Source organism: Brienomyrus brachyistius, chromosome 11 (assembly GCF_023856365.1).
Source record: "Brienomyrus brachyistius isolate T26 chromosome 11, BBRACH_0.4, whole genome shotgun sequence".
In the NCBI taxonomy this organism is placed as follows: Eukaryota; Metazoa; Chordata; class Actinopteri; order Osteoglossiformes; family Mormyridae; genus Brienomyrus; species Brienomyrus brachyistius.
This window is the reverse complement of record NC_064543.1, coordinates 14,436,248-14,562,464: the sequence shown is the minus strand read 5'-3', so window position 1 is coordinate 14,562,464 and position 126,217 is coordinate 14,436,248. Positions and strand designations below refer to the sequence as shown.

The 126,217-nt window shown below is 41.5% G+C and overlaps 4 protein-coding genes across 6 annotated transcripts; 2 read left to right on the top strand and 2 right to left on the bottom strand.

The window, feature by feature from the left end:
- Nucleotides 1-27,192: 27,192 nt before the first annotated feature.
- Nucleotides 27,193-61,664, bottom strand: LOC125704118 (mucin-19-like). The gene is made up of 43 exons (XM_048969447.1): nucleotides 61,557-61,664; nucleotides 60,842-60,898; nucleotides 60,483-60,744; nucleotides 60,184-60,298; nucleotides 59,287-59,377; nucleotides 59,113-59,210; nucleotides 58,722-58,938; nucleotides 58,504-58,629; nucleotides 58,249-58,366; nucleotides 57,811-57,949; nucleotides 57,601-57,711; nucleotides 57,408-57,477; nucleotides 57,182-57,319; nucleotides 56,782-56,946; nucleotides 56,387-56,481; nucleotides 56,128-56,254; nucleotides 55,821-56,037; nucleotides 55,315-55,373; nucleotides 55,063-55,163; nucleotides 54,661-54,812; nucleotides 54,397-54,535; nucleotides 54,150-54,260; nucleotides 53,874-54,053; nucleotides 53,529-53,768; nucleotides 53,193-53,349; nucleotides 52,951-53,079; nucleotides 52,649-52,799; nucleotides 52,520-52,563; nucleotides 52,210-52,431; nucleotides 51,977-52,069; nucleotides 33,043-51,840; nucleotides 32,650-32,942; nucleotides 32,281-32,362; nucleotides 30,973-31,004; nucleotides 30,680-30,848; nucleotides 30,230-30,331; nucleotides 29,942-29,982; nucleotides 29,646-29,768; nucleotides 28,647-28,745; nucleotides 28,344-28,472; nucleotides 28,011-28,050; nucleotides 27,786-27,906; nucleotides 27,193-27,628 (listed from the first exon to the last, which is right to left on the bottom strand). Exons 1-43 carry the CDS (start codon nucleotides 61,633-61,635, stop codon nucleotides 27,436-27,438), a joined length of 24,225 nt encoding a protein of 8,074 aa, XP_048825404.1. The 5' UTR covers nucleotides 61,636-61,664; the 3' UTR covers nucleotides 27,193-27,435.
- A 7,534-nt stretch (nucleotides 61,665-69,198) lies between these two features.
- Nucleotides 69,199-87,857, bottom strand: LOC125751518 (AP-2 complex subunit alpha-2-like). The gene is made up of 22 exons (XM_049030401.1): nucleotides 87,629-87,857; nucleotides 83,448-83,516; nucleotides 82,058-82,200; nucleotides 81,071-81,264; nucleotides 80,563-80,692; nucleotides 80,190-80,291; nucleotides 78,355-78,463; nucleotides 78,102-78,252; nucleotides 77,810-77,978; nucleotides 76,893-77,030; nucleotides 75,867-76,049; nucleotides 75,436-75,533; nucleotides 75,027-75,258; nucleotides 74,554-74,727; nucleotides 74,246-74,415; nucleotides 73,352-73,434; nucleotides 72,921-73,009; nucleotides 72,172-72,296; nucleotides 71,818-71,934; nucleotides 71,566-71,635; nucleotides 70,804-70,938; nucleotides 69,199-70,287 (listed from the first exon to the last, which is right to left on the bottom strand). The coding sequence occupies exons 1-22, from the start codon at nucleotides 87,693-87,695 to the stop codon at nucleotides 70,210-70,212; spliced, it is 2,826 nt and encodes a 941-aa protein (XP_048886358.1). The 5' UTR covers nucleotides 87,696-87,857; the 3' UTR covers nucleotides 69,199-70,209.
- A 1,641-nt stretch (nucleotides 87,858-89,498) lies between these two features.
- Nucleotides 89,499-95,688, top strand: saal1 (serum amyloid A-like 1). 2 transcript variants are annotated; one of them, XM_049030404.1, is made up of 13 exons: nucleotides 89,499-89,671; nucleotides 90,140-90,348; nucleotides 90,719-90,820; nucleotides 91,081-91,164; nucleotides 91,756-91,835; nucleotides 92,359-92,418; nucleotides 92,781-92,896; nucleotides 93,030-93,186; nucleotides 93,317-93,402; nucleotides 93,776-93,958; nucleotides 94,224-94,411; nucleotides 94,527-94,619; nucleotides 94,955-95,688. In XM_049030404.1, the coding sequence occupies exons 1-13, from the start codon at nucleotides 89,668-89,670 to the stop codon at nucleotides 95,039-95,041; spliced, it is 1,449 nt and encodes a 482-aa protein (XP_048886361.1). In that variant the 5' UTR covers nucleotides 89,499-89,667; the 3' UTR covers nucleotides 95,042-95,688. The 2 variants fall into 2 exon arrangements, with proteins under 2 accessions (XP_048886361.1, XP_048886360.1); XM_049030403.1 differs by having other exon boundaries at nucleotides 93,773-93,958.
- An 11,697-nt stretch (nucleotides 95,689-107,385) lies between these two features.
- Nucleotides 107,386-116,144, top strand: LOC125704204 (tryptophan 5-hydroxylase 1-like). 2 transcript variants are annotated; one of them, XM_048969564.1, is made up of 11 exons: nucleotides 107,386-107,629; nucleotides 109,382-109,519; nucleotides 109,784-109,937; nucleotides 110,094-110,194; nucleotides 110,297-110,364; nucleotides 111,104-111,300; nucleotides 112,560-112,695; nucleotides 113,160-113,286; nucleotides 113,376-113,471; nucleotides 115,310-115,443; nucleotides 115,573-116,144. In XM_048969564.1, exons 1-11 carry the CDS (start codon nucleotides 107,543-107,545, stop codon nucleotides 115,745-115,747), a joined length of 1,413 nt encoding a protein of 470 aa, XP_048825521.1. In that variant the 5' UTR covers nucleotides 107,386-107,542; the 3' UTR covers nucleotides 115,748-116,144. The 2 variants fall into 2 exon arrangements, with proteins under 2 accessions (XP_048825521.1, XP_048825520.1); XM_048969563.1 differs by having other exon boundaries at nucleotides 107,389-107,629; nucleotides 109,754-109,937.
- The last annotated feature ends 10,073 nt before the right edge of the window (nucleotides 116,145-126,217 follow it).

The following is a 126,217-nucleotide window of genomic DNA, read 5'->3' as shown; positions in this document are numbered from 1 at the left end:
GAGTGTGAATAATATATATTTTGTGTTTGCAAAGTGCAGCCTGGTTCTTCTCTATTTCTCATTAATGAAGGGCTTCTTCCTTGCTTTATGGGGCTTCAGTTTTGCTTCTAGGAGCCTGATACTGTCCTAGCATTGCACTTCACACCTGCACTTAATGTCTCCCATTCTTTTTGAAGGTCACTTGATGTCATCCTACGATTCATGAGAAACTGTCAGATAACTTGACGGTCATCTCTGGCTTTATACAGTCGCTTCTGCCCTTTACCTGCCTGGTTTCTGGTCGTTCCCAGTGTCTCCTGCTTCACCGTGTTCTTTTGTACTGCTGTCTTACAAATTTTGAACCTGGAACCAGCCTGCTGCTCAGTGTAGCCTTCTGCCAGCAGAACCAGGATTAAACCAGAATTTAATAATGCAGATGTTTATAGAGTGGTCTCTTAAGTTTTTTTTCTCCATCTGTATATATAGTTCTACCTTTTAAGCACTTCGACTTGCAATGAGTAAACATGAGCCAGAGATCTCCAGAGTTTCGGAGCTGAACTGCAGTCTGGACACCAAGAACCATAAAATACCTCTGGAGGTCAAGCACAAGGCATGTAGTGGCATTCCTGGATTGCTGGATTCCTGGATTGTGCCTTCATGATACATATATCCAGTCTAACCAGCAGTTGAACTAGTCAAGAGGACAGATTTTTACTGAAGACTAAACACAGTGGAAGTATTAAGTATGCGTCGCACATCTGATTCACCTGACAGAGAAAAAAATCTCTGCTTTATCATCAAAAAGTTTAAATTACTTAAGTAATTTACTTTCACAGTTGCTTTTAGTGTGCAATGAACTGTAAAATTTGTTTTTCACCTCTGATTAACTCAGAAACTATTTAATCTAAAGATTTTATCTAAAAAGTCATGTGGATTGCATGGGTTTTGATACTTTTTTTTTGTGCACGTCTGTGTATTTTTTCCGTAGTTTAACTGCACCTCACCAATAATGGATCAGACATTGTGTAGCGTTTTTTAATTAGATGGATATTTATGCTCTCCGACTAGCTTTGGTTTTAAGCTTGTGCATATGTGGTTTAATGCAGTGAATTGAGAATTTTATTTTCTTATCTCGCAGCACCCCAATGGACCAGCCCTTTGTGGTACTACCAGAGGATTTTCTAATTAAAAGTGCTCAATGTTATCATTAAGAATATAAAATGTGAGGAATATGTCAGGCTTGATTAAGTTATGCATGACTAATATGGTAGATCTCTTGAATGGCTTGCTAAATATCACCCTACCCATCGTACCGTAGGTTTTACTTTCCCCAGGAAAAACAAGTTATAGGACTTTGAACCATGTTCAATATTTAAGGGAAACCTCTTGATTTGACCACACTGTAGTTAAGGCTAATTTTCAGGATTCCCGTTATTACTCTGCTTCTCATTGGCAAGCGCCATGGTATTTGATGCATGAATTACATAAAGGTACCTTACGTTAGGTATACATGGACACTTACACATGAAGGCTCCAAAACTGAAATAACAAACACACAAATGTATTTTTGTATAGCGCGTTATCACAACATTACATTGTCTCAAAGCGCTTTACAGCATCCTCACCCAGAGCCCCCAGTGAGTAAGACATAGGTGACAGTGGCAAGGAAAAACTCCCTAGAAGGAAGAAACCTTGGGAGGCACCAGACTCAAAGGGGGAGTCCAACCTCCAGGGGCCAGCAGGGAAAGTCAAATAGGAGAGATGGCTAAGTTCCAAGTCACACTGTCCAAATCATAAGATTTGAGATATAATCGGGGAGCTGGGGGGAGACGACAAGCCGGTGCCGACTCTCCTTCCAATTGTCAGGCAACCAGAAGTAAGGCAGCTTGTCATACCATTTCAAAAACACTGGGAATGACCAGAAACCAGGCAGGTAAAGGGTGGAAACGACCATAAAGCCAGAGATAACCGTTACGTTATCTGACTGGGATAAATATTCTGAGATGGGCTAATCACCCCATTACTATCATAAGAAGTTACTGGCCATCAAAAAGAAGAACAAATGGTTTTTGTTTCACGATGGAGAGAAAGCAAAATGACAGGATTCTCCCTGACAACTGTGATGGGATTGGTCACCTGTGGTGTGGGTTCTGTCTTTCGCCCCCGCCATGCTGGTTGAAGGTAGAGTTCTGCAAGACGTGACTCGCCACAGCGCCTCATTCTGCCCACCAGCGAAGACTAACTGGATGTGGTGAAACCTCAAGAAAAAAGTGCTGGGAAATGAAAAGTAAACAAACACATTTCAGAGCCACATTGATTATTGCTACATAGTTTTTTTTTTTACGTATCTGTTTACATTTAATAATAATTTCCTTTTAATTAGTGGCAGTATACGGCTCATCCTGGCTTGAACAGCATTTTTGCATCACTAGCCCTGCAAACCTGCTCTGTCTACAGTTTAATCCAAACCATCGCTTCCCTTTCCCGGGGTCTTGTGTTCCGGTTGGCCAGTCCTCAGTGACTTCCTAATATTCCCGTATCTCTCTGCATGCTGAACTTGTTTCCTTGCTTTTCCTTTGCAATCTCAGATTAATTAATGGCAACCTGCTGTGTATGAGCCTTTTTATGAGGTAACACATTCTGTGAAGTGCGCTTCTGCTTTTCAAATGGAAAATATGACAAACAGTACTTATGCGCATGTATGTGTAGCTATGCGCATGTATGTGCATGTATGTGTAGCTATGCGCATGTATGTGTATGTATGCGCATGTATGTGTAGCTATGTCTACATACAGTATGTACTGTACATATATGTGTAGGTATGTGTATGTATGTACATGTATGTGTAGCTATGTGTACGTATGTACTGTACATATATGTGCAGGTATGTGTACGTATGTGCATGTTTGTGCAGGTATGTGCAGGTAATTAGTTATGAATTCATTAATCTACCCCATCTGTATTGCGCTGGTCATTTTTTCTGTTTTGTCTTTGTGCATTTTGTGTGACGTGATAATTCGGCCAGTTTCTTGAATAGATCAACCCTTTTATACAGAAGACATAAAGTGACACAGTGACAAATAAGGCATCCCTTTCATATTTTTCTCTCGACTCGATTTTTAAAACTGGGAGATCAGGTTTCAGCGAGATGCCATCAATAGCCGCTGCTCTGTCGGGACTCTCCCGCGTTCTGCTCCCCAAGCCAGACAGTGATCCCAGCTGCAAAATACAGTAATAAAGAAAGATCGAAGCTCGCCGAACTGCAGGGATCCCTGCTGTTAGCGCGTCCCCCAAACTAATAACACCGAATCAATTAATCATCACAAAACACCTTAAATGTCCTGTGGGTATTGCTGTTGAAGCTTCAGTGTGTTTATTCTGTCAGTTCGTTTATTCAGCAGGGAACCAGGGGTCTCTGGCCTGTTTAGCAATTGATACGCCAGTTCCCTTTAAACACACCACATTAAGTACAGAGCTTATTATTGGCTCAGCAAACCCTCTTAACAGTTTAAGAAAGTCTAACTAAAGGCATTTGCCCCCTTTTTATCTGAAAGCCGACTGTGGGGATCTTTCATAATAGTTACACCACATATCATGTTGCACCATCTATTTACAATTGGCCTACGTCATACTACTGGTTGGAGATATTGTTGTTTTAGCACTTATAGGAAGATGGATCATCTTCTATATTGGTTGCACGTTCCGGGACAGCAATGTGTCTTATAAGCACCATGGCATCTGCATCAGTGACAAAACTGGACGCCATGACAGGAAGTCTACAAGAAAGTACAAAATGGGCGGTTTTTCTTATGGAAGCTAAGGTTCCTCAGTGTGTACAGCCAATGTGCCTGTTATACATGACACTGCCCTACATGTCCCCCCCCACATCAATAACAATATTTTAATCTTTACTCTAAGTCATCCATACATCTGTACAGTATATTAAATCACCTTAAAATTTTTATATGTTGCACAGCAAATGAAAAATATTAACACCTGGATTATACAGTAAACTAATAACAGTTCCTGCTATAGCTAAAAGCCTGTGTTCTTATTATGGATGTAATGTTTCCTGGTTCTGTTGGAGAATAAGCTGTATTTCATTTACAAGGCCAGCAACACCTTTCCACCAAATCATCAAGTCATAAAGAGATGGATGTGTCATGTCACCATGTCTAAGGACAAACGTATTGCAACTGATGGTGCAGGAAAGGCCACGCCTGCTCTGCTGATCACTCAGGCCTCTGAATACCTCTGGGACTGTTTGAAATGACTGCCAGCTTATACGCGACAAAGGGCTGCCTTGACATTTCTCCTTTACAGTAGATTCCAGTTTTCAGGTCCGTCTACCAAGATGTTTACTGTTGAGCCCAGGACAGGTAATCGCGAAACAGCGCAATGCCAAAAAATAATCGTTTAATGGCCTTTTTATCAACTGCATTCTTATTTCCCTTTAATGATCTAATTCATTTTTATTTCATAATTTGACATGACGGAGCACATATTTTGCACTTGTGCTGCCATGCAGAATGGTATGCAGTCAGAAAGAAATACCAATTTGTACCTTTGTGGGTACAACTGAAACCATAAACTTAGACTTTAATTTTCTTTTTTTATTTCTGTTTTAAATTCCAATAATAGGTTTTATTATAGAAACAGGTATAAAGTATGCAACGGCTTGACAAACCTCACACCTATATGTATGGACAGTTATGTGATTTTATATGTATATATAAATATCCTAAACGTGAGGTCATCAAGGTTGGATAACTAAACACTAAGGGTGTAACGATAATCGATAAACAAAAATCGTGATTCGGTACATTCCACAAATTTCGGGACGTTTTCGATACAGCGGGGAGTAAAAGAAACAAAAGAAATTCCTCCTTTTTTTCTTTATTGCACAGCGGTTCACTGAACAAAGCATGACTGTCTTTCTTAAATAAAACGTCTCTGTCAATACTGCTGCAACCTATAAAGAAAAAACTAAAATTTACAAAGTGAACCAAAATAAATATTCTCTCAGGTAAATAAAAATAAAAGAAATATCCATTAAAGTGCACATGTCATGATAAAAAAATTTCGGTACGAATACGTGTGCCGTTACACTCCTACCAAACGCACACCTCTGCTTTTTAAGGGATTTTATGAATACTGTAAAATCAATAATAGCTTAAATGTAATGACTTGAAAAGGGGCCGTACAGCTTCCTACTCACTGGTATTATTAACATCCTGCAATAAAATCCAAAAGGTTCTGTGGAATCAGGCTCCAGTTATTGCTTCCCGGGCCGTCAGATGAGGAAGTGGGACCTGACTGAGGGATGCACATCAGGTGAGGCATCACTCAGAATCAACATCCCATTTATATGTCCTGCTATTTCCCCGATGATCAAAGCCTTCGGACAGTCAACCACTGTCAATCACTGGGAGACTCTCTACTGCTTGTGAAGTGAGCTCTGGAATGTCGACGGACCATAAGATCCATGTATGGCCTCAGCTCACATTGTCACAAGCTAAATTCAGACTCTGAGTTAGTTTCGTTACTTGCAGCAATAACGCCATGTTTACGCTGTGAGGGGGACGTGTTACAGAATTTCTGGAGGAAGGTCAAAGTGAAAATATCCATCCATCAATCTTTTAACCTCTTTTATTGTAGTCAGGGATGCAGGGGTGGTAAGGAGAGGGCAAAAAGGCTGAAGTATATCCTGAATTACAGAAGCCTGATGATATACCTGACGATGTACTTTCATTTTCTTTGAATTGAACATTGTTTGGCTATTATATTCAAAAACACATTTTTTCATCTGTATTGAAAAATGCAATTATTCATTTCAGAATTAAAAAATGTATGTCAAGTAACAATAAGGAATAACTATTAGGAAAATAGTTGCATCCCTAGAAACTATTTGATTGCGCATTATGCCTGTACGTACAGTTTGCGACTTCTAACCTAGAAAATGATGTCTTCTATATGTGTGTATGTCATATAAATCAAATCGGGTTAGGATTTGGATTCCTCTTCAGTAGAAGAAACTGTAAATAAATTAACCTCCCTCCTTTCTTACAGTATATCCACCTTTTTGACCATTGCATGTGGTTTTGATTAAACAAATGATGCCTATGTGTGAGGCTGTTGCATCCTTCCAAGTGCACATTTCACATCTAACCATAGTGTATCTCTTCTGCACATTGAAATGCTAGTGTTGCTTAAGTCTTGTACGTTGTACATTAAAATACCGTTGCTCAATTAAATATTAAAGAGTGGCACTGTCTGCATCAGCATTCTTTGGATACAAAGTTATGAGATGGAGTAATCTTTTAAATAATTTAGTTATTTTTAATACTGAGAATATTATGGTGATGTGGATATTATACATATAACTGAAATAGTTTTGAGTCCGCAATATTTAGGCATGCAACAGACGTCTATAGGAGAAACATGCAACAGTGTTGCAGGCAAAAGGACTCTGCCCTAAGACTACGAGAAGGACACAAGATCATTATGGAGAATTCCTGCGTACTACTCATGCAACTAATACATGGGAAAAGTTACATTTTCATGGATCTGTGAAAGAACTGCATGCTTTCCTTTTGATATTATTCATAGTATAAATTTCAGTTCATAGATTTCTATTATTCAGCTTAGCATATTCATTTGTAAAATGTATAGTGTCACCTTGCAGTTTATACAGATCCTGGATGTGGCAGGGAAGCTTGCAAGCCTTCTACAGACCCCAGGACAGGCCATGCAAAGCAGTAAAGAAACCCACAGCAAATCAGACAGTGGGTGGTAAAAGAGCTGAAAAAAAATCTGTTTATATCCTCCCCTGATTAATTAACAAGCTTAGTTCTCCAGGGCAAAGCAATCCAGACATAACCCCTCAGACAAATTGCTTTCAAACTAGGTCCTCTTAATTAATTGGAGACCTTTGTTTTGATTCAGCTGCCACCACTAAGGGTGACCTTTTTCCTGCTTTGAAGTCCCAGACAACCCCCATCAACAGTACTGTGATGTGTCACTCTAAGAGGAAGAGACTAACCCCACTACTGTCAGGTGAGGACAGTTTTCTCCCTTTATGTTTCAAAGTACAATGATGAGTGCAAGGTTCCAGTATTTAGCTTAAATTTATTCACATTATTTCATTCATCCTCTTGAGTCAACAATGGTACTTATACAGTAGGTTCGTGTCTTAGTAAACCACTATTTATGCCTTCCGGAAGCTCTATTGCAGTAGACAAACTTGTGATCACGGTTCCCATAGCAATCCTTGGATCTTCGGGCAGTGCCTTTAAAATGCTGTCAAGATGATGCTGGCTCACTGTTCGTCATGGATTATTTGTAACTACTGTAGGTACAGGGCAGCCTGGATTCTCTGTTTAGTGCAATGGTTACCCTTAAGCATGACCTGGTAAGTAAGTTATGTGTTTTATCGTGTAAAGTAGTAATTTGCATTTCTCCCTCTCAGCCATGGTGGATGCTGTAAAAACCTTTAATGAACACACATAATTATGTGTATCTCCAAATTACTACTTATACAATGAGCTTTCCATCGATATAATAAATGCATTAATGTTTTAAATGGCTGGGTGAATCAGTACAATTTTGGCAGGTGCATTCTTGCACAATGTCCCCCACAGGGAAGGTTATTTCCCACTTCTTGGCAATTTCACAATGCAATTTTCAGTGTAAATGTGGAAAAAGTGATGAACACTTCAGCCTACAGAATCGTCCTTCTAGTCCTCAAGGCCTGAGACAGATTGAAAGTTGAAGTTAACCCTATGCAATGGTCTTGAACTTGTATAACTGAGATGCAGGTGAGGCTGGTTGTAAACTGCACAAAATTGACATACAGTAGTCCTGCCATGTGTACATGTATTGGGGGAAGCTGTTGCAATTAACATCATTTCAAACCTTATTGACACCTTCATCTGGTCCTTGGGGCATTCAAAGTCCACTTAATCTTCCAAAACCCCCAAAAAGTTGGCATTTACGTGAAAACAGAGTGAAGCTTAGGAGCATAACAAATCAAAAAGAAGGCATGAAATTCCTTCATACAGGTCATATAGCTTCTTATTGAATATAGAGGAATGGATTTTACAACAGCAATCTGATCAATAGTGGATGGTGTCAACCTGGTTGAGTTCCCTCCTGCTTCTGTTCAATCAGGCCTTTGGGCTGGGATACGTAAAGATTTTTCTTTGTGTGCCAGAGCTGAACTAATTATTATCCTCATTGAACTAATCAGATTTCCTCCTCAGTCCTGAGCTTGTTTTTGGCTTAAAGATAAAGCTAGAAAACCTCTACACTTTCAGGCCCACTGAGACCTTCAGTGAAAACCATTTTTTAACACTGGCTCCAGGGCTTATCTTTTCGCAACTGCTTTCAAGTCAGCTGACCCCATTATATTCCTGTTAAGCAAACAAGGCGATCTCTGGTTAGAGCAACATTTGTCAGCTGGGTAATAACCTTCCAGTGTGTCTGCATAAGCTTTCCTCAGATGATTACTATGGCAACCTCTGATCTAAGAGAAGAAACAAAAATGAATAAGGGACGATAGAGGGATGTCACAAACTGTGAATATAGAGGTGAGTCTGTGTATGGGAAAGCTGTTTAATGGTAACACTTAGCTTGAGGGGACACAAATAATATAGCATTATGCTATTGCTTATCTATTAAATAACCACAAATAAATCCACGAGAGGTGGCTTGTCCTCCTCAGCTGCTGCTTTGAACTGCTTTGAACCAGCATACGCATCTCTTTCCGTAACGGGTGGATCCTATCTGCCCTGCAGTTGTTGGTATAAGTGGGCTTGTTGGACTTGGGCTCCTCAACACTGAACCTTTCGTAGCCGAAGCCTGTGATTATGGTGGTCAGGTACTTCACTCGGCTTTCTACGTCTCCCTTTGCTGTTGAGTTGATGATTCTGCATGTATCGTCATCAAACTGTTGCCACAGCCCATACTGCTTTGCTTGAAGCCACTTAACACGATGATTCTGGACAATTCTGCTGGGAGTTGGAGTGCAGGGCACTTGGAGGTTCTGGGCTCTGTGGATAGTCTCCGGACCGGGCTCCTCCTGCGTCTCACCAGGTGTTGATCCTGTGCATCGTGCTGCATTCTCCTGCACCAATCATTAATGAATCATGACACATCTTTCATCTCAAGCCATTACTGTATTTATTACTATATCTGTTAATTTTTGAAACCTTCATGAACTACTGAAGGAACCACTGAAGGAACAAATAATGAATAACATAAGTGACCTCATGTTTGTCCATCATTGATATGATACATCTTTTTTCCCAAGCATACTATATTTGTTACTATATCTGCTACTTCTGTAAACCTTTATGAACTATTGAAGGAACAACTAAGGAACTAGTGAAGGAATGACTAAGGAACTATCAAGGAACAAATAATGAATAACACAAATCTTCTCAACAGATCTTGTTCATTATGAATTGTGATGCATCTTTTATCTCAAGTAGCTACTATATTTGTTCATGATTTGTGCTTCAGTAGTAACTGAGTAACTATTAAGTATTTGTGCCATTTCAAGTGAAGTTTTACGCTGTTATTTAATACTGTTGTGAAATCAAATCTTTATTGTGGCGGTTAACCTATTTAGGACTTACACACCAGCCACGGTGGGTTCTCGGTTAAATTAGGCTGATTGAAGTAGTCTTAGTTCTGCAACAAAAGCCTTTAAATGACAATAAGACATGCTGTGGACAGGATACCATCAGAAACACATAGAAATATTCAGTGTCACCTTTACACATGGACTTCCCTGTAGAAGGACACTGATGCCTTTGTGTAAAGTGGAAATCAACAAAATTCAGTGAGTTAAAATTCAATATAAAATCAACAGCAAATGTGAATGTGACTTTTGTACGTCTACAAAAAACAATTTAAGCTCCTTGAAGATTGTTTTCCAGGCATTGGGATCATTATCTGTTATTTTCTATGTTCCAAAAACTCCCAGCAGGCATTTCACTGTAACCTAATTTAATAAAACGATAGTCTTATATTTAACTTCATGATATTTTTCATCAAGACATGTAGTTGGCATCCAGACTGCTCTTTGCCTTCAGATGTCAGTAAGGATTCAGGGGAAAATGAAAGCTGGAAATGAGAAAGGGGCAGTGGGACGTAGCCTGTGGGGCTCAGTTAAACGCGGATTGCCCGGGGCTGCCTGCAGTGTCACCAGGTAAGGATGGTTCCAGAAGAAATAAACATCTATACCACAAGTAAATAAGTAAAGAAGCAGTGTAATGAAGGGGGGCAATGTTTACTGTCAGTCTAACCACAACTTCTAATATTTGAAAGATCAGATTGAGTAATGCATGACTCATAAGCATATGATCAAGTTTAAGCAAAAAAAAAAAACTATATACGTTATGAAGTGCTTCAAGGTCACACCTGCTGTACACAACGGGCGCACATTGTATGAATCAGAATAACAGAAAATATAGAATTTTATTAAGACGGCAAGTTCATAAAAACCGCTGTGCTAAAAAAGAACGAGGTCTGAAACCAGGAGCCACGATTTGTCAGAGTGTCTTCAACTGGGCTTGCAGCAGCTCACAGAAAGACAATAACAGAAATCCATCAGCAGAAAGAAATAAAGCAACAGGAGCATGACTTTCATGACTCAGCTGGTTCCCAGCGAACGAATGTCGCGATGGAATTCGAAGAAAAAAACATGGGAAACAAGGTCAAGCCAGAGCAAATGCAGCCATGCAGCACAACACAGGGAGAGAAGGGACTATTTATCAAAACTGTCCTTCTGAAGTGGCTGAAAGTGTCATAAAAAGGCAGACGCTGCAGTGATGTGCATGTATAAGAAAGAGGATACAGAAAATCAGCATGATGCACCTTTAGCAACAATAAACTGGCCCACAATAAACTTCGAAATTGGACGATTTTGCAGCCCATCCAGAAAAAAGACAAATAAAAAGTAATTGGAATTTCAGAATTAATGATCCTATTCTACTCTTATCAGCCATATTGCGGCTCTTAAAGCTTAACAGCCGCTCTCAAAACCCTTCAGAGGACTAGGTATAATATATTAGGGACAATGAAGTTAAACTGAAAGACTCCACACTAAGTACTGTCTATGGCATACTGATGGCACTAATGACAAAAACAAAGGAACTGCACAGTGAATGGGGTCAATGGACGTCGGACGAGCCGGTTTGTGGAAACCAGAAAGAAAATAGAATGATAAGAATCTATATTGACCACACTCACTGTAATGAGAGTGTCAGTCGGGAAAGATTAATCCTCCCTGCATTGGATCAGACAGCAGCTGAGCTGGCAGAAGGATTGGCAAAGTTAGAGTCTTCATCAGGCTCAATTGGGGCTCGAGCAGATATCCAAAGAAACGCTCTCATCTCATGTATCAGCGCAAGCAGTGGCTGCGAGGGTGACAATGTTCCAATTTCAGGTGTGATAACCTATGAACACGACAGGGTGATTTGGTTTTCGAAGGTAATCACTGGCAAGTAAGTGGAACAAGAAGTTGTTGGGAAAGTATGATGAGTGGAAAGAAAGTAAACATTAAGAAATCAAGATGGTGGTAACTGTACATCTAATCAATTGCCTGAAAGACAGTTTTAATGGTACTCAATGCAAACAAAATGAGAATTCCCAGAAGGTGATAATACTGGCATGATAGCCTAGGTGAGGCAGAGGATTGGCTCCACGGCACAATGGCTCCCGCCTCCTGGGTTGAGGGTTGGAATCCTTTGCCTGTCTCTCTATGTGGAGCTTGCATGTTGTCGCTGTGATTAGATTTAGCCCTGTGATGATTGATGTGGCAGGCTGAGTCTGTGACTCTAAGATGCATGCTGTGTGTCCACTGGGATGGACTGGCACCCTGTGCTAGCTGGGATGGACTGGCAATCAGTGCCAGCTGGGATGGACATGCTGGGTACTCAGTAATAGATAGAACCCAGTTGCATTAAAACTTGGAAGCTAAATATCTACATGAACACAAAAAACATGCATTTTCAAAAATCCATTCTTACAGCAGAATGAAAAAACACACTTCCTTCAGAAACTACTTTACAAAATTAACCTAAAAAATGTGATGAGACACCTTTAGCACAAATGGAAAACTGTCTTTACACAGCCGTCAGTAAATGGTATAATATTTGAAAAGGACTTGTATGGACTGTTAGCAAGGCACATATGTCAGTGTCAACAAGATACAAACTAATCTTGTGTTATATTCACAATTAACAATAATGTTAGCTAGCTATCTAGCTATCAATCCCATTATAGTTAGCGATATATGGTGATCCATACAAATGACCCTCGTGAATACAGATGTTAACTAGTACAAACAAAAATGCGAGTTAAATAGATGACTACATGAAGCATGTTTTCATTGGTCAATTAAATGTCAATCACTATCAGTAGAGAGAGGACAATGGGTGTATTCCATCAGTAGCAAAAAGTCACAATACTCAGGCTGCAGAAATAATCACACAGGTGAAAGAGAACAGAGAAACAAAGAAATAAAAGACAAGGGCCTCTGTAATGTCACACCGAGGAAATATACTACAATGGCATGGATGGACGCTCTGCAATAAAAGGCCGGGGATTTAAACAGGTTCCCAAGAGAAAAAAAAACAGGCATTCATAGATAAAAACCATTCTTTCACAAAGCACACTAAAAATCAAAAATACCACAAAGCCTGTGTTTTATTAGTTACCATTACATAGGAAAACACTTACAGACTTCTAGTACAGCAGTTCTTTTCCGTTCAGTTGAGTTGTGTGACTGCAGAATCATACAAAAGTAGTATTGCTGCAGAATGGATCACAGGACTGGGTGAAGAACAGGCAGTGACACATGGTATGAGAGTGGGATAAAATGCACACTGACTTCAGAGCTAATTACTTTTTTGTACCTTAGAAAAACTACAAGACTACCAATTATTTTTATTGTTTATTTCATGGCCTGGGCAAAATCTTAAACACACAATATAAAAAAATCCTGTGTCTTGTGTTCATTCAGTTATAATTCATTATCAGCATATGCCTTTATATGCGTATTAAGTAAAATGGTCACATAACTTCGACGGGCAGAAAAGGGCAAAGTTGCCTGAAGATGTTTTTGTGGGTTGGAAATACTTTGATGGTGTAATTAATTAATCTATAAGCCATTGGCAGTAAAGAGAAAAAAATCAATTATAGTGAACCCAGTTGGAAAATTAGGTTTTCAAGGTTTAGCTTTAATGTCCCGATATTGGCTGTTTTCCAATTCAGCACAACACTAATAACTGCAAATATCTGGTGTTGCTTTTGGCCACTTGGAACTACTGTTTTTATTTCATGTTATTTATTAATTTTTGTGAAGATGTCAGAATGGAGCTCCAGCTGCCATAAGGTAAGGTAAATGTGCTTTCATTTGTGGAAGAAACTAATACATTTATGAATTATTATGAACTATTCAAATATGTATTAAACAAAGCTCTTCACCTTTTGGTAATTACACTAATATATAGACTGAAGTTCAGGTCTGACCAAAACTACTGTAACAGATAGTTCCCCAAGGTTCTAGGATATCAGAGTAATAATTACATATATTATTAGTATTATATTATCTTTATAATAGTTATCGTGAAAGTACAGCTGTTAAATCAAAGTAAATGTATGTAATATATTGATGACTACATGACTGAGCAGGTCTCTGCATGTACACACACACTGAGACAGCTCAGGAAGCCTGGCATGGACAGTCAAGGGGAGCTGAATAGCAGAATTAAGTATTGGCAGAAAACATGAGGGTAAAGCAACAGGGTCTTCACCTATTATAAGTGCACTCTGCTCCCAAACCACCCAGCCTTGGCTCTAGAAACCATTAGAAAATGACCAGATGTGAACTGTGTTTCACACTGAGAGGTGCTTATATTACCATTATTATGGTCATTATAGTTAATATGCTGATAGAGCTCAAGTCATAATCCCCAGAGGGTGAAAAAGACAATAGAAACAGCAAGATTCTTGGCATGTCTATCAGCTTTTGTCTGTCATACTGCAGTGAGACTGAACTTGCCTTGGACCTTTGAGTGAGGTGCACATACAGTACAAAGCAGATGTGATACAGGAATATCTAGGGAGGTTTAGCTGTAGCCAATTCATGACATTAGCAGGTTGATTAAATAGACGGTTCCTCTGCAGTTCTTTTAGCTTTGTGATGAACTAAATAGCTGCCTGTTTCACATACAAAAAAAACTACAATATGACCAGTGAATCTACTTAAACATCTCTTATTCCATCCGTCTTCCATAATGTCTTTTGAATTTAGTCATTTCAACCATTTCTTCAGATCTTGAGATGTTCTTCATGTCAAAATACCATAATTTTTCTGAGTTGTTTGACAGGCTTTCAGAAGGAGCACCTGTACTATCTTAACCACTATGGAGACTGTAAAGCCAGTTTTCTCATTTGTTGCTTTGTTTTACTCAAACTACTGTACAAGCTACCCCAAGGTGCCTGGTTATGATCCTGGAGGGCCAGAATCCAACACAGTTTGCAGATTCCCCTGCTCAACATACACCTTAATCAGCAAATTACCAGGTTTAGTAGGTGTACAGTGATCCCCCGCTACATCGCGGTTCAGCTATCGCACACCACGCTATATCGCGGATTTTCACCTATCGCTTTTAAAGGGATTGGATTCTCGAGCGTAACTTCCGTGATAGGCAGGGGATCACTGTACTTGAATGGAGAGATCTGCAGACTGTTGGATTCTGGCCCTCCAGGACCATACTTGAGGAAACCCTACTCTAGCCTCTTAGCCCTGTCTTCTCTGTCTCTCCCAATCTCCATCGTGATGGAACTGCCCCCCATGGGATCAATCCTGAGTAGGAGGCATTAGGAGTCTGTATCAATGCTCATTACATCTTTAAGAATATGATGCCTTTCGTCTATCTCACTGTTGGACTTCCGAGTCTGTCAGCCAGAGCAATAATTACGTTCTTTTGGTCACAACTGAACATGAGCTGAGCAGTTAGTACTTTTATGTGTAGAATGAAAAAACTTCCAGAAAAGCAACGTGGAATTTTAAACAATTGACTTAATGACGAAATAAGATCACGTAAGACTGCAAAGGTCAGGCTGTGACAGCCCTACACACTTCTCAATATGTCACACATTTTAACATTCTGTTGTTCTCACATATTATGAATGTGCATCTTGAGTCACCATCCTTGAGCTGCATCTTTTTTAAGGTGGACTGGCTCTCTTTTTATTCATGGTGTCATTTGTGATTGACAGGACATCCGCTGGGACTTAATTTATTTCAGAGCACTACAGTGCAGAGGGACCAGATAAAGAAGGAAGCAAAATGACTGTAGACAAGGACTAGGAAAGTTCAGGCCAACAAAGGCAACAAGAATACAGACCTTCTGGGACAAAGAGGGCAAGAGAGGTGAAATACCAGAAACATCAAAATCTGAAATCTGAAAGAACTGCTAGGTGAGAGCTTTAAAAATCAATAACGTCACTGTCATCTCGTCAGTCTTGCCAGAGCCTTTGGTCATCTAGCGACAGCTGTAAGTGAGTTCACTCGCATCAAATGCCTCGAGTGAATCGCTGATAAATTTTGTGTTGAATTAGTGGTGCACCACACATGGTAGTGCCATGGTAAGATTGTAAATCTGCTGCTGTACTTTGTGGATGCTTTTAACATCTTCGTATGCCTCAGGGTACAGTCGGTACTGTACAATGAAACCCACAGGAAAATCGGCGTGCAACTGTAGATTCACGGGATGGTGTTAAGCAATCAAAATATACAATTCACCTGATTGTACACTAATGGAAATAATCAATTACTATACTAATAACTATACTTTGTATATATATTATAAGTTAAGGTCCCAGACGGAGAGGTAGAAATTAAATGAATCTGCATGTGGTGAAAGTCATGTGACTGTATCACAATGGCTGTAGTATCAGATCAAACAGACAACAGAGTGACACCATGATGTCATCCACATTGGACCATATATATATATATACACACACACACACACATATATACCCACATAAACACACACAGTAGTAGTGTAACACTGGCCCAAGAAGTGGAACAGAGATCCAGAATTGCACGCAGCCAGAAGTTTTATTGGCAGCACCGGTACGTAGAAATGAATGGGGCAAAGCGAGGAGAATGGTCGAGGGGCAGAAGCAGGGGTCCGAAGCCGAAAGATCCGTCCGAGGAACAAACACGGGACACGACAACACAGGGAGAGGGTAACAGGAGAAGCCGGTCTCAGCAGGGCAGGAGGTTCAGGTTCGGGAGCGGGTCTGGAAAGAGGAAGAGGAACAGGCAAGGTAAGTAAATCCATTCTGTCATTAGGCGTCCTACGGAGCACCTGGCTGATCCCGCCCGTGTGGGTGTGATCGAGATGGGTTACTCGGCGGGCTCCGCCTGCATGGGCGTGACAAGTAGCTTTATTTGATGTATTTTACCATTTACTAGACAAACCTTATAGTAAAATAATATTCTTTTATGGAAAATAAAATGGCATCTAAATTTGGTCTTATTATAGGTGAATGCCTGTTTTTTTTAGGCTTTAATAATTTTCCAAGTAAATAAGAACTGGACCAGTTGATGGCTTTTCGCCATCATTACAAAAAGGTCCCCTTTCCTTCTGAGAAATATCATTATTTCTTCTGTAGCTTAGCACAGCGGCACCGTTTACGTCATCATTAATGATATTTGCGTGTGCAGTTTACTTTGCTGGACGTCTGCCAAACACCAGAACCGGCTGGGTCTTTGATATACAGTTGTCTTCTACGACTTTTCTAACATGCATCCTTTCTTTCTTTGCGGAGTAAAATCTATAAGAAAGAATTCACTTGTACAGTTACCGGTGTTTATGATGATATGAGGAACGCATACTTTGAATATTATATCATCTGAGAGTTGGAGAGTCTGAGTGAGGGAAATGCTTTCAATAAACACCTGAGCTCCAGTTCATAGCAGCCCGCTAGCTGCCCTTGATCCTTTGGAGAGAAGATTGCAACATTATTACTACTGGATGAATTATTGGGAGAATCTGTAAGGAACACTATTTTTCACTAGATGGTGGTGGATATAAAGGAGAAGAGCAGGAGTGAGAGTATATGAACTAGGGATTACAGGGAGTGAATATGAGCGCAAAGAAAAATCCCACTTGATTAACGGAGGTGCCACAGAGGGCTGCCACAGGCACAAGGCCGGCGATGCCCGTTTCTGCAAGCGTGGCTTGTCTTCTTGGTCCTTCCAGCTTACAGAACCTACAAGCGTAACTGTAACAGCCAAGTTGAGTGAGGAACAATATTTAATTGGTGTATTGCATGAGGTCAGAGCTCACCTTGAACAGGAAACAACTGATGTACGAGATGGAACAGATGATAACTGAAGCTGAAATGATGAGATTTTGACAAGGAGTTGTCACCCATTCCTGGGCTAAAGGAAGCATGGGCATTGATACCAAGAGCTGCAGGCAAACCAGGAAGTTCCATGTCCTCTTGAAAAGTTACTTGTATGATGGAGACGAGCTGTGTGGCTTTACATGTGGGTTGAAATATGTGGCTTTTGGGGTGCGACGTGGGGGCGGGGGGGGTACTGTTGGTGGTGCTAGTTTTATGGCCATCTGCAAGCCCATAGGAATTGTTGAGTGCAGAATTAAAAATGATTGGTCCAGAGTGATAACCAATCAGATTGTAGAGGAGGTGGATCAGAGCAGTTTTTTTCTTTCTGCCCTCAGAACATTTCTGTGTAAATGAAACTCCCATGAGCCACCTGTGATAGCAGCAAATTGACCTAACAGTCAAGGGAAGTAAGAGAATGTGCATTATGGCCGGCTGTGCGGCCTAAAGAATAGCACTTCAGCAATAATAATGATAATAATAATAATAATAATCAGACCATATTCCATTCTATACCCTAGATAATGTGCCAGTTTACCGTAGTGCTAAGTCAGAACATACCTTAATAAAATTGACAGCTCAGTGCTTCACTCAGACCATTCCAGCAATGCTTTGGCAAAGGACCAGGCCAAGGATTAGGAGGGAATCAGGCAGACCGGATTAATTTTTTCCAGGAGCTTAATGTTTCATTGTAAGACTGCTGGTATCTCAGCGCTGTTTGTAAACCAAGAGAGCAATTTAATCTAGTAGCGGTTTTAGTGTTGTAACCCAGGGCAAGTTGTTTCACCTTTGGAGTTGAAATCAATTTAGAGTGAGGGGTTCCACTTCATGGTACCATATTAACCCTTTATAATAAGACCAAGGTGGGTTGCAACACTAGAGCGTTAAAATAATACTTCATCTAACTGTTGTGCTTCTAGTGTTAAAAAGGTTACTTCATAACAAACCTAAACCCCAAAATACTTTAGTAAAATGCTGTAATTTTTTGAAGCCTCGATAGAATAAAAATATAATAAAGAAATTGTACCTGTTGCCTCACACCTCCAGGCTTGGTTGGGTGTGTGTGTGTGTGTGTGTAGGTTATGTATATGTTACATTGTAAGGACAAAATAACTGCACAATGTGATAAAAAAAAAACAACAAAAACCTGTTATTTTAATGTTGTGGGGACTGTTTTTTTGGGTCCCAACAAGGGGAAACTCAATTTTATAAAAATCTGCAACTGAAATAAAAATAAATAAATAAATAAATACAAAAATAAATAAATAAGAATTCCAAAAGTCTAGTACAGTGATTCATTTGGTTACTTATGATTAAGGTTACGAATGGGTAGGTGTTAAGGTTTTCTGCCCTTTCTACCTCTGGCATACAGTGCTTCTCCTGCAGTCCTAAGACATGCAGTTAGGCTAACTGACATCTCCAGTTGACATTCATGCGTGTCAGTGTGCCTGGTAGTGGGCTGGCATCTTGCCCAGGGAGTCCCCCTGTCTTGTGACCTATGCTGTCGGGGATAAGCGCCAAACCAACCCCCTCCACTACCCCCCATGACTCTCACCAGTATCAGCTATTAGAAGATGTAATAAATGCACATTTATTCTTTATACACCACTTTTAATATTAGGAATGCATCTGTACATTTGAATTTGCACATTTTTAAAATAGCATTTACAGATGAACGATAGTGCTGCTTATGTACCTCAACTTATGTCCATCCCAGACTGTCATGATATGTCACTTAGCATGCAGGTACATGTCACTTAGCATGCAGGTACATGTCACTTAGCATGCAGGTACATTTCACTTAGCATGCAGGTACAGTAAGTGATAAACAGATGGCTGCCTTTCTGATGAGAGTTCAAAGGTGTTTAACGTCGACCTACCTTTTCTAGTTCAAATGACTAAATTTATTTCTTTATTTGTACCGTTTTTTGGTTCACTGTGTATTCAAGCTACTACATTTTTACCAGATGTGCTGTGTGCAGGATGGATCTATGTCACATGACTAATGTCACAGAACAGAGTCTAAATTGATTAACAAAACCACAAATCTTCATAGATCTGACCCTCCAGGAAATAAGGAGCAGAACATATTCATACTATATGACATTTTTCATACCCTGGAATCCTGTGTAGTCATATCACTCTGGAATGGCACTCCACAATTCGTCACTTGGTCTCAACACTATTTTATGAAGAATTATAGACCACAGCACACAATTATGTAAATGTATATAACCAACGAAGTGAATGTGTGTGGATTTATGGTAGTGGCAGTAAAACCACGGAAAATCTCAGCCTTTTACAAGTTAACTATGTGTAGATCAGTAATCAGAACCTGCTGATGCTTGCAAGCTAACCCAAATATCAAGGGACTTTTGGATTAATGGAGTAGCTACAACGGAATTCATTGTCTATAAATTCCGTACTGCTTAATATTTTAAATCACAATGGGACACATTGAGATCAAATGTCGCCTTATAGGAGCTGTGGTTTGCGTGTTCTCTTTTTGTCTGTGTGTGTGTTTTTTTAGCTTAATAATGTGGTTTCCTTCACGTATCCAGTTTCATCTCACACAGGTGTGTGCCAGTGCGGAAACGCCTGGCATTCTGACACACATATGAGCATACCGACATGTTAAAGGTGACTTTTCCAGTTAACAATACAGTGAAACTGAGTCTATCCCAAGAGCACAAGATGAGGTGAAAACGGGGCACTCACATACACAGCAGGAGCAATTTACACTCACTAGTTCACCTACTGCAATTTTGTTTCGTTAATTCCCTGACACTGGATGATTCTTCAGCAGGTAATTTGCACTAATGTGATTGCATCGTATCTGCTGTGTGAAAATGATAAATTGCATTTGTCAGAGTTCATTACCCAACCATCAGTTTCTGGTGCCTTTCTCGTGCAGCAGTCCTGAATGAAGGTGGCCAAACACAGGTGCCTTAAAATCCTTTTATCGGGAGCTAGAATCATTAAGAAATGGTTAATAAATGCCATTAGTTGTTCAGGAAGATCAGTCATTCTCTGCAAAAGAATTTAAGAAAAATAAAACTGCAGTGATCCCATAAGCAAATTCCTGAGTTATTACCCAGTAACCCTACTCAAATTTGAGCCTAGTAGAATAACAGGAAAGATTAAGCTCGTAAAATAGGAAAGATCCACAAAGCAGGTACGACAGGGTAATACAGGATACAGGGGTTAATCAAAATAAGAATATGAGAAAACTGGATCTGTCCTGTGAAACAGGACAGTGCAAAAATAATAATCAAATGAAGAGTTACTGTAACCACAGGAAAGTGCAGAGTCTTCAATCCAGATGTTGTCATGAGCCTCGTTCCTATCCCAGCCTCTCAGCCCCTCCTGCCTGGGATACATGAGGATCACATACTGCAGTCACTGTCAAGTCTCCTGCGGCCTGCACCAGCGGAGCTGCCCAGTTCACCACCTTGTGCCTCACGCACTAATGCTCCAGCACGTGTTCCTCCCCCTTTCCCTCTAAGCCACTCTGCTGGTTTCAAACTAGTTTCCATAATTAAAGGAACATCTGCACCCTTGCTCTTACCACAGCAGTATCCACACCACTGAAAGAAAGCGTCCCAGAAAACATATGCAGTTGTTAATTGTGACTCCCCAGCTGGAATTACAGCACAGTACCTACTACATTAAAATTATTAATTCAAAGGGAATCAGTATCATTATAAGGAAGGTCATGTATATGTTACTTATGCTAACAATAAATTTGCTGTGTTGCCAATAACTGCACAAAAAAATGTAAATGAAATTAATTCTGTAAGATACCTTATGGTATTCAGTACTTCTACAAAAAAAATCTAGCACACTATGATACATACACACACACAAGCACACACATGGATACAGGTAGGCTGCACACCCACTGTGAGGAAGAAAGATACAACAAATGCAAATGCACTGTTCGGCCTGTGAAATTATGTTTCCCTTGGAATGACTCATTTAATCAGGATTTTTTTTTTTTTTTTTTTATTCAGCGCATCTTGACATTTTATCTGTTACTTTTTGGAACCCATGAATATGCAAGTAGTTCTGGTTTCATGATTCATGGGATTTTTATGTCTATCACATTCTCCTGGTGTCTCACACACAAATGAAGATGCAGTTTGCTTGGCTTAGTTCCAGGGGAAATTCAGAGGGATACAAACAAAAGGATTCAGTGAAATTGAAACACGGCAAAATGAATCTGTGAAGCGAGAAAACTTTTGTGAGGCAGGTATAGTATGTAAGGAAATACATAGAAGTTGTAGCATTAATAGCGTTCAATGCACCGAATCTCCAGTCTGCTAAGGCATAATTGTTTTTTATGTTTCCATTAAAGTGAAATTAACCCCTTCACCACTTTAGCTACTGTACGGTGAGCATAACGGTGCAGAATGGCTGCCGTAGCATCATCCAGGTGGGTGTTACACAATGGTGGTGGTTGAAGTGGTTCCCCATTGGTGCCGTAAAGCTCTTTGAGTGTTTGACAAAGCACTATATGAATGTAACTTTCACTCATTCATTCGAAAGAAGAGGGGCCTGATAATTACAACGTTTACAGTATGTGGATATTTCTTCGGGTAATCCGGATTCATCCCACAGTCAACGGCTGTGTGATCCGGTAAATGTAAAAATGCAAAGCATTAATTGCGACTTGACATCATTTAATGTTTAGCACAGTGATTCTCAACTTTTTTTTTATCCAAGAACCCCACCCGTGTCCAGGAGAAAATGTTTGCCCACCCCCATAACACATGTTATGATATTGTTTCTCTTCTTTACATATAGCAACAATGGCAAAAATTGCCAGTGTTTATTAATATAAATATAATTATATTAATATAATTTCTTTTGACCATGACTCAAACAAGGTTTCACTTCACTATGTCCACCAGGACTCCTTTCTAACCATTCGTTTGTGATATTACTCTTAAAACAAAAGGCGGGTGTTTATGAACAAAAAACGAAATCCTATTTGGTAAACAGTTTTAAAATTTGAAAGCTGACAACCATTAAATGTCTGAAAGGTATTAGACTTCAACAAAATAAAACAAATACTGCAAATTATTAATGATTTAAAATTAAATGAACCAAGTAACAATGATTCTTCACCTTTCCTCTACATCAGCTTCCCCGGGAGACCATAATTGAATAGCTTGTAGTTGTGAACCAGGAAGGAATACTATTGGTTTCAATTTCAAATCTTTAATAAAGAACCAATTTTAATGCACAGTTAAAGCATATTGATATAAACAATATTATCTTATATCTTGTTTTGAAAAAATATGGACATACCATAAAAATTCAATATGGCCTACCACCCCACCTTAGTTTTAGTAATGTCAAATTATTTTCTGCGCTTTTCAAATAAGTTGCACGGCCCCCCTCGGTCTTTGTTGAGGCCCCTTAGTGGGCCACAGCCCCAGGTTGAGAGCCACTGGATTAGCAGATAGAACACATATTATCCTAATAATAAATCTCATTAGTATCAGAAAAGGTAAGTTTCCTGGTCGATCGTACCAGTCCACTTCAGTGCAAACACTAACAAGATAACACACTGTAAAAAAAACTCGATCTTCCTCCATGACAAAGTGATGGACAGCGAACAGATCAACAGGACATGCCAATTATGCGGATGGAAAGTAAGATTTTACTGCCACTCTTGAGATTAAACAGGTGGGTGCACCAAGCAATATACAAATCAGACAAATTTTCCTCTCTAAAAATGAACAGGTCAGAAGCCCCAGTGCCTCCTTCAAACAGGGAACATACTTTACACAATTGCCAATTAATTACATGTGAGTACAGGCCCCCCTCCCACCCCAACACCCAAAGGAGCTGCATTTGCCAAATACATAATTTGGTCAAAATAGAATTTCCGGTTCATTTAACTGCACTTTTATTGGATCGTGGGATGTTGGAAGGGTTTGGGTACCCTGGCAGATTCAGGGGGCTCAGCCCCTTACTGAAGCCTTTGAATACATTAAATAATACAGTAAGTAAAATTGGGTGAGGTGGGAGCAAGGTGCCATTTTATTTGAAAAATTTCTAGCTGCATCCCTGGAACAAACCACTGGAGGCAGTGTTGACAGTAGGCTGTTGACTGTACCTGAGATACTGCAATGTAAAATCTTTTTTTTTTTTTTACAAAAAGTTTTGTAAATAAACATAAATTATAGCAATTGCTTGGAACGTGACTATAAAGTTCGCTGTAAATGATTTTGCCCATCAGCAGGGGATTATCAAACTGTAATTGAAACTGAGATAATTAGGTTGCTTGTTATCATCTTTGCTGTAGAGATGCAAACAGCTACTTTGTCTAACAAAGAAAAGTAAATTTATTTCTTAAGGTCCCTAAACAGCTGAGGCCAACTCTTTGTAGCAACAGAAAATCGGTGAATAGATTAGTTTGTGGCAGAGCTGCATCTGGCCTGGCTATTTGTGGAGTTCCAACATGGTCAGTCAGCTATTACAGAGTTTTTAAAATGGACTGAAGCATGACCCCGGTACAGAATATAAGCACATTATCTAGGAAGCATATATTTCAGCTGAAACTCCTTAGTCATGCACAAACCTTATATTGCTGCAGGAATCATTCTCCTTGTTGGCTAGAATAAACAAAATAAGCAGTTTAGATCATTTATAGTCATCAAAACATTAAGCAGTAGTAGCAGTACAGCACAGCAATTATTTTATCCATAGGATTTAGGGATCGTATAGAGAATGACCCTCGTGGAACATTTTTGCTTTAAAATTAGTATAGCGAAATTCTTCACTCACATCACAGCACACAACAACAAGATGCACATCTTGCTACAGTATAGCAGTGGGTAGCTAATTCAGCACCTAGTGCTTCGGAGCTGAGACGACTTGCTGTTGAAGGACTTGAACCAGCAACCTTTTAATTACAATTGTGCTTCCCTAACCATCAGGCCATCACCAGCCTGTTTTTAAACTTAACTTAACTTCACTAAACTAAAGTGGCTTTACCTCACTTGTATGTTACTTTGGACAAAAATGTCTGCTAAATAAAAATGAATGTAAAAAAAAATTTAAATTATTGTGTATTTTATGAAGCAGCATAGTGCCTCAGTGGGCAACACCTACCCCAGGTTTGGGTCCTCTCCCTGTGCGGAGTTTGCATGCTCTCTCTGCGTTTGTGTGGGTTGCCAGGTGTGTGGGTTTCTTCCCACAATCCAAAAATACACATTTATGCAAATCTGTACTTTTTAATTGTCTCAAAGGTAATTTAGAGTGCTTGTGTTCGAGAGTTTGCTCTGTGATGGAGTGACTTGTCACACTGAGTGTCCCCTTCTTTGTGCCCCATCATTCTTGGGACTGTCCCCAGAGTCGCCACAACCTTGTACTGCATAGGAGAGCTATCGAAGATGGATGGATGGTTATTATAAGTCAGTCATAGGAGTTTTCAGTCTTTGTCTTATCCAACAAAGCTACACATCCAGCCTTGTGTGAATGGTGTCCGACTGCTCCATTTTGACCCAATGAGTCACAGTCTGGTTACCACACAGTCTGCAGTCAGGAGGTTTTCTGCATGCATTTTGTTTATGGTAAACTTCAGTTTTAGTATCTTCTGCACTTAACAAGGGATCCAGTAGCACTGGGTTTTCTAACAGAACAATGGCTGGTTAGATATACATACTGTAATGTTTTTAATACAGTGTTTAGGTTGTGAACACACTTCAATAACTCTCTCTGAATTGATGCCAAATGATGATAATGGAGAGAGAGAAATTAAAGCTCTGATGGATAAACTAATGATGGTATATTCTCTGCATTGTAATCTCAGCCTTACCTTTTGTTTTTTGGTCTACAGAGCCCAGTGTTTGTTTTCTTAGTGCACACCGTTCTTAGTTGTATAGTATTGCTAACGTCACAATAGTGGATCCATGTTTTTATTGATTGCTGAACTCTGTAATGGTTTCAAGCAAATAAGTTCCAGGAATAGAGACTGTTTGGTTGGATATTTACTTGCCACTTTGGGTGTCTGTTTGCCATTATTCAGTAACATAGCATCCATTTGTGGAGACTCGAATTAGTAGTGGTGCAGCGCCCACTGCTGGACATGTGGATTCTGGAGGATTTCTTAAAAAGTTGGCACTACCTGTTGGTTATCAGTAAATTTACTGAACTGGCTTCTGCCAAGATATTGTCCTTCTGTCTGAATTTCTTTGTCGTTACTTTCTTTACCCGTTTCCACACGTTCTCCTCCCGTTTCCTTGTTCATTATGATTTCTTTTCTCGTAATATTCCTCTTAGCTTCCAAAGTGTTGTGTAAGAGTTTGTCAAAAATGTATGCAATATTTCTACAAAATATATCAGCGCTTCTTCTATTATTAAAATTTTGAACCAAATGTATTTTAAAAAACTACAGCGAAATAGTAAATAGAACCTAACTCTTTAGAACCTAAGCTTTCATGTACTTTTAAGGAATGAAAATGGTCCAGGGAGCCACTTTTGGTGATATACACATTTTGACTGTGCATTTCCTAGAAATATTACTGGGTCTATTCTGAGATGTTTTTGTCCACCCCCCTTCCTCTTGCTTGTCTCCTACAGTACAGGGTCACTGAGCCCCACCCCGAGAATACAGGGCACACAGTGTGTGTGTGTGGTGGGGGAGGCTACCGGGACGCCCAGATACTTTACATGTCGTCTAAGTTTTGGTTTATCTTAAAGCTTTACATATACTTAATCTAGATGTTTTGTTTAATTTTTTCCATCTACGAAAAAAACCTGTAAATACTTTTTGGTTCTTTCTATTCATTTTGAGGATTTTGACATATTTTAATTAATGCAGTTATGAATTTTGGTTATCTTTCTTTTCTGTATATACCCTGCTGCAGCCATTTTCTCACAGGAGACGGGTAAAGAATCTACATGCTTTTCTGCATACAACGCGGTTCTTTTTCACGTCTATTTTCACTGCTCGTACTTCTCTAAAAACTCATGCTGTTCATTATTGCTGTTTTAGAACAATTTTACCCTCCCATCTCACAGATTCAGCACTTCCATTCCATTATTTCCTGAACATTGGATACATTGGTACTCTTGCTGAATTCGTTTTGTGATTCCTGGACCCTTTTTGCCCTGTCTTCTTCTTCTTCTTCTTCTTGAATCGCTTGCCTGCTGACCTTCTCAGTTTCAATACTTCCAGTCTCATCTATGGCTTTCAAGACTTTCTGCCGGATTACTCTGTCTTTCCTTTTGTATTCCTTAGCCTTATCTCAGGAACTCAGTATTTCTTAAAATCACTTTCACACAGGGAACAAGGTAGGAGTCACTCTGTATGGGATGCTAGTCCATTACAGGCAGGTGCCTTGATCGCAATAGATATTTTTTTAGCATAATTGCTGTGGTTTATCTCCCATTTAGTGAATAGCTTTTTAAATGAATTTGAAGCATCCACTCCAATGAGTAACTCTTGATAACAATAACATTTTGCACTTGCCTTTTCCATTTAAAAATAAAAAAAATTATATTCTTAGACAAGATTAACCTTTATTAATCTAAATGCTGTATCTGCTTGATTACATATACAATGGAGCCTGAGTCAGAGTGAGAGTTTAAAGCACATGCTATCTTGTTAATGGAGAAAAAAATCAGTCACCCACCCATCCATCCTCCAACCCGCACACACACACATACACTTGCACACCATGGGAAATATATAGATGCCGATTAGTCTAGCAGCATATGTAGGAACCACAAACTGGGGCAATAAATCAGAAGAGTAAAGGATCATGAGAATTGCACAGCTATAGTTTATTGAGAAGCGAATACAGGAAAGCGGAGCAGTACCACTGGGACTGCATTTTTACTTTTGTTAATATACCTTTAACAGTTAAAACAAATAATGTTTAATATTAAGAAGCATGGCCAAAGAGAGAGACAAATAAAAGAAGCATGACAGACTGGTAGCTAATGTTCACGACTGAGACGTTTTAAGGGATTAAATAAGCAGTATTTCCTCAGCATTTCATCTCACTTTCCTACAGCCGCCGTGGGGGGCACAGTGTCGCAGTTTACAGGGTTGCAGCTACAGCTCTCAATGTATGTGTACGTGTAGTCCATCGATGATCCATCTGGGCAGAGCAGCTGTACCTGCTTCTTGCTGACAGATGTCTCCTGACAGCAGGAGCAGGAGTGGACCAAGTCATTTGCGTTAGCAGAGTACCTGTCGCAGGACAGACAGATGCATGAGAACATTACGCATGGAAAGTACATTGGGTAGCGGCAGTGGGATACATTTTTAAATGAAGGTCAGCAACTGATGGAATGTAGCACACTTTTATTTTTTAAAGCTATGCACACAAACTAGCATGTAAACTCACAGGGAGTACGTCCCACAGTATCCTGTGCATGAGGACAGCTCTACAGGATTTGCAGATTGACATGTGTTGTGCACCAGGATGCTGCTGTTCTTCATTAAGTTGCAGTTCTGAACTGGGGTACCTGCAACAGAAGATGTGCCTTTGAGTGTGTGGTAACGAATATTTATTTTAAAATTTACCACATATCACTGGAGCACCTGTGCTTATAGTATTTGATTTACTTACAGGTCTGGCAACAGCCATCTGCATCAGTTGTTTCGGTACCCTTTGATACAAAAGAACAATCGAATGAAATTGATGGTTATAACAACATATTTTTGGTGGTTCTAAGTCAATGGTAGACCAGCTACAATTGAATGTATTTAGTGGGTCTGCACCGCAATTGAACAGGTGAGCAGGATTTTTCAGCAGTTTGAATCAGAGGCTGGTATCATAAGACAGAAAAGATCCTTTCACAAAAAGTTTTGCATTGTAAAGAGAATAGTTCAGATTACAGAAATCGTCACTGAGATGTAATGTAAATAACCTAAAGAGAACCTGGATCACAGTGATACTTACAGGCATGCAGTTCCCAGGATCGAACTCTGGGCACACAGCTTTGACCTTTACAGTGGTCAGCTTGTCTCCGATCTTTTCACACTCGTACGTCATACATTTGTCATTTGCGGGTGACCAGCTCTGCCCAGGCTGCCAGTGAAATACATATTACTGGGGTAAGTCAAGAATTCTTAACACTCTCTTAATTGCGGAAAAAAATTGAAGGAAAAAAATATTATAACTATTAATATACAGAAGGCAAAGGGACTGGACAGAAGTCTATGTCTTTACAAAACCATGGCGTATCTCAATAGCGTGGTGTACCTCAATTAGATGCGTGGTATTATCGGGCAGGGATGCGATGCAGCTGGATTGTACACAGATACCACAGCACTGTCCCTGCACAGTCTGATACTCAAAGCCCTGCACACAGGAAGAGCAGAATACGCACATCAACACAGATACAAACATGCAAAACAGTTTATGTATTTTTAGTCATTAGAAAATCATTTGATGCTGATATTTTTGCACTACAGGATAAGCCATACTAAATCTCATTAACTGAGCTAGACAAATATCAGGGGAGGCCGTTATCATTAATATCAGTAATTCTGAATGTATTACTTTCCTTTCAAAATCGGGTAAAAGTGTGCTCACTCATGATCGGTGACATGTGATACTGATACTGACACAAACATAGTACATTAGCCGGGCCTCTGAAAACTGATTTGTATATACAGTCCACTTTAAACATTATAGTACATTAGCCGGGCCTCTGAAAATCGATTTGTATATACAGTACACTTTAAACATTATAGTACATTAGCCGGGCCTCTGAAAACTGATTTGTATATACAGTACACTTTAAACATTATAGTACATTAGCCGGGCCTCTGAAAACTGATTTGTATATACAGTACACTTTAAACATTATAGTACATTAGCCGGGCCTCTGAAAATCGATTTGTATATACAGTACACTTTAAACATTATAGTACATTAGCCGGGCCTCTGAAAATCGATTTGTATATACAGTACACTTTAAACATTATAGTACATTAGCCGGGCCTCTGAAAATCGATTTGTATATACAGTACACTTTAAACATTATAGTACCTTAGCCGGGCCTCTGAAAATCAATTTGTATATACAGTACACTTTAAACATTATAGTACATTAGCTGGGCCTCTGAAAATCGATTTGTATATACAGTACACTTTAAACATTATAGTACATTAGCCAGGCCTCTGAAAATCGATTTGTATATACAGTACACATTATATATATATAGACATGCTGTATGTCAGCCAGTGTGATTCCCACCTGCTGGCAGTTAGTATCACAGGTCATTGGAACACAGATGTTGAGGTGCAACTTTGTTATCGGGTCGATGTTGGTGCTGCAGTTACACACTTCACAGTCATCACTGGGCATTGTTTCTCCCACCTGGGGGACAGTATGGCAATGACAGTGTCAGAAACCTGGCATTAGGGAAGGGACAGCCACAGGTTCACCATTAAGTGGCGGAGAATCCCTTGCAGTGTACCACCAGGCTCTAATTGCTAAGCCTGGTACTGTCTGTCAACAGTAGCCATTTAACTAATATTATGGACTCTTACCTTGTACTCAGTGTTATTGAAAACACAGACCGGTTTTGGTTCTGTAGAAGGTAGGACATGGTGAAATTAGCATATGTGAAAATTTGTTAATGTTTTGGAAAAGTTAGGATATTAAGCTTTGGTGGATATTTCAGTCTTCGTTCTCGTATATGAAATGCAAAAATTTATGGCCTGTAGGTTACTATAACTGCACTATAATGTATATTCACAGTAGTTATACACAGTAGTGTACAGCTGTACTTTAATGGTCTGTAAGTTGTCATGCAAGGTTTTCTAGGCAATACGCACCACATTCATAGGATGGGCAGCAAGGTCCAGCAGATGTATTTGTTACAAGGGTGTAGCCAGGTGAGCAAGGCTGAGGCTCGGGACACAGGGATACATTGCATTCTGCACCGAAAAGGAACCACAAATAGGGTCTGAGCAGCATGCAGATGTAGAACATCCATGATAAGACAAAATGGGAGGATATCTGTGATACTGTGTATGGTTTTTCCCTTTGATTTTCTGTCTCTATCTTGAAGAACAAATGCAAAGCTAACAGATAGAAGAAAGTAATGATTCTCTACCACAACCCATTAGGCAACACAGTCAGCTGCCTAGGGCATCATCTACTGAGGGCCAGCTTCAGCACAGAGTCCACCCTCTCATGCAGAGCATCCGACACAAAGTGAAATTGGACCGTGAAGCTTGCCTAGAGCTCCACATAGGCTGCAACTGACACTGAGTACTACTCACCGCATCTGTTCCTCTGGCAACAGTCCAATGTCTCAGTCACTATCACCTGGCCCTGCAGGTTACAGGTGAGGTTGGCTTGGGCTGTACACCTGAAAGGCTGGCATTGGATGGTCACGGAGCTGGCATTACATTCACATTGGTCACAGTTGGTCTGCCAGGTCTCTCCAAGCTATATTTTGTGGTGCGGAGTGTGGAGCACAAGATTGCAGAGTAAATATACAACAATCCATACACTTGCATGGCTAATTTGAATGCATGAATGAATGAATGAATGAATGATCCAGAACTGTCACCTTTCTGAGTTGGCCATCAGACCCATTACAGTCTGAAAAAAAGGGAAACACAACTTAGACACACACACTATCATTCAGTTGGGGGTCACTTAGAAATGTCCTTGCTTTTGAAAAAAGCACGATTTTCCATTACAATAACATCATTGTTAATGTTATAAATGAAAATCACAGCTGGAAACAGCTTTTTTTTAAGGGAGTATCTACATAGGTGTACAGAGGCCCATTATCAACAACAATTTGTCTTGTGTTCCAATGGAATGTTGTGTTTGCTAATGCAAGTTCTTCATTTTAAAAGGTTAATTGGTCATTAGAAAAACCTTTTGCAATTATGTTAGTGCAGGTGAAAATTGTGCTGATTAAAGAAGCAATAAAACTGGCCGCCTTTGGACTAGTTGAGTATCTGGAGCATCGGCAATTGCAATGGTCAAAATGGTCGGAAACAAAGAACCTTCTTCTGAAACTCGTCAGTCTATTCTTGTTCTGAGAAATGAAGCCTATTCCATGTAAGAAACTGCCAGGAAACTGAAGATCTCACACAATGCTGTGTACTGCTCCCTTCACAGAGCAGCAACAACGGGCTCTAACCACAACAGAAAGAGGAGAGGGAGGCCCCGGTGCATAACTGAGCGAGAGGATAAATATAGAAAGAGACACTTCATGGTCTTTAACTGGCAGTTTCATTAAATTATACCTGCAAAGGACCAGTCTCAATATCAACAGTGAAAAAAAAACTGAGACAGGCAAATGAACACAGACACTGGACAGAGGAACATTGTAAAAAAGCGCTATGGATATAGGAATCTAAGTTTGACGTGTTTGGATCAAAAAGAAAAACGTCTGTGTGACACAGATCAAGTGAAAAGATGCTGGATGAGTGCTTGACAACATCTGTCAAGCATTCTTAAAGATCCTGTCAAGGATCTTTAAGAAGGAAGGCAATCACTCGATTTTGCAGCAATGTGTCCCTGTGTCCCAACAGCGCTTCGTCCTGCAACAAGACAATGACCTAAACACAGCTTCAAACTATGCAAGAACTATTTAGGGAAGAAGCAGTGCCAATCAAGCCAATCCCACTTGTGGGAGATGTTTCAGGATGCACAGGGTGAAATCTCAACAAATTGACATATAGAATGCCCAAGGTATATTTAGCTATATTTCCTATTCAGATTTCTTGTATGTTTTCATGGAAAACAAGGAAATTTCTAAGCCACCTCAAACTTCTGAACAGTAGTGTACTTATATTGCTACACATATACATAACAATTAAACAAGTTTTCAGTAGAAAATATCAATAAAATCTGTACTTACATGGACAGTCATAACGTGTGTAAACAATGCCTTTTTGACATGTGGCAGTAGTACAATTATCCACCTGCCATGATTCGCCATCCTGTCACAGAAAAGGCGAAACACTTACAGATCTGACTAGCCACTCCCACCACATGTTTAGAGAATTTAATACTTCACTCTTTACAATGGATTGAGGGTCATTATGTGCTAACATAGACACACAGAAATGCTATGAATGAGGATCACAGGTACGAATATTTACAAGTGAGGTAATTCTGAAAAGAAAATTTAACTACTACATTAATAATCCATTGAGTAATGTGCTGGCAGTACTCAGAGCAAGTTCTTTTTAATTATATAAACTGTTTTTAAAGCGTCATACTTCACCTTTCTTGGTGGCTCAACATTGTTGCAGTCAAGCCCAGATGTAATGGTTTCAGACTGAGTAGTTTCGACCGAAGGACTATGTGTATGTTGTGACACAGTGGGTGATGCTGTGGCTGTGCTGTGCTGTTGTGTTGTCATTGCAGAAGTGGCAGCATTCAGTGTAGAAGATGTAGAAGTGGGTGAAGGTATGGTGGTCTGGCAGGGCATTGGCTGTTTGACTACAATGCATGAGAGACTGCAAATAGCAGTGAAACACCATCCTGCATCATCAGTCTGGTTGTATATCAGCGAACCTGATGGAAAAAAACAACAGAAGTAAGTAAATGAAGAAAGATGATACTCATAAGACTGAATAAAGGTGTAGACATCCATGCAATAAAAAACATGACTTACCTGGCATAAAATCTGTGTTATTGTACTTGCACGTACAATGTAGTGTTGTTTCCTGAACAGTACTACTATTGAAGGTAGCAGAAGTAATTGTTGAGAGGGGATGAGTAGATATAGTTGACGACTTCATCTGTGTTGTAATTTCAGACTGAGTAATTCCACTGCTTCCTGTTGAAAGATGCTGGGGTTGTGTAGCGTATACGGTAGTTTTAGGAAAGGTCATTGTAATAGTAGGTAACATTTGTGTAACTGGTGCAACAGCAGTATAAGGGGTTGACGTTGTAGGGACGTAAGTAGAAATTTCCATTGTTGTACTGTGATTCTCAGTAAATGACCTGGTTGTTTCTGTTTTTGTGGAATGAGCTGACGTTGTTTCAGGTTGAATTATGGTTGTGGTGCTTGAAGATGGTCCTGATGTTGCTGAAGTCTCTGAGGTGGAAGTTGTACTTTCTGCAAGGGTTGTTGTCGAAACAGTTGATGGACCACTGGTCTGAATCTTGGATGGTTGAGTGGATCCACTAGTAACTCCTGTTGTTGAACTTTCAGTCACGGTTGTCACTGTTTCAGATGTTGTTGTGCTGACTGGTATTGTGGATGATGTGACAGTGGTTGTTTCTGTTTTTGTGGAAGATACTGAAGTTGTTTGAGGTCGGATAATGGTTGCGGTGCTTGAAGGTGGTCCTGATGCTGCTGAAGTTTGCGTAGTAGAAGTTGCAATTTCTACAATGGTTTTTGTCACAGCAGTTGATGGACCACTGGTCTGAATCTTAGATGCTTGAGTGGATCCACTAGTAACTCCTGTTGTTGTACTTTCAGTCAAAGTTGTCACTGTTTCGGATGTTGTTCTGCTGACTGGTATTGTGGATGTTGGGACAGTGGTCGTTTCTGTTTTTGTGGAAGGAGCTGACGTTGTTTCAGGTCGGATTATGGTTGTAGTACTTGAAGGTGGTCTTGATGTTGCTGAAGTTTCTGAGGTGGATGTTGTAATTTCTGCAAGGGTTGTTGTCGAAACAGTTGATGGACCACTGGTCTGAATCTTGGATGGTTGAGTGGATCCACTAGTAACTTCTGTTGTTGTACTTTCAGTCGAGGTTCTCACTGTTTCAGATGTTGTTGTGCTGACTGGTATTGTGGATGTTGGGAGAGTGGTCATTTCTGTTTTTGTGGAAGGAGCTGATGTTGTTTCAGGTCGGATTATGGTAGTAGTACTTGAAGGTGGTCTTGATGTTGCTGAAGTTTCTGAGGTGGATGTTGTAATTTCTGCAAGGGTTGTTGTCGAAACAGTTGATGGACCACTGGTCTGAATCTTGGATGGTTGAGTGGATCCACTAATAACTCCTGTTGTTGTACCTTCAGTCGAGGTTCTCACTGTTTCAGATGTTGTTGTGCTGACTGGTATTGTGGATGTTGGGACAGTGGTCGTTTCTGTTTTTGTGGAAGGAGCTGACGTTGTTTCAGGTTGGATTGTGGTTGTAGTACTTGAAGGTGGTCCTGATGTTGCTGAAGTCTCTGAGGTGGAAGTTGTAATTTCTGCAAGGGTTGTTGTCGAAACAGTTGATGGACCACTGGTCTGAATCTTGGATGGTTGAGTGGATCCACTAGTTACTCCTGTTGTTGAACTTTCAGTCACGGTTGTCACTGTTGCAGATGTTGTTGTGCTGACTGGTATTGTGGATGTTGGGACAGAGGTCGTTTCTGTTTTTGTGGAAGGAGCTGATGTTGTTTCAGGTCGGATTATGGTTGTAGTACTTGAAGGTGGTCCTGATGTTGCTGAAGTCTCTGAGGTGGAAGTTGTAATTTCTGCAAGGGTTGTTGTCGAAACAGTTGATGGACCACTGGTCTGAATCTTGGATGGTTGAGTGGATCCACTAGTAACTCCTGTTGTTGTACCTTCAGTCGAGGTTCTCACTGTTTCAGATGTTGTTGTGCTGACTGGTATTGTGGATGTTGGGACAGTGGTCGTTTCTGTTTTTGTGGAAGGAGCTGACGTTGTTTCAGGTCGGATTATGGTTGTAGTACTTGAAGGTGGTCTTGATGTTGCTGAAGTCTCTGAGGTGGAAGTTGTAATTTCTGCAAGGGTTGTTGTCGAAACAGTTGATGGACCACTGGTCTGAATTTTGGATGGTTGAGTGGATCCACTAGTAACTCCTGTTGTTGTACTTTCAGTAGAAATTCTCACTGTTTCAGATGTTGTTCTGCTGACTGGTATTGTGGATGTTGGGACAGTGGTCGTTTCTGTTTTAGTGGAAGGAGCTGACGTTGTTTCAGGTCGGATTATGGTTGTAGTACTTGAAGGTGGTCTTGATGTTGCTGAAGTCTCTGAGGTGGAAGTTGTAATTTCTGCAAGGGTTGTTGTCGAAACAGTTGATGGACCACTGGTCTGAATCTTGGATGGTTGAGTGGATCCACTAGTAACTCCTGTTGTTGTACTTTCAGTAGAAGTTCTCACTGCTTCAGATGTTGTTCTGCTGACTGGTATTGTGGATGTTGGGACAGTGGTCGTTTCTGTTTTTGTGGAAGGAGCTGACGTTGTTTCAGGTCGGATTATGGTTGTAGTACTTGAAGGTGGTCTTGATGTTGCTGAAGTCTCTGAGGTGGAAGTTGTAATTTCTGCAAGGGTTGTTGTCGAAACAGTTGATGGACCACTGGTCTGAATCTTGGATGGTTGAGTGGATCCACTAGTAACTCCTGTTGTTGTACCTTCAGTCGAGGTTGTCACTGTTTCAGATGTTGTTGTGCTGACTGGTATTGTGGATGTTGGGACAGTGGTCGTTTCTGTTTTAGTGGAAGGAGCTGACGTTGTTTCAGGTCGGATTATGGTTGTAGTACTTGAAGGTGGTCCTGATGTTGCTGAAGTCTCTGAGGTGGAAGTTGTAATTTCTGCAAGGGTTGTTGTCGAAACAGTTGATGGACCACTGGTCTGAATCTTGGATGGTTGAGTGGATCCACTAGTAACTCCTGTTGTTGTACCTTCAGTCGAGGTTCTCACTGTTTCAGATGTTGTTGTGCTGACTGGTATTGTGGATGTTGGGACAGTGGTCGTTTCTGTTTTAGTGGAAGGAGCTGACGTTGTTTCAGGTCGGATTGTGGTTGTAGTACTTGAAGGTGGTCCTGATGTTGCTGAAGTCTCTGAGGTGGAAGTTGTAATTTCTGCAAGGGTTGTTGTCGAAACAGTTGATGGACCACTGGTCTGAATCTTGGATGGTTGAGTGGATCCACTAGTAACTTCTGTTGTTGTACTTTCAGTCACGGTTGTCACTGTTGCAGATGTTGTTGTGCTGACTGGTATTGTGGATGTTGGGACAGTGGTCGTTTCTGTTTTTGTGGAAGGAGCTGACGTTGTTTCAGGTTGGATTGTGGTTGTAGTACTTGAAGGTGGTGCTGATGTTGATGAAGTCTCTGAGGTGGATGTTGTAATTTCTGCAAGGGTGGTTGTCGAAGCAGTTGATGGACCACTGGTCTGAATCTTGGATGGTTGAGTGGATCCACTAGTAACTCCTGTTGTTGTACCTTCAGTCGAGGTTCTCACTGTTTCAGATGTTGTTGTGCTGACTGGTATTGTGGATGTTGGGACAGTGGTCGTTTCTGTTTTTGTGGAAGGAGCTGACGTTGTTTCAGGTCGGATTATGGTTGTAGTACTTGAAGGTGGTCTTGATGTTGCTGAAGTCTCTGAGGTGGAAGTTGTAATTTCTGCAAGGGTTGTTGTCGAAACAGTTGATGGACCACTGGTCTGAATTTTGGATGGTTGAGTGGATCCACTAGTAACTCCTGTTGTTGTACTTTCAGTAGAAGTTCTCACTGTTTCAGATGTTGTTCTGCTGACTGGTATTGTGGATGTTGGGACAGTGGTCGTTTCTGTTTTAGTGGAAGGAGCTGACGTTGTTTCAGGTCGGATTATGGTTGTAGTACTTGAAGGTGGTCTTGATGTTGCTGAAGTCTCTGAGGTGGAAGTTGTAATTTCTGCAAGGGTTGTTGTCGAAACAGTTGATGGACCACTGGTCTGAATCTTGGATGGTTGAGTGGATCCACTAGTAACTCCTGTTGTTGTACTTTCAGTAGAAGTTCTCACTGTTTCAGATGTTGTTGTGCTGACTGGTATTGTGGATGTTGGGACAGTGGTCGTTTCTGTTTTTGTGGAAGGAGCTGACGTTGTTTCAGGTCGGATTATGGTTGTAGTACTTGAAGGTGGTCTTGATGTTGCTGAAGTCTCTGAGGTGGAAGTTGTAATTTCTGCAAGGGTTGTTGTCGAAACAGTTGATGGACCACTGGTCTGAATCTTGGATGGTTGAGTGGATCCACTAGTAACTCCTGTTGTTGTACCTTCAGTCGAGGTTGTCACTGTTTCAGATGTTGTTGTGCTGACTGGTATTGTGGATGTTGGGACAGTGGTCGTTTCTGTTTTAGTGGAAGGAGCTGACGTTGTTTCAGGTCGGATTATGGTTGTAGTACTTGAAGGTGGTCCTGATGTTGCTGAAGTCTCTGAGGTGGAAGTTGTAATTTCTGCAAGGGTTGTTGTCGAAACAGTTGATGGACCACTGGTCTGAATCTTGGATGGTTGAGTGGATCCACTAGTAACTCCTGTTGTTGTACCTTCAGTCGAGGTTCTCACTGTTTCAGATGTTGTTGTGCTGACTGGTATTGTGGATGTTGGGACAGTGGTCGTTTCTGTTTTAGTGGAAGGAGCTGACGTTGTTTCAGGTCGGATTATGGTTGTAGTACTTGAAGGTGGTCCTGATGTTGCTGAAGTCTCTGAGGTGGAAGTTGTAATTTCTGCAAGGGTTGTTGTCGAAACAGTTGATGGACCACTGGTCTGAATCTTGGATGGTTGAGTGGATCCACTAGTAACTTCTGTTGTTGTACTTTCAGTCACGGTTGTCACTGTTGCAGATGTTGTTGTGCTGACTGGTATTGTGGATGTTGGGACAGTGGTCGTTTCTGTTTTTGTGGAAGGAGCTGACGTTGTTTCAGGTTGGATTGTGGTTGTAGTACTTGAAGGTGGTGCTGATGTTGATGAAGTCTCTGAGGTGGATGTTGTAATTTCTGCAAGGGTGGTTGTCGAAGCAGTTGATGGACCACTGGTCTGAATCTTGGATGGTTGAGTGGATCCACTAGTAACTCCTGTTGTTGTACCTTCAGTCGAGGTTCTCACTGTTTCAGATGTTGTTGTGCTGACTGGTATTGTGGATGTTGGGACAGTGGTCGTTTCTGTTTTTGTGGAAGGAGCTGACGTTGTTTCAGGTCGGATTATGGTTGTAGTACTTGAAGGTGGTCTTGATGTTGCTGAAGTCTCTGAGGTGGAAGTTGTAATTTCTGCAAGGGTTGTTGTCGAAACAATTGATGGACCACTGGTCTGAATCTTGGATGGTTGAGTGGATCCACTAGTAACTCCTGTTGTTGTACCTTCAGTCAAGGTTGTCACTGTTTCAGATGTTGTTGTGCTGACTGGTATTGTGGATGTTGGGACAGTGGTCGTTTCTGTTTTAGTGGAAGGAGCTGACGTTGTTTCAGGTCGGATTATGGTTGTAGTACTTGAAGGTGGTCCTGATGTTGCTGAAGTCTCTGAGGTGGAAGTTGTAATTTCTGCAAGGGTTGTTGTCGAAACAGTTGATGGACCACTGGTCTGAATCTTGGATGGTTGAGTGGATCCACTAGTAACTTCTGTTGTTGTACTTTCAGTCACGGTTGTCACTGTTGCAGATGTTGTTGTGCTGACTGGTATTGTGGATGTTGGGACAGTGGTCGTTTCTGTTTTTGTGGAAGGAGCTGACGTTGTTTCAGGTTGGATTGTGGTTGTAGTACTTGAAGGTGGTGCTGATGTTGATGAAGTCTCTGAGGTGGATGTTGTAATTTCTGCAAGGGTGGTTGTCGAAGCAGTTGATGGACCACTGGTCTGAATCTTGGATGGTTGAGTGGATCCACTAGTAACTCCTGTTGTTGTACCTTCAGTCGAGGTTCTCACTGTTTCAGATGTTGTTGTGCTGACTGGTATTGTGGATGTTGGGACAGTGGTCGTTTCTGTTTTTGTGGAAGGAGCTGACGTTGTTTCAGGTCGGATTATGGTTGTAGTACTTGAAGGTGGTCTTGATGTTGCTGAAGTCTCTGAGGTGGAAGTTGTAATTTCTGCAAGGGTTGTTGTCGAAACAATTGATGGACCACTGGTCTGAATCTTGGATGGTTGAGTGGATCCACTAGTAACTCCTGTTGTTGTACCTTCAGTCAAGGTTGTCACTGTTTCAGATGTTGTTGTGCTGACTGGTATTGTGGATGTTGGGACAGTGGTCGTTTCTGTTTTAGTGGAAGGAGCTGACGTTGTTTCAGGTCGGATTATGGTTGTAGTACTTGAAGGTGGTCCTGATGTTGCTGAAGTCTCTGAGGTGGAAGTTGTAATTTCTGCAAGGGTTGTTGTCGAAACAGTTGATGGACCACTGGTCTGAATCTTGGATGGTTGAGTGGATCCACTAGTAACTTCTGTTGTTGTACTTTCAGTCACGGTTGTCACTGTTGCAGATGTTGTTGTGCTGACTGGTATTGTGGATGTTGGGACAGTGGTCGTTTCTGTTTTTGTGGAAGGAGCTGACGTTGTTTCAGGTTGGATTGTGGTTGTAGTACTTGAAGGTGGTGCTGATGTTGATGAAGTCTCTGAGGTGGATGTTGTAATTTCTGCAAGGGTGGTTGTCGAAGCAGTTGATGGACCACTGGTCTGAATCTTGGATGGTTGAGTGGATCCACTAGTAACTCCTGTTGTTGTACCTTCAGTCGAGGTTCTCACTGTTTCAGATGTTGTTGTGCTGACTGGTATTGTGGATGTTGGGACAGTGGTCGTTTCTGTTTTTGTGGAAGGAGCTGACGTTGTTTCAGGTCGGATTATGGTTGTAGTACTTGAAGGTGGTCTTGATGTTGCTGAAGTCTCTGAGGTGGAAGTTGTAATTTCTGCAAGGGTTGTTGTCGAAACAGTTGATGGACCACTGGTCTGAATCTTGGATGGTTGAGTGGATCCACTAGTAACTCCTGTTGTTGTACCTTCAGTCGAGGTTCTCACTGTTTCAGATGTTGTTGTGCTGACTGGTATTGTGGATGTTGGGACAGTGGTCGTTTCTGTTTTTGTGGAAGGAGCTGACGTTGTTTCAGGTCGGATTATGGTTGTAGTACTTGAAGGTGGTCTTGATGTTGCTGAAGTCTCTGAGGTGGAAGTTGTAATTTCTGCAAGGGTTGTTGTCGAAACAGTTGATGGACCACTGGTCTGAATTTTGGATGGTTGAGTGGATCCACTAGTAACTCCTGTTGTTGTACTTTCAGTAGAAGTTCTCACTGTTTCAGATGTTGTTCTGCTGACTGGTATTGTGGATGTTGGGACAGTGGTCGTTTCTGTTTTAGTGGAAGGAGCTGACGTTGTTTCAGGTCGGATTATGGTTGTAGTACTTGAAGGTGGTCTTGATGTTGCTGAAGTCTCTGAGGTGGAAGTTGTAATTTCTGCAAGGGTTGTTGTCGAAACAGTTGATGGACCACTGGTCTGAATCTTGGATGGTTGAGTGGATCCACTAGTAACTCCTGTTGTTGTACTTTCAGTAGAAGTTCTCACTGTTTCAGATGTTGTTGTGCTGACTGGTATTGTGGATGTTGGGACAGTGGTCGTTTCTGTTTTTGTGGAAGGAGCTGACGTTGTTTCAGGTCGGATTATGGTTGTAGTACTTGAAGGTGGTCTTGATGTTGCTGAAGTCTCTGAGGTGGAAGTTGTAATTTCTGCAAGGGTTGTTGTCGAAACAGTTGATGGACCACTGGTCTGAATCTTGGATGGTTGAGTGGATCCACTAGTAACTCCTGTTGTTGTACCTTCAGTCGAGGTTGTCACTGTTTCAGATGTTGTTGTGCTGACTGGTATTGTGGATGTTGGGACAGTGGTCGTTTCTGTTTTAGTGGAAGGAGCTGACGTTGTTTCAGGTCGGATTATGGTTGTAGTACTTGAAGGTGGTCCTGATGTTGCTGAAGTCTCTGAGGTGGAAGTTGTAATTTCTGCAAGGGTTGTTGTCGAAACAGTTGATGGACCACTGGTCTGAATCTTGGATGGTTGAGTGGATCCACTAGTAACTCCTGTTGTTGTACCTTCAGTCGAGGTTCTCACTGTTTCAGATGTTGTTGTGCTGACTGGTATTGTGGATGTTGGGACAGTGGTCGTTTCTGTTTTAGTGGAAGGAGCTGACGTTGTTTCAGGTCGGATTATGGTTGTAGTACTTGAAGGTGGTCCTGATGTTGCTGAAGTCTCTGAGGTGGAAGTTGTAATTTCTGCAAGGGTTGTTGTCGAAACAGTTGATGGACCACTGGTCTGAATCTTGGATGGTTGAGTGGATCCACTAGTAACTTCTGTTGTTGTACTTTCAGTCACGGTTGTCACTGTTGCAGATGTTGTTGTGCTGACTGGTATTGTGGATGTTGGGACAGTGGTCGTTTCTGTTTTTGTGGAAGGAGCTGACGTTGTTTCAGGTTGGATTGTGGTTGTAGTACTTGAAGGTGGTGCTGATGTTGATGAAGTCTCTGAGGTGGATGTTGTAATTTCTGCAAGGGTGGTTGTCGAAGCAGTTGATGGACCACTGGTCTGAATCTTGGATGGTTGAGTGGATCCACTAGTAACTCCTGTTGTTGTACCTTCAGTCGAGGTTCTCACTGTTTCAGATGTTGTTGTGCTGACTGGTATTGTGGATGTTGGGACAGTGGTCGTTTCTGTTTTTGTGGAAGGAGCTGACGTTGTTTCAGGTCGGATTATGGTTGTAGTACTTGAAGGTGGTCTTGATGTTGCTGAAGTCTCTGAGGTGGAAGTTGTAATTTCTGCAAGGGTTGTTGTCGAAACAATTGATGGACCACTGGTCTGAATCTTGGATGGTTGAGTGGATCCACTAGTAACTCCTGTTGTTGTACCTTCAGTCAAGGTTGTCACTGTTTCAGATGTTGTTGTGCTGACTGGTATTGTGGATGTTGGGACAGTGGTCGTTTCTGTTTTAGTGGAAGGAGCTGACGTTGTTTCAGGTCGGATTATGGTTGTAGTACTTGAAGGTGGTCCTGATGTTGCTGAAGTCTCTGAGGTGGAAGTTGTAATTTCTGCAAGGGTTGTTGTCGAAACAGTTGATGGACCACTGGTCTGAATCTTGGATGGTTGAGTGGATCCACTAGTAACTTCTGTTGTTGTACTTTCAGTCACGGTTGTCACTGTTGCAGATGTTGTTGTGCTGACTGGTATTGTGGATGTTGGGACAGTGGTCGTTTCTGTTTTTGTGGAAGGAGCTGACGTTGTTTCAGGTTGGATTGTGGTTGTAGTACTTGAAGGTGGTGCTGATGTTGATGAAGTCTCTGAGGTGGATGTTGTAATTTCTGCAAGGGTGGTTGTCGAAGCAGTTGATGGACCACTGGTCTGAATCTTGGATGGTTGAGTGGATCCACTAGTAACTCCTGTTGTTGTACCTTCAGTCGAGGTTCTCACTGTTTCAGATGTTGTTGTGCTGACTGGTATTGTGGATGTTGGGACAGTGGTCGTTTCTGTTTTTGTGGAAGGAGCTGACGTTGTTTCAGGTCGGATTATGGTTGTAGTACTTGAAGGTGGTCTTGATGTTGCTGAAGTCTCTGAGGTGGAAGTTGTAATTTCTGCAAGGGTTGTTGTCGAAACAATTGATGGACCACTGGTCTGAATCTTGGATGGTTGAGTGGATCCACTAGTAACTCCTGTTGTTGTACCTTCAGTCAAGGTTGTCACTGTTTCAGATGTTGTTGTGCTGACTGGTATTGTGGATGTTGGGACAGTGGTCGTTTCTGTTTTAGTGGAAGGAGCTGACGTTGTTTCAGGTCGGATTATGGTTGTAGTACTTGAAGGTGGTCCTGATGTTGCTGAAGTCTCTGAGGTGGAAGTTGTAATTTCTGCAAGGGTTGTTGTCGAAACAGTTGATGGACCACTGGTCTGAATCTTGGATGGTTGAGTGGATCCACTAGTAACTTCTGTTGTTGTACTTTCAGTCACGGTTGTCACTGTTGCAGATGTTGTTGTGCTGACTGGTATTGTGGATGTTGGGACAGTGGTCGTTTCTGTTTTTGTGGAAGGAGCTGACGTTGTTTCAGGTTGGATTGTGGTTGTAGTACTTGAAGGTGGTGCTGATGTTGATGAAGTCTCTGAGGTGGATGTTGTAATTTCTGCAAGGGTGGTTGTCGAAGCAGTTGATGGACCACTGGTCTGAATCTTGGATGGTTGAGTGGATCCACTAGTAACTCCTGTTGTTGTACCTTCAGTCGAGGTTCTCACTGTTTCAGATGTTGTTGTGCTGACTGGTATTGTGGATGTTGGGACAGTGGTCGTTTCTGTTTTTGTGGAAGGAGCTGACGTTGTTTCAGGTCGGATTATGGTTGTAGTACTTGAAGGTGGTCTTGATGTTGCTGAAGTCTCTGAGGTGGAAGTTGTAATTTCTGCAAGGGTTGTTGTCGAAACAGTTGATGGACCACTGGTCTGAATCTTGGATGGTTGAGTGGATCCACTAGTAACTCCTGTTGTTGTACTTTCAGTAGAAGTTCTCACTGTTTCAGATGTTGTTGTGCTGACTGGTATTGTGGATGTTGGGACAGTGGTCGTTTCTGTTTTAGTGGAAGGAGCTGACGTTGTTTCAGGTCGGATTATGGTTGTAGTACTTGAAGGTGGTCCTGATGTTGCTGAAGTCTCTGAGGTGGAAGTTGTAATTTCTGCAAGGGTTGTTGTCGAAACAGTTGATGGACCACTGGTCTGAATCTTGGATGGTTGAGTGGATCCACTAGTAACTCCTGTTGTTGTACCTTCAGTCAAGGTTGTCACTGTTTCAGATGTTGTTGTGCTGACTGGTATTGTGGATGTTGGGACAGTGGTCGTTTCTGTTTTAGTGGAAGGAGCTGACGTTGTTTCAGGTCGGATTATGGTTGTAGTACTTGAAGGTGGTCCTGATGTTGCTGAAGTCTCTGAGGTGGAAGTTGTAATTTCTGCAAGGGTTGTTGTCGAAACAGTTGATGGACCACTGGTCTGAATCTTGGATGGTTGAGTGGATCCACTAGTTACTCCTGTTGTTGTACTTTCAGTCACGGTTGTCACTGTTGCAGATGTTGTTGTGCTGACTGGTATTGTGGATGTTGGGACAGTGGTCGTTTCTGTTTTTGTGGAAGGAGCTGACGTTGTTTCAGGTCGGATTATGGTTGTAGTACTTGAAGGTGGTCTTGATGTTGCTGAAGTCTCTGAGGTGGAAGTTGTAATTTCTGCAAGGGTTGTTGTCGAAACAGTTGATGGACCACTGGTCTGAATCTTGGATGGTTGAGTGGATCCAGTAGTAACTCCTGTTGTTGTACCTTCAGTCGAGGTTGTCACTGTTTCAGATGTTGTTGTGCTGACTGGTATTGTGGATGTTGGGACAGTGGTCGTTTCTGTTTTAGTGGAAGGAGCTGACGTTGTTTCAGGTCGGATTATGGTTGTAGTACTTGAAGGTGGTCCTGATGTTGCTGAAGTCTCTGAGGTGGAAGTTGTAATTTCTGCAAGGGTTGTTGTCAAAACAGTTGATGGACCACTGGTCTGAATCTTGGATGGTTGAGTGGATCCACTAGTAACTCCTGTTGTTGTACCTTCAGTCGAGGTTCTCACTGTTTCAGATGTTGTTGTGCTGACTGGTATTGTGGATGTTGGGACAGTGGTCGTTTCTGTTTTTGTGGAAGGAGCTGACGTTGTTTCAGGTCGGATTATGGTTGTAGTACTTGAAGGTGGTCCTGATGTTGCTGAAGTCTCTGAGGTGGAAGTTGTAATTTCTGCAAGGGTTGTTGTCGAAACAGTTGATGGACCACTGGTCTGAATCTTGGATGGTTGAGTGGATCCAGTAGTAACTCCTGTTGTTGTACCTTCAGTCGAGGTTGTCACTGTTTCAGATGTTGTTGTGCTGACTGGTATTGTGGATGTTGGGACAGTGGTCGTTTCTGTTTTAGTGGAAGGAGCTGACGTGGTTTCAGGTCGGATTATGGTTGTAGTACTTGAAGGTGGTCCTGATGTTGCTGAAGTCTCTGAGGTGGAAGTTGTAATTTCTGCAAGGGTTGTTGTCGAAACAGTTGATGGACCACTGGTCTGAATCTTGGATGGTTGAGTGGATCCACTAGTAACTCCTGTTGTTGTACCTTCAGTCGAGGTTCTCACTGTTTCAGATGTTGTTGTGCTGACTGGTATTGTGGATGTTGGGACAGTGGTCGTTTCTGTTTTTGTGGAAGGAGCTGACGTTGTTTCAGGTCGGATTATGGTTGTAGTACTTGAAGGTGGTCTTGATGTTGCTGAAGTCTCTGAGGTGGAAGTTGTAATTTCTGCAAGGGTTGTTGTCGAAACAGTTGATGGACCACTGGTCTGAATCTTGGATGGTTGAGTGGATCCACTAGTAACTCCTGTTGTTGTACCTTCAGTCGAGGTTGTCACTGTTTCAGATGTTGTTGTGCTGACTGGTATTGTGGATGTTGGGACAGTGGTCGTTTCTGTTTTAGTGGAAGGAGCTGACGTTGTTTCAGGTCGGATTATGGTTGTAGTACTTGAAGGTGGTCCTGATGTTGCTGAAGTCTCTGAGGTGGAAGTTGTAATTTCTGCAAGGGTTGTTGTCGAAACAGTTGATGGACCACTGGTCTGAATCTTGGATGGTTGAGTGGATCCACTAGTAACTCCTGTTGTTGTACCTTCAGTCGAGGTTCTCACTGTTTCAGATGTTGTTGTGCTGACTGGTATTGTGGATGTTGGGACAGTGGTCGTTTCTGTTTTAGTGGAAGGAGCTGACGTTGTTTCAGGTCGGATTATGGTTGTAGTACTTGAAGGTGGTCCTGATGTTGCTGAAGTCTCTGAGGTGGAAGTTGTAATTTCTGCAAGGGTTGTTGTCAAAACAGTTGATGGACCACTGGTCTGAATCTTGGATGGTTGAGTGGATCCACTAGTAACTCCTGTTGTTGTACCTTCAGTCGAGGTTGTCACTGTTTCAGATGTTGTTGTGCTGACTGGTATTGTGGATGTTGGGACAGTGGTCGTTTCTGTTTTAGTGGAAGGAGCTGACGTTGTTTCAGGTCGGATTATGGTTGTAGTACTTGAAGGTGGTCCTGATGTTGCTGAAGTCTCTGAGGTGGAAGTTGTAATTTCTGCAAGGGTTGTTGTCGAAACAGTTGATGGACCACTGGTCTGAATCTTGGATGGTTGAGTGGATCCACTAGTAACTCCTGTTGTTGTACCTTCAGTCGAGGTTCTCACTGTTTCAGATGTTGTTGTGCTGACTGGTATTGTGGATGTTGGGACAGTGGTCGTTTCTGTTTTAGTGGAAGGAGCTGACGTTGTTTCAGGTCGGATTATGGTTGTAGTACTTGAAGGTGGTCCTGATGTTGCTGAAGTCTCTGAGGTGGAAGTTGTAATTTCTGCAAGGGTTGTTGTCAAAACAGTTGATGGACCACTGGTCTGAATCTTGGATGGTTGAGTGGATCCACTAGTAACTCCTGTTGTTATACCTTCAGTCGAGGTTCTCACTGTTTCAGATGTTGTTGTGCTGACTGGTATTGTGGATGTTGGGACAGTGGTCGTTTCTGTTTTTGTGGAAGGAGCTGACGTTGTTTCAGGTCGGATTATGGTTGTAGTACTTGAAGGTGTTCTTGATGTTGCTGAAGTCTCTGAGGTGGAAGTTGTAATTTCTGCAAGGGTTGTTGTCGAAACAGTTGATGGACCACTGGTCTGAATCTTGGATGGTTGAGTGGATCCAGTAGTAACTCCTGTTGTTGTACCTTCAGTCGAGGTTGTCACTGTTTCAGATGTTGTTGTGCTGACTGGTATTGTGGATGTTGGGACAGTGGTCGTTTCTGTTTTAGTGGAAGGAGCTGACGTTGTTTCAGGTCGGATTATGGTTGTAGTACTTGAAGGTGGTCCTGATGTTGCTGAAGTCTCTGAGGTGGAAGTTGTAATTTCTGCAAGGGTTGTTGTCAAAACAGTTGATGGACCACTGGTCTGAATCTTGGATGGTTGAGTGGATCCACTAGTAACTCCTGTTGTTGTACCTTCAGTCGAGGTTCTCACTGTTTCAGATGTTGTTGTGCTGACTGGTATTGTGGATGTTGGGACAGTGGTCGTTTCTGTTTTTGTGGAAGGAGCTGACGTTGTTTCAGGTCGGATTATGGTTGTAGTACTTGAAGGTGGTCTTGATGTTGCTGAAGTCTCTGAGGTGGAAGTTGTAATTTCTGCAAGGGTTGTTGTCGAAACAGTTGATGGACCACTGGTCTGAATCTTGGATGGTTGAGTGGATCCACTAGTAACTCCTGTTGTTGTACCTTCAGTCGAGGTTCTCACTGTTTCAGATGTTGTTGTGCTGACTGGTATTGTGGATGTTGGGACAGTGGTCGTTTCTGTTTTAGTGGAAGGAGCTGACGTTGTTTCAGGTCGGATTATGGTTGTAGTACTTGAAGGTGGTCCTGATGTTGCTGAAGTCTCTGAGGTGGAAGTTGTAATTTCTGCAAGGGTTGTTGTCGAAACAGTTGATGGACCACTGGTCTGAATCTTGGATGGTTGAGTGGATCCACTAGTAACTCCTGTTGTTGTACCTTCAGTCGAGGTTGTCACTGTTTCAGATGTTGTTGTGCTGACTGGTATTGTGGATGTTGGGACAGTGGTCGTTTCTGTTTTAGTGGAAGGAGCTGACGTTGTTTCAGGTCGGATTATGGTTGTAGTACTTGAAGGTGGTCCTGATGTTGCTGAAGTCTCTGAGGTGGAAGTTGTAATTTCTGCAAGGGTTGTTGTCGAAACAGTTGATGGACCACTGGTCTGAATCTTGGATGGTTGAGTGGATCCACTAGTAACTCCTGTTGTTGTACCTTCAGTCGAGGTTCTCACTGTTTCAGATGTTGTTGTGCTGACTGGTATTGTGGATGTTGGGACAGTGGTCGTTTCTGTTTTAGTGGAAGGAGCTGACGTTGTTTCAGGTCGGATTATGGTTGTAGTACTTGAAGGTGGTCCTGATGTTGCTGAAGTCTCTGAGGTGGAAGTTGTAATTTCTGCAAGGGTTGTTGTCAAAACAGTTGATGGACCACTGGTCTGAATCTTGGATGGTTGAGTGGATCCACTAGTAACTCCTGTTGTTGTACCTTCAGTCGAGGTTCTCACTGTTTCAGATGTTGTTGTGCTGACTGGTATTGTGGATGTTGGGACAGTGGTCGTTTCTGTTTTTGTGGAAGGAGCTGACGTTGTTTCAGGTCGGATTATGGTTGTAGTACTTGAAGGTGGTCTTGATGTTGCTGAAGTCTCTGAGGTGGAAGTTGTAATTTCTGCAAGGGTTGTTGTCGAAACAGTTGATGGACCACTGGTCTGAATCTTGGATGGTTGAGTGGATCCAGTAGTAACTCCTGTTGTTGTACCTTCAGTCGAGGTTGTCACTGTTTCAGATGTTGTTGTGCTGACTGGTATTGTGGATGTTGGGACAGTGGTCGTTTCTGTTTTTGTGGAAGGAGCTGACGTTGTTTCAGGTCGGATTATGGTTGTAGTACTTGAAGGTGGTCTTGATGTTGCTGAAGTCTCTGAGGTGGAAGTTGTAATTTCTGCAAGGGTTGTTGTCGAAACAGTTGATGGACCACTGGTCTGAATCTTGGATGGTTGAGTGGATCCAGTAGTAACTCCTGTTGTTGTACCTACAGTCGAGGTTGTCACTGTTTCGGATGTTGTTGTGCTGACTGGTATTGTGGATGTTGGGACAGTGGTCGTTTCTGTTTTAGTGGAAGGAGCTGACGTTGTTTCAGGTCGGATTATGGTTGTAGTACTTGAAGGTGTTCCTGATGTTGCTGAAGTCTCTGAGGTGGAAGTTGTAATTTCTGCAAGGGTTGTTGTCGAAACAGTTGATGGACCACTGGTCTGAATCTTGGATGGTTGAGTGGATCCACTAGTAACTCCTGTTGTTGTACCTTCAGTCGAGGTTCTCACTGTTTCAGATGTTGTTGTGCTGACTGGTATTGTGGATGTTGGGACAGTGGTCGTTTCTGTTTTTGTGGAAGGAGCTGACGTTGTTTCAGGTCGGATTATGGTTGTAGTACTTGAAGGTGGTCTTGATGTTGCTGAAGTCTCTGAGGTGGAAGTTGTAATTTCTGCAAGGGTTGTTGTCGAAACAGTTGATGGACCACTGGTCTGAATCTTGGATGGTTGAGTGGATCCACTAGTAACTCCTGTTGTTGTACCTTCAGTCGAGGTTGTCACTGTTTCAGATGTTGTTGTGCTGACTGGTATTGTGGATGTTGGGACAGTGGTCGTTTCTGTTTTAGTGGAAGGAGCTGACGTTGTTTCAGGTCGGATTATGGTTGTAGTACTTGAAGGTGGTCCTGATGTTGCTGAAGTCTCTGAGGTGGAAGTTGTAATTTCTGCAAGGGTTGTTGTCGAAACAGTTGATGGACCACTGGTCTGAATCTTGGATGGTTGAGTGGATCCACTAGTAACTCCTGTTGTTGTACCTTCAGTCGAGGTTCTCACTGTTTCAGATGTTGTTGTGCTGACTGGTATTGTGGATGTTGGGACAGTGGTCGTTTCTGTTTTTGTGGAAGGAGCTGACGTTGTTTCAGGTTGGATTGTGGTTGTAGTACTTGAAGGTGGGCCTGATGTTGCTGAAGTCTCTGAGGTGGAAGTTGTAATTTCTGCAAGGGTTGTTGTCGAAACAGTTGATGGACCACTGGTCTGAATCTTGGATGGTTGAGTGGATCCACTAGTAACTCCTGTTGTTGTACCTTCAGTCGAGGTTCTCACTGTTTCAGATGTTGTTGTGCTGACTGGTATTGTGGATGTTGGGACAGTGGTCGTTTCTGTTTTTGTGGAAGGAGCTGACGTTGTTTCAGGTCGGATTATGGTTGTAGTACTTGAAGGTGGTCTTGATGTTGCTGAAGTCTCTGAGGTGGAAGTTGTAATTTCTGCAAGGGTTGTTGTCGAAACAGTTGATGGACCACTGGTCTGAATCTTGGATGGTTGAGTGGATCCAGTAGTAACTCCTGTTGTTGTACCTTCAGTCGAGGTTGTCACTGTTTCAGATGTTGTTGTGCTGACTGGTATTGTGGATGTTGGGACAGTGGTCGTTTCTGTTTTAGTGGAAGGAGCTGACGTTGTTTCAGGTCGGATTATGGTTGTAGTACTTGAAGGTGGTCCTGATGTTGCTGAAGTCTCTGAGGTGGAAGTTGTAATTTCTGCAAGGGTTGTTGTCGAAACAGTTGATGGACCACTGGTCTGAATCTTGGATGGTTGAGTGGATCCACTAGTAACTCCTGTTGTTGTACCTTCAGTCGAGGTTCTCACTGTTTCAGATGTTGTTGTGCTGACTGGTATTGTGGATGTTGGGACAGTGGTCGTTTCTGTTTTTGTGGAAGGAGCTGACGTTGTTTCAGGTTGGATTGTGGTTGTAGTACTTGAAGGTGGGCCTGATGTTGCTGAAGTCTCTGAGGTGGAAGTTGTAATTTCTGCAAGGGTTGTTGTCGAAACAGTTGATGGACCACTGGTCTGAATCTTGGATGGTTGAGTGGATCCACTAGTAACTTCTGTTGTTGTACTTTCAGTCACGGTTGTCACTGTTTCAGATGTTGTTGTGCTGACTGGTATTGTGGATGTTGGGACAGTGGTTGTTTCTGTTTTTGTCGGAGGTACTGACGTTGTTTCCGGTCGAATTATGGTTGTAGTACTTGAAGATGGTCCTGATGTTGCTGAAGTCTGTGAGGTGGAAGTTGTAATTTCTGCAATGGTTGTTGTCGAAACAGTTGATGGACCACTGGTCTGAATCTTGGATGGTTGAGTGGATCCACTACTAACTCCTGTTGTTGTACTTTCAGTCAATATTGTCACTGTTTCAGATGTTGTTGTGCTGACTGGTATTGTGGATGTTGGGACAGTGGCCGTTTCTGTTTTTGTGGACGGAGCTGACGTTGTTTCAGGTCGGATTATGGTTGTAGTACTTGAAGGTGGTCCTGATTTTGCTGAAGTCTCTGAGGTGGAAGTTGTAATTTCTGCAAGGGTTGTTGTCGAAACAGTTGATGGACCACTGGTCTGAATCTTGGATGGTTGAGTGGATCCACTAGTAACTCCTGTTGTTGTACTTTCAGTCGAGGTTGTCACTGTTTCAGATGTTGTTGTGCTGACTGGTATTGTGGATGTTGGGACAGTGGTCGTTTCTGTTTCAGATGTTGTTCTGCTGACTGGTATTGTGGATGTTGGGATAGTGGTTGTTTCTGTTTTTGTCGAAGGAACTGATGTTGTTTCCGGTCGAATTATGGTTGTAGTACTTGAAGATGGTCCTGATGTTGCTGAAGTTTCTGAGGTGGATGTTGTAATTTCTGCAAGGGTTGTTGTCGAAGCAGTTGATGTACCACTAGTCTGAATCTTGGATGGTTGAGTGGATCCACTAGTAACTCCTGTTGTTGTACTTTCAGTCGAGGTTGTTAATGTTTCAGGTGTTGTTGTGCTGACTGGTATTGTGGATGTTGGGACAGTGGTTGTTTCTGTTCTTGTGGAAGGGGCTGATGTTGTCTCACTTGGACTTGTTGAACGTACCACAGACGTTTTTGGAACCACTGTCGTTGAGCTTTTTAATTCTGAGATAGTTGTCACTGAAATAGTTGAGGTACCACTGGTCTCAGTCTTGGATGGTCGAGTGAATCCACTAGTACCATTTTGTGTTGTACTTGCTGTTGTCGTCAGTGTTTCTGCTGCTGTAGTACTAATTTGATTCATAGTGATTGGCAGTGTTGCTGTTATCATTGGTATTGTTTGTGTTAGCGGTCCTATGGCTGTAGTTGCTGTTGTACTTTCTGTAAATTTTGAAAGTAAAGAGCCGAAAATTACATTTCAACATTTTATTATGCTTGATTTTTATGATCTATTTAGTTTTTGATCTTTAAGAATTATTACACTAACTAACTGTTTTACTTAAAAATCTCTTCCTACCTGTCGAATATGCAAAAACCGTTGTTGGTGTTGATGTAGTTCCTGCAGTTTTTGTTGTTACGGTAGAAGGTTCAGTAGATGCTGTTGTACTTTCTGTAATTTTTGAAGTTAAAGTGCATTGAATTATATTTCAACATTTTACTATGCTTGATATTTACAACCTTTGATATATAGTTAGTTTTTAGAAATGATTAGGCTCACTAAATGTTTTACGTATAAATGTCTCTTCCTACCTGTTGAAAATACAAAAACTGTAGTTGGTGTTGATGTGGTTCCTGTTGTTGTTGTTGCTGTCGTTGTGGTAGGAGCTACAGTAGTCTCACAGGGGTACATGTCCCTGTTAATGGTTCCATTTTCCCCACACACTGCTGTGATACAGCTTCCATCACCATCAGTAGTATGGTATATTGTTGATCCATATGAGTACTTATTTCCTTTGTAGGTGCAGGAACAAGCTGTAGAGAAACATTTCTTTTCTCAGTATGGTTCTCTTTTCTCCATCATATGATATTTCACAGAAATGATGCAGATCATTGTGCTTACCTTGAACATCATAGGTGCAGTTTATTCCAATTGATGAACAGTAACTTGATGGGGGAAAAAACACAATGTGTTATTTCTTTATAGTGATATTTTACAAATGAGATATAGACATAAATACGAGATACCTACCAAGACTCGCAGTTCTGTGTGGTGGGAACACTCTCCCCTGTATTGTAGTGTTTCTCTTCAGCATCGTAACAACCACACTGCTCTGCCTCCACACATTTCATTGAGTCCTCATCGAAGAAGGGTCGACTCGAGGGGCAATTGGGATAGCAACCTTGAGACAGATTCATCCAAACAAAATTTACCACTGTGCAAATCCGTGTTTCCCTTTCAGTCGTTGCACATATAGTATATAGATGTTTTAACAACAGCAATTCCTTTTTAAATGTTATACATGTAGTCCAACTCAGCAAAAGACATTTTACCTTCCATCACTGGCATTTGTTCAGAGCACACCCCGGTGGGGTTCCGGCAAGTCTTCATGCATGGAGCTCCGCAAGGCTGGTAATGCCACTCACACTGGTCAGGAGTGTTGTAGAAATCACAGAACAATGCTACAGCATGGAAGAGGAGATCATTATTACATTATTAATAGCATTATTTTGTGATTCTCTGATTTGATTCATAAAGTGCAGTGCTGTCAATTGAATTCTGAACAGCTACTCACGGCAGGTTTGGGGCGACCGCCAGGTGATGCAGGCACCTGCCTCATTGCAGGCCTGAGCATAGGCTGCAACAGCTGTGCAGAAGCACTCACAGTCTCCTCCACTGTCACAGGCACATGAGTCTTTGACACAGTCATCATAGAATGCACTGGGATCGACCTTAGCAGAAATTACAAGCTCTGTCAAAATGCTAGTTATCACAAAAATTACACTTGTGGTGCTTGCATCTTTAATGGTAATATTAAATTTATAGGTTAGAGGTATTTAGGTTAGTCATGCAGATTCCACAAGGCACCCCTAGCGTAGACAGCAATCAAGAGTGTAATCAGATTTTGTACCTTAGAATGACAAGCAGCGAACACATTGCTGTTGATAATGCTGCACTGTTTCTGGGCCCATGACTTCCTGTATGGATTGGTGCTGCAAGGATCATTGTTGCTTGTATCATTAAGGTTGTTCAAAGAGACTTTCCAGCTGTTCCCAAACTCAATGGGGTCTACAACAACTAACTGGCTTCGAGTGATGAAATCGTTGTTTCTGTTGCCGTCATAGTTTCCACACAAACCACAGACTTGGCCCTAGATGAACAATCAAAAACACAAGACGTTGAGGGTTAGAACCAACTAGAAATAAGATGGAGATTAATACTGCAATCACATATTTTAAAAATGGTATTTACTCACTTTATATGCAGGACTCAATTTGATGAATATGCTAGTTTTTCTGTCCCACATGAATATGAGGTTATTGTTGGCTTCAATAACAATGTAAATCCCCATAATTCGGATCTGGTATGGCACCTCTATGCCTGTATTTTTTGGAATTACTTTGTATTCTCCCTCCGAAAGGATAAGTTCATTATTCTGAAATAAACAGAGATTATATGTGTTAATAACCAATAGGTATGGGATAAGATCTTATCCTTCCCAGTGGACAGAAAATTGATCTTTCTCCTTTACCCCCAGGAAGAGCTTAATAGCCTTAGAGCAGGTGACGCCTGTGGTGCCGCATGGAATATTCTCAGTGATGACTCTGAAGGTACCGTTGGAATTGCTCCCACCACAATAGTCCTGCAGGAGTGTTTCAGAACTTCAAAACTCTTATATGACACTTGATTTTCATAAAATGTAATTGTTATTGTAAAAAAGAGTGACATTTTTACTTCATGAGAACATGAGTACGGAAGTTTAAATCACCCTGACATACCTGGATGAGAACATATTCACTGTTTCCATTGAAGTTGTACCTTTTCCCATCAACAGTAACATAATGTCCGTCTCCATAGACAGAACAGGTACCATAGCAGTCATTATTGGTACACTCCCATTTCCTATTCATACAAGTACTGAAATAAAGGGAGAACAGAAAATATGAACTTGGGAAATCAACATAAGCCACAAAATAGATTCATATTTCAAATTTTCATATGACTCTGATATTGCAGTAATTGTCCAAAGATGGAAAACATACCATGTGTTGCAATCTACTTTAATACTATCTCCTGGATTATGTGGAGCATCATTGTAAAAACAGGGGCAGTTCTCTTCCTCTATACATCCCTCATTCCCATCATATACCATGCCAGGGGGACACATACAGCCTGACATGCATTCTGTGCTGATCTGTGACAAGGGAATAAAAATGTTAGTCAGGTACTAATGGAAACAATCGCTTACGGTCGGCATCTCTACTTTATAACTGGATGAAGTGGGTACAACCACTACCATCACTAGGAAAAGCGGTCTGAAGATGGATGGATGGACGGATGGATGGATGGAGGGAGGAGAGAGAGAGGAGGGGAGGGAGGGGTGAAATGTCTGCATTGGTTATGATGTTGTTGTGGTGTAGAGTGCTAACTATTAACTGACTTACACATGTCATATCCAGATTCTTACAGCTCTTCTGACACTCAGATCCTAGAGCACCTAGTCCAGCACTTGAGCAGTTGAAGAAGACCATTGGGCTTTGGCACGCTAAGGAGACAAAGAGAAGCTAGTCATTCTTCCCACAGAGCTGCTTTATCAAACTTTATTTAGAGTCAGTGAAGCTGGTCAGATCATTTGAATATTCTTGATATTAAGGAGATTTTTCAATGAAAAACTCCATAGGTAAATAAACACATACTCGGTTCGGCAGAAAGAGGGATCATATTCTGCATTTTGAGCAGCCCGTCACTGCATGTGCTGCAAGATGAAGGACAGTAGCATTAGACAGATCTGCATGTAAGGACACTAATTCAGCTGCCACCAAAAAAGCCGCAAAAAAATCCAGAAAATGTCTTGAACTGCACCTACATCCTTTAACACAGACACACACACACACATATTTAGTTATCACACTGATTAGCTGAAGCTGGCAGAGTGATTTAATTGTTGGGCTCCTGAGCAAGGCTCTTAACCCCAAATGCAACAGGGACTGGTAGATCCTGCTTCCTCATTGTACAATGGTTTGGATACAAGCATCTGGTAAATAAGTAAACATAAATACAGTCAAGGGAAGTTTCACAGGGTGGATAGTATGATCGACAATATGTTGCGTCTTTGCAGATTTATGGAAACTGCAAGCAAAGAATGAACCTGTAAATGGAGTGGAAGCAAAACCCTGTGATTATGATGGCGAGAAGCTCCTACCCCGAGGTTGTGCTCTCTTGGCAGAGGCAGCCGTCTTGCTGGACACAGTTCCCCGCTTGGTCCATGTAGCTCCCTTGATCACAGCCACAGCCATCTACAGCTGTGAATTTCACCTGACAGGAGTAGTCTGGTTTAATGAGGGAATCGCAGGTGTGGCCGCAGCTGTTCATGTTGTAGGAGTAGACCATGGTGCTGGGGCAGCTGGTTTGGTATGGTTCTGGACCGGTGGATGCAGAAGGACATGGTATTAATGTGAATGTCGCTTAAGTCTTTTAGGTTGTCCTGCATTGAATGACACCAAACTTACGGCAGATGGTATCCCTCCAACCGGAGAGCAGCACGCCTGCATCAGCACAGGCATGAACATAGGCGGAGATAGAAGCACACATGCATTTCTCGCTATCTGCGCAGTTGCAGCTGTCGTACATGCAGTTCTGCAAGGGGAGAGCAGAGTCTCTTAAAGGGAAGTTTCAATGATGAGTATTCCATTTTCATGTTAACTTTAGTACTAGAAAGGGCAGGAATCTACCAAAGAGTGAGGGATGTATAAATGTAGGTAGACTTACATCTTCATAGATGTCCGGACTTATCTCAGTATGACATGGCGCAAACACTCCCTGTGGATCTGATAGCATGGAGCACCAGTACTGGGCATATCGTTCTGAAATAGAAAGACTTATTACAATGCAATTGCAGAAATTCATCCATCTTCCACATGCTTATCCAGAACAGGGACGCAGGGAGCTTGGAGTCCGAACCCACAGAACACAGGCCATGTAGCACAACGTCATTCCATCTCAAAGCACAGGCACACAGCCACTCACATGCAGTCACACCCTGCTGGCAATTGCCTAACTGTCTTCGGGCTCTGGGAGGAAACCAAAACCCTGGAGGAAAAATCTTTAAAAATCCTGAGGGAAAAGGGTGCAGAGTAAGAACAGTTGACAGTAATAATGGGTACCGTTGTCCACACTCTGGCTGCAGGGGTTGACAAAGCTGCTGCTCACATCTGGGCAGCTGGTTCTTGTTTTCCAGGTGTTGGCAAAGGCCACAGCTGTTCCCTCCACCAGCCCACTATCAGTCTTAAAGTCGTCAGCCTGGATACTGTTAAAGCTCCCACAGAGACCTGTTGCAAAAATAGGAAATGTGGGTATGGCGTGTGGTTCAGTAGCTTAGGGCACTGTGCCCTTGTACAAGGCCCTTAACCCTCAATTATTTAAGGGACTGGCTAATCTCAGAAAAGTGTGCTGCTTTGGATAAAAGTGTCTGCTAAATAAATGTAAAATCACCCCCCCCCCCCCCCCCCATTGATGTGGTTATACTGACAAGATCTTCAGAAATAAGGAGATGGGACTGCGTACCACATGTCCTATCTTTGTAGGATGAGTCCAGAGAGATGTAGACCTGCATGATGGGGATGAACTGGATCATGAGCTGAATCCCAGACATGGTTTGTACGATGCCGTAAAATGTGGAGGGTCTGAAGATGATCACAGACGCTGTGAAACAAAAAACAGGTTATTTCTAAAACAGTCCAATTATATGACTTGGACATGGAAACTGTGGTCTTAAAAATGTAAACCTTACCCGTGTAAATTGGCAGCTTTGTGGCCAGTCCATTAACGAGCACATTTTGATCATCCTGGATTCTGATGACCTTTAGATACAGTTGGTTTTTTTGTTAGCATCATCAAGTCAGGTCAATATGAAGATTGTTGCCCCAATCTATAAATAACTATATAAATTATTACTTCACCAGGAAGAAGCCCAGCTTACTCACAGTGGATCCATTAGTGATGGAGAGAGTCACGGCAGTAAGACATGTCTCTGTGTCAGACTGTCCACACTTAATCAAGTCTCCCAAAATAGTGAAGTCAGTTCCGTCACATTCCTGTAGAAATGCACAAAATGTAACTTGAATGTCAGATCACTGCTTTGCCACTTACATGGTTCTTATCCCCTACATGCTAAGTCAAACTTAGACACTGACCTTTGTTAGGACATAGGAGCAATCTCCATGAAAGCTATAGGCTTTGCCGTCAAAGGTGGTGATGTGTGAACCTCCTTCCACGGAGCAGTTACCTGGGCAGTCCAGGTCTTGGCAGTCCCACTGGCCCCCATAGCATGTACTAGCAGGACAAATCGAAAGACTTTATTGAGCCAATGCACATCCACTTATACTTTAAAAGTACTCATCTCAGCAGTGCAAAGTTATATAAAGCTTGAGTTTCTACTGGTTGCAGCACAGTAATTCTTTTGCAAACAGTACATTCTTTGGGGTCAACGTCAGGGACTTATTGGCCACTATCTCCCCACTAGGATATCAGAAAGAAATGGGTTTAACAGCTTCCCTCTTAAAACCCAAAATTCCACTTAATACGAAGACATCATCTTTCAGTCTGTGAGGCAGCCGCTGCAGGTTGCTTACCAGCTTTTACAGCTGGTCGTATACAAGTCCCCAGACTGGTAAACATTCCCATTGTGTCTGCAGGAACAATCCTCCACTGGTATGCAGCCTTTCTGGGTGATGTCGTCCACAACCATGCCTGACACAGATCAGAGGATATTTAGAAACTCTTTTTGAAACCGACTTGGTGAACTTGCACTGCGACTGTATGTAATTTCAGGTGAGGGTAATCTTCTGAGCATTAAATCAAGTATAGATTTTAAATGAATATGATACCAGGTGGGCAGAAGCATCCATCAGTACAATGTTCCTCGCACAGTTGCCCTCTCTCTGGGTTAGAACAGGTGTCAGGACAAGGGATTCCACATTCCTGATACTGCATGTTGGAGGGACATGACACAGCTGCCAGATATAGGGAGACAAAGGTCAAACTCTGAAATCCAAACAGAAGTACCACTTTCATGAGAATTAATCTTGTGTTAATATTTATTTACCACAAAACTGGTCCGTCCTCCATTGCCCCGGCATACCCCCTGCATGGACACATTGGCGTGAGTACTCTGAAATGGTATTGCACAGGCAGAAGGATCTGCTGCTGTTGTCACACTGGCACATGTCTTGCGTGCAGGCCTGGATAAAGGGGTCGACGAAGACTAGGTCCTGGCAATTGCTGAAGGCAGAGCCAGTCAGCAGCTCCTGGCAAACTGGAACCTGGCAGTGAACAGGGAAGAGGCGGAGCTCAATGCACAGGAAAACTCAGCTCTATGATGACATCGTGATCAGTGGCTAAAGGTGTACAAAAGACGTCCAAAGTCATATGGAATTACATAAAAGTGCGTTAAACTTCCACATATTTCATGACTGTTATCAGACTACAGTATATACCTGTTCCCCACATTCCTGTACAGTCTGCAGTTCACAGTTTTCAGTCGGCCCGTCCATTCTCCACATGTTAGCCATTTGCAATGTATTCATTAACACACCTGAAAGGAAATGGAGTGTTTAAACAAAGTCAACCCCCCTGTTGAATTCTCAACTGGACACGGAATGGTGACTCACCATTTGTAAAGAACTCATCATACAGCGGTTGGCTGTTGAAGTCTCCGCAAAGCCCGCAAGTCAGGTTTCTATATTTACTGTCCAGCTCCACCTAGAGACAGTACAGAAATTAGTAACCTATTAAAACAAGTATAGTGCTAAATAAATTGCTGAAAAATGCTGTTTCATTAAATGAGATGAGTCACCTGCACTTCTTAATACAGTGTATTTTTCAAATACTTATTTTTTTTAAATGAAGGTCATAGCCAACCAGCAGTATCAGTCTGTCCACATTGTTGCCTACACACCTGATTTTACCTGTCAACTACAGTACCCTTATTGACCTGGCTTAGCCATGCAGGTGATGGACTAGGAAAAAATTATGAACCGGCTGAGGGGAGCTGAGGATTGGGTTAGGAACTATTGACCAAAGGTGCTTAAATGCTGGTGAACAGACTTTACAAATATATTGCAAGCAGCACAGCATTAATTTGGATTGAATGGTGCATAGTGATCCATCCATCCATATTCCCAATAAGCATCCTATACATGGTCAGCCTGAATCCTACTGCAGGAATCACACACCAAACGGCAGGGCAATACCCAGGATGGGATAGCATCTTCAGCTTTCCTCAATTGCCTTTGAACAAAGGAGTCTGCCAAGTAAAGTAAAATGCAATGCAAATGTACACACGCAATCCCACAGTATGGGGAATTCAGAAACACCGATGTACATAACCTTTCTTAGGGAGAAACCCCATGATGCTACAATGCAATAGGGAGACTCAACGCTTAATGCTATGCTAAGATGCACGAGTTTCCTAATGCATGATGTTTTTTGTTCTTCGGAAAGCCGGGCATGTTGGAGATGCCGATAATTAAAAATAACATAAAAATTAATTTAGGAAAGATTTGTACCATGAGATAATCATTTTCATTCCACTGGAGCTGCAGTCCCAGCTTTGTATGGATAGTCACATAGGAAGGGGTCCTCTCGATAAGAATTCCTGCTTGGCTAAAAGGCGCCAAAACTCTGTGGGAAATAGAATTCCAACAGAGGGATGATTATTTGGTACTGACTTAGGCAAGAATTCATTTTGCTAATAGAACTAGAAGTAAATAATCATATTATGGTTAGAAGCTGATACTTAGAATTTCAGGCTTTCAATCTGAATGTATTGATGCCACTCAGATGCTAAAAGAAGAGTAACACTCACATCTGCCCGTTGACCTCAATGGAACCATTCTGGAGGACCACCACTGTCCCATCGAGCTTCATCGTGATCCTGCTGATGGTGGGCAGATCATCTACAACCTGACGCCTCATCTGAATGTTGAAATCCTCATAAGCAGTCTTGCAGAGTGAGGTTAGGATGTAGTTGCAGGTTGAGGGGAGATTGAAGAAGTACCCATCAAAGGTTTTGAAGTGATAGTTTCCCCATGTGCTGCAAATCTGTCCGTTGTGTGAAGGGCTCACACCTAGGCCAAAATAGACAGCAGCATCATCAAGTTAGCCTCAGATAATCACACTCTTTAATTACACTTTTACTGTAGAGCACATTTGTAAGCTTCCTACCTGCAGTCTTTGGGATTGTCAGCAACGATGGGATGACAGTAATGGTCTGGTTGCTTGCTAAAAATGAAAGGACACGTTAAATGTGTTGCATAGTTTTCTGATGGCAGCTAATGACATAACATGAGCAGGAAAGTCAATAGTAAATCAGTCCATATATATTAGTGTCATTATATTTTCCAATCCACTGGCCAGTCATAGTGAGACTGTCAATTGTTCTGACTGGAATGAAGAACAGTCAGGTGCAATTTAATTCTTTATCATTGTATAAAAATACATTTTTTGAAGGAGGGTATATGAAGTACAATGCAATAGGGAGACTTTTTTTTTTGTTTATATTTTTTATTATAACCCACTATTATTTTTTCACAACTATGATCTATATTGAACCAAATCTTTTATATTGAACAATTTAAGTACTTCATAAGGTGCCATTGATCTAGGTCTCAGAAAATATAAGCATGACAAAATGATCTTACATATACATGCTATGGAAAATTCAGCGATTCACCTAAAAATGCACTCAAAATTTTTCTCAACTGGAGAAAGTCAGGAGAAAACCACCATGGTACCAGGGAAATATGATTAACTGACGCACAAATTTGATATCACAACCTTAAAATACATTTGGTCAGTGAACATCGCTCATGCACGCTGTACATGTTTCTCTCTAGAAAAAAACTACCAGTTTTGAACTAGAAATTCATGATCTACCAACCTGTTTGTGTGAAGGAGAGTCCGACAGACATTGCCATCCATACCAGTACCCAGCAGGGTACGTTCCTTGCTGTCCCCATATCCCCCTTGTGGCTTGTGTCTCACGAAGCAACAACTGTCTTGAGCAATATGCATAAGCATGCATTGATTTTTATACTGCCTAACTCTGAGGAGGGACCAGCATGCTTAAAAGTTAAAGATGAAGGTGGAGCACAATTCTAAAGTTGTTAACAATAGGCTTCGAGAAATACAATAGATTCCCTCCCTAATTTGTAAACATCCTGAATCAAAATTGTCTGCTATTTCATTATACACTGTGTCTCACTTTCTCCTTCTTTCATGTTGAAAATATCCCTTTAATCTTATCTTTAAGCTTTAAAATAAAAGAGTGACAAATATAAATAATTCACACTAAAATTTGGAAAAAGAAATGAGATACCTATTAAAATTATTGCGTGGATATGGTCATTTGATTACTTATTTTAACATTAATGCAAGAATAGGTATGGTGAATTCAGTTAATATTCCATGAGAATATTCTACTTAAATGGAATTGCATGCATAATGTTTTTATGTCCAGCCTCTAGTTTGGTTACTTTGTCCAATTGTTAATGACATTAAAATGCTGTTTGGCAGTAAATGTATTATTTTATATATGTAATATTACTTGAATATGCGCAGCCATAATTACTACATTAGGCAGTATATTATCAGAATTCAGGAGAATTACCTATACATTTTTAAAGGAAGACGGGTCACTTTGGGCCATGTCCTATAAGGGTCTCCTCACTGAAGCATTTTGGTGTGTTTTGGTAACCCTAGTTTATGATTACATTACACAACTAAAATCACTATTATTGTTATTGTTTGGACTACATTACCAGAGCTGTGGTTTTATGTAATTATGCAGATAGAAATGACCTGACTCCCCTCGCCAGTTGTATTTCCAGAATTCGTAATAAGTTATTTAACCCCAAAACAAACTGAATAATCATTTGTCTTTTGGCGCTGATGTCCCCTCTGCACATCCCGGGATTTCAAATGAAAATGTCTTTGTGAATTCAGTTGGCATCGAAAAACCACATGACAGTTTTCAACGATTTTAACAAATATGGTCCTGGTAATGACAGGAACTCCATCAATCCATGCCAGTTTGTCACAGGATGTTTCCCAGTATGCAATAAAATATGACAGCACATCTGATTTGTAGACTTTATACATGAAATGGGAATGTTTCCTATTAACTTTAAGTAACCCATAACATGCACTGATCTTCGACTGGCCTTTGTTTTGTTCATACAGTGAAAGGTCCTGTTTTGCAGCACAGCGTCCTGTTCTGACCAATCCCTAAGTGTAATATTGACCATATGTTGTAATGTGAGTATGTTAGTCATATTTCAATCACAGGATGGTTTTCTTCAGAAGATTTAGTATCCTTCTTCATTTCCCACCCTTTTGAAAGCCTTGTCAAAACCACCACTGTTTACCAGGTTCACCAGCTCAAGGTGGTTTGTTTAATCATTACAGATTGATTTTCCAATTCTGAAACCTATTGCCTTGCCTTAACTGGGTAAACAGATGGAGTGTCAACCTGCCTTGAACGTAGGCTTACAGTACAGGATTCAGAAGTAAAATAAAGTGCTTTCCCTCTTTCCCTGAATATGATTTACGGGTGGTACCTTATTAAAGGTTAAAGTGTTGCATATTGTTGTAAAAGAAGCATGGAAAGATGTGAATGACGCACATACAGCACAATGATGAAAGTGTGACGTCAAGTTGAGCAGATACTCCCTCCGTGATGAAGATGGCCAGTGAAGCATCTCTGAAGAACAGAACTGCTTTTAGAGATCATCAGGATGTGTGGAGGTTTTTAAACATGACAACAAAATTGTTTAAATTATATAAACAGTAAATCCATTGCTACTTTGGAGACAAGGTATCAAAAGAGGACAGATAAATTAAAAGGAGGTCAGTACTGATAAGAACATGTACACATGTAATAGTATATATTGATGTCAAATATTGTGATGAGAATATATCAAATTAACATTCCACCTTAATGATTGGTTTAAAAAAAATATTGATCATTATTTACAGCATAAAACATAGAAAAGTCAGCAAACACAATGGAAATCAATACCAGGAGTGTTTGATGAGCCACATTATCGAGTGAATCCCTTAAGTCTAGGGTGGGCAGTCATATCCACAAAGGGCCGGTGTGTGTGCAGGTTTTTGGGATAACCTCTAGGGCAGCTGCTCAAGCCCAGGTGTGAGGACTCAGCCAATCTCTCCCCTAACTAGAAATCTAATTAGGGAGCTGTGGCGAAAACCCACACACACAACGGCCATTTCTGGGTAAGATTGGCTACCCCTTCTTTATGTGTAGGGGTCTTGTGTACGTCTACATTCAGCTGTCTTAGCAATCTGAGTAAGTTATTATTTTGGTGTACTAGAAATCTTTTACCATAACGCATAAAAACAGAAATGAAAGGACATTATCCCATCCATCTTGGTGTACACTTACATACAGTGGAAAGGATGTGTATAATAAAGGTGTAACAGTCTGCCGAGTAAACAAATTAAAAATGTATAATATAAGGATGGACTTGCTTCCATGAACTATATCCTGCTCCCTCCTTTTAAAACAGGATGTGAAGACAATAGCTCCTCCTTAAGGAACTGGCTTTCCCAGGCTTACATTGGCTCATCTTTGTAGTGTTCAGGTCTGAAATCAGTTTGTAAAGCTACTTAGGCATTGTCCTAATGTTAAAGGCAACGAAATAAAGTTTTAGTAAAAAAAAAAATAATAATGATATAAAACATTCTCTAGGGCAAAAAGTGCCTCTAGGGCAATGGCATATGTTTGGTTTCAATGTTGGTAGGGACCAAATCAGCCTCAAACCCCCCCCACCCCCCTTAACACACATGGTACCCCCACGATATCGGTAGGGATGTGTCCCTACCATCCAAGTACACTCCCTTGCTATAGAGTGATATTAATTTGAAATTGGAATGATGTTTAAAACCCTGATGAATAATAGGAAAAACTGCACTCTACCCCAGTGAATATTCCACAACAATACAGCTAAATCACATTAACAATCACTTAATTAGCATCTTTTCATCAGGTCAGCAACACATTTGCAATGCTGACTACGTATAAACTTGGTGATATCCATGCTTGAGTTGAAGTTTAACGTAGGTCAGGACTGAACTTTGCCTAAACGAGTAGCGTATCAATGGAAGAATGTTAACCAGCTCAGCTGACAGACACATAATGATGAGGATGTCAGTGCTGAGCCAGGAGATTAACAAAATGTTAAAAAGTGAGAGAAAGACCGGGACTTAAACCTATTACTGTTTCAGCTGCCACAATCAGTGCATGCTGCCCATTCCCCCAGTAATTACAGGAAAACCGTATTGTCCTTTAATAGTTCATTGTCTTTTAATAGTTTTTTATATTATATATATTTTATTAGCTTTATTTTCGTTATTTTTAACTGACATTCTGTTGATGCAGGCAATTGTATTAAGAGTATGTTACTTAATTGTTGTGGCCTAATGGTTTGGGAAGTGTGTTTGTGAGGGAGAGGTTGTTGGGTCAAATCCCGGATCAAAAAGGCATCACCGAGGTACCCTAAGCTAGGAATTCCCCCCCTGTACTACCTCCTGGGTGCTAAATAATATCTGCTCACTGTTATGTCACATATGAGCTTAATGCAGAGGACACATTTCATTATGACAACAAATTGCTTTCCTATTTTCACTTTTTAGTTAAATAAATTATTGTTTCCAGGCACCCTTTGCATGACAAACTGCCATTATAAGCATCAATACTATGAAATTCAGATGCTGGAAAACTAAAGATACGGATGAACGCTGTTCTTTTCAGCCCAATAGCTATCAGGTGTAGATTTTTGTTTGAATAATGCTGATCAGGCACTGCTGTCCCCAAGACCAAAGGCTCTGTATGTCCGTAGCTTAGTGTCAGGCCTGAGTGCTTTAGTGATGAATCGCTCTCTAACACGAATTACTGATTTAATCCAGTGAGGATGTCTGGATAAATTGTGTTGTAACAAAAACAATAGTGTGTCAAAGGCTGGATGCTCTGCTTTGTGATTGAACATTATTGCTTTTCTGTATGACGTTTTTACCGAGAAGAAATAATCTCTCTAATACTAGACAAACAGAATACGCCATAAGATGTTTATTTTAATTATCTGAAGTAAAATATAGACTAATTCTTGAATAAATATTAATTCAAAGAGGAAACTGCTTGGGAACTCGTTTAGCATTTAGCATAGCGGAAATAAGGTGTATATACTGTAAGGTGTATAACTGCACTTATAAACATAAAGATTGTAATAGTAATAGTGGTAGTTTTGTTTGTAAAGCAACATAATAAAACTAATTTTGTCCGTCACTTATGTTACCTTGATCATTGTCATGTCTGGAACTAAAAGAGTGTTATTGAGATGTGATTGGGTGGCACGGTTAACACTGTCACCTCACACCTCTGGGATTTCTCTGGGACCTGGGTTCCGTGTGTGTGGAGTTTGTATGTTCTCCCCTGTGTTGCTGTAGGGTTTCCCCCCACAGTCCAAGAATATTTTAATGTTAATTGGAGTTGCCAAATTGCCCATAGGTGTGAATGGTGTGTGTGAGAGTGTGCCCTGTGATAGGTTAGTGCCTCATCCTGGGATGTTCCCTGCCGTGCACCCATAAGCTCTGGACCCCCTACAACCCTGAAGGGGATAAGCAGTTTCAGAAAATGGATGGATGATATGTGATTATTTGAATAATGCTTCATAACAGAAAGCCTGTGATTCATGTAACTACACAGTAGGATCATAATCTATTCATCCTTCCTTCGCCTGTAATCATTATTCCAGTACAGCACTGCAGTGATCCTGCAGTCAAGCAAAACCATTATTGTTTGTTTAAGCTATAGATGCATTTCTTTCCTCATCAAAATCAAATAGAAGGGTCCTTGCATTCATCATAATTTGATGCATTGTATAAGAAACCAGACCAGTTCCGTGTTCTTTTCGACTTTATAATTCTGCAACATGTCAGGCCCGTAGGTGCCATTAAATGGCATCCTTCACATTGTCACGGGATTCAACTAGAAGCCCAATCTGTAACTTTTTGTTTCCGAAGAATGGAGAAGAGTTGTTAGCTTACTTTATCCTGCCTTGCCTGCCAGGCAGAATCCTCTGCGGTAAATATCAAATTAGACAGTGAGACATGTTCTTCCTTCACATTAAATATATTGTTTCATGTTGTTTACCAATTAGGAGTGACCTGAAACACTATTTGAGTGATGAACTTGAACCAAACAATTTGTATTAAAAGGTGTTTTTAGGGCATCGTAGGAAATATATAATAATAATAATAATCAATATTAGCTACTCTATACTATAGAAAAAGATGCTGAGCACAGGGAGATCCTTTTGAGAGCTAAGCAGTGTGTTATGACCTGCCCGTCCAAACCCCTTGTGGCCACGCCCCCTCGTTAGCCTCGTGTGGAATCCCCGTGTCATCAGCTGTTTTGAGTTGTTTTCATTAGCCTTGTGTATTTAAGTCCACGTCAGAGTATGTTTCCCTAGTTCTGTCATTGTATTGTTATGGTGATTTCTGTTTCATATGCCTCTTCTTGTGCCAATTAAAACCCTTTTTACCCCAGTTTTTATGTCCTTCGCCTGCTTCCTTGCCCATCTACTCACGACAGGTGAACGGCATTGCATGCAATCTTGCCAATTCAATTTCCAGCATAACAATTGAAGGTTTACTGTGTTAACTGTGTCTAATCTGCAATCTTTAGTTCTTAATCATCAAGCGTTTTATTGATATTACTTTCAAATAAGTATTGTTTGCGTTTTGCTGCCTCTCATACATGGTTGTGTTGTACAACCTCGTGAACCAACACAAGGACCCGTATTTGCAAGAGTCACAACAAACAAAGCTTTCATAGACGGATTTACGAAATACAGCCTGACAGTTGTATTTTCATACTGATTCCTATATTGACAGATCTTCCGTCTTCCTGGACTGAAAGATTGTTCCCATGAATACTTCAGCTACATTGGTCCAGATACATAGCTCATACCTGCCAACGCTTCCGACTTCCACGGGTTTGGCAGATATAACATAACCTTTGCCAATGATAGACTGTCAGCTTGGCACCCAATCAGGATCCATTCACTTCAGAGTAAATTAGCTTTATTTGGCCACTCCCAGTAAGAATCTGATGGCTTATCAGGTGTCCTGTCCTCGGAAGCCCATCCTTTTTAAGTAGAGTAGTTGTAACTACAAAGTCTTGACAGTCGACCTCAAAAGGGAGCACCTGCATTCTGTAGCTCCACTGTACCGCCTCTGCTACAGTATATTTCATACTCTTGTGCTCATGTGCTTCATAAACTACGTCCTTCTAGGGCACAATAAGTTTCATGATATACAGGGACTTTAGGTGGGTTCACCATATGACCACATCGGTCTTACGGTCGTCCACTTTCCTTCTAGGAGTCGTGCCTGAGGACCTGGTTGTGCCTGCTGATTGCACTCCTAGGTGAGGCTTCCTCTGCAACCAGTATGTGTGTGCCTTAGAGTGGCTGCTGTTTGGCTGAGTGGTAAAGTCAAATGCACTCCTACTCACTGGTTGAGATATCAATAAAACTAAATGTTTATTTTATTATTTATAAAAACGAATACATTTTACCATTCTTGGGAATTACTCGCAAACTGATGCCCAAGATGAAAAAGCTGAATGCACCTACCTGTATTGTTATTATGGGAAACATATTAATGGCACTCAACCTCTAACAAAGTAATCCTGACTGACAGTTAATACCACAGGATTGAGCAATCATACACAAGATAGCTGTGCAAACAAATCAAGTTTGTTCAAGGATGCATTTATGTTCAAGTCTCTTTAATTATTAGGTGTGGCTCCCAAGTTTGTATTGCATTTATATATATGTTGCATATAATATATATATATATATATATATATATATATATATATACAAACCGCTTATCCTACTGGGTCGCAGGGGGTCTGGACCCTATCCCAGAAGCAATGGGCACGAGGCAGGGAACAACCCAGGATGGGGGGCCAGCCCATCGCAGGGCACACTCACACACCATTCACTCTCACATGCATTCCTACGGGCAATTTAGCAAGTCCAATTAGCCTCAGCATGTTTTTGGACTGTGGGGGGAAACCGGAGTACCCGGAGGAAACCCCACAACAACATGGGGAGAACATGCAAACTCCACATACATGTGACCCAGGCGGAGACTCGAACCCGGGTTCCAGAGGTGTGAGGCAACAGTGTGAACCACTGCACCACCATGCCGCCCCTTCCACATCACATTTATATTTTTATAAATATTTATAAATCATATGTCTAAAAAGCCAATATAAAAGACATTTTATATTATATATTTTGCAGCTGTGTTTGTAAGATTTATTATTGGAATTTTTTAAAAAATGACAAGAAATTATAGATTTTATTTTACATTAACCTTTACGGAACAAACTGTCACATTTCTGTTGCTATAATATAAAAACTGACTCATACGTATTGTTGAACAACTTTTCAATGCTAGTAAATTTGACTTACGAGACACTTATTTCCGTCTTGCCAGCAAGTCGGAGATTTATGGCATTTTTATTCATATGTTTGCCTTGCACTGTATAAAATCCAACAGATGAGTTTTTCATTCATATTTGTCATACATTTAGAGGTGTTAAAGTATTTAAAAAATTATGAAAAGTACATCAACATTGATGCAATAAAAAAAAATCTCAGTTTATATGTGAAGTTAAAGCATACAAAGTTCTCTTCTGCATAGAATCACATCATCAGACTGAATTCCTATACAAGACAATTGTTCTAAAATCAAATCACAGTCTTACAATCAAGGAAGAAAATTATAAGCAGAGGTGGGTAGTTCAGGTTCAAAGAGTAAAAATCTAGACCAAGATTTTGTTTCAACCAACCATTTGAGTGGCCTGTGACTGACACTTTATTCTCCACTCGGTGGATAAAACAAAATCTTGGTCTGGACTTTTACTCTCTGGATCTGAATCTCCTACCTCTGATCATAAGGCAGTGGCATAGCTGGCAATATCATGACAGGTGGGAAATGGCCAAATGATGAGGAGACCCTTGTTGTATGGCCACTGGGGCAGCAAGCCTCAGTTTACCTTACTGCTTGGGTTTGCTTTTTCTTTTACCTCCCTGCCCTGTCCACTTCGCCATTTTATACACAACTATCTGTACCCAACACATTCTCCTAAGCTTTGGGGAACAATGGCTTACTCACTGAGATAAGAACAGCCAGAATGAATTGTCCATTACAGTATGGGTCCTATCAAGTAAGTTACCATGTCACAGAGAAACAGGGAAAATGAAGCATAGTATTATATTGTACAAACAAACACAAAAACTGAATTGTTAGAAAGCTAATTAACAAATATCATTCATGTATGATTAAATATTAAGAATAACAAAACACTTTTACACTATACACTGGAGAAGTTCAATGTAAACTAGGAAAGGAAATCGAATGATGTATTTATTATGGACTGCACTACGAGGCTGTTGAGGTCACATTGATCGGGTGGGGCTCCTTCGGTGGCATAGAGTTTAAAACTGATCTGAAAGCAGCTCACATAGCTGTTGGGACACAGTGTCCCTGCTGGTGCGTAGAGTAAGTCTGTACATCTGCAAAAGAAGAGAAGAATGTGGACATGAGTGACAGAAGGTGATGTAGTAAGGGGAACGGGAGAGAAGTATCGGGAGAAGTTATGAGGCCAGTTGGAAGAAGGTGCAAGGAGATGTGGTGTGAGGCTCAAGCATAGGGGTCATCAGTAAGGAAACATGCTTAGCTGGTGGTGAAGGAACACAGAATACAGTTTTAGTAACAAATGAAAGGTACACACAGTGAGGAAGGTATAAGGCATATTTGTACTTTCTGTTATCCGCTGCTACATTACTTGCTGCTAAATTATCGTACATATTGTATATTATGCGAAGAAAGTTTATATTCAATATTGCTATGTACAGATAGTTCGCATACATCATTCTAATCCTATTCATGTACATACTGTGCGTCTGCCCTCCTGTCGTGTCATGTGCACTGGATGAAAATAAAGTCCCACTTGACTTGACTTGAAGATGTATTTCACTGACATAGAACCAAGGTGAAGAAAAACTGTCTGGTGGAGAGTTCCGGCTCACCTGGGCTTGGGTATTGGGTTCCAGTCTCAGCAAACATCCCGCCTGAGTTGACTTGGTATGGATGATTCCAGCACCAACAAAGTTGGAGGGGTTGGGGTCTACCTGGTCCAAAAGAGCTACACCAAATCCGGCAATCTGAAAGACAGCACGCTGCTAAATCCGCTGTGGATATCAGGGTACAAATTCTAACACTACCTCTTTGTATTTTGCTGTGGAGCCGTTTTGTGGTGATTACCAATTAATTACACGACGCAGAGTTTATCAACATGCTGCCTCATCCAGAATTAGGCTGAAAGAACCACCCTTATATGCATGTAAAAAAAAATACAAGAATGTCACCAGACTGGGTTTTGGCAATTTAGAATTTCCCCATGCAAACTGGAACCTTGCTAACAAAGCCCAGTTTACCCAGATTGGATTACCCCTTTAGAACCCGGAAGGATTTGTTTAGAAATTTCCATCACAATCAGTTTATACAGTAGTCTTTTGTGCAACTCATATACATTTATTCAACAGAAGAGGATGATTCTAGAAGGGCAAGCACATGCAAACACTACAGAGAGATCTTGAGCAATGTTTGCAAGATCATGAATTTTACAGATGAAATTTGCAACAGAATAAGGAACAATTCAGGTGAAATCTTAACATAATTACTAAAATTAAAATCACGTCACAATACCCAGCAAGGGCTCTGTAATCCAAATTAAACCAAAGAATGGATTTATACTGATAGAGAGCCTAGTTCTTATGCTAAGATCTTACTTTGGCTTTGGTGACATCCGTGTCCATGGGGTTCTTTGCTTTAAAGATCTTCTGTACCTCCTGCTGGGGGCTGTTAAAAAGAGCAGTCAGTTTGATACAACAGATAAACGTTAGGGAAAGGAATGTAGCACAAGACAAAGACAAAGGAAGGAGTCAAAAATAAGGCAAGATAGCTAACACAGGTTAGGCTCTGTGGGTGTGGGTGGTAACAGAAGAGAATATGGGAGGGTATAATGAGTAAAACACTCTTACTTGCTCAGCTGCTTCCAGCGCTGAAAGAATTCTTGTGATGTCATCTCAGTAGGCTGGAAAAACTTGTTTAAGGTGACTGGAAGCTTGACACCTATATTCTGCAGGGTGCCCCCATACCTGGAAGGGTAAGTAGTTGCCATATGCATGGGAATGGATAGCCGATGTAGGCCAGTGGACTTCAGTGAATAACCAAACATGAAAACTACCCAATAGGAAGAAAAATGAGTGACATTTCCATTGGGCAGTCCTTAAATTTGTCTTATCTGGCTAATGAAGAAATCTTGCTTTGTGGAATACCCACCAGCATTTACGACACAACACACTAACAGCCAGTCATCTGAAATGACCAATTACCTGAACTGGATGTTTAGAACTGGTACCTCCTGGAAATCTGAAATACATTCGATGTTGAACATCTGTTGGAGTTGGGCACCTCCATTCACAACGGGGTCCACAGACTTAGCATGTACATTGAGTTGTATGATATCATTAAGAACACAACACTGGAGGGAATGAAAGGGTCAGACGCCATATACAGAGCAAAACAACAACACATCCTTAACTCCACAACTCCACCCGGTCCTACCCTCAACCCCGAACATACACAGCTTGGTACGTCAACTGAACATTTGCACATTGTTTGCAATGACTATTCATTTTGCACACCGTATATCTCCAGTTTACACTTCTATCGTTGCACCTTCTCATTTCCCGACACAATCATTCTCTGTGCTTCCTTTCTGCACCATAAGCTACACAATACCTTATGCAGAACCATAATTTACACTTAAATTCATAATTTATAACTTATCTGTAATTTATTGTATTTACTGCACCTGGTTAGGTGGTGACTCTGTACCTGTAGCACTGCGACAATAAAGTTGAACCTAATCCAATTTAATTTAATTTAATTTAATTTAATTTAAGTTCCAATCAAGTGCATGCTAATAAAAAGAACATCTTGTCTTAATTATATTTTCTCATTATGAAGCAAACAAAAAAAAACTGTAAATCTGCATAAATATTTCCCATGATAACTTTTCACAGTTTTTGATACTATTCATTTTCAAAAATAGACTAAATGAGCATAAAAGAAGGATATGAGATTTTAAAGCATCGTGGCAGACCACAGACGGTGAGAAATCCAGGAACTGCATTGAGGTTTTATTTCCATAAAACACATGGAGGCGACCTAATGGAGAGGAGACAAATAAAATGTGGCAAAAAGTAATGGTCTTCATGCTTATATATAATTTCATTATCATAGGTGTTTTAATGCTATTCAACAGAGTGACTGAAACTCACTCTGGGTTATTCCCACATCCAAAAGGGTGCAGGATAGGCTGATTGGTGAGTCTAAATTGGCCCTGTAGTTGTGTGCGTGTGAGTGTGTGTGCCCTGCGGTGTGTTGGCGACCGCTCAGGGTTGGTTCCTGCCTGTGCCCATTGTTCCTGGGATAGGCTCCGGTCCCCTGTGAACCCAGTAGGGATTAAGCGGTTTCAGAAAATGAATGGATGGATGGACTGGAACTCACCAAGATTTTGTCTGAACTCTGACTTCAGTCCAATCTGGAGCATTTGATTTTCAAACAGGACTCCGCTGTTCTTACACACAAACCTATCAGAGCATAAGAAGACTTATTGTGAAACACAGAACCTTAGCCCCATTTTATAATAATCCAAATATTTTATCTATGCTTATCCAAGAAGTGAATGCAGACAGGCCACAGAAATGATTCTGCTTAATGTAGAACCTCTGTGAAGTTTTCGTTTCAGTAGTGTAAATGTAAATGTGTTTAGTCGCCTCATGTTCAATGACACAATGCTCTTCACCTGCAGAAGTTCATGAACTCCATGACATTGAAAAGAGAGTAAAATGACCAGACTTCATGTCAATGTGGACAGCGCCACCAAGTGGTGTATACCTACTACAAACTTAAATCAGTTAAGCAGTAATATCTATGCAAACAGCAGTCTTGGAATCCCACTAGAATTAAGCCTCCCAAAATTCCAAAAATCTTATTAAAAAAACCACAAATCACTGATGTCACAGAGTGGCAAAAAATTCAATTCATCCCTCTTCCTACCACTAATATGATATGGGCCTTGATGGCAAGAAGAACTGGCAATGCTACCTAGAAACCATTGTGATCCAAGCACCCAAGACGCATTTCAAACGACATGTAAAGAGGGCCTAGGATACCTTCTTAAAACTTTAATCTTCCACAATTTTGTAACCAGTCAAGAACAATGAGAGATTTTTCAGAAGAGTCTGGTTTCAGTTGAACTTTAAATTACTTTAACTTTTTTACTTGCTGATGAAAAGGTCTAGATGATCCAGGTCAGCTCTGCCCACTAGAAAGGTAGCTTTGTTCACTGACTTGATGCAAAATGGACAAAACTCTTACTAGAACACTCTTAGCTCTTACTTGGAGAAGTTCTCAGTGGCAACAGGTGCAGCTGCAGCTTCGGGGATGGGAGACTGGTTATCAGAAAAGATGTCCACCAACAAGCTTCCCCTTGGAGAAGAGGAGGAGGTGTTTTGGCTGGAGGTACTACTCAAACCCAGCAGAGCAGCTGACAATGGTGACGGAGAAGCCTGTAGGCAAAACACATTTTTTTCTAGTAACATCCACAGCATAGTAGCAGAAGAAATAAAAAAATAGAAGTTAAGGGTGTTAGACCAAGCAGCTGCAAACATATTTGAGTAAGAGTGGCAGATGGAACAGCCTGCTACCTTTGTAATGCTGCTGGAACTGACTGAATCCACAGTGCCGTTGACTCCAGCATTCTTATCCTTGGGGCTGTCTTCCTGATCAGGAAGCACACCCGGCCCTTTTCGTTTTTTCAGCTTGGACAATATGGAAGACTCGCGGTCTAGAAAGGGCGGCATCTCTTCCAGAACTGTTGCCTTCAGATGGGCACAAATGGAAGTGAAGTTGACAATTCCGGGTGAATGTTACGGTATTTCCTGGATCCTTCACACCTTCATCTTTTCACCCGTCCATTAAACTCTGGAAATCAGGCTTTCGAATTAAGAAAATAAGAATTATAAAAGCTTTTTTTGCATTCTGTTACTCTTCAATAGGCATCATGTTCATAAACAAGGGATTTCTTTCTAATGCATTTAGTATACCATCTACTCAGGATCTAAGCATTCTTGCCATTTGCAGTTATATCTAGTCCTCCCAGTTCCCAGCCCTCTAGTACCAGGACATCAGTACTGGCGACGGAGCTCAGATGCAGGTACTCCACGGCACGCTGCTGTAGCTCCACATCTGAGTTGCGGATCTGGCTGCTGGAGCGCAGAACATCCTGGATAGTGACTTTAATCTCAGGAAACAGGTTGATGAACTTGATGTAGGTCGAGAGAAGGAGGGCCCGAGTGGGCACTGAGCATAGGTGGAACTTGGAGTGCAGAAGGTTGAACTGAACCAGAGGGCTGCAGAGCCAAAGAAAGAGGTGGGATCAGTGCACACAATGGGAGCAAGTGATGTATTCTACCAGCAAACCAGCAGGTACAGAGGTAGTTATAAAAACACAATTCACTGCAGCTAAGAGGTCACAGACAAAGCGAAGTCACACATATAAGCTAAACAAAGCAGAGTCAAGCTTCTACCTTGACCGGGGATCTCCAGCAATCAAGTTTCCAAACTCCCCTAAGATGTATCCCCCGACCTTCACCAGGTTCTCATGGCAAGCAGGAGCCTGAAGAGCCTGTCAGAGCAGCACAGCAGGTAGTTTAGTGCAAGGTGGACTGAATGAGGAAGAGGGAAGTACCGCCCACCCAGGTTTAAAAACTCTGTCTTAGATAAACATACATAATACTAACAGAAAACAAGAATACGCAGGTCTAAAAAAACTAAACAAATTGCAGTTCCAATTATGATCGGAATAATTGCAATCCAATGATGAACAAACCAAACAAAAATAATAGTATGAAGCTTACGAGAAAAAAATAATCACTTTGAAACTAAAAACAGCGCTATTACTAGTTCTGATAGCCCACAAAATGAGTCTGCAGGCACCTGAAGCTGACTCCACATTTACCTCAAAGACAGTCTTGGCAGCATAGCCCTGGACCTCCTCGCGGCTTATGACGATCTGGATGACACGGTACCACACCTCTTCACTCACGTAATCGCCGGCAATGCGGATCAGATTCAGGATGGTGTCCACATACCATGCATAGTCCACTGCATACTTCTCTGCTATGACGGCCACTTTAAGCACCTGGACAGACCATGACGAAGACGACACACATTTGTATAACATTATAAATCTCTTAACATCTGTGCATCTACAGTAGCGGTTCTCAACCTGGGGGGCCGCAGGCCACTAATCAGCCTCAGCGAAGACCAAGGAGGGGCACACATTTTTTTTGTAAAGCACAGAAAAAAATACTATTAATGCTAAAGCTAGGGCTGGGCGGTAGCCTATATTGAATTTATACGGTATATCGATAACCATTCAGTTATCGTATCACGGGAAAGCTGACGGAGGGGAAAAGGAATCATTGTTATTAGGTTAATTTCATTTAAAAATATTGTGAAAAATATCTGAATTTCCAATATCTGTTCTATTTGAAGGCTTGTCAGTTATTAAGCACTGGTTGTCAGGCTTATGATTACAGAACAACTTGCCAAACAGGTTTCCTTTTAGATTTTTTGTTCATAAAACAAGAATAGAAATGGTGGAGTAAAACCTTGCTTAAGTCATGTTCAAAAGAAATTACATTTTTGGCAGTGTAATCAAATAAGCATATGTTTATATTAATTAACACTGGGGATTTTTGTCACCAATTCAGAATTCATACAAGACAAACAATATCAGAACTTATATGGCCAGGGGGAGGGACAAAACATGTTTTCTTGGACACAGGGGGTCCCTGGATAACAAAAGGTTGAGATCCACTGATCTACACAGCAAAGCCAAAGCTAAAAGATTTTTGTCAAGATATATAAGAACACAAATTTGGAATGCAAATGGGATTTTATACCAATTTCCAAAGAATATGCAAAAAAGATCAGATAATGTAAATCAAGCAAAGACATTTGACGTAACAATCCTGCTCACAATCTCCTCCCGGATGGAGTAGTCTGCAGTCTCCAGGTAGTCCAGCAACTCAGCCACGATCTGTTTGGCGTTGCTGCGGTCACACATGGCATAGAGCAGGTCCACCGCCCTCTGCCTGACACTAACATCCCGCTCTGTCTGCACAGAAAAGAAATTCCAGTAAAAATCACCATACTGAACAGGTCACTTGTTGTCGCTCATACTTAGTTATCCTAAAATACGTAAGAAACATCTTATACGAACCTGAAAACAAGCCTGACTTCACAGAGTCTGCAAATGTACCTATTTGCATTCAGACTGACCAGGTGCATGGAGATGTGCAGGGCATGGAAACACCACATAAAAAAGTACTCCAACTAAACCACAATTACAAAAACAGCTACAAAGCTGAGTCAAAGTAGATTGAAGGGCATTCCAGGATGCAGACTTGCTCCTCCTTCATCCATAAAATGACTGCAGGCTTTTCTTTACATTGATTTAACTTGTGCTTTTATTCAAAGTAACATACAGTTTTTTTAAAAAAGAGAAGTTGGACAATCCCTGGAGCAATTGGGGGTTAAAAACCTTATTCAGAGAAATTGCCCTGCTGAATGTGAGATCTGATCCAGTGACCTTCACAGGCACGGGACGCAAAGCCAAAAACCACCCCCAGAAGAAGACTTATCAAACATCACACTAAGCAACATTCAGGATGTGCATGACAGCAACCCACAAAGAACTAAAGCTGTACTGAAGCCAAACAATGGCTCACTTCATATTATGGCCTTGATATTAATTAACATATTGTTGAGAATTTTTGCTATTTTGCCCATCCTTATAAGGAGTTGAAAAAGTATGCAGGTCATCCACAACATGCCCTCAATGAAAAGCTATGCCTTCTGCAGCTCACCCACAATATGACGAGGTTGAAAAGGTACCTTCAAGGCACTGATGACCGTTTCAATGTGTGTCTTAACAGCTTCATGGGAAAACTCCGAACTGGCCAGTGTGCACATGCTCTCCAGAGCCAGATATCGCAGATTGGTCTCCCGGTGCTGGAGGAACTGGCCCAGCTGGTTACAGGCACGTACAAGCAGGCCAGGGTCACTGTTAGGAATGAAGTGTCACATTACAACCATTACCAATACATGGGTTTGAAACTGAAAAATGTATGTATGAAATATACTTCAGGTATGTTGTTCTTTAGTGAAATAAATGCTGCCTACTAACCTGTCATAGTGGATGATGAGGCTAATGGCCTCAAAAAGCACAGCATATTTAGCATTTGAATGCTGCACCTTCTTAGACTTGGGTGGCTCCTGGGCCTTGTTTAGGATGGATTCAAGGCATTCAGTCAGCCGACTGCGAACAGAATCATCCTCTGGCCAGCACCGGCAAAAGTGACAACGTGATGATGAAACATTAAGCTTTTATATAAAGTGGAACCCCACTGTTATACTTAACATCTGCCGTGACATCTTACCTGGAGGTGGGTAGCACTGCAGGAGGCGGAGCAACTTGACAGACAGCCATGGGGCGGGGACAAAGTAGTAGGCATAGTCCTGTAAATCTGAAGCAGCAGGGATCACGATCTGAAATAAAAAAAAAAGCATAAGAAGAAGCATGAAGCTGAACATTTGCTGAAAAAAAGCAGAGGGTAACAAAACAGTTTACCTATTTATATATCCACCCATCCATTTTCCAAACCGCTTATCCTACTGGGTCGCGGGGGGTCTGGAGCCTATCCCGGAAGCAATGGGCACAAGGCAGGGAACAACCCAGGATGGGGGGCCAGCCCATCGCAGGGCACACTCACACACCATCCACTCACACATGCACACCTATGGGCAATTTAGCAAGTCCAAATAGCCTCAGCATGTTTTTGGACTGTGGGGGGAAACCGGAGTACCTGGAGGAAACCTCACAACGACATGGGGAGAACATGCAAACTCCGCACACATGTAACCCAGGCGGAGACTCGAACCCAGGTCCCAGAGGTGGGAGGCAACAGTGCTAACCACTACACCACCATGCCGCCCCCCCATTTATATACAGCATGTTAATTTTAAGATGCAAATTTCTGAACACCACATTACAGAACATACTGCAGGCTAAAGAAGACATTTAAAACTCAAATATGTAATCTACATGCCCCATGGAACAGCATGCAGCTGTGATTTCTGAACCATTTTGAATTTCTGGATTTCTACGAAAATGGCTCCTAAAATGTCATCAGATCTTCATCATAAGTCATAATAATAAAAAGGGCTTACTTAAAGAACACAAACGACATTCACACTATCGTATGCGTATTGAATAAATAAAGAACAATGACCTCCAAAAGAGGTGTAATTGGAGTCAGGCATTCCTATCAATTCATGTGTGGGTCTGACATAACCTTCCATATAAAAGAAAACTATTTTGGTTACCTACTCAGAAGGACTTTACTCAATGGCAATGTGGTCTGATCAAAATGGATTTCAGAGGAACACAAAAGAAGAGTTATTGTAGCTCATAAGAAGGGAAAATGCTGCAAAAGGTTTTCTAAAGACTCCACAGTCAGGCAGAAAGCTTACAAGTGGAAGAAATTGAGAACTACTGCTCCACACCCTTGAGGCGGTGATACTAAAAATATCAGCGCTAAAGCACAGTACGGAATTCTCAAAGAAGTAATAAAGAACCCTAGGATGAATGCTAAAGATCTCCAGACATATCTAGTATTTGTTATGGTCCATGTTCCTGTTATCTGACACAGATTGTTAAAGCAAGACATCAGAAAATACATACAGCAACTTTAACAGTTCTGTAAAGAAGAATAAGCCAATAACAGTCAGTACTCCCTGTAGCCATGCCCACCTATCCATGGCAAGCCAGACCACGCCCTGCCTCAAGTGAATATTAGACACACCTGTTGACTATTTCCTAATTAGGGCAAGGGTTTTATAAGGACCTTTTCAGAGTAATACACTTGTGAGGTAATGTTATCATTCTACTGAACCTTCATGCCTCATTGTTGTTCTGACATTTACCTGCTATATTGATCTTGACTTTTGGTTTTCGGATTTGTACTTGTGTGTGATATTTTCTGACCCTAGCCTGCACTTTGGAGTAAAGATTGTGGATTACATTTTGGAAATGGTGAACCTGGATCTATGAACCGATACCTTCGCTTAACTTAGATAATGATTAGGTCAGATTTTAGGAGCCATTACTGTCCAGATAAATTCAAAGGGTTCTCTAACTAATTCTTACGAATGCAGGCATTCTTTAAGCAGAGACTTCCAAATGTGTAGCCCCACCTTTACCAATGTGACTTACCCTGCCAAGCCTACCCACAGCCAGAGGAATAGAAACCTTGAGTTCCTCTGGGTTCTTCTGAGCCAGTGCAATGATGAGGCTTGTGGCTGCCGTTACTACTCCCTGCAGCAGAGTGACAGTGTATCTCATATAGTGGCCTTCAAATCATCATTTAGAAACATCTGCTCACCATTCAGCCTCTGACTAAATGTATGTTTTTTGAATAATCCTGGCAGATAATCTAATATCAAGCACTATGTGATATTGCTCTAAAAGTATTTAGTATAGGGTATAGGCAAGCATGTATATCCTTTTACGACAGAATACCATACCAAAGGCTGCTATAAGAACTATCCCCCCCCCCCGGCTCACAGTGTCCACCTGTCCACCATACCAAGTGCTGGTCACTGAGCAGGTGCACCACACGAGAAGTCAACTCTCCCATTGTCACCAGGTCTGGTGAAGTTCTGTGGAGCCGGAGCAAGCAGAGAGCTGCACTTTGCTTCACACTGTCCATGGTATCCCTGTAACACAGATCATGGTTAGGGCAGACGGGGTACTCTCCTTGTAATACTCAGACCAAGCTCAGCAGATGTGTCTCAACACATGTCCAAACTTAGCAGTGTCCTCCACATGGAAAGAAGTCACATTTCCACTATCTGCTGCTGTAGAAGTGTCTCCTTTGTTTATTCTGTACTCTTTACATTCGTCTCTGTCGAATCAACACGGATTTCATTGGAAAATCTAAGATGTCCACTTCCATTGTTAAATGGGTACGGAAAGATGTCAAGAATTTTGTGTTCACACATCTGCAGTGTTCAAACCCTGTCTTAGAGTTGGTTCCTCAACCCGCTTTTCTGAGGGCTTGATCGGACTTCTTAAAATTCCCTTTAGCGGCTCACCCAGCCACTAAGATGCGAGGGATCTCCTGGGCAAAGGCCTCAGCCATCTCACGGCTGCCCACATTGGCAATGCAATGCAGGGCCAGCTTCATGAACACTGGATACCGGCTGGACAGGTCATTCTTGATGGCGTTGTTGATGAGCCGGATAAGGTCGCTGTTGGAGTTCACCAGCACAGAGATGAATAGGTAGCCCTGGAACAAGGGAAGAAAATTTCAGTATTTGTTACTATGTGTATTAGGACATATTCTATAATATTTAAACATCCAAAAGACAAAACAAAATAAAAATCAAGGTTTTCCAAATGCAGACATATGGCAAAATTAAGGAGAGGAGAGGGAATTTTTCAGCTAAACACATGCAAAATGGAGATGTCATGAAACAACATGTTTTGATTGAATACTAAGGGAAGGTCTACATTGTTATATGACTGAAATGTTTCAATAGCTCGTGTATGATCACCAAAATTACATTCCAAATATCTCTCATTTTAGATATGCAAGAGTTATATACATTAAAGAAATAAGGCTAAAGCTTGATAGCATACAACACACACATACATCTTCCTCCCATTTTTAGTTCAATTAAGAGATTAATAAGTTAATGAGACCCTTAAGCTCATTCTAACAATTACTAAATTCTTTTTTTTAAGGTAGATTAAAACACAGGTTTTGCTTCACATTTCTACACAAGGACATTTACAGTGGATCAGAAGTTCCTGTTGTTACGGACAGAGAGGAATAGTCTGGGGATGAGATTACAAGGTTTTCTTGGAAAAATTAAGTTGCCCATCTCGGGGAAAGAAAGAAAGCACTCACGCAGGCTCTCTGATCTGGGTTATGAAACACACCTGAATATAAATCACTAAGAACAATGAAAAAAATCAATACTGATAACCTTAGCTACATTACTCAACCTCCTGCCTTTCATACACCCCGAATACACACACATCCACACACAAAGTGAAAAGGGCTGTCTTCCACTCACTATCTGCTTCTCTGTGTACTTGTTGGAACTGAGCAGGTTGACTGCCTCCATGTGGCCAAAGTCAATATCATGCCCCAGCAGAAAGATGAAAAGCAGCTTGCACACATACTTCTTCTTGCTGTAGCCATCCAGAGCTTTGTCCCCTGTCATACAGATGACACACGAATAGTGTGAAATGAGTACGGTACGCTTCATAAAACCCTAAAGTGTCATTTCCGTTGTTTTTTTTTTTTTCTCCAGCGCCTCTTCACTGTTGCAGTTGCTTGCAAGATTCTTCTCATGTGGTTAGTGTTTTGCCTGTTTTATTTTTTAATTATAAGCAATTGCAAAATGTCTGCCAACAGCAAAAATGTATGTGTGAATTAATTCTATACCAGTGCTGAACTCTTACTCTATTACCAGGAGAGGGCAGATATATTGTAACAAACACAAATACAAGCAACATAGTGAAATGGCTACATTTTTATTAACAATTTTAGTTATTATTCAGACAGTACAGTATTATGGTCATTTGTCATATCGTGGTATTTTGACATATTGGCAACAAAATCACTCAGGGCCACTCCAACTCAGTGAACTTTAAAAATCCCAAAATAACATTGCTTTTCAAAATACTGTATACTGCAGTATAATGTCTGATATGTGAATATGATATGTGAATACCTCCACACCTCCTGATACAGGTACTCTTCATAACTACAAATATACCAACTATTCTCAATCTGCTCTTTTTTCGTTGACGTCTGCTCTGTTAAGTTAGTGCTGCCACCTACTGGAAATCCCTAGTCAATGTCCTAGCACATGAGCAATGGACACGCACCGAGGTGCATAACGTCTGCCAACCATAAAAAGATGGGCTGCACATGGACAGTCTACCGGACACCCCTGAATGGAATTTATATTACTCACCCTGCACTTGAAGAAGTAAAGCATGAATTGGCCTTTAGTCTCCCAGATAATGTGTTTCTAGGGCACACTAAGACAACAGCCTTCACAGTTTGACTGTGATAGCTAATTCTAAGACACAACAGACCAGCATTGCTAAAAACAAATTATTCAAGCGGAAACAATGTGACCCTGGTAGACTGTGTCTTGCATGCTTGTGCCTGTACTTGTAAAATGATCTGAACCTGTCAAACCAAAGAAATGATCATGGGAAAAACATTCATATTTGCAGAACATACCTATGTCATCTAGTTCCTGTTTTTTTACACTACCTTGATTGATTCTTAGTATCATAAAGTAAAGCATCCCATTGCTGTGCAATTCAATTCACACAAAATGCTCCTATCCTGTGCATAACCAGCTGAGACAAAAGAAATAAAATAAAAATGCAAATAGGTCCCGAGAATCAGATTGCATTTATCCATAATACACAAGATAAGCCTACCTTTAAACTTAGAGCGGATGTTGGCCAATTCTTTGTTTATCCTCTTCACTTCTGCTTCTTTGCTTTTGCCTAGAAAAAAAATACAGTGAGCATATCAGCAACATTGTGGTGCAAGTCTACATCATACTGGAGCATATAACCACTAATGGTTAATCTGGATAACAGTGAGATGTAACACACATAGAATTAGAAAAAAATAGGCAGACACTACAGTAACTTAATCAGATAAACTTATTGTCATGCAAAAGTGAATAATATGATTCCTTGAGAAAACCCCAGAATCAACAAAAGAAGATTTAGGCCTAAGTGTAGCTGCGGTGATCATAAGGTAAAATGTTCTCTGAGGAAAAGGTAATTAATAAAAAAAAAATAAAAAAACACAAAACTTGAAAATTTTACTTCACAGTTAAGTTTTCCTGTTGCTTTCCCATGCTTTGGTAGTTTTATTGAGTAATAATAATCAAAGAAACTGATGGGTTTTTGTGAAGATTCCGTTTCAATAAGCAAAGAAGATGACAACAGCACAATGTAAAGCAATGGTTGTTTCAAAAAAGTACTGCATGTAAAATGTCTCGCAACAAAATCTGGAAAATTGCATTTGTACACACACATAGCTACAAACAAACTAGAAACATGCAAAAATAATCAAATTAATCTCTTGGGTGAGTAAACAAACAAGCACGGAACATGTACAACAAGAAAAGATAAGCATAGCTGTTTTTATTTTTTCCAGCTTGATGCACAACAAACATTAATCTTATGAATCTTAGGAGTACAAAATGCCACATTTGGCTACAACTAACTGTACAACTGCTTGTAGGCCCCTTTCCTTAATTGCTGGACCATGCCATTGCTGGACCACGCCATTTATACAGTCAGTGCTAGCTTCTGAGCACCTTCTCCTACAAGGAATGTTACTGGGCCAGTTTAGTGTGCCTACGCACATCAGATCGGGATTGTCTTCTGTATAAGGACATGGAAGGGGCTATTAGGTACCACGAGGGACTCAACCCAGTCAAATTCATTATTAACCCATGTCTGTTAGGAACAAATGCACATAGTCAAAAGAAGCCAATACTGTACATGTCACAATGTGGCCACCACAGGTGTTCCCTGGATGTCCTACAAATCAGATATTGTGTTTTTCATGGACTTTTCATGGATTTTACGGCCATATTTCTAGACCTTGTGTTGCTCCAAATAAATCCCTAAATAATCAGATCTCAATCACTTGCCCACAGCAATCAAGAGTTCTTTTATTCAAGTGGTTGTGTATTTTACATGACAATTAAATAATGTTCATATAAACTTAATGATCCTTGATAAATTTGCCCAATTACGTTCCAAATATGACAGTTCAGAACATATAGGCCACACTGAGAAGTAAACCCCTCCCCCCATCCCCATGCTTATCTGTCTCTAATATCCATAGTTACATTTCTAAATATGCTATATTTATATATAGTCATGAGGCGCATAATGAAGTTTCTATAAACAATGGTCCGCATATATGATGATGGTCCCACAAGATAATACTGTAATGGAGCTGAAATATTCCTATCGCCTAGTGACGTCATAGCCATTATAACGTCACAGCATAATGTCTTACGCTACTCTTACTCTAGTTTACTGTAGCGTAGGTGTGTAGTAGACTATACCATTTAGGTTTGTGTAAGTACGCTCTGATGTTTGCACAATGATGGAATCACCTAACGATGCATACTAATGACTGTATAATGATCACACTCCACAGTGTCAGTGAGAATTCCATCTGTTAAAAATCTCATCTCATCTCACCTAGGCACAAAGAAGCAGTGAGTGGCTCTGCAGGCTTATTACTCTGCAGCTGTGATCAGAAGATTACTGCTTCAAATACCGTGGCTAGCAACGTAATTATATCATCACTGGCTCCTTGAGCAAACCCTTAACCCTGGTTGCTCCAGGGATTAGTTAACTCTGTTCTCTTACTTGTATGTTGCTTTGGACAAAAGAACCTGCTAAACTGAATGATGAAATGAATGGTAAACATGATCAAGTGTTACTGTGAACAAAACCTAAACGAATGCTTTCAACAATAAGGCACTAATGCACTTTGTATTTCTTTTACAAAAGCTAGCCATCTTGCTAGAGCCAGCCATTCAAAAAAGGTACCATACAGCTAAGACAAAAAAGGGCATGTTTTTCTCACAACTGTGACAAAGGTGCTGCAGTCATAAACACCCTGTGATGAGTCTGTACACATCTTACAGTCCCACGGAGGCCTGTTTTGGCACCTAGGGGAGTGAGAGAGGGTGTGGCAGCAGAGCCGGCAGTTTGAATGGTGCATTCATTAATCTCTAAAGAGTTCAAATCAAAAGCACTCCTCATTACACTGATTTTTTTTTTTTGTATTAAAATAATTACACTTCACTTAATTTATCATTCAACATAAATGTACATGTTTTCCCGTCTTTACCATATATACTGTGAATTGTAGGACAGTGATCCATATGTAAAATTACTGGACACACAACAAATTATTTCATGTGTGTTGGAGAGCAGGAGCAATGCTTTACATATCCCCCTATATGCTTGGATGGTGGGAGGCACCCAGTCCATACTGGAGCACATACACATACATACTCACGCAGTTTCAGTATTATTAGTGTTATTTGTGATACCCGGTACATGTAAGTTGTAACATTTTTATGTCTAAAAAACACCCAAAAACAGGTCAGGTCAGGTTAGGGAGCACTGGTACAAGTGCATTGTCACACCCACCACACGATGAAACACCTCAGGAACTTGGTTGATGACCCCCAGGCCAACATGCGGTCTAGTCCCACCCTCTGGAAATGGTAACACCCTCAGGTGTTATGTGGGCGTCCCCTTGACCTGGTCCAGCCACTCGGGTCGTCAGCAATGAGGATGCCGTGAGCCAGATCACCCTCAGGGAAACGCGTTACATGGCCATACTGCTATAACTGAGGCTCCCTCACAATAATGTGCCTCATTTGGGGCTCCCTGAGCAACCACTCTTTCGACACAAACCAGTCAAAACAAGTCAAACCAGCGGTACCCAAGGATTCTACAAAGAGACACAGTGTACCATAGGGTCCAGTCTTCATCTCAGGTCACTGGATAGTGTCCATATCTTGCAGACAGCCAAAGATATCTTTGTAAGAGGACAGCCAATAAGGCCAAAAAATATTTTCAGGGCTAATGAGGACATTTGATGATATGTGGCTATTTAAATCAAGTATTTTTAGTTCAGTTATTAGTCTTTAAGCAAAAGTTCTGGGTAATAAAATGGTGTGTCTGCAATACGCTGTTAAAAATTACTAAGAAGGACATACATTCTATTTCTATTTAGTAGTCATCAAAAAAAGATTAAATTGCCCAACCCATCCTTCATTAAAATCAATTCAGTGACGTTGCTGGAGCACTGTTCTAAGTTTCAATACATCACGTCCATCAGTAATCTTACAGGAACGCTAGTGACCTCCAGTAAAATCCACCATCTTCAAAGTATTTCGGACGACTATTTCAAATACACAAGGGAAATCAGTCTAAACCATCATATTTGCCGTGATATTTAGCTCCAGGATCGTTAAGCAGTACAGCGCACGGACCCGGAAAAGGCTGTATTTACAGTACACTCAACTTTCCTTACAAATGAACGTACTTTATAATAGTCTTCTGGTAAAACGCACTTCTTCTCCAAACGTTTTGACTTGTTCGTATGTTTTTTAATACAAAATGAGTCCCCATATATCATTCCCATACTTCCTGCCTCATAGTGACTGCATTACCAAGTGAAACTGATCTATTCAGTGTTTCATGGTTCCTTGATTGAGCCCCACGCCTATTTTTTGTGTAAATGTCAGTGCTAGCCAAAAGAAGCTTTTGAAAATGTGACACACTAAACGCTAAATTTTGACTTAAACGAACTCCCCCTACTTCTGCCTATAGACTTTCATAACTTTTGCAACTTGAACTAAGAGTAGCAGTCACTTCTCCACTTGCACCTTGCATACGTCTCAGCTGTCAAAAATGCGTGTGTCAGCATACTGGGAGAAAGCTTTCTTTTACCTCTAACTAGCTAAAAGAAGGAAATCCCAGCACATATTTTCAACTATCTGCCATAAATTATCATTTTCATTTTAGGGCAATTGACAGCGTGGTTCAACGGCAAAACTTACAGTTCCGTATATCTGAAATGAAGACAGCCAAACCTCGCATCCCGTCTCCTTTCGATACTGCTGGCATTTCGTACCGTTCAACAGACCGTGTTTATCCCTGAGGTGACACGCCAGGTTTCGCAGGTTTTAACGGAAAAAAACGCACCGGGGAGTCACTCGGAAGCGGAGATGCGCGAATCGGTAGCGGAGACGCGCGAATCAGTAGCGCTCGTGAACTCGTCAGCGCTCGTGGTTAAATTCCTGTACGACGAGAACGCGCAGAAAAGCTTGGGTTAAACATTTGCTGTCACGTTACATTACTGGCCACACGTCAATAGCTCGACTGTCGTTCATTTCCTTTCATTTGCTTGTCACCCAACATATAAGTCTAAAGACACTGACAGTTTAAAAAGATTCGGATATCATTTGCAGTTATCAATCAGCCTTTAAAATTCTATTTGACTAAAAGTTTACTAAAAATGCAGGATATCGACGCATCTAGTCATACTTGGTAATGTTTGTTTATATTTCCCTAAAGCGAATGGTACCTTTCCCCAAAAAAAATATCAAAAACTCATCTTAACAGGCTCCAAAACAGGGTCATACGAAGCCAGTAGTCTATCCCGCAGAGAGCACAGAGCACTAGGCAGGGAAACACGTACCGGAATGGGATACCAGTCCATCAATGTGCAGACACATACATGCACACTGTGGGCAATCTGGGGGGTGCAGTAGTGATCCAGGCTGCCTAATACCTCCAGGGTTTGAATCCATTCTTACAGCACTTGCTGATTTCACTGGTTTCCACCAGGTACCCTGGTTCCTTCCCAGCATCTAAATGTGTATAAAGGTATATGCATTATAACACAAGAGATAAGGTATATGCAAGGTGCGGCGTGTTTTGATATTACATGCAAAGAGGTTGTTTCACAAAACAACAGGACTAAACATATGACATGGTTGACAGTAATTGAAGGGTTGAAATGTCTAAAGGTCTAGGGGAAAAAATAGAATTAAAAAAAAAAAAACTATTAAATGTTATATTGCCCATCCATCCAGATCTGCTTATCCTGGTCAGGGACGGGGGGGGGGGGGTCACTTGCAACACATCTTGCACAGGGTGACAGTCCATCGCGAGGCACATACACTCATTTACATAATATACAGGCAATTTCGAGACACCACGTAGCGTAATTACGGAGGAAACCCACTCAACATACAGAGAAAATGCAAACTCCACACACGTCAGAGGTGGTATTCAAACCTCTAATCCGTCCATCTTTCACTGCTATCGACTTCCGCTAGTGGTACTCCAAATTTCAGGGGATGATAACTAAACTTAAATCGAGTCGAGTTGCTTCAATTGGTGAAAAGCGAAGTTAACGACAGAAAAAAATAATGACGTAGAAGCAATACAGTGTAAACAAACAAAAAAAAATCAGTGAATTATTAAAACTGTAAAAAGTGACTGCTAAGCATTGCATACATAACATCGGTTTTCAAAATTGTCTTTTGCTTCTTAATACTGACAATCTAGTGCAAGTCATTCTTGGAGATTAGATGCATCTTGCCACCTTAACAGAACAACTGGGTCCAAGCCTGCATTCCCCAGGTGAAACGCTTTCTCATTTTTGTTTTTGTTTTTTTTTTTTTACTAGATATTCAGTTTAGTTTTATGCATTTTAATTTAAAAAAGCTACGTCAACAAGGCCGCGACCCAACAATTATTTAAGAGTATACTTCACAATACATTGAAACTTAACTCCCTCTCATTAACATATATTAACTTGTATTTCGAAGACAGTAAGTCGCGCTACGACAATCTGCGAATATACGTAAAGCACATTCGTGAATCCCAGCATCGTAACGTTTCAGCTGTCCACATCTCCCAGAATGCTCTGCGCATCAAGGAAGTTACACATGTGCAGTTCTGCAACGGAGGGTTGTTCAAATTTATACCTGTAGAGATTTTTCTTAGCTATACTGATCAAGTATAATTTTTATAATTAATAAGACCTTTCTGTCGGTATAGCACTGTGCTTTTTAACTGATAGACATACATGGGTAAGTTTTAAATGTAATAATATTTACTTGTTAAATTCACGTTGCTTTTTACTAAGTAGCTATGGGGAATGCAGCCTAGCTTGAAATTTGCTTGCTACTATTTAAAGGATTTCTTTAGGATCAACTGTTATTTACAGATCGATGGTTAATTGCCAAATGCTGCATACCTTATAAATATAGTATATCGCTAATGTATGTCGGCTAATATAATTCGACGTACTGCCACTGACAAACGAGTAAATAAATATTAATTTATAGGTAAATGTGTTGTCGCCCACTGTGGGGAGTTATTGCACCTTACCTACTGGAGCATTTTGTTAACTTGCTCATTTTAGTAATCGCAGCACTTCCTTCGGGATCATATGAAAATGTAGTATTCCGGATGCCTGGCAAGTCGGAAAAGCAGCCGTGGATTCCAGCATTGTATCCCCCCAGTAGCTATGGATTATCGACACTTCTCCTCATCAGATCGCGGCAGTGATCCGGATGACGCGGGAAGGGCGTTAAGCAGCTCGCCTGGCTCTGCACGGGACCTTACGGACTCCGCACAAATGGACCGCAACCCCTCGCCACCTCCAGACCTGGACGGGGCTGAATCTGGGGAGGAAGGGGATGCCATCGGTGAGACTGTCTACAGCAAACACTGGCTCTTCAGTACTTTGACCCGGCTGGTACAGGTATGGAATACTAGGTAGACAGGGGAGGGAGTATAATGGCATGAAAGGAAAATAGTTACTTATAGAGTTGGGTAACTCAGGACCAGAGAGAAAAGGTCCAGACTGGGATTTTGTACAGTACTCTGTGACTGTGACTCTTTGATGCTCAACTGGTTGGTAGAAACAAAATCTTGGTCTGGACTTTTACTCTCTGGACCTGAATTACCCAACTCTGGTTACTTCATTATATAACCAGACAAGGATCAATTGAAGAGTGATGTAAATAGTTTATGTAAGGTGCTTGTGAGAGAGTGGTGGCAACAAAAATGTCAAAGTTTGTCATGGTGTCATGTCGGGGTGCAATGGTGACACAGCTGCTCTGTACTTCTAGTCTGTGACAGAGCAGGAGGAAGGTGAGCAGGAGAGCCAGGTGGAGCTGTCTGAAGAAGAGGAGGAGGAGCTCTGTAAGATCTGGGACATGGCCATGGATAAGGTTGGCCATGACTTCCTCCTCTCAGACCAGACCCTAGTTCACCCAGGCAGACAGAAGGCCCTGTTTTTATTTTTTTAATAATTTTGCCAGCAATATTAGTATCCCATGGTAATGTATGTCTAACTCAGAATACGAGAAATGATCGCTTATTAGTGGTTTTTGTGGACTTGGTCAGAGAGAGTAACCAGTGTTCCATGCATCGATCTTCTCTTTCTTCTGTTTTGGTGTCCGAAGCCTGACTGTTCAATCTCTATGTGCAGGATGTTGCTGGCTTCCTACAGGAGTTCAAGGCTCCCGATATCCTCCTTGGAGTGATTGCTAAGTCCCGGAATCCCCGGCTTACAGTGAGTTGTCACCATGGTCTCTGATGGTGCCATACAAGAATCAAGCCATACAAGAGCCTTACTAGAAACCAGCAGTTTTCCATTGTAAATCATGTAATCTGTACCCTCACCGTACCTGCGCTGACATGACTAGGTGTGTGGCTTTGATTCAATAGCTATGGTCTTGCACGGGTGTATCGAGAAATTTCGACCCCCTCGACAAAATCGGGGGGTTACCTTGCCCCCCTGCGCAATTCTACACATAATTATACTTGTTCAAGGGCCCCTGCTAAGTGCTGGTCCCACTTAATCTGTCAGGGATTTCTCTCTCCTCCGGCACCCCTGGAGTCATGTACCGTGCATAGGAAAGACTGGTCAGTGGCATGCAGTATCAGATATTATGGCTACTGCAGGCACTGAATACACATTGACTTGCCTTTGCTACTGAGATATTTGTCCCATTATCTGTGGTAATGTCTTAACTGAAAGTCTAAACATTCCTATCTGCAATGTTTGTATGAGAAATGAATCTAAAACAGACTCTTCGGGTATAAAGTCTGCTGATGAGTTTTTTTTGTGTTGTAAGCTGACTTTCTGTTCCTTTTCCCATAGGAAATCTGTGTGGGTATCCTTGGGAACATGGCTTGTTTCCCCGACACGTGTCTGACTCTCAGTCAAAATGAGGATCTGGGGTAAGTGAGTTTGTACTGCAAAGTGCAGTGCCAGTGTACCAAAAATGTTGATGATAATCTGTTGTAACAGACAGTGATTGGTTTGTCAGATCAGTTACATCAACTATTTTAAGTAGCCCTCACTACTCCAGATAGACCAGTGTGAGGTTTTTCCAGTGGCTGGAGATCCAATCCTGTCACCAACCCCTAAATTTTCCCTGCAAGTTGGAAGACCTGCTTGCAGGGCTGGATGTAGATTGACGTCATACCCAGGATGAAGCAGCTGCAGGTTGCTCAAGGGCCCAGCGGAGTAGGATAATTCCTAGTATTCATGGGATTCAAACCAGCAACCTTCAGATTGCCGGCACACATCCTTAACCTCAGACCCATGTTTTGAAATTCATTTTTAAGGGGGGGAAAATAGGTTTTTTGATTACAGGATATGACCATAGTATATTATATTGCTGTGAATATTTTTAACACTAAATCAACTCAATCCACAGAGTGAAGCATGTTTAGCCTAAAATGTGACCTTTGTTCACAGATCAGTGCTGCTACTCCTTCTTGGAGATGCTGACCCACCAACACTGCTGGAAACAAGCAGGTCAGTTTGTAGCTGTACTAGCATAGTTACCTGGTGGAAACAAGTGGGCAAGAGTATGAGGAACATTTTAGCTAACAGTCAGTGTTAACATAACATTAGATTTCTGAGGCTACACTGTTATCTGATGAAGAACCAGGCGTTGTCTCTAATAGTCTTATTTAGGTTCTAACATACCATCGAATGGTATTTTAAGAGGTTTGTGTATGATTTTGAAATTAATCTGAGAATAATATGATCAACAGTTCCTTATTTAATGATAAATAAATTGCTTGGAGTTGCATAATTGTCATAAATAGATATTTTTAAACAAAATTCTTTTTAAAATGTTTTTTAAAAATGTGTTGGTTTAAATGTTTTGCCAGGTTGCTGCTTACCTGTCTGTCCCAGTCTGATGTCGCCCCCCTGTGGCTGGAGCGAGTGCGTCAGCAAAAATCTGTTTACCCCAACCTGTGTTTCATCATGTGCAGCTCTACAAATAGTAAGCCTATATATTGTCATATTATGGTCTTAATATGTACGTAGATATTCCTGAACAGATTCCAGCCTGTTTGCTTGCCTACTTACATCAGTGCTGAGATTTTCTGATTTTTTCTTTTTTTAATTCGCCACAGTGGACCTCCTAGTGAAGGTCGGGGAGTTGGTGGATAAGCTCTTCGACCTTGATGAAGATCTTATGAAAAGTTGGATCACAGCCCAGCCCAGTGAAGGTGATCCTGACAGCCAGCTTCACATCTCTACCTCTCTGCTGGAAGCCACCAAACAGCTTAGGTGAAACATTTTCAGGAGAATTTTTCTCTTTGCCCCTAGGGCGTGTTCCACAATGTTTGAGCTTTTTTTTACATTTTCTCATGCAAACTTTCATCATTGTTGGTGCCACTCTGCTCGGGCGGGAGAGCAGGACGGAGAGTCTGGATAGCCTGGAGGTGTACCTGCATGCAATCCAGCTGCTCACTACGGTAGATGAAGGAGTCCAGGTATTTCTGGGTAAGGCCTGTGCGGAGAGATGCACAACTGCTGCTGCCTTGCTATCCTCTTCTGGTGTGCCACATGAAACATATTAATATAGTATAAAAGGTTAAAATTATGTTATTAAGAGTACTGATCAGTGTAGTGCAGTGTTTCCCAATCTGGTCCATAGAGACCCATAGCCACTCCATGTTTTTGCTCCCTCCAAGCTCCATGCCAGACAGTATACATTTTTGCTCCGGGAGCTGGGAGGGAGCAAAAACATGGACTGTCCGTGGGTCCCCGAGGACTAGATTAGGAAATGCTGGTGTAATGAACACCTGCACTCTAGAATTGAGTGCTACTTGTGACTGCGAATTAACCTCCCCAAACCTTCATGACTTTCCAGCAGAGGGCGAGGGACTAGGTATGGAGGCCTGGAACGTTTTGAAGGGGCTGGTGTGTGAAGACCTTTGCCAGATGGATGACCCTCCAGTGATTTTGCAGGAGCAGAAGGGCCTGCTAGCTCCTGCACTGGCTGTGCTGTCCACTCTGTTTCCCCGATATGGGCACCAGGGCGGCGACATGGAGCAAAGTATGAACTGGGGTCTAGGCAGGGCATTGGGGGGTGGTTGATAATGGGTGTGAGGAGAGCAGGAACTGGAGCAGTAAAATATAGGTTAAAGTTTATGGGAAATCGATGGCAAATTACAGAAGTGAAATATAATGGCTTCCACAACATGATTGTATTTTGACAGCAAAACAAATAATGGGAATAGCTTCTTTTGCTACCTTTGTTAAATACTGTGATCCTGACAGGTTAAGGTGAGTAAGTTGGAGTTTCTGCCTCTGTGTTACAGACCTGCCTCTTATAGGGAGTCTGCTGCGGGTGCTGCAGTACTTACAGGCCTGCCAGCAGAGGGAGCTTGGCAACCACACTGACTCTGAGGCGAGTAAGGATGAAGGGGAGGAAGAGGATGTGCAGCTACAGGCCCTCAAAGAAACTACTGCCGAGTTCCTCGCCAGCATTCTCACTGATTTAACAAAAGTAAGGGGACATTGTTAAGTAACGACGCAGCAAGAAAAGATACGACAAGTGTGGTTTTTCTTCGTGCTCAAACAGTGCTAACGCAACATATTGCATTTGTGTTGCATGTGCACAGAGTGCGATGGCCGAGCTGGTGAAGAGAGGATACCTAACAGCAGAAACCTGTTTGCCTTTGGCAAACAGCCTGTTACCACAGCACAGGACTGCAGTCAGTATTTTACCCGTTTCCTTTTTGTGCATTTCTTGACGTTCAGTGACTGTGCAAAGGGTCCTTTGATCATGTCTGCACACTGTAATCTATATGCATTTCTTTACTGCATACTGTAAACAAATCCTGTGTACTTCAAATGTATATGCTGCTTGTTCTGTGCTTTTTTAAAAATCTAGTTCCGAAACAAAACCCCTCACTTGTGAATCTGATGTTACGACACACGTGACTGTGAACAGTGCGTTAGTGTGCGTGCTGAGTGTTTTCACATTCCAGGTCCTCGCAAAACAACCGTCTGAGGTAATTCTGCTTCTAACAGTTCCGTCTCCCCCCAGGTAGATCACATGATGGCCGCTCTGTCAGAAGAGGAGCCCAAGCTGGTAGATGTGTTGAAGGGGAAACTCCCCGCCGCCAGGCCCTGAGCAGCCATGCTGCTCGGCTCCTCCCCCCTTGCGGTCACATGAGTCGTGCCATCTGCTTTGCCCTCTGCCCCCACTGGTTGCTTGGGCAAACCTCTCCGGACTTCATGCAGCGCAGCATGGAGCTGAGTTACGGTGCCGGCCAGCCAACCAGCCGCCCCACAGGCTGTCCGCATAGACGGCCCGTGTGAATCGTGTCACACTCTCAGTCTAGCAGTGAGTGCACTGGCAGCGTAAATATGAGCCCGCTGTGTAAAGGGACAGCATCCAGCATCACGCTTATACTGCCCAAGGTTTTCCACAGACTATTCCCTCATGACGGCAGTGTTTTGTCTTCCAAGCTCTTTTTTCCCCAGGAACTAAGGTTCTCTGACACCTGTGCTGTGATCACTAGTGTTGTGATGTGAGACTTGGTGTATAAAGGAATCATCTGCTCAGATAGACTTTTCTGGCTCTGCTTACTGTAGGCCATAGAGGAACAGGACTGAAGTACCTACAGACATCATATTATTTAGTGTGTTTGTGTTTACACTGGCTTTGAATCTCGGTTTGATGGTAGCTGCATGTAGAGATTTGGTCTTTTATTTCAGATTATTTCTTTATGACTTCATTAAAAGTAGCGTCTTTCTAATAAAAGTTTTTCTATAAGATTCTATGTTGATTCATATAATTGTAAGAATTATGGTACATTTTCGACACTTTTCAGTTATACGTACTTTGACTTTGAAGGGTTCGCACTGCATCCTGGGTTGTTCCTTGCTTTGTGCCTGTTGCATCCACGATAGGGTCCAGACCCCCATGACCCTGAATAGGATAAACAGTTACAGAAGATGGATGGATGTGTGCATTCCTGGTTTGGGTGTACACATTTCAGGTGGTTTTACAAATAAGTATCCGCGGTTCTGGAAAATCCAGTGTACGTTAGTAGTTTGGGAGTTTTATTGGTGTAATGGGAAATAGGGCTACCGCGACTAGGCGACGTCGTAGATGCTGAAAAATGCGTCAACATCTATATTTTAAAGCGACACATCGTTTTTAATTTTAATAGAATTACCTTTATGATTTCTGAAACTCTTTAATCGATTATAAGAAATGTTTTACTTTAATATTACTACGTAATTTTGTGAGTAGCTCAAATTAATGATCAAGAAAAGAAAAAGCTGGTTTTACACTGTGAAAAGTAAGATGACATACGCACCCTAAGAGAAAACACAACAGGTGCCATTCTAGATCGCCAGAAAAGGCAAAACCACCGTGTTGTCTATTCGTGTTTATGAAAGTACCATTAACACGGACAGCTTTTTAACATCTTTTGTTCTTGTAGCTGCTAAATACACTAATTATTAAAGCCATAAAGTTGTATGCCGCCCCATTATAATCTCCACTTAATACGTGTTTATGAAAATGTTTAGGCTAAAATCTGGGCTTATTCTACGTTGAATGCCGGTGTGATTGTGTACGTTCGTGCACGTTGGACTTGCTGGGACCAGTGTCGTTATCGTAAACTCAAACTGAAAAGAAAACGTACGCTAAATAAAGAAAATAATACGTGAACTGAAGAAAATGAAACATTTAATCTGCATAATGTACCGCCACACCACAAACATATTTTTTACTTTGCTTAACCACTATCACCTCCTTTAAAAGATGATGTAGCTGCTAACCTGTCCCGCGACTTCAGTGTGCAGGCGGTCAAGTTGATTTTCTAGAGGAAAATCGATAAATATATACTCGATAGATTAATCTATAGAAGACAATTGCTTGGGTTGGTTTTTAAACAAACGTTCCCAACTTGAGTTTATAGCAAAAGTGCAAAAAGAAATTAAAGGAATTTCTAGGTATTTTCTGGGGGAAAACGTAGACACTAATCGATGCTGAAAACCATTAAAGAAGGTTTGGTAATCGGGTTTAATGAACTCAAGGATTTTCAAATAAATAAACAAAATGCATATATGCATATACCTTGTATAAACTGTAGTAACGATGCAGGTAAACAATGGAAAGCTGTTGAACGGTTGTAGCTTGGATATCACTTTTCCATTATTGTCAGATGGTGGCAGCACTGACCGCTACAATAGATGCATGGTTGAAATGCAATGGGACTTGCCGGTACCTGGAAACGTGGTTTAATTTAGCCGTGCAGAGTTTAATGGTTCTGTTTCAGACTTATACCTAACTTTTAACACAACACATTCTTCATCTTAATAGTTTTCAGTTGTTGTTTGTTGTGTGACGTGCAGTATAGACACATCTGTGTGTGGCAGGCCTACATAACTACCAAATGGGGAATTTTTTAATTTAATTATTCTTTACTAACACTGTTTGTGGTTTTTTGCATGTTCTCTCTGTGTTTGTGTGAATTTCTAATGAAGAAGTTTAGACAAATGTGTCTCTAAATTACTTGCTGTATTTGATTGTGTGTGAGTGTGTGTGAGTGTGTGAGTGGGCATACCTATCGATATGGGGACACAATGTCCCCATAACGTGATAAATATCCTTTTTTTTTCCCTTATGGGGACTGGTTTCTTGGTCCCCATAAGGGAAAACTCTATTTTACAAAAATCAGTGACTGCTATGACAAAACTAAAAATACAAAAACTCTTATATTTTGCTTGGTTACTTATGGTTATGGTTATGGTTAGGGCAGGGTGGGGGTTAAGGTTGTCATAGTTAGTATTAGCATTTTTCTCATAGAAGTGAATAAGTGGGCCCCATAGGGATAGGTATACCCTACGTGTGTGTGTGCGTGTGTGTGCGTGTGTGTGTGTGTGTGTGTGTGTGTGTGTGTGTGTGTGTGTGTGTAATTGTCAGAGAACATTGTGGTCTGGTGAATCTGGAGCTGCATGCCTGAAAAATTATGCTGTGAATGATTAACCTTCAAAACCGTTTTTTATTTTGATCCTCTGAGTTACCCATACTTATCTGACTTTTGATATCCCTATAAAAGTCTTATAAAATATTAACAAACTGATTCACCCCAGTTAGGACTGGATTTCAAAGATACTGGAGGTTAAAATACAACCCTGTATAAAAGCTAAAATAAACTATGGATTTCTTTTCCTTCTCATGGTCTTTGATCTTAAATCACCCTGTGTGATGAGCACAGATGTGTTAAACATAATAGAAATGGACTTATTCGCTTGGAAAATGACAGACGCATTATCAAGACATCCATCCATCTTCCATCTACTTATCCTGAGCAGGTTTAGAGAACCAACACAAATTAACTGAATATTATTATCGTTGGGGGAAAGTACAAAATTACGTAAGTTACATAATGTTTGAGCTGATTGATGCTATCATTGCAAAAACAAACTCCAGCTAGAGAAAATGATCTTCCACTTAGAATCATCCAGCAGACAAAGTGGAGGGTCATGCCTGCTGATCCATATCTATGTAAGGGACATGCACTAAAATGCATTGAATTATAATGTCTTTATGACTAATAGAGAAGATTAATGCTCCTCCAGGTGAACTGCAGACATCTGTGTCTACTGGAGTGTTTACTGGGGGGGCAGCACATTTAGATGAAAGATCCCCATGATCAAGGAACTCATTTGCTTTCCAAATGCTGCCCTTTGCCTCTCCAACCTTCCCAGCAGAGAACAGAGTCGGGTAGGGGGCTCGGTGGGTTGTGTGTTTCCAGCCTGCCTCTTCAGGCCGCAGGAATATAGTAGGTTTTTAATTACCGAGTGGATTGATATGCAAAGTGGTCATTCTAATGGAGATGGCGAATAATTCCGAGGATGGGAGGGGATGAGGACATGCGTACGTTCATGCCGGGTCGTGTCTTACGGGTGCGTTGGGTGTCGCAGAGCCACAAGTCAGCCGTGTTGTTCGAAGGCCTTACTCCATCTGACGGTGCCTATGTATGAAGCCTCCTGGCAAGCCGCTACGTCACGGTCTAGGTCAATCAGCCAGCCATGTGCAATGAACCCATCCATCTCGATAAAGCTCAGAAATCAAACTGACGTGCTTCCACCCATGTGAACCAGATTTGAATTTTATCATGCATTTTATAATCTCTGAAGCAGCACTTTGGGACAGTGATTCTGTTTACACTAGAATCTCGAAGCGAGGAGGATCAGGGCATGGTGTTCCGTCTGACATCTCTATGGCAGGGCTACCAGTCAGCATGATGAAAACTGACAGGGCTTGTGGAATCATCCTGCTCGTCATGTCCATTCTTACTCAGCTGTCAGATGTATGTCAAGTTCCTGTTGAGCCCCCATAATTCCTCTGACGTTCCCCAAGTGAATCTGACAACCGGCATCACATTTCCCATCAGGGCAAGAAAAGTAGAAGGAATAGTATTACAACTAAGCATGTAGTCAAAGCTCCGAATATCAGATTTCCATCTAACCTATATCTTTAAATCCCAGGAGAGACAGGTCTGATAGGAATTTCTGTCTTTTAGCTAATGCAGCAGAGAGGACAGAACTAGAAAGCAGTGAAAGGCCACTGAGCTAAAAGCTAATAGTTAGCCTGTGACTGTGTACGTGTGTTTATGCATGCTTCTGCCTTGTGATGGACTGATATCACATCCAACATACCCACCTGTCTTGTGCCCTGGTCTGCCTGGGATAAGAACCAGGCTCCCCACTACCCAGGACCAGGTAAATGGTTAGAAGGTCATTAGGTGGGTAGTTACAGCATAAAATGTACTTATTTCCCATAATAATAAGATTATAATACTTTTCCAAAAACATCTTTCTCCGCTTCATTTGGATGTTGGCGATACGTAAACTCGAACACTTTAAGTTATTCTTGCCACGAGGAGAAATATGAAAAGCTCAAGCTGTTTGATTAAAATGAAATTACATAAAATTTTGCCACCTGTCCATAGTGCCTAATAAAGATGCACTGTACAGGGAGCCGTAATCAGAGACCCTTCAAGTCATTTCCTGAGTTTGCCGCTCTATCTAGTGTAAACAGCATTATAATGAACTGGTTTCCCTTCACCAAAACGCTGCAATAGCGATGACAGCCCTCCCTGTTTGCTGACAGAGTCTGCTGACGCCATTGTTCTGCGGAACTGCAGTCTTCCTACCCATTGTCGCTGAAGTTTGTTCCTCTGTTGCATGGTTGTCATAGTAGGATTGGGAAGCAGAGCTCATGGGATAAACTCACTGAGCAAACGGTGTGGCTCCCTTCATGCCTCTGAATTAATGAGACCGAATCTCGGGGATGCTGAGGGACATCAGAATGAATGTGTGCTTATCAAGGAAGAGGAACAGGGCTAAGAAAATGACACCTGACCTCTCGCACCCTGGTCACATCCTCTTCCAGTGTCTCTCTTCTCGGCATAAGCTAAGAGCCACGTGAACAGCGTCTTTCTGCAGGGCATTGTCTGCAGGGCATTGTCTGCAGGGCATTGTCCTCCTAAATAAGGACGCATAAGGCGCGCTCTGGTACTACGTTTTTTGGACTTTTTCATACTGGACTTTTTTTGGACTTTTTTTTTTCATATTTACTCATATTTCATAAGCATTTTACCCCAAAGCTGTTTCCAGTCTATATCTGTGTCTCGCCATGATTTATACATGTTTATTTTTTACACATTTTGAATTCTACTTCTATTTTCATTTTTTAATTCTATTTATCAACTTTTATGTTTCTGTTTTGATCGTATGTTTAATTGTATTTAATTGTATTAATTATTGAAATCCCTCATACTTTCCGTCCCTGGCGAATATAAGGATTCTGATTGTGATTCGAATGTGAAGTAAGACTCGGAGCTGTGAAAGCCGTCACATATTTAGTGATGCACGGCCGTGGCATGTCACTGACACTGTGGCCCAGCCAGGGACGGATTACGGACCGGGCCAGCGGGGCCGCTGCCCAGGGGCCCTTGGGGTGCAGGGGGCCCGTGGGCCCCCTAGCCCAAAACAATTTGCAACGCTTATCAACAATGTATTTTCGTTTGTCTATTTTATAGGGCCTACATTCTTTGATCCTCTGCCTACAAGGGCCCCTGACCCTATAGGGAGGGCGTTTGGCTGCCAAGGGCCCTTGAATTGTGGTGGTTGTGGTGGTGCTGGTGGTGGGGGGGGGGGGGGGGGCCCACACAACCCATAATCCGTCCCTGGGCCCAGCTTTTGACACCATTTAAGGGATGGGAGCTTCTCCCTCTTTATACACACTGTCTCTGTTCCACTGTAGCTCATCGATGCCTCTCTAGGTGAGAGGTGTGTACGTGCTGGGTGGCACGGCGGGCGCCCCTGTAATCCTGTTACCTAGCCTGGCGTGCTTCTGTTTGTGCCGCCATGAAAGAAGGGAGGATAATTAAACACCAGCAACAGGCTGCTGAGCGACGGAGTCACATGCCCCGATGGAGTACTGTGTCATGCCAGGGAAAATGTTTCCTCGGTCACCACGATCTGTCCCTGTATCATCATCTTCTTCAGCTATATGCCGTTCAAGAATTTAACAGGAAACTATTTTACAGTCATGTTGAGGCAAAGAAGGAAAATAGATTTTTGGGCAGGCGTGAAGTTTAGGAAGAAGTATTTTCTCGGGGATGATTTCTCAGGGCACTTGAGTGATATTCGAAGCCGTTCTTGTGTCCTTAGATAGCCTTATGCCTTATTATATTCATTCTGTTTATTGTTCAGTTTGGCGGTACGTGTTCATTCATTTTTAGTTGCACATTCGTTCATTTTCCAGGGCTAATATTTCATTGTACATTTTCAGCTTAGAAGAGCACTTTTATTTGTAAAATGCCAAGCAGGTCATTAGAAGCACAATGTGTTCTTTAATATGAGACGTTATTGGGCTTGTCCGGTGTGCTCCATTCAAAATGGAATTCCTCTTGAATGGCTTATATAGACCCCAGCTAATTAACAGGACTCTAATGAATGAAGAGTGAGGTGAGGGTGAGTCTGAGTAGTAGGGATGCCTAGGATGTGTGTCAATTTTCCACAGTCTTTATCACAAATTTATTATGAAATATTTTCAAAACCTTCGTCTTCCATTATACATCGACTATAAATGCAACTTTTTTTTTCTTTATTATAAGGTCGGTGGTTGAAAATGTGCAATCAGGGAGTGATTAGCATCTCTGCTGGTCCGCTCTGGCTTTTATATTGGCCTCACGGTTCACTAGCAAAACGTTAGACATTTGTAAATTCTTCATGCCAAAGCCTCCAACTCATCCTGTATGTTTTATGCATGTTTCATGTATGTTTTATGAGCCTAACTCCCTGATTTCATTTATCCATTTAGGTCTCATTGTTTATATGTTTTATATGACAATAAATGCTGTTATTATCAAAAGGCTGTTGGAAGCGTATCAGTGACACAGCTGAACTAGTCACTTTTTCACAATTATGCAGCCACCCAGCCTTGTGCCCAGTGCTGTCATGATAAGTGGTTGGAAGACGGATGGATCGATGGTGTATTAGTTTCTAATTACTTCCATTATATTCCATTTATTCCCAGTATTTAATTGACTCCCTGTCACTCTACCCTAGTGGAGACTGCTTGTGTAAAGCACAGATTAAAAATCCCCTCCTGCGAGGAGCTAACCAGAGAGGATAAATCTTTCAAATTAATTTTTTTTTAGGATTCTGCTACCTAGTACATTCTGCCTGATGCAACAATGTTCACTGGACAGCGGGCCGATGATTACGTTAGACCCATGTCACCATCTTGTTTTATCAAGAGTTTTAAGTGAAACTGGACATCCTTGGCTCAGTGTATACTGAGTAACACGCTTGTGCTTCTTTAGTGTTCTGGCCCTTGTCCTCTGCTTTGACTAATTGTCCACTTTCTTGCTGCACACTTCTGTCCAATCAGCAGCCTCGAAGTCCTGGCGCTTACCCCTTTCTTGTGGTCCTGGTGTTGGTCCACTTCAAGGTGCTTTGTGCTCAGGACTTGCCCACCCTAAACTGAAAAGGGTCAGATTCATTAATATTACATATAATATTATATATGTATTGTCGCTTTAAAAATAATACTGTTTGATGTAGACCAACTGATGTAGATGAAATATATACAAAACGTCTAATGTCATACTTTTCGGCGGAATATGCTCACCCTTTCAATCCTGGGAACTTGATGGGACATCAAAGCAAATGAGAGCCATGGGATTATGGCTCCATAATCCCATCTCTCCGCAAGATGAGCTACTTGAGCTGTCTCACCTCCATTTCCCTGGCCAAGAGCCATGGGCTGAGGTGCTGCTGACCCTCCAGTGTCATTGAAAGGGTCAGCAGGCCGTCTACCTTACTCAAAGGGTCTGCAACGTAATCTGCTTGGCAGATATTAGTATTTCAGATAATTGACCGAATTACTGGTCAGGGACCCTCACCTCACTGGCCAGCAATGACGGCTCCTCCATTTTCTATTAACATGCTTTTTTTCTGGTTGCCGACACATCGTGCACAGTACAGAAAATGGGATTAAATTATAATTACATCACACCAGCCTTTACGTACACAGCATGGTTCAGGGTCTCAGGGTTTTCAGCACACAGGCTAATAAAGGGCAGGATACTCTAGGTGTGGGATGATGTCATTCTTCAGTTGATTCAACTGGATCATAATGGATCACACTGGCATGGTTAACGATGTCTGACATTTTTTAACTCTGCGTGGTCCACACCCATTGGGTGTTCCAGAGAGTTCCAGTTCTCTGAAAAAGGGACCAGGAAACAGGAATAGGACATGAATTACAGAATGTTGTGCCAAACTTTGCCCATTACCAAGAATGTATTACTTTAATAATGTCCCGAATTTCACATTGATTAGAGCGACTGCACAGCATGGTATGATTATAATGTTTCTGGGTGCCTTTTTGTCGTGGGGGATTAACTCTCCAGGTGGACACAGGTATGACCTCAGCACCCAATATGGGGGGGGGGCTGTATGACCAAACAAGAGTTGGGGAAACTCCACATCTGGAGACCGTTTTATAGACATAATTAGAGCCCTTTAGTGCTCACTAACAAGCTGGCTCAGCCAGAAGTTAATGAGCCAAGGGCAACAGGAGCTCTCCTGCCGGCCGGCTGGACTGGCGGCTCCATCGCTTTCCTTCAGAAGCCTCCAGGGTTTCACGCCTCTGCGTGTTTCTTTTCTCATTCACCATGCGTCCATATTCAGCAGTCTGTGAGTGTGCATGATCTGCCATTATTTTAAATCGTTTCTTTAAATGTCAGAGGGCAATTTTATATTAATCATTCTGACTAGACTATTCATATACTGGCTGGAGTCTCTACAAAGGCAATTATTGCACGTTCAGCTGGATACCTACCAAGGCAGCCCAGTATTTTTTCTCACCATTTATTACCTCAGTTGTTTGAATAAATGCAAACAAATAAAAAAACAAATAAATTTAATAACATGGATAGCCCTGTAGTCATTACTATGAATATGACTGCATTGCAGAAGATTTTACAAAGAAGTTTGTTTTCCATCCATTTTCTGTATAGCTGCTTGTTCTGTTCAGGGTTGTGGGGGGGGAGGGGGGGGTCTGGAGCCTATCTCAGAGGCTACAGGCGCAAGGAAATGAACAACCCATCACAGGGAACACTCACACACCACTTATGCCCACAGGCCATTTCGCAACTCCAGTTAATCCTTTTTTTGGAATCAGAGTACCCAGAGGAAACCCGTATCAACACTGGGAGAACATGCCACCACCACACACAGACGCCTGGTCCCAGAGGTGTGAAGCAACAGTTCTAGTCACTGCACTACCCAAACCTCCATCCATTTTCCAAACTGCTTATCCTTCTGGGTCACTGGGGTCCGAAGCCTATCCCAGAAGCTATGGGCACGAGGCAGGGAAAGATGAAGGATAGAGGACAATCCCATCACAGGGCACACTCACACACCATTCACTCACACATGCACTCCTATGGGCAATTTATTAACTTCAATTAACCTCAGCATGTCTTTGGACTGTGGGGGTAAACCGGAGTACCCGGGGGAAACCCCACGACAACATGGGGAGAACACGCAAACTCCACACATATGTGACCCAGGCGGAGACTCGAACCCAGAGGTGTGAGGCAACAGTGCTAACCACTGCACCACCATACCGGCCACCCCCAAAAAAAACTTGTCTTAAATATTTTATGTACTTAAATCAAATATCCAGCTATATAGTTTCATAAATCCTAGTTTTATCATTTGTGACCGTATAGTTATCAAGGAAACGTCAGCAAGAAAGGAGTACAGCAGTCTGTTGCCGTCGCTGTGTGTGTGCTCGATTTATCAGCGACTGAAAAGCATTCGGAGTTTAATGAGATGCTTGTTTATTGAGAAACAAACAAAGCAACGCCAACACAGAATACTTACTGCCAGGATATGCAGTCCTTATTTGGAGCATGGATAACAATAATTTTTAAATGTAACTAAATGTTTTTCTTCCCATTTTGGATATTGCATTTATTTTTCTGAATCCCTTTAGTATACTAAATGGACATTAAAATGGACATTAAAAGTCCCTATGTGGGCGTTGACTAACTCGTCTGTCGCTGTCATCAGACCCCTTGTCTAGGTGCTACAGCGTCGACATGTTCTCTATCAGCACTTTTTTTCCGGCCGGCTTTTCCCGGAACAGCGTGATCTTACACAAACATAGGCAGACGCATTCAACCACGGAAAATATGTCAAAATGACATTTCAAAAAAACGTCTTCTGTACGTGCATTTACTAACGCCAAGGTCTTCCACTTATATGGTACAGCAACCCAGTCTCTGTTTGCATTAGTCCTCCTCATCGGCAGACGCATCTCTGAGGCTGCGGAAGGAACTTAACTCCTTCAGCACGATATTATAGAGAAGATACTCTGAGATCTGATCGTCATACCGCAAATTTTAAAATGCATTAATATAAATTCAGGTAAAGTCCATTATTATTTCACTAACGAAACAAAAAATACACTATAAAAATCATATTCAAAGAATCATCTTCAAAATTTTAAAAATGCAATTAAAAAACACTTTTGTATCGCGCAATGCAACTAATAAAATGTTTACTGTGCATTGCATTTATTTTGTAATTCTTCTGAACAATGTAAAGCTATGCATGATTGTCTAAAGCAGGTGCAGAAGTGTAATTGTATCGATTATTGTAAAAGCCGTTTACATTTTGACACTTCATATATCATATTTTATCAGTCTCAAATAAATATCCCATGACGTTTGTTTACAAAAAACGAGATGTATAATATCTTGTATGTTTTGACTGCACGAACTGAAACTCAAATATCTAACAATGTCAATAACATAAATCTATCTTCTTTTTGTTTACGCATTGCCCGGATTTGACCACAATACACCATTGTCACAAAATAATGATGAGCAAATCGTACATTACAATAAACATGTTGAAAGGAACAGTGGTTATTTAACAAAAAATATTAATTTCTACATTTTGCTCAGTTAAAGCTCTGGCTTATTCAGGTCTTCCTTCCGTTCTGTTAACTGCATCCGTCTTTATTGAATGATAAACCATTTGAGCCTATAATTTATTTCTTTATTCATACTACTTCGCAAAAATAAAATAATTTCCCGTTATTTCCGACTGGAAGCTAATAGCATTCAATATTTACATTCCCTAAGTATCCATTCATCAGTCTTCTAGCAGTTAATACCTGGTATGGGTTGCAGTTTTTATTGTAAATATGTGAAATTAATACGAGCTTATATCTTTTTATCCATAAGCAAACAAACAAAGTCACTATATAAATAAAAACTCTGACGCCGAGGGAGTTATAAGATTTTAAACCTAAGGTTGTCATTTTAAAAACCGGGTGAAACAAACTTGGTATGAAAAAGTCAAGCAGATTAAAGTGTTTGCGGGCATTAAAAATTTCCTTAACTCAGAAAATAAAAAGGTGAATCTTGTGTCCAATCGAATGACATTGCTCATCCATTAAATAAAGAGCTATATAGCCCACGTCAGCTATTCACTTAATTTCCTACGTAACCTAGTTATATTTACTTCGTAAATTATTCAAGCAACACAATATTTATTTATTTTATTTATACCATTATTTAAGGAAGTAATGTGTTGCCGAAATATGCAACATCAATAATTAACATTCCAATGGCAAAATTATGCCAGGAGCACAGACGTATTACGGGCCGTTCGACCTGTATACCGTCGGCGGAAATAAATAATCAAATACAAGTGGTGATGCAAAACGTCCATCACAGAAACGGAAAACCGTCATCCTGCTCTTTGATCGGCGTTGCCGTCTGTCCCTTTTCTTTTTATTCTACCAGTAGAAGCAATTCAGGCCGGTATGACTCTCTTATGAATTTCCCAATGACGTAAGCGATGCTGCCCGTTCTCATTGGCTCTTGGGTGAACGGATCACTGATGGGTGCTTTACTCCTGCACACCTCCAAACCCCCGCGGGGGGACAAACACTCACCGTTCATAAATACCTGAATGAGCAGTCCCACAGAGCGACAACTCACGGAGTGAAGGACGCATCACTGGTTAATCCAGTTGCCTAATTAGACTCAAATACCTGCTGAGGGAGTTTAATATGAATTCAAAAGTTGATGGACCACGCAGAGGACGATCCTTCGATTCTATGAACATGTGTTTTGAAGAGAAGCATCTGAACAATGAGGTGAGGTGTCCTGAATGTATGCATTATAACAGAGGTGGAAAGTTCAGGTTCAGAGATTCAAAATCCAGACCAAGATTTTGTTTCAACTAACCAGCTGAGCGCTCTGTAAGTGTGGCTCTTAATGCGCAACTTGTTGGTGGAGACAAAATCCTACTATGGATTTTTACTTTTTGAACCTGAACTTTCCAGCTCTGCATTAGATTTAACTATGAAATGTGTTTACAGTACAAGACATAATGTAGGTGACGTACATTAAAAAGGGACTTTAATTGGCTGTCCCGCTTTTATCGTAACCAAAGGCACTCACATTTTCTCTTCATTAAAAACCTCTCACTAATTAAGTCACTTCTGATAAGCGGGGCTAAGCCTATCTGAAGGACACGGCTTCAACGACGGGTTAAGCGTTATGAAGGAATATTATTACAAACTTGCATGGAGAATAAAAACGGTTTAATATTTAACTTTCTTTGATGCTTATGTTTTTACACAATAGATTTCTTTAACCACTTTAACACTTTGCTTAAGGTGTGCACGATAGTTGACAAAGGAGAGCTATAGGTGCTCAGAGAAAAAAAGGGTAATTAAATAGCAACCACGCATAAACAAATTAAATATACGTTTTTCCTTAATGAAAGTATTGGAAGTTCTCAAACACGTGTAATATCGGCATATTGTAGTTTAATCTACAGCAGTTATTCTGTTTTTATAAATGCATAGATGTGACTGAAAGTGATAAATAGCCAAATTATGAAGTGTTGTCTTAGATTGATCTACACGATTTTTATAAGATGCAGAAGCCAGAGACTTTTGGTTTAGACATTCGCAATTCTTGGGATAAGTAACTGAATAATCTGACCTTTTCTGCAAAATGAAATTCATTTCCCTCTAAACTCATTTCCGCGTGGTATATCCGTTTCTGCCCGTATAAAACCTGGGTCTGTTTCACGAAACAGGATTTCTTAGCTGGGTTGAATTTAACTAGAAATCATGTTTGTTCAATGAGAGTTTAGGCAAGGAGCATTCAGCATTCCTATTGGACGATCATGAGTTACATCTTAAATTAACCCAGCTGACTGGGAAATCCTGCTGCGTGATTCACCCCTCCTTTACCAGTGAAATGAACTGTAACCTTTTCCGTTTTAATATAGTAAGAAAAAGGTTTTAAAGATTGATATAACTGTATGTCTTTTTATTTATATTGAAGGAGAAGCAAAAGTACTGCCTAAATAGTTTACTATTTTTTCAGTTTTAATGTTTAGTTGCATCAAACTAAACAAACGTCAAGAAAGACAATACCATCACTATCGACTTTCCTCTACAAAATATAAAATCTCACTTAAATAATACTTTTAAAGACAGTGTTATTTGCAGTAGTGTTGGTGTGAAGTGATGGATGATAGACCTATTTTAATTCCATTGCATAATCAGATATGGGACATGCTGGGATTATCTGGGACATTTTTTGCAACAGCCTTTTGTGTCTGTAGGAAATTTTCAATGAGATAATCTGCAATGGCTATGTGCCTCATTAAATGCAGACAGCAATTGGTGTAGTGGCCAGACAGCTGCATTTAGGATAAACCCATTTACCACAAAACATGCCGTTCCAGGCATATGTAGTCCCAGTAATACCTGACAGTGAAACAATTTAAATTGATCAAAAATCCTAGGAGAACTCCGGGGATCAGATGTGCAACAGAAAAAATCAACTGGCAGATTATTCAGACTCCTGTGTGGTTTTTTCATGGACAGATGAACAAATCTGTGTTCAGCAAGATTGAGGAGAATAAAGACAACAAGAACTCGTCCTCAGAGAGGAGTCGCGCAGAAATCATATTCTCCCTGAATAATGAAGTCGGCGGACTTCTGAAGACACTCAAACTTTTTCAGGTAGAAAATTATCTCTGTGTCTATGGTCATTCAGCTAATTGCCATTTTTGAAAACGGAAGACTTCACATCTCTTTATTCTCATTCCTTGTCTGTAGATATTGACAGTTTTCATCATAGAGCCTTACCATACGTAGCTTGTATTTCATATATAACGGTTCCTTAGTAGTACTGAACTCTGGATTGATAACAAAGATTATTTAGCTGATGCTGATGTTTTTGAATTTGATTATTAGGAGAATCACGTCAACCTTGTTCACATTGAGTCCAGGAAATCAAAGCGGCGTAACTCGGAGTTTGAGATCTTTGTGGACTGTGACAGTGAGCAGGAGCAGCTTAATGAAATCATCCAGCTGTTACAGAAGCGTGTGAAGGTCATCAACATGAACGTTCCTGGCAACTCCTGTCTGCCTGAGGAAGGTACATGTTCCCCCACAGCAGCGTAATGTTTGTGCAACCACAGTGCAAGCTGAAGAAAGATTTAAACTTTAAAATATGTTAATTAGTATTGTGATTTTTTTGTGCCAAAAATGAAGTAATGGAGTTATTCAAGATGCAAGCCTGATTTTTTTCCAGATTTGGTTGATGTGCCATGGTTCCCCAAGAAGATCTCCGACTTGGACAAGAGCGCCAATCGCGTCCTGATGTACGGTTCGGACCTTGATGCTGACCACCCGGTGAGTTGTGCCACCACCTCATTTCTAGGGTATGGAAGACTTTCAGAGGTGGTCTATACACCAAGCGCACTGTTCACTCAGGGCCTGGTGCTCTTTACACAGGGCTTCAAGGATAACGTCTATCGCAAGAGGAGAAAGTACTTTGCTGACTTGGCCTTAGGTTACAAACAGTAAGTCTATGATTTTAATGGGGGTATTTTCTTCTACAGTTAACAGAACATGCATAGTTGTGCAGATCTTGTGAATTGCAAAGTTCCGCTTTCTTGTCTGAGCAAGTAAAGCAAATGTTTAGGCCACTATTCGCATGCCATTTTTAGAATTAATGGATAGTGTTTATATGCATGCAGTTTAGCATAATGATAACGAGCTAAATGAAATTTGAGACACCCAGTGCTGGCTTCTGGAGAAAAGCATAAATAATTAAAAAATTAAAAATTAAAAAATTTTATTGTTAACTCTCTTAGACCTGATACTCATAAATTGTTGTATAAACTAACACGATCATTTAAAAATATCTTTTTAATATCTGTATATCTTGTATGTGTGTCATCCAATTCTATCTATGGGCTTGTCGTTAACAAATTGGCATTTGTATTAAATGTTATATTATTTTATTTTTATTTTATTATATTTTATTAAGTTTCGTATGTTATTAAAGACCCCGTGACCCAGTAGGATAAGCGGTTTGGAAAATGGATGGATGGATGTTATTAAAGAAGCTTAACAGACAGATTAAGAATGTGTGTTGGAAGGGAGTCCCCTGGTTCTGTTCTTCTGTTCTGTATGTAAAATATAACCACAGATTATCTTAGTGATCACAAGCTGTTTTAACCTCTCAGAAAAGTGATTGTGGTAATTGGTAAATTGAGTATGTGACAGTACTATTCATGTGGCACTCCCCTTTGGCAGTGGGGACCCCATACCTCGCATCGAATTCACGGAGGAGGAGGTGAAGACGTGGGGAGTGGTGTACAGGGAGCTTAGCAATCTGTACCCCACCCACGCCTGCCGGGAGTACCTGAAGAACCTGCCCCTGCTGGCCACATACTGCGACTGCAGGGAGGATAACATCCCGCAGCTGGAGGACGTGTCGCGCTTCCTCAAAGGTGAGAAACGGAAGCTGCACTATACCGGGCTCCATACCCAGCCCTAAACTGTGTAGTGTCAGTGTGTCTATTCTGTATCCAGCCCTATACTCTGCAGGGTCAGTGTATCTATTTTGTATCCAGCCCTATACTGTGTAGGGTCAGTGTGTCTATTCTGCATCCAGCCCTACACTGTATAGGATCAGTGTGTCTATTCTGTATCCAGCCCTACACTGTATAGGGTCAGTGTGTCTATTCAGCATCCAGCCCTACACTGGATAGGGTCAGTGTGTCTATTCTGTATCCAGCCCTACACTGTATAGGGTCAGTGTGTCTATTCTGTGTCCAGCCCTACACTGTAGAGTGTCAGTGTATCTATTCTGTATTCAGCCCTATACTGTATAGGGTCAGTATTTCTATTTTGTATCCAACCCTACACTGTATAGTGTAAGTGTGTCTATTCTGTGTCCAACTGTATGCTGTATAGTGTCAGTGTATCTATTCTGTATCCAGCCTTATACTTTGCAAGGTCAGTGTGTCTATTCTATATCCAGCCCTAAACTGTGTAGTGGCAGTGTGTCTGTTCTGTATCCAGCCCTACACTATATATCATCAGTGTGTCTATTCTGTATCCAGCCCTACACTGTATAGTGTCAGTGCGTCTATTCTGTATCCAGCCCTACACTGTATAGGGCCAGTGTGTCTATTCAGCATCCAGCCCTACACTGTATAGGGTCAGTGTGTCTATTCTGCGTCCAGCCCTACACTGTATAGGATCAGTGTGTCTATTCAGCATCCAGCCCTACACTGTATACGGTCAGTGTGTCTATTCAGCATCCAGCCCTACACTGTTTATGGTCAGTGTGTCTATTCTGTATCCAGCCCTACACTGTATAGGGCCAGTGTGTCTATTCAGCATCCAGCCCTACACTGTATAGGGTCAGTGTGTCTATTCAGCATCCAGCCCTACACTGTATAGGGTCAGTGTGTCTATTCTGTGTCCAGCTGTATGCTGTATAGTGTCAGTGTATCTATTCTGTATCCAGCCTTATACTGTGTAGTGGCAGTGTGTCTGTTCTGTATCCAGCCCTACACTATATATCATCAGTGTGTCTATTCTGTATCCAGCCCTACACTGTATATCATCAGTGTGTCTATTCTGTATCCAGCCCTACACTGTATAGGGTCAGCGTGTCTGCTTCATTTTTAGTCTTATACTGTAAAGTGTCAGTGTTTCCATTTGAACCATTCTTATGTGAGGTATTTAATGTGTGTTTCAGAGCGCACAGGCTTCACCATCCGACCCGTGGCCGGCTACCTGTCCCCCCGAGACTTCCTGGCGGGCCTGGCTTTCCGAGTCTTCCACTGCACGCAGTATGTGCGCCACAGCTCTGACCCGCTGTACACCCCAGAGCCGTAAGTCCCTCCCTCCTCCCTGCCGTCGCTAATGCTAACCTGCATGGCTGCTCGATCTGGGTCTTTTGTTTGATGAGCCTTCCCTAAATTTGGGTTGCTGTGTAGGGTGGTGATGGAGCTGTCAAGGCAAATTCGCCGCACAGTTGCATGAAGCCTTTGCTTTACTCCTTTAGGATTCGGTAACAAATTAGTAGCAATCAGCTAAGTCTTTATGCAGTAAGTTATTCAGAACATAAATTGAAAACTGCTTAAATAAAACATTCCATAACCAAAAGAACTGAAGCTATTTGGCGGTATTATATTGTATTTATTTGTATTTATTCTATTGTATGTATGTAAAATGTTGTATGTAGCCAGAGATGCTAACTACTCACTCATCTGCATATTTATGTATTAACGTATTAAGTGTAAATCTAATGTGCACGAAGTTACCATTATTTCTGACCTCCTCTGCCTGGTTCCAGAGACACATGTCATGAGCTGCTGGGTCATGTGCCCCTACTGGCAGAGCCCAGCTTCGCCCAGTTCTCCCAGGAGATCGGGTTGGCCTCGCTGGGAGCCTCTGACGACTCGGTCCAGAAGCTGGCCACAGTGAGTGCTCCCACCTCGTCCTTGACCGCCGGCTGTTCTCATGGCCGCATTGAGGTTCCATTCAGCTACATCTGGTACTTCTGTTACAGTGCTATTTCTTCACGGTGGAGTTTGGCCTGTGCAAGCAGGAGGGGAAGCTCAGAGCCTATGGGGCCGGACTGCTGTCCTCCATTAGTGAGCTGAAGGTATGCAAAAGGATTTTTTTTCAACAGTCATACTCACCCCCTACACCACATACAGTCACATACATCACCACACGCATCTAACATTCCATTAACAGGTGAATGGGGGAGGAGAGTTGGAGGGTCTTCCTACACCCTGCTCCCTGCCAGAGATGATGGGGGGGGGGGGGCGCTTGGGTGGTCAATCGGCTGGCGGCGCCCTGGGGTTGCAGCTGGAGCCGGGAGTCGCATCCATTCTCCCGCACGTCGGAGGGCAGTCCGGAGTGAATGGACTTATGTGTTTTTGTCTGTGTGTGTGGGTGTCTGTGTATGTTGTGGGGATGTGTGTATGGTCTATGTGCATGGCTGAGAGGTGTGTTGCGGGAGTGTCTGTGTGGCTGGTGGGGGCCTGGGCCTCTTCGGCGTGTGTGGGGCTCTCTACCGGGGGCTGGTCGTCCCCCGGCCACCTGGGGTCTTAGGGGCCCTGGCCTTGGCTCGTACGGGAGCGGCCGCCCTTACTTACGGGGTCGGCTGCCTGTTGCCTCTGGTTCTCTGGGATTAATGCCCTTTTGGCTGCGGTCATTGGCTTCCCACCCTTGCTAATTAGTACGGTCCATGTTCCAAACACACGCACACAATGCACGCACATAGCACACGCACACAGCATACGCACACAGCATATGTACACAATGCACGCACACAATGCACGCACACAGCATAAACACACAATGCACGCACACAACGTATGCACACAACACACGCACACAAGCCTGCATATCTTGCCTACACAATTGAGCATGCATGTAAATACACTTGCACGCACCCCTCCAAGCACACACAAAAAATTTTTATGTTTGTATAACTGTGTTACTTTCTTCGTTCTTTATTTTTGTTTGTGTTCCTCAATTTATCCATTTCTGCACTTCTTTCAGATGCTGTTGATCTTTTGCCTTTTTTCTCCTTCCCTCTCCTTTACAGATGCACCAATTGGAGATCGTGTTTTCTACTCTACCCATATCACTCTTGACTTATGTTTCTCACTTTTTTTTTTGTTCTTTTCTTTTGTTTCTCCCCCCCCGATCTGTCCCTCCTCTTCGGCCAGCTCAGCCACTGCAGTATTTTACATGTGCTAAAAATAAAAGAAATAAATAAGATACAAAGAAATCGATCAACATGAGGGGCCCATACAGAGCTTATAGAGCCCCTCATGGTAAAGCAAACATGTTTGGCACAGCAGGGCATTCAGACCATGATTCTGCTTGCTAAAGCTGAGGGAAAAACAAGGATTATCAGCCTGTATTATCCTACGTTACATGATGAGTATATAACTGGCTTTCATATCAAAGTGTTTGATTTTAAACTCTCTATATATGCATTTCTACAATATTCTCTCTACAGTTAGTCGTGTATTGTTGTATAAACAAGCAGCAGTTTCGTGAAAAACGTATTCAACTTACAAAACAACTAAGCAAATATACAGCTGCTGACTGGTCCTGTAAAATCACACAGCATTGTGGCAGCTTTTATAACCTGTAATTAATCATTAAGAAGCGCAGGCCACATGCATCACACACAATGACCAACAGTGTCTGCGTAATGCTTTTGTGTGTTTAGTAGATGCACAGTTCACTGCACCACAAAATATGCCAGTCACTATTATCTTTTAATCTTGCTGAGTCGCCCACCATCTGTCAAACCCCATCCAGTTATGCTTACATAATTTATACACTTCTGCATGCTCTGACTGTAGTAAATACAGCCACCTCCTTATCATGTCGTTTTTGCATGAAATCAGTCTGAGTAATATATTGGGCTATGCTGTGCCATTGTTTTTTCTGAATGATTATTCCATCTCATTGCAGCACGCCCTCTCTGGGAATGCCAGGATTATGCCATTTGACCCAAAGACTACCTGCAAGCAGGAGTGCATCATCACTACCTTCCAAGATGTATACTTCATGTCAGACAGTTTTGAGGAAGCAAAAGTCAAAATGAGGTAGGAAGACATGTCACTTTGCAGCCACCTGCGGCCAGTAGACCACGTATGCATTCAGAAGACCCATTTGTGTTTAAAAGAAAAAAAAAACATAGCCCTGTGTATGATGTAATTGTGTCTGTTGAACAGGGAGTTCGCTAAGACCATCAAGAGGCCTTTCACTGTGCACTACAACCCCTACACCCAAAGTGTGGACGTGCTGAAGGACACGCCCAGCATTCTCAGCATAGTGGAGGAGTTGCGGCACGAGCTCGACATCGTGGGCGACGCACTCAGCCGACTCAACGGGCAGCTTGGGGTCTGATATCCGGCTGGATCCCCAGGAGTTGATCCCAGCCATCCTTTCAGTCAAAGGCTCCCACATGCAGACATCGTGCTCCTTTCCAAACCCAACCCTTCAATCCAGAACAACCAAAGATTCAGCAAATGAGATAGAAGCCTCCAAGAAATCTTTCACCGTTTAACTTGCGTTAAGATTAGCAACCTAGGGGAGAATCAAATGTAGTATCTTTTATCCTGTAAGCAACTGGTAAATGCATTACTTTTTTGTATACAGTTCCTACATTTGTTGTCTCAGATCAAATTAGTAGTCCCCAGCTTGTCCATCTCTGAAGCATGCTCAGACAATCTGTAAAACATTTCACACTATACATGTCATATGTTCAAGGTCTGTAGTAACTAACAGTGTTAAAGTATTGATTATGATTTGATGATTAAATATTCCTGATTGTATATATGCATTTCAGTTGATGCTGTTTCTGTGATGTATCTTTTTTCATTTGCTGCTTGCTGCAATCAGAGATGATTTCTCAGCTACACACGGGCCCCCCAAACGAATTGCTTGAATGGTTATATGCAGTGTTTTGACTGGGGATTGCTCTGTCAGTCTGTGTTAATGTCGCTTTCGTGCTGCTGTATGTATTCCTGTTTTCCCTAAAATAGTTTTTTCCAAAATTGCAACCATGCCTGGCAACTAATGACTAATGAAGAATTTAATAGCCGACCATGTCGAGATATGCTTCACAAAGAACAGTATGTCTGATATGCCACCTAGTAGTAAATAGACAACACTAAGCTTTCTAAATATCCATTTAAATAAGAGTATCATTTCAACAACAGTCAAGCCGCATTAAAAGTGTGAGCAAGGCACAATTTTAACAGGAGTTAACAGGAGTTGTTCTACATCAATCACCTTCTGACTCGACTTTAAAACATTCACTGTGTCAGTTGATTTAAAATTATAAGTCATTGACTTGTTCAGTTACGCTGTATATTTATATGATAAATTAAAACAATACCAGGAATATGTGTTTTGTCAGCATGCCGTTTGTCTGAGTGGTAGATCTTGGCTTGAATCTGATATGTGTTCCCATCTTTGAAGGCATCAATGACCACTGTACTCTGGGTATAATATAGTCTTGGTGCGTCATGTTCATTAATGATACAAAACTGTCAAACATGAACCCATAGGGATGCTTGAACTACTCAGAAATCTGCTTAGTACCTGCACATTCTAAACATGTTTGCAGATGCAAGTGTCCTTTTTGACAGGTACAATTACAGTTTTTAGGCCTCTTTCACAAAGTAATTATAACGACTAATATTTAATTATAAAAGCTGATTAGAAATAATCCCCAATTCATGATTCTACATCCAATGATATACTGTATTTAGCCATATGCATCCACTGTGACATCAAAGGACGTGATATCAAATATTGATGGCTGACCAACACTCAGTTTAGCCTGTTAAATAATGTCAAATTTAGTTATGTGTCTAGTTAATTTGCATACACTCGATATATGCTGCCTACTACACTATATATAAGCCTGTAGTATATGCCTGTGTGTTACATACAACCGGGGTGCCTTACATATGCCTGCGACCTCCCACATGACTGACATTCTGTATATAACAACCAACCATAATTGTTGCACTTGTTTGAATATAGCAAAGTTTATGTTTCAATTTTATTCTTTTTTTTCTCTTTCATGAAATTTTACTAAAATAAATGTGGTGCGAAATGAAAAAAAAAAGCATAAAAACGTGCTGCTGTGTTACTATTCGTGATTGTAATTTTGTCATCGTTGTCCTTTCCAATGGGGCATGGATAAGAGTGAGATCTGTAATGGCAGTGAAGATCTGGGTTCAATCCGATCTTTGTAATGAATGACGCAAACTGGCTTGCATTCAGGGCAGGCAGAACAACGAGGTCCTTCTTCCATTTACTGGTTCACAGCGACACCTAATGTCAGCTTCGCACTGACTGGGCTGTTTGTCAGCTGTGGTAATATCAGTCTTTTCCAAGTGAGGTCACATGATAAGATCTGCAGGCTGAGGAATGAATGACGTGAATAACTGAGAACATAGACGTATATTTATCACGTGAAAAAATAGGTCATTCGCAATTCCACATTAGGGAAATGCAGTAGGCAATAATACATCCCTGCGACCCTGTCTAAGATAAGCAGACGTACAAATAGAAAATTAAATATCTGTATTTAATACAGTCATTGCTTCAATTTCTGACTTTTATACATGTAGGATCCAGCGAATGTTTGTGTCACTGATGACAGGGTATAGGGGTTCAGTAAGTGTCCCATGTGAGGACGTCAATCCCGCACACACAGGTAGCGTTTATCTTATCTTACAGAGAGAATAGTGAGATATTATGGGGCCCCCGTCCACCAGGGGGAGCCAACACCCTGATGAATCACAGAGCACTCCATTCAAAATAATTCGCTTGGTTTAAATAATCCAGGTACTTGTTAATTGACAGTTCTCGTGACAACAATACCGAATTATATTTTTGATGTTTCTAAATGCTAATGTAAGTGTAAGTAATATAATGGGAGGCGGGAATGCAATCCTGTCGTTTCTGCTATATTTGTCAATAATATAAGGATCTTACGACATTCAGTGTTAACAACATTTCTGGATATTAACAGATTCGGTTTTTGAAGATGCTAAAAGAAATGGAACTTATCATAAGTTACATACACGTTCATTTATATTAAATTGAAACCCCAAACGGTTCCAGAAATCTGACAACCAGCCAGATTTGCTTAAATGGTTTCACGTTGACGCTCATACTGTGTTATCACAGCTAACTTCATTTATAAAGTACTGGACTGTCTTGCACGTTTTGGATCACTACCACCGCTTTCACTCTAAGCAGCACGCTTGCTAGCCATGTTCTCATATAGGCTGCACACGAACAGTATTTTTATGGGGTTGTTTTACGGATAAGAACAGTGTAAAAGAGACAACCTGAGAGCAACACGACAGTTTCGCAGCGCGCCAGCCCACTGAACGGACTGCGGCGTCACTATGTTGTTCGTCTAATTTTACTCCGTATAATTTAAGGGAGAAAATAACACGCCGAACTGAGTTATCCTTCCGCATTTTAAGCCGGCAGTCCACGGTGTCTTCGGAAATTTACAAAGCGTGTAAGCTATTAATAATGTAAAGAGAAAAAAACACAGTAACACAATTGCGGTGTAATACTACTTCTCGCGGAACGTGGTTGCCATGGCAACACAAAGGTTCTCAACATTCGTTTGGGTCAGTGGGTTGGGGCTTCGGTGTTTGCAGTGTTTTCAAAATTATTTTAGCATATTTTACAAAACAGTAATGGAAAAGGCACTTGATCATAGTTTGTATGTGGGGGAGAAAAATAAACGAAGGTTGAGTGCTGTAGAGCCCCGATAAATTTGAGCTATGTATTTGTAAACAAACTAAAAAAAAAAAAAAACAGTTCTTGGTGAAGACCACTGTGTGCTGCTACAGAAACAGAAAAACACCGGAAAGTGGATAATAATCGTAAAGGAAAAGCTATGTGAACCGTATATTAAGTTTATAAAGCTAGATATTTAGCAGGAAAGCTGTAGTTCAGAATACAAAATGTTTCATGATAATAACCATGTGGCAGAATTTGAATTTGGGGTGCAATGCTTTGTTTTGGGCAATAGGTGGGGAAATTGTACCAATATCACACTCTCCAGCGAGCCTTGCACACGGGCTGCGGTTATATACCATGCAACATCACTAATATCGAACAATTACCATTACCGATGTGTGCAGGGAGAGCAGAATGCAGTAGATATAAAGCTGTGGAGCACTTCACTGTGAAATGTGTGCTGAAGTCGGATGCCTTGTGTTCTGCTGCCTGGCTTTCCAGCTCAGTCTGCTGCAGTACAATACTCATATAATCATAAATTCATTTGAAGGATTGATAATAGATTAACAAAACTAACAGTAAATAAAAAGGATCTACGGAACTTCCAGCTGTAGAGTTTTATCTGAAAAAGGCAGAATACAGCCTTCGCCATACCTGTGTATTTCCTGGTGGCACTATTTTTATTAATCTCTCACCTTCTTCCACTATATCTCTGAAAGCTCGTACCTGTTTCTGCAGGAATGCCATCTCTTGCCAGTACCGTAGACATTCCGGCCACATCCACTGCACAGCCACACACTGACCTTCCTTTGCCCTTATTATAAATAATAGAACCCGTCTCCTTCACATCCCAACATACAGATCACCCCATAATGTTTGAATACCGCACACCCTAAGGACAACTTTCTCCACGGCCACAAAAATCCCATTAATGCAGCTCTCTAAGACGGAATAAAAAACAAGGAAGAACGGGAAAAAAATAAGGGATCAGACAACCTTCTACCTGTGTGGGAAAAAAGTATGCGAATTTGGCACATATATCCTTTATTACTGAAGAGAGACTAACCTCAATAATGAGGGATGTTTCCCATACTGATCATTTGTCAGAGAGAATTGTGTTTATATTGTAGTTCCACTCACACAGGCAGTCCCTCTTTGTCAATAATAAATTGTATCATGTACCATTTTCTTTATTGTGTCAATTAGGTAGGGGTGTTCATAGTGGTGCTCATAGGCCTATTGGCCTTCAACAACTGAAGTAACTTCAATCCAAGAGAATGCAAGACAATAGCATTGTGCAGCTCCATGAGTTCTGCATCTAGGGAGATCTGCATCATTACCCCAGGAGAAAGACATTTGTTGTAGCATGAGAACCAGAAGCCATCTCTTAAGAAGTACAGGGAGGGGGGGGAGGTCAACCAAAGGTTAGCACTCCCCCCACATGATAGACAGATGGGTCCTTGGGAAATGTAGTGAAATATGTGGGGAAGGGGGGGGGGGGGGGTGGTGACAAGAGCAAAGAAATCTCACACACTCTCAAAATGAAAACACATACACAACCCCAGGCCTTATTTACGACTTGCATCCGAAGTTTACAGAGTCTCAATGGAGATTTAGCACAAATGGAAGTTAGCAATTGTAATGAATAATATCTTCTGGCTTATGTGCACACATCTGTGGGTTGCATGAAAATAATAGGCTGCATTAAAACACTCAAGTCACATAAAAATATGTTAAATGTGTGACGTATAGTGTGATATGGTGCCTAAAGCACTATAATAAGCGCCTGCTCTGACTTTTCCACCCACACTGGTACCTGCACACTGTCCTTTCACAGTGTCAAAGTGGGGGAATTTAACTGCCGAGAGTAATTACCGAGCGGGTCCCCAAAAAGCCAGCGGGGAGGGTGCAATTGATATAAAGGAAGCAAAAACACAAAACAAGGTCATTCAAAGGTCACACACAAATAAAATATCCCGCAGGCAGCAGCTCACATACACAGCAATGGTGATGAGGGCTGACAGGGCTACCTCCACTATCACCTTCATAACCACCCAATTCTTCAGCATCTCAGGGACTACTGAATCACCGCTAAAAACACCCAGGCACATGCACAACACTCCAGCACGCACGCTCCCATTGTGAGCACGCAGTGTAAGCCTTCTTATCTTGTTTATTTATGCCCTGAAATGCATCCTTTTATAGAAATAATGGATGCCGATGACAGCATGTGGCTCTCATGATGTCCATGCAAACACCAAAGGAGATCAGGAGAGCAGCTTGGACACTCCCTCTGTTGGTCTTCTGTTGGTCTATCCATCTGTTCACTGGTTTGCCACAGGTTCCAGAACGAGACTGGAAACCCTTTCATATGCCACCCAGCTTATCCTCCCAAACAACTACCTGTCTTCTCATATGTTACACATTTTCCGCCGACTCATAACCGCTACGAACGCGGTTTTCACTTATTTTAATGCAATCATTGACTTTGCTGCTAATAGACCCTTGAAAGGTAAAATTGGTGTTTGGTGTAAACCTCATCTTAGCCTCTTTAGATCAGGTTAATATGTCTGCCCTTCCAGACAGTCGTCTGATGTAAAAATGCATGCGTGTTCTTTTTTGATAGCGTACAACATCTGTTATCATTTATAGAATGATGAATAGAGGCCAGATTAGTGCATGCCCTCTAACACTGACAGGCAGTCCGCTTGTATGATTCAGAGTCCCTGATCGTTTTTAGATGGCTTTCTCAGGCTCAGATTGCCGTCCTCTCACTTCCGCCCCTTTCTCTCTTCTCTCTCCCCCTCCCCCATCACCCCTCTCCTCTGTCTCCACAGCCCCCCAGCCAGACCAATTAACCGATTTTGAAGGTTTAACTGTTCTTCATTAAAATTTTAAAACCTGCCTACCATCCCATCTTTCCTCATGCCAGAGAAAGAATACGAACTGCTTATGGGACAATTTAGCAGCGCATGATATAAAACTCCTTTGTGGTTTGATTAGAACTTGTTCATTCCAAGTAATATTAAGATAAAAGACTAAAAAAAGGTGAAGTGGTGTTTGCTTCTGTGCTGAAAATAAGTGGATTTTGTACACAGCTGCGGCTCGTAGCATAAAAGTCGAATGAAAGAGAAGAGATAATAAAAGAAGTATTTGAAAAATTCTTGGGGTAAGTTTCATCCTTTGAGTGCCTGCTAGACTAAACCTAAGTGAAAGAGAAACTTTTGAAGTGTCAAAATTAACCAACGAGAGAAAGACAAATTATTATAGTTATGCAGGTACAGTTGTGGCATGTTGCAAACGATTATGGCTTGGACAGGTGATGTGAGTGGGATCATAGGGTGGAATATCAAATTTCTTTCATAAGGCTGGTGGAGACATATGCAAACATATTTAGTAATAAATATATCTAGTGTATCACCTGCCATTTGGTGACATTGTCTTATTTGTGGGTTAAAGTCTGGACATATAGGCCAGGGTTGAAAGCTATACAGTAATAATGCTAATAGTAATAACTGTAATAATGCTACTGCATAGTTGGGGAAAACAGACTCATTTTACTGTTTCTTCGCTGCCAGATCCATCTCTCTCTAATCTCTATAAATGGTTACTAGTAGCTGTGAAATGAGCTTTCTACTCTGTGACGACTGACACATGGCTAAAAGTTGCATTTCATAAACAGCGTGATTTAAAAAAAATGCTTGAACATTCTTCTCTTGGTGTATCAAGGGGGTGTTATCAGTACCAGAGTGCAACTCAAAGAGCGTAAAGAGCAAAAATCATCAAAACTTGAGATGCTTGAAAATAGATATCCATCCTTCCTTCCATCCATCCATCCATCTTCTGTATACGCTTGGCCTATTCAGGGTGGTGGGGGGTCTGGAGCCTATCCCAGAGTCTAAGGGTGCAAGGCAGGGAACAACCCAGTATGGGGTGCCAAGCCATCACATTGCACACTCACACACCTTTCACTCACACATGCACACCTATGGGCAATTTAGTTATGAACAGTCCACCTCAGCATGTCTTTGGACTGTGGGGAGAAGCCGGAGTCCCTGGGCACAATGAGCTATGGAGGAGACTTGAAAGCTGGTCCTTAGTTAGACAACAGTGCTAATCACTGCAACACAGCGCTGCCCCCCGCACAGATACTTCCAAATCCAAACCATTATTTTGAAATACTGAATCAGCCCCTGAATCAACCCCCGTCAGTGTCGCACTGGGAATGAGGTTATAAGGGCGGGGCCAGCTTCAGGAGTGATGGGCGACTTGGGCACGCCCACACACCTGCGCACTCTCTGGTGAATCATCACCCGTAACTCTGCTCCCTCTCAGGATCCCTGGCCCACATTGCAATGTGGAGAAGCAGTTAGGTTGAGACATGTATACTCTGAGGTATGGTCACTATAAGACATCAAGAGAGTGTGAGTTAGCAATAACCACGTAAGATGTCAAAGATGGAAAAAGGATGTTTCGGGCACTAATAATGTTTTCACTCATTTATACGGTTCCTCCCCTGTGTCCGAGCATGGTGAAGTCTTCTCATTTGGGTTACCGCAAGGTGTCTTGGTTGAACGTAGTTCATGCAAGACCTGTCACTTGTGCGTGGGTGAAATGATTTCTGTCAGCCATGTGTGTGCATGGCAAGGTCTTCCATCTACCAGTGCAGTTCCAGAGAGAACATATGCAGCCGGCCCCTCTGGCTGCCGGAAGGCTGCCGTAAGCTTTGCGGGGTTCTCTAGCGCTCGGCTCCTGGGTTTTTCACCACTTAGACGTGTTAATTGCACAACACAGTCTATGTTTGTCCAAAAGCTGCCGCATCCCGCTGCTTTCCGGTTGCCTGCCTTTCAGGTAGATGTGCAGTGTGGCTCGCACCAGGCTGATGTACATGACAACAGAACAAGACATTTCAATATTCTCCTACTGTGCCTGGCCACCGCTCACACTCACCTTTACTGGACGGAGGGCAATGGACTATGAAAAAAAAAGAACACCTTTGGGGTCTCGTGATGGAAAATTCATGGGCAGATGGGTGACAGATGAGTGCACATGAATGTGTGTCCCCTCCCTGCTGGGGCTGGGGAAAGCCCTTCGCATGGAGAGCCCCAGCTGGACCTCAGCTGTCATGGTTCTCAGTCAGTAACATATTCTCTTGACGTTACACATCCGCCTGCCTGTATAGAAGGGCTTTCCTGGGCTCTGCGGTTATACAACCATCACTCCCTTGCTTACTTTAGCCTTGGAGGATTTATGATGAAATACCTCCAGTAAAAATAAGACTTTCTGTGCTATGAACCTAAAGAAGCCCTGATCCTCACTTCCACAGGGGGCACCATATAGCTGGATCCTCAGTAAGATTCCATAAAAATGAAATATAAGGGAAAGACAGCAGACGTTTCTGCTTCTTTTTCCTGTCAACATATATATCAGGAGACAAAGGGAGACACAGAGTCCGGGCTTAAACTGATCAATCGCATCTCCTTGGTTACTGGTCATATGCCCCCACGCCAACCAGCTCCTCAGGTGATGAAATCCAGCTGACCCCAATTAGACTGTGTGACCCTACAGGGATTTTAATGTCAGCTGGGCAGCCGTGGAGATGATTTTGGGGCAGTGGGAGCTGTGGAACAATGAGCTGTAGAATAGCCACACAGATTTGAACTTCATCATCTTTCAGTTTTTTTTTTTCCCCGAACACTTATTCCTTTATTGTCCCCATTGTTGTTTTTCCATTCATTTCATTTCAACCTTTTGTTCCACACATTTCAGCCATACATTCTCAGACTATTTGACTCCGGAGTGTTCAAGTATAATACAACCATGAACAGAATCATACTGTCTAGTATCTACCATTCAGGAACAATGACTGGCTGTCTCAGTTTCTCTATTACGTTAATATCGCCACTTATTCCTGAGTAGGGAGAATGGTATTTTAGCCTTGGCAGTGTAAAGAGCCAGTTTCATTCAGGTTTATAGTCCTGACGCTTTGCTGTCTCTTGTAACAGAAACAATTAATGTTTCATTCACGCTTCTCCCTTCCCTTGTCTTTCGAGGCGTCATTCCATTATCGTATTGGACAAACTGTGAAAATAGTTCTTTGATGTTTTCCCCATCATCATATGCAGTGTGTCAATAAAAGAATGTTCTTCCTGGGCCAGTTTCATGCAGCTACATGCAGTGCTGTCACAGAGTTACAGTGTTTGCTCTGGCCAGACCAGAACAGTTACCTGAAGTAACATTGCTTCATATTTGAAATCTGTAGTATTCAGTATGCTATTCTAGCTAATTCCAAAGCTTTTTAGCTGGTAACCCCAAAGCTTGTGTTTGTCCGCAAGTATTTTAATTTAATAATTCTTTAATAAAGTCTTTCATAAAGAATTCCATCCATCCATCCATTTTCCAAACCGCTTATCCTACTGGGTCGCGGGGGTCCGGAGCCTATCCCGGAATCAATGGGCACGAGGCAGGGAACAACCCAGGATGGGGGGCCAGCCCATCGCAGGGCACACTCACACACCATTCACTCACACATGCACACCTACGGGCAATTTTTAGCTCATAAAAAATTAATACGCATATTTATTTGTTAATTTCTGTTGCTCCTACTTTCATAAAATTATTATGACAAATGTATTTCTGGGTTTCCTCTGGGTACTCCGCTTTCCCCCCATAGTCCAAAGACATGCTGAGGCTAATTGGAGTTGCTAAATTGCCCGTAGGTGTGCATGCGTGAGTGAATGGTGTGTGAGTGTGCCCTGCGATGGGCTGGCCCCCCATCCTGGGTTGTTCCCTGCCTCATGCCCATTGCTTCCGGGATAGGCTCCGGACCCCCCGCTACCCAGTAGGATAAGTGGTTTGGAAAATGGATGGATGGAAATGTACTTTTAAAAACACCATTTTCTCTCTTTAATGTGAGTATATATTGATTAATTTCATTATACCCATATAAAAAGATCAATACATTGAATGCTATTTAAACAGCATTTTATATCCATTTCATATTCTATTGTCATTATTTTTAGGGGGTTATTCAGCAGATTATGTTGTATTAATTTTGAATATAGTTGCTCGCATTTTTTATGGTTTAAATGCTTG

Bases quoted from the DNA above. Each gene is read 5' to 3' on its own strand.
- LOC125704118 (XM_048969447.1), bottom strand. From the start codon at position 61,635: ATGGGGACAGCAAGGAACGTACCCTGCTGGGTACTGGTATGGATGGCA. The intron at 54,054-54,149 runs GTAAAGGAGAAA...TGTTTATTTCAG, and splicing joins CTATTAAGCTCTTCCTGGGG to AATAATGAACTTATCCTTTC. The intron at 51,841-51,976 runs GTAGGAAGAGAT...CAAAATTTACAG, and splicing joins GGTTTTTGCATATTCGACAG to AAAGTACAACAGCAACTACA.
- LOC125704204 (XM_048969563.1), top strand. From the start codon at position 107,543: ATGAATTCAAAAGTTGATGGACCACGCAGAGGACGATCCTTCGATTCT. The intron at 107,630-109,381 runs GTGAGGTGTCCT...TTTCATGGACAG, and splicing joins AGAAGCATCTGAACAATGAG to ATGAACAAATCTGTGTTCAG. The intron at 109,938-110,093 runs GTACATGTTCCC...ATTTTTTTCCAG, and splicing joins CTCCTGTCTGCCTGAGGAAG to ATTTGGTTGATGTGCCATGG.
- saal1 (XM_049030403.1), top strand. The intron at 90,349-90,718 runs GTATGGAATACT...CTGTACTTCTAG, and splicing joins CTTTGACCCGGCTGGTACAG to TCTGTGACAGAGCAGGAGGA. The intron at 90,821-91,080 runs GTTGGCCATGAC...CTCTATGTGCAG, and splicing joins GGGACATGGCCATGGATAAG to GATGTTGCTGGCTTCCTACA.
- LOC125751518 (XM_049030401.1), bottom strand. From the start codon at position 87,695: ATGCCAGCAGTATCGAAAGGAGACGGGATGCGAGGTTTGGCTGTCTTC. The intron at 78,253-78,354 runs GTAAGATGTCAC...GGTGCTGGCCAG, and splicing joins GCAGTGCTACCCACCTCCAG to AGGATGATTCTGTTCGCAGT. The intron at 74,728-75,026 runs GTACTAGAGGGC...GCCCATCTGAAG, and splicing joins TCGCCAGTACTGATGTCCTG to GCAACAGTTCTGGAAGAGAT.